Source organism: Lacerta agilis, chromosome 2 (genome assembly GCF_009819535.1).
Source record: "Lacerta agilis isolate rLacAgi1 chromosome 2, rLacAgi1.pri, whole genome shotgun sequence".
In the NCBI taxonomy this organism is placed as follows: Eukaryota; Metazoa; Chordata; class Lepidosauria; order Squamata; family Lacertidae; genus Lacerta; species Lacerta agilis.
In genome coordinates, this window is record NC_046313.1 from 87,827,382 (window position 1) to 87,971,560 (window position 144,179).

Below are 144,179 nucleotides of genomic sequence, written 5' to 3' on the forward strand. Positions count from 1 at the left end.
AGGTCAAATATTATATCTTTTTGTTATGCAGGAAGAGCCAAACCTAATTAGACATCATTAGAGCTCCTCATTCCCATAACACAATACAGGAACAAGAACCTCATTAGTGATGGGAGGAAACGAACAAAGAAAATGAAGAAAATTTAATAACAGAAAATAGGAGGGGAGCCTTCTAACAGGGGAAACATTTTAATGCTTAATGAGTAGATCCACGGATTTCATTAACCTGCACAAAGTGTGTGTGAGTGTTGGTACAGTGGCTTTATTACCTCATTAATTAAAGCATTACCAACAAGATGCATTTATTTAATGAAACTCTGCTCTTGGTTTAAACGGCAATACTAATTAACCCCGTAATTGAGACATTTCTCACTCAATGAGAAAAAAAGGAAAAGGAAGAAAGAAACTCCACAGCACTACCTTGACATATTACTGAGGTAAAGTTTAGAAAAAGGGGGTAAGGCAAAGGTCAATGGGCCACAATAATTCTAAGAATTTGGTGCCCATCAGTTTAGGCCTGTTTGTAGGCACAGCTCTGCATTACTGGGTTTTCTTCCAACTGCTCAATGTGAGAAAGGTGTGGTGCTGTGCTCAGGAAGAGCTGTGGTGTGAGTAGTTGCTCTTTGAGCATCAGCTAGTAGTAGCCAAGGTGGCTGTGTCCCCATATCCAGCCTTTCTGGACTACAGTCCACAAGGAAAACTCTACTATAATAAAATGTTGCTGGAATGGCATTTGAAAGATGAGGAACTGAAGTCGGTGATGATTCATTGGGCAAAAGACTTTGGGCATAACATTATGTTAGAGGACTGGGGGGAAATATGGAAAGAAGGAATGAAATTTACTGCATGTAGTGCACTAAAAGAAAATATGTTGAAAATGATGTACAGATGGTATATTACCCCAGTCAAGTTGGCAAAGATGTATAAGGTTGATAATAAGTGTTGGAAAGGCAAAGAAAAAGTTGGTACTTTTTGTGGTGGGAGTGTAAGAAGGTAAGAAACTTCTGGGATATGATATATAATGAAGTGAGAAAAATGTTGAAATATACATTTGTTTAAAAAAACCAGAAGCTTTCCTACTGGGTATTATAGGTACTGACATTAAAAAGCAAGATGTTAAACTTTTCCAATATGCAGCGACTGCGGCAAGAATTTTAATAGCACAAAGGTGGAAACAGGAAGAAACACCAACAAAAGAAGAATGGACAGTGAAATTAATGGAGTATGCAGAACTGGACAAAATGACGGGAAGAATCCAAGAACAGCGGGACCAGAAATTCATCAAAGACTGAACTAAATTCACGAATTATTTGAAAGACAATGATACTCAATTGAATACGTTTATATGACTTCAAGAAGCTTTGTAGATAAATGAAGAAATATTATTGTAATTATAAATTTTATAGTGATTATTATGTATATGATAGTTTAAGCAATGATAGATTAAAGAAGTATAGATTAAAAAGATAGAAATCTGAAAACCATGTGGAAGGTCTGAGGGAAGTCACGGCTACGAAAGCCAAAAGATGGAAAATATGGATGATTATGTGATAATTAATTTTTCTTTTGTAGTATTTGTGTATTAAAACAATAAAAATTATTATTAAAAAAGGAAAACTCTACTATAGCTAAGAAACAGATTGTTTCTGTACCTGAGCTGTTTTTATTGCCACTGTTTGAAGATCCAAAATAAAATGTTCACTCCAAACCACTCATACAGTTTCCACTTATTTCAGCCTGTTAAACAATTTAGAGTACTGAGCAACGGGAAAACCGGAGTCATTTGTGTAGCAATATTTGGACTATTGCAATATTGGAGAAAATTACCCATAATGTACACCTATTACAAGGAAAAGAGAAACTGCTAATGTTCAGTGTGACATGGTGGGGCTTTATTTCATATGGCAATACATGAGATATGCAAAAATACATGGACAACAGGGTTTGGATTACTTGAAGTTTTCTCCACCATCAATGGATTTTGCCCTTTTACTGGTTCTCTGTTCTTCATTTCACTGAAGTACAGGTATTGTGATTTATTCATGGACTTACACGCATCCCGTGTTGGGGAGATATTTGAGGGAGGAGTTGCTTGCTTGTTTTTGTTGTGTGTTCTTCTTTGTTATTGTATATTTGAAAACCCAATAAATATATATATATATATATAAAGCATGCAGTAGCCAAGGAGAGGAGGGAGGTGCTGTCAGGCTTGGTCTCACTGTTGCTATCACAGCTGCTTTGCCTTACCTGCACAGAGACCTGCAGTGGACTACACAGGTGTGGACTGATATATCAGCAGCTACCCCTTGTAGCTCAAACAGAACAAGATAGTGGATCTTCAAGCTAGATCCAACATCCTTCACCACCCTCATTATTTGCCTCTGGCCATCAACCACTGTTAGTGCAACTGTGAATTCAACAGTGATTAAGTGCTATTAAAAAAAAAACAAAGTACAGTAGTGAATCAGTTGCCTTACTTGCTTTAGAATACCTGGAGCACTTAACGTCTGCTTTAGATTAACAAGAAAAGAGGAGGTGAAGACAAGAAGTGAGAGGTCAGGAAACGGTGGAGAAAAGAAGCAGTAAATGCCTTGACTAAAGGTTTTGTCTGAGAGGCAAAGGTTGAGTTCAGTCGGTTTGTGAAGCCATTTGTCAAAGGATCAGGAACAGAGCCACGAGCCCAACCCATTTTCTTCACAATGCACTTTAATACATTACTTTCCCTCTTCATGAAACCATAGCTTGCTATTGTGTGCAGACTGCCGTTTGAGTAAGCCCATCAAACAAGAGCTGCAAATAAAGAACAAAGTCTGGTTTGCAGTCCTGGTTAGGAGGACTCAGTCCAACAACGAATAGTTTAGCAGTTTGGTGTATGAGTTCTGCTGAAGAGCAATAGTGATGAATGAGCCGCATGCAGCCGAGCCTTCTTTACGATTCTACTCTATGCCTAACTCTGCACACATCCACTCCACTTGAATAGTCAGCACCATAATTTTGGCATGTGGCTTGCCATTCCCAAATAATGCTGGTGGAATACATTGGAAACAAAAATAAATTTTGATGCAAGTCAACTTTTTTATAAAGTCAGAGGGAAACACCTTAGATTACCGTTGGTTATAAACAAAATATATAATTTTGGGTCCGGGTAGGACCTTAAGGTCCTCAAATAATAACTTTTTGGAGGTCCCGAGCCACAAGGATACTAGGTTGCCTTCTCAGTACTGGCCCCGACTTGGTGGAACAGTCTGTCACAAGAGACCAGGGCCCTGCGGGATTTGGCATCTTTCCGCAGGGCCTGCAAGACGGAGCTGTTCCACCTAACCTTTGGGTTGGCTTCAGTTTAACCCTGATGTTTTATTCTTTTGGTGTGGTTGGTGGGCTACTTAAAAATGAGGCTGCAGTCTAGATTAAATTTTAAATTGTATTTTAATCTGTATTTTAATGAATTGTTTTATGCTTTTCTTGTGATTTTATTGGTGTTAGCCGCCCTGAGCCCGGTTTGGCAGGGAAGGGCGGGGTATAAATAAAAATTTGTTGTTGTTGTTGTTGTTGTTGTTGTTGTTGTTGTTGTTAAGGATATGCATATTTACTGCTTGCCTCACTGGTGAATTGTGAAGCTCAGCTGTGGGTATGGGGAGATGGTTAATGGCAGAAAACAAATCAAGCTATTTTAAAATAGAATTTTGCAAAAACAGACTGAAAGCATAATCCAGACATGGTGATATTTTTCAGCATCCATGCTATTGATAGAAACTGAGTGTCAGTATCATATATCCCCTAAAGTAAAGCTAAAACGGCTACAGAAAATGTTTTTTTTTAAAAAAAAAAAAACCCTATAAAGATATTTGGTGGAGACGCAGAGCAAAAATTATAATAGCTTTAAAAATCATTGGGGATTTTTGTTAATAGGAAAAATATCACTATACAAGCATGGTGGGAAGTCTCTTAAGGATTTGTCTTAACCCTTTTTGCTTTCGCTCAATCCATCCGACAAATGGATGAGTACTTGAACTACCATAGTTTTGCTAACAGCTAGGAATCCAGAGTAATAAATGTGCATTCAGTTAGAGAAAGCACCAGTATCAGATTACAGCTCAGGTCAGCCATGAAATTGCAGCAGTGTTTATTTATTTATTTGTTTTTAAAGGACCATTGTATGCTAACAGACAAGACCTATCTGTTTTTCTTCACCACTGGTATTGAATTTCTAAATTGCTTCCATGGTTCAAGAAGCTCCGGTACCATTTCTGTTGTGTCACTAACAAAATATGCATAGGTGGAGCAAGTCTCCAGGAATCTAATAATCATGTGTCAACAGCAGAGGAAAGCTTCAGTTTTCTCTTTATGAATAAAACATTTTCAATATCGCTTTCATTTTTCAAATCCTGAAATCCAGCAGCTTAAAATCCTGGTTTGGTAAATCGGGTTCTACCATGAGTAAGAGCACGTGTTGCGATCGGGACCTGGCAAGACACATTCCCTTCCTGTGGGGGTGGGGCCGGTAGCCGGCCTTAGTAGCTAATGGTCAGTTAGGAGTTGCTGGGCAAAAGTTAATGTTGCAACTTGTGATGGACAGCTTAGCGTCCTATTTAAGCCTCCGCACGTAGGGTGTTCCTTTCTCTTGGCTTCGGCTGCTGATCAGATCACCAGGCTGTGAACACGGTTGTATTAAACTTATTTATTCCTTACTTATCCCTTGTAGAACCTTTGGCCTTGTACCTTTTATTCTTAATTACCTCGGCTAACTTTAACACCCACCACCCTCATTTTAAGAATTCCCTTGTGATAATACCCTTCCCTCTACCCTACCCCCCTTTCCCCCCTCCTCCTTCCCCTCTTGGGGTCCCTGATGCCCCTTTTGCAGGCCCATGCCGCTTCCTCACAAGGAGGCCCCCTGATTGCCTTTCCACACACACACCTCCCACCATTCGGCTGGCCTGTTGGGGTCCTCTTGTACAGTTGTTGGATAAACTACATTTACTTTTGGCATAGGGCATCTTTATTGCCAGCCGGTCTGTGTCTAGGCAGCCTAAGAGGGTGGCAAATCACTCTGTAGCCCCAGGGCTTTGGTGTGTATTTTCACAAAGGTTGGATAATAATAATAACAGATAATAATAATAACAGCAGTTGCTTTTCCTGTTTGATTTCCAACCCCTCCCCTGGCAGGGGCTTCGCCACACCAGGGGCCTGTTTGGGCTCTTCCCTCTGCTCCTTGGGAAGATTCTCCCGGTGCCCATGAGCTCGGCCCATGCGTAATCTCCTGGTTTGCCTTTCCCAATAGTGAGAGCCCCCATTAGGGGCTTTCCTTGCACAAAAGGTTCCCCCCCCCCATTTCTTCCACTTTATAATAGTGGCGTTAGTCAGGGCTGTTCCTAGATTGGCTGGAATCACTTTCATTAGTATTCCTGCAGGCTGCCTTCATTTGGGGGTGTGCAGTGCTGTAGGCCGTTTTTTAATCTAGCCATGGGCAGGAGCACTATTGGGAGGTTCTTTTAATACTGCAGCTGTTGCTATTGTGAGCGTGCTTTCCTAGCTTTTGATGTGAGCACTGCTTTGGGCTGCTTCTTTTTCATTTTGTGTGGGCCTCATCATGGCACAGATCTTTAAGAGCAGAATCATTGAGGCCTATACGGCCTGCTCATACCATTGAAGCCTAAGCCTTCTACTGTTAACAGAAAATGGCTGAGTCTCTGTGACATGTGACTCTCTCTATACAATTGTATCAGTCTTCTTGCAGGCTTAGCAGCTCTGTGTGGGTGTGACTGCCTGAATGTTTGTGCTGTTCTTGCCGATGCATCTCTGAGGCAGACATGGTGGAGCCGGTTTGCTCCTGGGGCCTCTTATACTGGGGCACTCTGTGTATGCTCTTTAGCTTTGCTGTTTCCTGAGCAAGTTTATTTTCTTCAAGTATATTTTGCCCTGTTAGGTCAGTCACCATTTTAGATGTCTATCCTTTAGCATTCCTTATGGGGATTACTCTATTGCTGGGTAGGTAGAATAAAATAAGAATAATTTATTGTCACTATACCACATGTTTACAGTGAGTTTGAATGAGCCTGCTCCCCCCAATTTCACAGTCCTTGTCACATTTCGAGCTGTCGTATTACTACCAACCCCTAACGGCAGCTGCGATGTTGCTGTATTTCATTCAGCAGCCGCACGGCCCATGGGTAATAAACTCTTCCTTAACCTGTTGCTGGAATGGCTCCAAAGTAGGCTTCTATGCAGCTTGCTTCCTATCCCAGCAAAGAGGGCTATTAAGGGGCCGTCCCAGTCACTTTTTCACCCAATCTTAGTTGTGCTATGGGCCATATAATGCTTTTCCATCAAACGTGCTGAGTCACAGATTTACTAAGGGCCAAGTTTTCCCCATGTGTGCCTGTGAAAATAAATCAATTGAATCTCTACAGCATGTAATGTTCAATTGCCCTATGTACAGTTCGATCCGTGCCAGTATATTAAATCCGATAATTCAGTCTATTGCGGATAAGCCAGTTGACCTATGTCTTGCTTGGGTTCTTCAAGATGTGGACCCTTACATAACCCTACAGGTTGCTAGATTCCTAACAGCTGTTATTGCGTATAAGAGACGAAATGGGATGTTAGCTGATTAATGAAATTACAAATATGTTTTCCAAAACGAAATTAGTCACTGATTTTAGTTTTATGCTTAAATTTTTAACTTTTTAAAAATTTCTCCGAGATATGCTTTTATGGAAATGTTAATATTGGTCCTTGTGAGTTGTGTTTTTATTTGCGGCTTGTACGGTGCCGTTGTTTTATTTGATTCTCCTTTGTTTGTTCTGTTTGTTCTGTTTTTGTATTGTAAGATGGGCGCAAATGCCGAATAAACATCTATCTATCAGCTCAGCGAGCAGCTAGGAGGAAGGGGCAGCAAAAGGCCCCCTCCCGGGCTGGGAGGTCTTCTCAGTCCTTTCCTGGGCCTTCTTCTGGGGTTGGTATCTCACCCGTTTCCTTTCCTCAGTCTCTCCCAGGTACTTTGCTGCAGGATCCTGCGCCTGAGTCCTCTGCTGAGGTCAGCCTGCCAGTGCCGTTACAAGCATCTTCAGGCGGGAAGCGCTGCCACAAAAGACGTTCCAGAAAGCCAGCCAAAAGGAGCTAGGGAGTCTCTTCTTCTCCTTCAACGGCCTCTTCCAGGTACCTCGGCCCAAGGGGCGATTCGCCATGACGGGAGCACCTTTTGGTGGGGCAGCAGTATAGGTGCTGGCATGCTTGCAAAGCTATGCGGAAGGAGCCTATCTTATTGATAAGGAGTCGCCTTGGGCCGCAGTTAGCCTGTGCAGCATTTGAGACCTTTAGCACCTTCTTTGATTGGTCTTGGAGATTGAGTCTGGTTAACCTCGTGCACCCGGGTAACCTGTTATCATGATTCTTATTATCGCGGGATCATGGGACAACATGGCTTAGTTATTGGGCACCTTTATTCCTTCATGGAGGAACCGTGTGTCCTGTTGACAGGTCATCTAATTACTTTTGCAGGCAAAGCAGTTGCACAGGCATTTCCCTGTCCCGCTTCCAAGTAAGCCGCAGACGGATTTTAGGCGGAGGTTACAACCTCCAAGCGACTGCATTAGTGTTCGCCATGGCAGGAGTCGTGAACCTGCACATTGTCTTACGGGCATTCTGATGCTACTGGAATTGCTTAGGGTTTTAATGCAGGGGTGGCAGCTGTTCAACGCCATGGCCCCGAGTCCGGTGTAGCAAGGCAATCGTGTGATTTAACCTGCTTGAGTTTTCCCCTTTGCAGTAACTGTGCCCATCTGGATTGAGGAGTCCAGCGACAGTTGGAATTGTACTTGGTATGGCGACCAGGCAGTGGGGACCTGGCAAATGGCCCTCACATTACTGTAGAGTTTTGCCCTCTTTTTTACACATTGTCAGCTGCACTGCTTAAGGTTTAAATGGTGTTTGCTGCTCATGTTCTTACGGGTTCATCTGAGGTTTCGATGTTGCCCTCTCCCATATTTCAGACGGGGACCTTCAGGTCCCGGGCTCTGGTCGCCTAGTTGGAGCCGGAATTTTCTGGAACCCTTGTGGCAATTTAGCGACAATTATTTATTATGAGGAGTAGCTTCCATTCCCTCTGCCACTTTAGGCTTTGAGCAGCTCCGGAGTGACTTCTTAACCTTTCGCTGGCAGTCTTGCCTATTTGGAGGGACTTGCCCCCATTCTCTGAGCAGGCGTTGCAGTCCTTGGCTCGCCTGCTCTGGTTCGGACGGGCCCTAATATCATCCAGACTCAGTCCACTGCAATTTCTATTACAGCTCTCTTGGAATGGGGGCCCTATATCCGGCCGTAGGCAGCGGGGAAGCCAGGCCCTGGCCCGTTGAAGGACACGGTTTAAGATTTGGGCTTTGAGAACGCTAGGATAGGGCACACTTTAGTGCATGTAAATGCCCTTCCTTGCCCAGTGTCAGTTTGCCAGGGTCATGAGCAAGGCCATAGTGGCCTATGGCTCTTCGGCTGGTAATTACCCCCCTCACACTTCCCAATTGGCCCGCCAGGATGGTGGCGCTTTGGGGTTTGCCGGCAGATGGAATGTTGGGACTGGGAAGGTGGAAGCCCGCGGCTCATAAGGGGTTTGTGAGACTTCGGTCTTGATTCCTGAATTGATACTGCCTGTTTTCTGCTTTCAGGTCCCGAGCCCAGCTGCATTTGGATTGTCGGGCACAGCATCGTGCACTGGGCCAGCGCCAAGGCATGGGAATTGGGGCTTGGTGCTACTCTTGGACTTTTCCCAAATTTGAGAGTTCCTTGGTTGGGCAAACGGGGCATGCTGTGGGATGAGCTTGTCCCTCTGGTTAAAAAACCGGGTTTTTGGGTGGGTCCCCCGGATATCTTGTGATTCAATTGGGGGAGAATGACTTGCCCCGAACTGGTTGTCGCGCTTTGCGCTTCTGGATTCGTAGAGAATTGAAAATTTTGGGGGGCCAGCCTGCCCAACACAATGCTTATCTGGTCACATTTGCTGCAGCGAGCTTCCTGGCGGGGAGCTCGATCCATGGCAGCGGTCAATAATGTGAGGAGACGAATTAATGGCGTTGCAGTGAATACAGTACGAGCCTTGGGGGGTACTGATATTCCGCACCCCGGCATCACCTTCCTTGCCACCTCCCTGTTTCGAAGGGATGGAGTTCACTTGTCCCCTGATGGGAATGACTTATGGCTGGGGGCGATAGCTCGTGGTATTAGGGTTTGGCTTGCAGGGTGAGTGGTTTTGGCGGGAGCCAGTTGGCTCTGGTGGCGGTTAGGCATTGGTTCCTGTGTGGATTGCTGGATTGGGCGCTGCCCATCCAGAATCATGTTGATGCTGGGAATTCCGTTAAAGGAATCCGGCGACTCTTATGCTTTGTCCGATGCCCCCGGTAGGGGTTAGGGCCATAAGCCGAGTCCCCGGGACCATTGAGGAAGAGGGACGCGTTGCTGCCCCCCCGTCCTTAACTCTCCTCAGTCGCATTCTCCCAATCGCTGGTTTTAGGCCAGCCTCTGTCCCGGTGTGACAGTAGTCTGAACCAATGCCTACGCAACCACTCACCGAATTTGTATTTAAATAAAGTTGTGGCCCTAAATTATTTGCCAAAAACCCAAACCAAAAATCTGTCTCCTGTGTCAAGTCAATGGGGGGTGGATTGAGGTCCTCGATACGCAAATCGGGTTCTACCATGAGTAAGAGCACGTGTTGCGATCGGGACCTGGCAAGACACATTCCCTTCCTGTGGGGGTGGGGCCGGTAGCCGGCCTTAGTAGCTAATGGTCAGTTAGGAGTTGCTGGGCAAAAGTTAATGTTGCAACTTGTGATGGACAGCTTAGCGTCCTATTTAAGCCTCCGCACGTAGGGTGTTCCTTTCTCTTGGCTTTGGCTGCTGATCACCCGTCCCGCCCCCCCTTTTTTCTTAGGCCTCTGCTTTGACTTTGCTCTGCCTGTCATGGGGTCGTCTGCGTTGTAGCAGGGGCCCAGTAGGAATTTGTCCATCTGGCCGATTGGCTGTGCCTTTTGGTTTTGCCTACTGCAGTAGCAACTTGTCACAACTTGTAAGGTTGGCGGTTAGGCATTGGTTCCTGTGTGGATTGCTGGATTGGGCGCTGCCCATCCAGAATCATGTTGATGCTGGGAATTCCGTTAAAGGAATCCGGCGACTCTTATGCTTTGTCCGATGCCCCCGGTAGGGGTTAGGGCCATAAGCCGAGTCCCCGGGACCATTGAGGAAGAGGGACGCGTTGCTGCCCCCCCGTCCTTAACTCTCCTCAGTCGCATTCTCCCAATCGCTGGTTTTAGGCCAGCCTCTGTCCCGGTGTGACAGTAGTCTGAACCAATGCCTACGCAACCACTCACCGAATTTGTATTTAAATAAAGTTGTGGCCCTAAATTATTTGCCAAAAACCCAAACCAAAAATCTGTCTCCTGTGTCAAGTCAATGGGGGGTGGATTGAGGTCCTCGATACGCAATACCATCCCTATTTGACTTTGGAGTGCTTGCTTGGCACCTGCTGAGGGGGTCACAGGATAGGTGTGTAAACTTTAGACATTTACAACGTCCCAGAGATCAGACAAAGACTACTTGCTGGGATGAAATCACATGCACATGCTCATGTCAGCCATTATTGTACAGAGGTGACATAGGTGTGAGCGAGAGGTGTGCCAGGTGTACCTGTGTCTGTTTCTGGATGCAGCAGGGAGATGACTGGCTCCAGTGATGGCAGCAAAGGAAAAAGATGGACTCCTTCCTCTGCAGACAGAAGCTGCAGGTCCACCCCACCGTTCTGCCTGCATTTGTCTCTGCATCATGGCTCTGTCTCCATCTGAGCTCCACTGGCCACTTTTTGTGGAGGGGCTGCTTTTGTGGCACACAAACAAGGAGAAGGGGGCACCATCCTGCCCTTGGCCCTCCAAGTCTGACCTGCCTCTGCTCAGCTTGACGTGGGTCTTTTTCTCTGCAGGAAAACTCTCCTTTCTGGCTTCTTCGAAGTCAAACTCTTGTTGTGGTTGTTTTCTAAGCTTTTTACATATTTACCTCTTCCTAGTACTTGTATGTCTTGTCATTCCCCACCCCACCCCCACCTCTTCTTTCTTCATTGAAATGTTTTTTTAAAAAAACCCTGAGTAATGAAATGTGCTATGCACACCTTTGGGAAGTGCTTGTGCACAACCACATTGGCATTCATGAGAGCTGCTCAGGCGTAGTTCCACAGCATGTACCAGGAGGTGAAATTAAAGAGTTACATATGCAATCCCACCATTAAAAAAACCGGTAAAGGCTAGTTTTCTTTTGAAATATATCTATGTGAGGGATTTTATTCATCCAAACCTGAATTACACAAAGTTACCCACAATTATTATTAATTATTATTGAGGGATCTATGACAAAAAAATAACTTATTCAACTGACAGATCTTGTAATTCCCTTAAAGATGAATTCTCAGAGCTGTAATAAAACTGCCACCTCATTTTTTTACAAAATGACACTAACAGTATTATCACTCACCCTCATCCAGGAGAATCTGGGAAGGACATCAATAAATGAGAACAGTGCTCAAAACTGTAATTGTAAACATGGCCTTGTTCTTTAAACAGAACTAGAACACCGTTATGCCTTAAATTAACCATGGATTATATTGTTTAGTGCATTTCTTCTGCCAAAAGGACCACAATTGATGGATTGTACATCCATCTGCTAGAAATGTTCAGTGCAATACAGTGGTAAATTGGTTTACAACCATAATCCGTTCCGGAGGTCTGTTTGTAAACCAAAACAGTTTGTAACCCAAGGCACGCTTTCGCCAATGGAGCCTCCCCCCCCAAAATTGTTTGTAATCCAAAAAAATGGATTGTAATCCAAAAAAAGGTTGCAAACCGGGACACGCACTTCTGGGTTTGACGTGTTTGTAATCCAAAACATATGCAAACCAAGACTTATGCAAACCAAGGTACCACTGTACAATGCTTATTTACTAATTTTTCAAGAGGCAACTGTGAACTGTTGGGTGGTAAAAACATAAATAGCTGGACTAGAGAGAGAGAGAGAAAGGAAAGTGCTCTCTAGGCAGGTCAGAGGCAATATATTTGCAATTTCCAACAACATTTTTTTAAAGACCAAAATGTGCATATTAGTACTTCAGTGGTTTGAATTTTCTCTTATCTGATTAAAATGCTTCAGTAAGTTTTGCGAGTTTGATCTTCAAGTAACATTGCCTATCTTTGACCAACTTTGTGTCTGCCAGTTGAAAGTAATTATTTGTTGTTGTTTTCCAGTGGTGTTATTATTGTCCTGTAGGTGGCACTAGTGTTTCTACCACAAATCTTCTGAAAGACACCTGGTCTTTTGAAAGCATTCATGCTTGTCCCATGCAGTTTTAAAGTGCTCTAAACAGCTGGTTTCCCCACTCTCATACGTTGTTCTGAAACTGCTTTTTGCAGGTGTTGTTCCAATGCTGAGATACAATCAATGAACGAACTCGAACTTCCCCATTCTATGAATAAACAAGGCAGTTTTCCTAACAGCAAAACCAATGTGCAATATGACAGCATTGGCATCAGAAGGAATAATTAAAGTTTTCAGCCGACCATTATTATAAAAAGTATTCCTCTGATGTGACAGTCTTCCTCAGCACTGTCCTGTGAGGAGTCGTCCTCTTACACTAATTGCATTTCCCCCTGAGTTTGCCTTAGTTGGTAACACATACTTTGGGGTTGATTTTTTTTTTTTTCAAGCATTGCAACACTTCCCTATTGCAGGACAGGGCTTGTGTCTCTCACAGCCTCCACACTGCATGCACTTCTTTCTTGCTCGTGTTGCATCTAGGACTCCTGCAGCTTCCATCTTCACTAATTGTATCTGTGGAAACATTTGCAGTTCTTCCTCTCCAGGGCTTGCATTCTAGGCCATGTTGCAGAAGCAGCTTGTGCAGCCTTGACTACCCTTTCTAGCATCAGATTGCAGACTTCTTCTTCTTTTTGCTGTTTCCAGTCTCTAATCCCCAAAGCTATCAGATCTCTAATTAATGACTCTGTTAAACTCCCAAAGTCACATATCTGATTCATCAGTTTAGGGTCAGTAAGGAATTCTTCCGATGATTCCCCTTTATGCTACACTCTTGAGCTAAAACTAACACCTTTCCATAAGTCTCATTGCTCCTGGTCATGCAATACTCAAATTTATTTAGAACCAAGCCTGCTGCTTCTGGCTTAATTGCACGGCATGGAAAATATCTACTGCCTCATGCCCTGCTGTATACAAAAACATGGGTATCTTTTGAAGATCCTCTTTTTTCTTCCATTCCTGTAGCTTGCATACGGATGGCGAAAGTCACGCTTAAACAACCTTTCCCTGAAATCTGCTGCATTGCCATTCCATGTGTTATGTGTGAGTGGTGTTTGGGAGGTGAGGCCCCACCCACCACTAGCATGTGGCCCCTGACAGGTTTGTCATGAGGGAATGTGGCCCTTCCTCACCCCTGAGTTAGCTGCTGCAGTACTAGCTGAAACAACACACCCAGGTTGCTTGTGCAACATACCCTTCTCTGTTGCCTGATTGGCCTAGAATTCTGTAGTAACTGGACCTCCTTATCAACAATTTATCACCTACTTGCACCTTGTAGCTGATAAAATGGACTCTAGTCCATAAAAGCTTGTGCCACAATAGATTTGTTCTTCTTGAAGCTGCCATGCCACTCTTTTGTCATTTCACTTAATATGCGTTACGTAAATGGAAACAAAAGTGCTATGATTTTAATAAATTTTCACGGCACTCCAATTTCCTTGTTCTGTTTTAGACAACCGGTTAGGTTATTCCACCTTGCCTTGCCTGCGATTGCACAAATCAACTTTTGCTGACAACTTAATTCCCGTCCTCTCCTTTGAGCCTCCTTGTGGTGTCTCTGGGGATGTCCATCATTATTCAGGAGAACGCCTTGCGTGAATGATGGTGTCGGCTGTTCCTCGCAAGCTCCTTCATTCATAGCTTTAAGCACTTACCTGGGGTAAAACTGTAACAAAAATTATTTCCCTTTGTGTTAAAATGTGCCCTCAGGCTGCCTGATTTAGGCTAACCTGGACATTAAAAAAGAGAGAGACAGTGACACCTGTTATAGACAGCAATAAAAGTGTCCCAATGATCAATCTTGTTTCAGGTTGGGATAAAACTCCGTGAACCGTAACATAATAATCCATCAGATTGACAGGAATACTACATGCATTATCTCTTGAAGTAGTATGCTTCCCAGCTAAGATTCCTAATTTGTCTTTCCTTTGCTTCTTGACAGGCACCAGATCTGTCATTCATGCAATTCATTCAGTTACTCGCCATAAGCAAAGTAAAGCTCAGTGAATCTCCATCTTCAAAGCAGGCCTATATATTTTTTTTCTGCACTCAAAGTCCTATTGTAGTCACAAAATGGTTTCTCTCAACACACACGCACACACTTACACCGGGGGGGGGGGAGGGAATGAGGTCTTTGGAATCAAGGTGATGCTACTACTCTTAAGATTTAGTGTCAGGAATATAACGTAGTCCTGGACACAGCAGAGTTAACCACAGGTTTTTCTGGAAGCTTCTGGCTGTTGAGCATTAACTGGACAGCACAACACAGGAACTCAGGAACTCACTTGGATAACTATATACAGTATTTATTGAAACAACTAGTATCCATAAGTTACTATGTACAGACTTTACAAATAAAAGAAACAAAACATAAAATCTCTCCTCTCTGTCTCTCTCTCTCTCTCAACATTCAGTACACCACTAACAACCAACTAACAACCAACCACCAGCTCTCACACAGAGCTCATTCTTTAGGAACTCATTGACCAATCACAGGTCGTTGCTAAGGGTCTGGAGAGAGAGCAGATCTTGGCTTTCTGCCAACTGGTAATTGCTACAGATGATAAGCTGACTTTCTGCACGTAGGCACTTTGAAATCTCTAACTACCACTTAGAAAATACTATAAAAATTGCTGCCTGGTATTCTACGCAGACACACCAAGACTTCACTGTCAAATAATCCTAAAACAGGTGTCAGGATTGCATATGAGAACTACAGATTTGCATGCAAATCTTCATAATGGTACATAATCACAAACACGCATAAAACTGCCTTTAAAGACAATTTGGAAACTGGGACTGGTCCAAAGGTATAGGTTCAAGGAAGGGGTTCAACACATCTTGCACCAATTCTATGTAAATTACATTGACCATTCATTTACAGACTCAGTTTTCATGTCTCGGCATTGATCTTTAAAAGCCCTTAATGGCACAGGAACAAGTTATGTGAACGGCAGGTTATGCTAAAATATGATTAGCTGAGGCCTAAGACCTGCATCAGAGGTCTTCCGCTATGGCCCGTCTTACTCAAGATCAGACTTACAGGTGCCAGGAGCAGGGTCTTCTTGGTGGTGGTACTATGACTGTGACACTCTCTCCCTAGTACTATCTCCCCCCCCCAAACCCCTTTCTGCCAGATTTTAACTGGTCTGTCAAAACCTTTTTATTCCGACAGGCTTTTTATTATTAGATATGGATTAGATTCTTATGATGTTATGCAACTGTTTAAACAGTTTAGATGCTGAGAAATTGCTTTGCTTTTTTTTCATTTTCTTGTGGGCTGCCTTGGAATCTATTTTATTTTATTTTCTAGAAAGGAAAAAAAGGCACAAAATAGATAACTAAATCACCTATCAGTATTTATTAAAACAGGTTTTTTGGGGGGGGTAGCAAATCAGCTATTTTAAATCTTGACTCTCCCTGATTAGATAAAAATATCAAATTTAATTAGTAGCTCCTGTGACATAAGGCCAACAATTTTACTGGAGCACCAGCTGTTGTGGGTCAGAGCTCACTTGAACATAAGCTTCAAAAGATAACACTGTAAGAAATTACAGGTGTGTTCTGGGGATGGGATCAGCAGCGGAGCAAGCCAATCGAGCGCCTGGGTGGTGAGTGTGCCCTGCACCCCGGGGCAGGGCCAGCCACCTGTGAGTGGGGCAAGCCAGGGCAGGACGCTCCGCGGGGCCTGCCTCCTCCCACTCAGCCACCCTACAGCTCAGGGGGAGGCGGCAGGCAGACCATCTGAGGCAGTACAGAGCCTGCAGGTGCCCAAGCCACTGCATCACTCCCAGGAGAGATGCGTGGCTCGGGCGTGCTGCAGGCCCCGCGGTGAGTGCAGCCCGGCATTTCGTCACACATACCCCAGTGGTGACACCCGGAGCGGCCCGCACCCCCCTTCCTCCACCCCTGGATTTGGGTGTAGCTCAGTGGCAAAGCATCTGCTTTGCATTCAGAAGGTTCCAGGTTCAATCCCTTACATCTCCAAACAGGACTGGGAGCGTCCCCTGCCCAGAGTTGGCCCAGAACATTTTCCCTATGGCTTATGCTGACTCTTTTAAGGTGTCACCCAATACATAGCTCTTGGTTCGGAATTCACTGGAGATGCCATGTTACCTAGCAAAGACCCATCAAGAGCTATGCACAGGTCATAGGCAACATTTGTGAGATGTCACTTCAGTCAACCCAATACTTCCATTCCATATCAAGAGACACAGTTGACCCCTTCTCATGTTTTCTGAAAACATTTCTGTTTCAGACTGCTTTTAATTGAAAAGGAAGGTCAGGGTTTTATTATGCTGTTGGACTCTGTTCAGACTTTATGCTAAAATGGATACCTAAATTGAAACATATATATTGCTCTTTTAGTGCTTTCTGTTTATTATTGCCCTTGCTGCTTATTTTGTAATTTTAGTGTTTGTAAGAGTTTATTTGGTTTTTTTAACCCCTTTTCCTACGCCACCATGAGAAAAAATTGTATTTGTAAAGGTGGCTAATAAATCTAAAGATAAAACCATGAAGCAAGCTATAATATACATACATGCCAAGGTAAAGGTAAAGGTAAAGGTACCCCTGACCATTAGGTCCAGTTGCAGACGACTGTGGGGTTGCGCGCTCATCTCGCTCTATAGGCCAAGGGAGCCGGGGTTTGTCCGCAGACAGCTTCCGGGTCATGTGGACAGCATGACTAAGCCACTTCTGGCAAACCAGAGCAGCGCACGGAAACGCTGTTTATCTACTTGCACTTGATGTGCTTTCAAACTGCTAGGTGGGCAGGAGCTGGGACCGAACAACGGGAGCTCACCCCGTCGCAGGGATTCGAACCCCCAACCTTCTGATCGGCAAGCCCTAGGCTCTGTGGTTTAGACCACAGTGCCACCCGCACCACCAAACACACCAGTTAAATTTCTACCACATTACTAAGCAGCAAAGCAGAGAAATTTGCAAGCAATTCTCCTGTTGCTTGCAAACGCCCAGTGCTTAGCAAGATTGCTCCCCCATTGCATCAGCTGCTGTGAAGAGAGAGCAATCCTGCTTAGTGCTGGGTTACAAAAGCTGCCCCCTTTCGCTTTTAGAGTGCTTGCAACAGCACTTTTGAGAAGCGCTTTAAGGCAGCCCCCATGTTGAAGCACAAGACTTTGCCCCCAGCCCACGGCTATCAACCATCCATTCGCAGGAGTTGTACACAAGCTGCTTAAAACAGTGCTTTTGAGCCGGATTTAATCAATTGATGAGCAGAGATTAAATCCTGATGTCTTGGCTGTGTGATCCTGTTCCTTCCTGGGAACTGGGCAGCCAAGGGAGGATTTAAACCAGGGGTCGGCAACCTAAGGCCCATGGGCCACAAGTGGCCCACAAGGGTCATTTAACCAGCCCACAAGCCACCCCCAAACCAAGCCACCTGCTCGGTGGGTCCCTGCACGCTGCACTAAACCAGCGTAACACGGTGCGAGGATTCACTTCCGCAGCACCGGAAATCGCATCTGCCCAGACGCAGATGCCGAAAATCACGTCTGTGCAGATGCAGATGCTGAAAATCACATCTGTGCAGAAACGATCCGGCCCACGGAGCCATCTCGGCGGGAGTGAACCGGCCCAGGCGAGGTAAACTTTGCCGACCCGATTTAAACCCTCTCCTCCCACCCATCAGCTGACATCACCAGTGATGTCAGTAGCGGGTGGGTGTGGTTTGGAGAAAACAGCCTGGCAGGCCAATTTGGAGTCCTGTAGTATGGTAACCTTAGCTAACCCTTCCCTTCGGCCTTGAACAACTATCCTAATGTGACAAAAGAGAAGAGTGGAAATTGTAACACAAATCACCCATCTCCTTCCTCCGTGACCACTTAATACCTTCAGAGCAGGGAGGCACAGCATGCTGCTGGATCCTTTCCTTTGCATTTCAGCAAATCCTTATGGTATGCAACATCAGGATGTTCCAAGTGCAGCAACATTTATTTACTGTAAAGGTGGAGCCCTTCTAAATATATCTGCTTTTTGCTTTGATATATACTTTGCTTTTATATGCCTGTTGTCTTTGTCCATGGAGTTTTCTTGGCAGGGATACTGGAGTGGCTTGCCAGTTCCTTCTCCAGGTGGATCACGTTTGGTCCAAACTCTCCACTATGACCTGTCCTTCTTGACCTGTCCATAGCTTCCCTGAGTAATTCAAGCCCCTTCGCCACGACAAGGCAGTGATCCATGAAGGGGACAGATCCTGAAGTTGAGGCTCCAGTACTTTGGCCACCTCATGAGAAGAGAAGACTCCCTGGAAAAGACCCTGATGTTGGGAAAGATGGAGGGCACAAGGAGAAGGGGACGACAGAGGATGAGATGGGTGGACAGTGTTCTCGAAGCTACTAACATGAGTTTGGCCAAACTGCGAGAGGCAGTGAAGGATAGGCGTGCCTGGCGTGCTCTGGTCCATGGGGTCACGAAGAGTCGGACACGACTGAACGACTGAACAACAACAACATACTTTGCTTATGGGCTCTTTCCTATACAATGTGGAATTGATTTACATCCATCTCGCTTCCATTTAAATGCGCTCTCAACAAGAAAAAGAAGTGCATAAGCTGGAAAGTTATTTTTAAAATGTTCAATGCAACTTGGAGCGATGGCAATATACTCACACAATTGGTCTGCTCAGGTGGAGGAAGGATTTTTCTTTAGCTTGCAGTGGTTCCCAGTTTGTACATACAACGTACCCTCCAACATTTCTCCAGTGAAAATAGGGACGCCCCATTCCATAATGATAATTTTACTATTTATACCCCACACATTTTACTGGGTTGCCCCACTCTGGGCAGCTTCCAACATAGATAAAAACATAATTAAACATTAAACATTTTTTTTAAAAAAAACTTCCCTATACAAGATTGCCTTCAGACGGCTCAGGGATTAGATAACTCCATACCCACCAACATTTCTACAGTGAGGAGAAATTAGGATGTTCTGGGATCAAATCAGAAACTGGAACAGCTTCTCTAAATCAGGGACGTCCCTAGAAAATAGGGACACTTGGAGGGTCTGATGTTATATAAACCAGGCATTTTGGGCACCAATTAGATGGGCCGCAGGATTAGGCCCCAAAGTGTGTGGCTTGAAAGGTGGGTGCATTTTGTCACTGAATTGTAATGGCTCTCCTGATTAATCCAGGCTTATGCACATCATAAGTGGATTTGAGCATCCACGTTTCTTCATTTACCATTCTGCATTGGTTGCAAATATTTCCATGTATTTTATATGAACTGAAGAGATCAGCATTAGCCACAATCCATCCCTAGGAGCCGTAGCCCTGCAAACTCAAACGAAAGGAAAAACCCCAAAACTCAGAATACCGGTAATTACATCTCTCAGGCATTTTTGCTCACCTTAACTGAATGACTAGAACCTGGGTTAACAGAATTTTGAAAACCTGTTTGAAGTTAATGGTCAATAGCACATACAAGCAGTGTTTGCTAGAGGAAGTACATGATCAGGGCCTTCAAAAGTTAAAAGAACCCATATATCATAGGTGCCTAAGGATAGAGACTCATTGGGGGAAGAATAAAAGTAAGGCTAACATTATATGGCTTTAATTTGCATGTGCAATTCTGAGCGATAACAATTCTCACACGGTTCATAAGAGGCACATTTTAGAAGCAATGAGTATGATGGGTAAACTGGACCTGAGCTCTGGTTGATTTATCACTGGCTTATTATTACAAAGCTCTCATTGTAAATGTGTGTCCTGCTAGACCATCCATCTGTTTTGCATCTACTTGTGTTTGAAAAGACTTTAAGCACTTTAGTGAATTAGCGAGACTCACCACACACACACACAAATTCTGAAGGGCCTCTACAGTAGCAGCAGGTTACTCTTGTTATAGTAAACATGAGTATAAATTCCCACCTACCGGTATATCACAACACACCAAGGTATTTTGTTAGCTGAGCTGCTCTGGTATCAGTCATGGAATATTCATAATGAGGCAAATGAAAGGTCATTTTGGCAGGGACTAACATGTCATGGATTGGAGCAAATGGCAATTAAGAGAACCTGATGATCGCATGGCTCAGTTGGAAGAGGTCCCTGCACCTAAGGAAGCCAAGTGTGGCAGCAGATTTGAAGAAAGAGAGCAATGGGACTAAAAAAAGGATGTAAGAGCAGAATAGACAGCACAGACAAGGTTAGGGTCAACATCAAGTTCTAACAAGTTATTGGTTTCTTTCTTTCTTTAAATGAATAAATCAGCAGCCTTTTTTCACATGACACCTCTAAGCAGAGGTACAGCTTCTATAGAAAAAAAAAAATCATCAGTTTGTAACACAGCAGGAAATGTCACCCATTCTGAGATGCACAGCTGCTGGAGAAACAGGATCCTTGGTCCACCACCTCCTGCAAACCAGCAGCTACTTAAGACTTTCAGGAAGGTGGGCAGGAAAGCAGCTTAATCAAGGGAACATGGAGAAAATGGATGGTCTTGCATATCCATGCACCACATGCAGAATCCTGCTGCCTGTTTGAAAGAGAGCAAAGTCCAGGAGTTCCTTATACTGGAGAGTCAGAAAGCTCACATTCGTTTCAGCCAGGAGGAACTTGAAGAACCGCTGTAGTTTTTCATCTGCTTATTGCTGGTCTTGTAACCAAGCAAGCCAGAAGGTGAAGACTGGCACCGTTGCTTTGTATCAGAGAGAAGACCGTTGTGGTTGCCTTAGCAACTGTCACTAAGAGGAAGAGGCTTCAAGCTGACAATGTTCACTTGTTCATGCACCAGCCAGGTGAACACGAGAATACAATTTGGATAGGTGAACAAATTTGGTTGGTGGCTAGATGCATACAGAACTATTGACTGGCTACCAGTGGTGCAAGGTTCAGCTATGCAACTTGCTGCCACAAGAGGAAGTGATTGCCACCAACCTAGATGGCTTTAAAAGAGGGTAAGGCAAATCCATGGAGAGTGCTATTGATACCTACTAAGCCATGCTGTCTGTGCTCTGCTTCCACAGTCTGAGTCAGTAATGCCTTGGAATACCTACCAGTTGCTGGAAGCCACCGGCAGGGACAATGCTCTGCTCCTGGCTGAGGGTTTCCCACAGGCATCTGGTTGGCCACTGTGAGGACATGATGCTGGACTAGATGGGCTATGGACCTGATCCAGCAGGACTCATCTTATGCACTTAGAAAAAGAGACAACCAATGGGCAGGGTGCCCCAACAAGAGCAAGTGCTTGGTTGGTCAGAAGTCTTGGCCAAGAAAAGGCACAGTCAGGTCAGTTAAGGCAACTGGGAGACAGCCACAGTTGGAGATCTCTGAGAGGAATGTGCTGTGGACAGGACAGGAAGATGGGAGCCAGTGGCTGAGAACAAGCAACCATATCGTGAAGGGTTGGCAAGGTTTCAAAAAAGCAGTTGTTCTCCGTAGCAGGTTTCAGTGAGAGGTCTTACAGGAGAGAAAACCTTAGCAGGTCAAGGTAAAAGAACCCTGGACAGTTAAGTCCAGTCAAATTCACCCAATAGGCTTAGCAGGCACTTTAGTACAGTTCAACTACCCTAGAAGCAGCAGAGGCTCTTGAGGCAGAGGAAGACGAGCATAAAGCATCTGTCCCTACTTGTGACTGTGCAGGGATGCAGGAGCAGGAGGTGAATTTGGTATGGGTGAAAAAAGGGGGGTTGGGGGGCTAAAAGCTTTAATCAGTTGCGGAAGACTCTTTTCATTATAAAGAACTGTTACTATGTTTGTGTAACCTTGAGTAACTAAGCAATCTTACACTAATATCAAAATAAGAGCATGACATCCCCTTATGTGAATCTATTTTGTTCCTTTTATCTGTGTCTCTTGTGAGGATATCCATCCTACACCTGCCATTTGGGGGGCAGCAGTTAAAGGCTTCATATACCACACTAGAGGGACGCGGGTGGCGCTGTGGGTTAAACCACAGAGCTTAGGGCTTGCCGATGGGAAGGTCAGCGGTTCGAATCCCCGTGACGGGGTGAGCTCCCGTTGCTCGGTCCCTGCTCCTGCCAACCTAGCAGTTCGAAAGCACGTCAAAGTGCAGGTAGATAAATAGGTACCGCTCTGGCGGGAAGGTAAATGGCGTTTCCGTGCGCTGCTCTGGTTCGCCAAAAGCGGCTTAGTCACGCTGGCCACATGACCCGGAAGCTGTACGCCAGCTGCCTCGGCCAGTAAAGCGAGATGAGCGCCGCAACCCCAGTCGTCCACGACTGGACCTAATGGTCAGGAGTCCTTTACCTTTACCTTACCACACTGCAGGAACTATGGCAGGGAATGCCACAAGTCCAGAAAGGGAGCAGCTAGAATGTTTTGTCACTTGGGGCGACAAGTGGCGGGATGAGAACCACATTATGCCACAAGGATGCATAGTCCCAGGTCCAGCCGTTGCGTGTCTCCAGGTAGGGGGTTAGGAAAGAGTCTGGCCTGAAACCCTGGAAAGCCACAGCCAGCCACGTGTTCACAATACTGAGCTAGATTGGTCTGGCTGAGCATGAAGCAGCTTGTAAAGTAGTCTAGTATATGCACTTTGAATTTGGTTCCTCTATCTTTCAACTCTCTGCACATCTCCCTGACCAAACTGAAGGAAAAGCAAAGCTTCTGGAAATGTGTTTTTTTTTCAAAAACAAGTGTTTAAAAATGCAATTACACTTTGCTGCACCCTTTAGGAAAGATTTCAATGAAGCCACAGTGCCCTCTTGTGGGTACAAATCACATCTGTAGGACACAAAAACAGAACAAAACAGAAGTTTGCCTTTGGGATGATTCGTACATCCTTCCTCTATGTGGACACTCAGTTTACTTAAGTCGGTGTCTTGCAGATGAGCGCAAGCTGTCTTCATTGCCGTCACTGTGTCTGAGCTTTATATTGCCACCGTCTATGTTATTTGATCAAAGTCTCATACTTGTATATACATCCTTACCAGGTAAAATGTATCACATTTCCAAAACTCAATCGCTCAAGCTTTGGGTCCTCAAAAGATGCCATCTTCTGCTTATTTTCCTACCTTTTAAATTACAAAGGTACTCCTTCAAATGCAATTCATGAAGGACTGGCAATGCCCTGTTGACTGGGAGATAGCAGAACTTGATATTCTTAATACATTGATTCCAAGCCTGTTTTAATTTCTCCTTTTTCCACCAATCTTATTTTTTAAAACTAGTAATGGAGAGTTTTGACACTATGTGTAGAAAACAGATGGCATATCTTACCTTTATATATTTTGCCACTGTGCATGGGTTTTGCAATACCCCCGATGATAATTATTGTCAAAACAAAGAGGCAAGGTTTATATCTAAATATATACGCCAGTATATATTTAGATATATACAGTATATATTTAGATATATTTATATATATACACCCTGGGGTGCCTTGAATGGTCAGAGGTGCTGTGGGCAACACTGGCCTCTGTCCCTCTTTCTTTCTTTCCTTCCCTCCCTGCTCTGATGCCCTCTCGTGTCTGCCTCCCAAAGGCTTGCACAGCTGTTTGTTGCAGCAGCTCTGGCTACAAGCTCCCCAGGCGAATGGTGCTTCTGGGGCTGGTCAGAGGGTTCTGGTTGCCAGGAGCTGAGGCAGCTCAGAGTGGGGTGGCTGCGGCAGCTGCCCGCAGGACTCCCAATGAGAGGGGAGGGAACACTCCACAAGTGAGGGTGTTTGAAAAAAGGTGAGACGCTGCCAGTTTGGCAGACATAGGGTGACATAACTGGGCTTGGGTGCCACAGAAAAAATGTAGTTGGTCATGGGAGCCATGGACTCAAAAAGGTTGAAAACCTCTGATATATGCAGCAGGAATGGATATTCAACAGGAGTGTGCGTAAGATTCAGATGAACCCTGAAATCAAGAAACAAAGCAAAGCCATTACAGATGGATTCAGGGCTTGTCCAAGCCAAAGAGTATATCCAAAGTGCCCCAAACTTAACACTACTGGAGAACTTCGGAAATTCAGACGTTTTTAACAAACTGCAAAAACTGAAACATATCAAGCTTGCCAAATAAGGAAGTGGGCAGATGGAAAGCTCTTTTGTGACTGCCTGGCCTAGTTTCTAATCAGAAGGAATTATTTTACCAGGGCTTTCCAATCTCAGTGCTTTGGGAAGGAGATACTGAAATGATGTATCCTGTTCTTATCTGTTCTGTGCTGTTTGCTACTTCAGTTCATCGTGCTTGCTTGGAAGATGTTGAATACTGAAATCCTTCTGCCTCTATCCCAGATTCCCACACATCCACTCCCTAATCAAATCATATTTGGACTTAGTTTCTATGACTCTTGATACCAACTGAGCAGAGCACAAGCCTAAAGCTTCCCCCTCTCCCAGTTCAACAACTCTCCTATCCTTCATCCTTTCTGAAAGTTTGCAGCTTGCTTTCCTTGAGGCACCTCTACAAAATAATCCATTTTCATAATAAAAGCATTGCCCACAAAACCACAGGAAAGGGAAGCAAATCCTTTTAGGTCTCTCTCCCCACCCCCACCATCAATTTTAAAAAGTGCCTAGTACCGAAAGCCCTGGACCCATTTGCCAGGTTTCATACACAGGAGTACTTCTATGGCATATGCTCATAAAATAAGGGTAGAGTCAAGCAAATCCTTTTTACCTACCTGAAACTGTAAATGCTTGCAGGGGAAAAACAGCTGCACCTATCCTTTTAAACTTAGCAGGATTCACATTCACACACACACACACACACACACACACGAAGGAGCTACTGTTCCTAGATTGCAGCAACAATGGATTTGGGTTTAGGTGTTCAAGTCACCTGGTGTGATCATAAAGCTCAATGAGACAAATATAAGACAGGTTTCTCCAGTTGCGTCATGACAGTGTGTCCAAAGGAGGGCCTCCAACCTTTAAAGCCTATAGAGGGTAAAAAATGGCCAGCCTTACACATTACGCAGAAAATGAAACACCCTCTTCCACAGGGTCCTCTAGTCACATAGCATTTTCTGTTAAAACTCCAAAAAAGACAAGCACCACAGAATTAAGAAATAGTATTTAATACAAATTATAATGTAAAATCTGCGTTACATTCTCCAGAACATCTGATCCTTTATAAACAGTAACGCCCTCACCCTATTAAATACATCTTGTAACAATGCCATATTAGGCTAGAAAAAAAAACCACATATTGCACATTATGGTGAGAAATTCAGTTTGGTTTTATGAATTGGCAAGTTATCCAAGCAATGCTTAAGACTTGGTCTTAACACTAATATTGCAACAGAAGAAACTGGACACTTTTGTAACAATAAATGGTATTTTATAGGAGGACAGTGTTGGTAATCTTCAAATATTGAAAGGCTGCAAATTTCAATATTTCACTTGGAAATTTGATCTAGTCCCTTCATATCCCCATAGATAGAGCAATCTATGTCAATATCAGGTATCTGAGTGTTCACAGCACATATTAGCATCTATGAGTGGCCTTGGACACCAGTGACTAAGGACAGATACAACCTTCTCAATATGAGATTTTATCCATACCAAAACCAATCAAAATGCTGGCTGAATCACATGGGAAAGAACTATATTATTTTGACTAGAAGTACAAGTGTTTTGTAAGTGCCCTTAAGCCTTTAGAACTCTAGTAGCCTGGTTTGTTTGTTTTTAAAGCAAACATCTGAAACACATTACTTGGAAAAATAAGCCAAACTGTAAGTCACCATTTGGACACCCAACATTTTAGTAGGCACAAGCTTTCCTAAGTTGAGTTACAAAAACGTGCAATTTGCATCAAGGAGGCTACACATAGTCATAAGCGGCAATGTGGACATGCCGAAAAAGTTACACACCCAGTCAACCCCATTATGCAGACACATACACACCTTGTGACAGCATGCTTTGTTGACAACATGATTGTAGCAGTGATAAACTGACTTGTTTCAGTTTGCATTTCTCATCACATCAGCTTATGGCTAGGATCTTTTTTCAACAAAAACTTTGGAAATACTCAGTTTCAAAAGCAGTTCGTGACTGGGGTGGGGCCCAGCTGGGCACAATAGCGAACTTCACTGTGCTAGTAAAGTACTTTGCATAAACTGCTCTATGGATTCCAGCCAATGTTGAAGTTTTCAGCTTTTTTGGTTCACACATTCCCTCCTAAAGCACATGTTCTAATTGTGAACTGTTAACACGTTCTCCTTTGCACGATTAGTAGATGATGCCAGCCCTGTATAACTGGTCAAAAAGCCCAATCATTTTTATCACCTGCGCTCTCCTCGCAACTCAGGAAATGTTGCTTGACCTGAAAAGTCAGTTACTAGGTCAAACATCATAGGCATAATCTTGAAGAAAAAAAAGAAGGCCATTAAGATCTGGTCTCACCTATAGAGGTATCATGGTTTTTATAGGATTTTAATCCTCCAGAGAATTCTGAACTGTTCGCTCTCTCTTACAAATAGCAACACTGAGAAAATAGGAAGAAAGGCTGTACAGTGAAACACAAAATCTTCTAGGCAAACATAAGCCTACTTTGAGATCCCTGAGATTCATTTGTTTGCCAAAGAGATTAAGCAAGCCCTAATTTATTTGATAAATATTGTATAGTATTTGAAATGTGTTTTGTGAAAGCAAACATATATTATGAACTGGATTATGAACTGGTAGTGAAACGATACGTTTTGATCCAAGGTGTATTGCGCTTTTCAAAGAGGAAAATGCTGATCAATAATCATATTTCAATCTACTGTAAGAATCCTCAAGTGGGTTTAAATTATATTCCTGAAGGCAGGCAGATACTGTCTTCTACCTTCCCAGCCTTACTGGGGTGTGGAAGAGGGGCTTTGTTCATCAGAAACAAAGGAAGGCCTCATCTTATATCCATTTTGGTTGCCCCAAAATCCATTTTGGTTCCCCCAAGGAATAAAAATGGGAATCAAAGGCCAGAACATCTTTGAGGATCAGCTTCTCTCTCTACTTCTTCTGCTATATGTAGATGTAAAATACTTGCCCCAAGAAGGGGCAATAATCACCTGTAAATACTCAATTCACAGTAAACGTGAAAGGAAAGTGTACAACCCTCAAACACTACTTGGGATGTTAATCTTTTATATTGTAAAAGTACAATAGTTATAAATGATTTTTAAAAGGGTATTTCTTTCTGGAAAAGGAACAGCTCAAGCCCTTGCCTCTGTTCTGAAAACAACTAAGAAGGCACTAGCTCCAAAAGCTTACATATTACAACTACAAGGAATGTAAATACTTAGATTCAGGAAGATCTCCCAGAGAGGCACAAAGCAGGAGATGAATATAAACAGAATAATGTTGTGAATGTTGGTAAACCAGCAATACAAAGTATCAGATGAGTGGCTCTGTGCATTTACACCTGCTAGAAGGCACCTTTTAAAAATTACTGGTTTCAGAAACTAGTAAACTCCATACATCCTTGAATGTGCAATTCTAATTAAGAACACTGTTTTCAACATCAGCCTAGATGTTAGTCCTAAACACAGTGATGCAGTATCTTGGCTGATAGTACAACAAACTGCATTTCAATTAGGACATTTCCAGCAAGACACCGAGTAAACCAGAACCTATGGGGTTTTTCCTACCTGAGCAATAATTAATATTGTTTATTGCTAGTTAAATAATCTAATAGTTAAGCTTGGTGAGAGAAATTGCACATTCCCTTTTTCCCAACCCCCCTTTTTTGTAAGAAATATATATAGGTTCTCTCCAACATTCTTATTTAGAATGCAATTAAGAGATGTGGCAAAACAGCATTTCTGATACAAGATACTTGCAATCCTTTTAAAAGGTCACCTTAGTCTATCACGTATTTATCAGAAACACAAGCTTCAAAGTTTCACATGCGATAACGTAGTTTACATTAGGCAAAATATGCCACATCCGACTGTATTTCAGTGATAACTGGAGTCTAGCATGGGATCCTCTTTTCATCTTTAAACTGAATCCTTCATTACAATGAGAGGCTATTGAAATGCCTGCACCTGCTATAAGCTATGTGGCTCAAGAGACTCATTTTCAGAACAAGATGCTGCCTTGTGCCTTAAGGATTACTCCATATGAAGAGATGTTCAGATCAAGCCCACCATCTGATCAATCTGTCTCATGTAAATACTCTTCAAAGGCAGCAAGTATCTCCTCTCATCTGGTACTCTGTTGCACTGCAAAACAGAAGGAGGCGGTTTTTAGTACTTGGAAGTTCACAGTAGCTTGCTTTTCAGGACTGAATCTTGTACCATTTGGATGGGAGGGCATGATTCACACCATGCATCGCTTGGCAACATGACAGGATCAGATACTGCTCCTAACAGAAGTAAGGGAATATATGCATACTTAAATGATGAGTGTTACTTGACACATTCATATCTTAAAATTGTGAGAAATAGTCCTCAGTACTGAAAAGTTTGCCTTCAAAGTTATCCAAAACTCTGGTGACTTTACAGGAACAAGAAGAATATCTCTGTTAAACTGCTACATTCCAGGAACATCAACTCACCCATTGTGATTCGTGGTCATGCACACAAAGCTCCCTTTTACCACTGGAAGGAACTTACGAGTGAACTTGGCTTTACTGCATTAAACAAAGCATCTTGTACCTGAACCAAAATGTGCCCCCTCCCAAGTTTAATTGTATGGTGAAGACAGTTACTGTATTCCAGGTACGTCCAACATGCAGATCGTGATCTACTGGTGGATCACTGGACGTCTGTGGTACATCACTGGCTCCCCCTAAAGAAGCTAAAAAAAAGGGGGTAGATCACTGCCAGTTTTTAACTCTGTGAGTAGATCAGTGTCTATTGACAGTATCGTGTGATCATGATGCAACCAAATGAATACAGCCTTTAGTATCTACATAGTTTCTGAAAAATTCAGAGCTAGGTCTCATGTGGTTCTAGTCACAACCATTCAAGGAGGGTGCAGAATTGTGCACTAAACAAATTCAGGCAAGAACTATAAATTATAGTGTCTAGAATAAATTTTATATTGTTGAAATCTCATTTCTTTCTGAACATTTGGACATTTAATCTACTATTGCATCTTGACCCTCATCTAGAAAGACAAGCAACACTTATATGTATGAAACAAATATGTCTTGGAGAATATTTGGAATACTTTGCTCCCCAAAACCTTCAGATTTAGGTCGCTGCATGCTGGAACCTAAGATTCTAAAATGGGTTTCTGATCCTGTCCACCCTTTCAATAGCTAATTATAAGATGATCATTCCTATTCAGCAAAACAGAAACTCTTTACAGGAAAAATACATATTGCAATTGCCATCACAATATATCTGAGCAGCATCCATGGATATACTTGCTGAAAAGCAGATATCCTCTTCTGTTTAAGCATACACTCTTCCCCGCCCCCCAGGACACTCTATATTAACTAGATACAAAATGCTTAGTTTACTGGGCAAAATTGTTTGCATTCCCTATTTCTGTACACAACTACTATACCCAAACTGGAACTGGTTTATATTTACATTAGAAGTAGAGTTGATTGCTCTAAGTTCATTTGGCTTTAGCTTTTCAGTCTTCTTCTGTTCTTCAGGAAAAGTATCTTGCCACAGTGAAACACGAAGACGCTTATCCAGCGATACTATATGCCCCTCTGTAGTAAACATATATCTATTGCCCGATTTGTGCACTGGGTTTTCTTCATCAAAAAGCTGAAACAAGAAAATTTTATGTATCCTTAATGTTTCACATTTAGCATAATATATAACAGCAATACAGTACCACCACGTTTGCAAAATTGACACAGATCAGGAAGCAGGTTACTCTGCAGCTAGGTGCCATAAAATGTATTTTGAATATGCAGATTACCAGTATAACACATTTATTACAGACTCTGTCTGCCAATGTGTTAGATACACAGATTATATTATAAAAGACTGTCTGTGTGTGTGTGTGTGTGTGTGTGTGTACACACACACCCCTATGAATCATTATAAGCAGGCCTACCACTTGTTGCTAGTTTCAGTTCTAGTGAACAAGCCTATTTTAAAACAGAAAGCCCCAAGGCTGACCATAAAGAATACATACCAAATACAAATATTTACATGTTTCACTGAGAAAAAAGCTTTCCATCCGATCTTCTTTGGACTTCTCTATAACATGGTGCAGAGTAGCATAGCCACATCTGAAATAAATTTAAAAACCTCAAATTATCACTAGCAAGCCACAAATGTTTCAAGAAATTAAGCCCAGAGAGGGATAGCTTGGTCAATAGAGCATGAGACTCTTAATCTCAGGGTCATGGAGTCAAGCCCCACATTGGGTGAAATATTCCTGTATTGCAGGGGGTTAGACTAGATGATCCTCGTGGTCCCTTCCAACTCTACAATTCTACGATTCTAACTGTATTCCAAAAGTTACTGCTATTCTTAGCTTTCTTCTAGTTACTGCTGATGGAGCAACTCTGCTCTGTCAAGCATCAGACCCAAGAGCAACAAGCAGATCTTGTTCTAATATCGCACAAACACAGTGCCTCTTGGAGCCATTAGAACAAATATCCCGCAACCTTTAGCTTGTTCCTCTCCATAATTCAGACTGGTAGATAGGAGGAGATGAAGAGGGGGTGCTGGGAAGTGTTATGGCACAGTGACAACTAAAAAGATTCATGCCTAATGCCGTGGGCAGGCTGGGAAATATTTTTCCTCCTTCGAACTCTCTTCCCCTCATCCATATGGCTCCTTATGAATCTTCTCTCAGTTGTTAGAGGCAGCAGCAACCCAGTGAGTAAATCCCACTCTGTAAGGGACTAATGCCAGGCTGCTTTCTTTTCCTCTAAGACCTGCTTGTGGCCTAGAAAATCAGCAGCATGTCAACTGAACACCTGAAAACTGCAGAGAGGCTTATAAACTCCTTTGCTCCTCCCTATAACTCATGTATTTTGAATGCATTGTAAGCTGCCACCTCAAGAAACTTGGTTAGTAGGCAATATAGAAGTACTACACACAAAATAAAGTGAGATTTGCAAATCCAACATAGGGGCTAACACTTGAAACAGGTTTTTCAAACATCCCTTGTGAACACTGAGATCCAAGCCACAGCTTCTGATGTTTACAAGCAAAGAGGTTGCTCACATGCCCGTTAAATAAGAGATTTAAAATTAATTCAATGGAAGCAAGCATATTTGTATAAACAGCCACATGCAGCTCAGTTCAGAAGAAACTTCAGAAGTAACTTAAAATAAAAGGTTTCATTCAAAATTTGTCTCTGTATTTTCCAATAGCTAAGCACAAAGTGATATTAAAAGTTTAGTTTGAAAACTAACTTTGCTTTTGTGTGCTTCTCCAGACTCTGCAGGATATCCATGCCTACATGGAGATAAAAAGGATTCTTTGTTGCCTAAATAAAAGGAAGGAAATACGTGTGAAGAAGTTATGCAATGCCATGTAAATAAAGGCTCAAACACTAGTAAAGCTAAATAGTTCAGCCACTAGAAAGTAAACAAACCAGGTGCAAAACCATAGTTTAATCCTAGTTTGTTCTCACCACCAATAAGAATTTAAACAAATTTCCAGAGTTTGGATAGTAGACCACTATGCCAATTCAAATGTTAGCACTGTGGGAGGAGGGAAGCCCCACACCCTCTATGCAAGAAAAACTAAATTACATTCCTTAGGACAATTACCGGTATATATATATATATATAACCTTTAATACCTGATAAAGAAGATATGTAGATTCTACTAACTCTGGCCTTAGGGGATAAAAGAGGACATCAGGTGCCTGTAACTGCCAGTTGTACCTCTCTGGAAGAGCTCCATATCGTTTCCATATGGCATAATAAAATGCATGGAGGCAAATAGCATCTTCTACATCACCTATTAAAACCTGAGAAGCAGCAAAATTGGAAGATTGCATAAACGTAGGACAGCTCACAGGTAATAATACCAATTTCCTTCATAGTATCGTCAGTCTCCCTAGGCCAGGAAAAGCACCAGACAATAAATCAGTTATCAGGAACGCTACTCTAAAGTTGTGTAGCACAGTTATCAGGAACGCTACTCTAAAGTTGTGTAGCAAACATTAGCTCACCAAAAGAACTCTGACTTTTGAAACATATAAAAGCACTATAGCTGCTTTTGGACCAGACACCACCAAGCAAATAATAAAAGTAGACTGCAAAAACCTATGTATTAGGCGCATGCTGCAAAGTGCAACTCCATGTAACATTCAGTCAGCAGCAGTAGCAGCTGACCTGCTACATACCTTTTGCTACAAAACGAATATAACCAGTTTTACTGGAGGTGTCAGTGGTCAAGGAACCTTAGTATCTCCTTCACAAACAAACCCTTTTGCGATTATCTTTTGTCTACCACTACAACCCAACATCCGTTTCATCTTAAGTGCTAAGCAGCTGGCTGGCAAATTAACCCCTTGGGAATAGGCACCGGCTGTCTCACTTCCCACCCGCACGATGATACTAACATTGCACTTCTGGAATCTGTATAGTCATACATATGCATTTTAGCACCAGCTGTTAAGACTAGTACCCACACTTGCAAGTCAACAGCACAGAGCAAGGCAAGATTCAGAACTGAATATGTGGGAGTCTTTCTTACCAGATGCTAGTTTTACAGAAAGGAGCAACAAAATCTGTTTTAGGTTGGGAGGCTGAGCTCCTAATAGTACACGTTTTGCAAAGCTTTCTATACTTTCTCCACCAAATTTAAAATACCTGAAGCCCAGGGAAAAAAGCTTGAAGAGAATCAATCCATGTGTTCATCAACTGACCACTGAACATATTTACATTAACATAGAGTGGTGGGTCCCCTTCACCTTCATTACAGGCTTCTCTCCTAAAAGGAATAAAAAGCAAGGTTTGATTCAAAACAATATGCTTTGTCATTATATGCACAAGTGGTGCACACTGAAGACAAGATTCCATTTCGCTCCTGCTTCAGCATCTCAGAAAGCGGGTTGCTTCAGCTTGGACCACCTTGACCACAACCCACTTTGGCCCAGATCCGAAGTCTCATCAAAATTTGGCCTTTTAATGACCCCTCTAACTACAACAGAGAAATCAACCAACAGCTATAACTTTTAAAAAACATTTTGACAGAAATAGATAAAAATATGTAGGCACAGCTGTTCCTTCTGAGAGTACGAAACCTAACATCAGACAAGTGCAGGATTTTTTTTTATGCAAGAAGATGGAGTCTTTAGAGTATGGGGGATAAATTTATTTATTTTTTTAAATCCTGCATGGGTCAATTTGTGTGCAAATAACTTTTTAAATAGCTTGTCAAATTTCAAAAGGACATATGCCAGAGTTTGAGCCTTTGGGTGAATGAATAAAATTTTGTTTTCTGCTCTATAACACTGACAGATAAAGTGAGATTTATACATTCCCCCAAACCCCCACACCCAGTGAACACAAGCAAAACCAAGTTCTCTGTAAAGTTATTCCCTGGCTGGAAGTTAGAGGCCTCGTCTCCCTCTACCAACCTTATATGGAGAGTTTATAACAATCATACAGTGTAGTTCACCATTATAACCCTACTTGCAGGAGGGGGGCTAGGCTGAGAAAGTGTACGTACAGCACACCTACAACAGTGCACGTCAGTTTAAAGGCTTGCGGAACCTTTCAAATATGCTACAGCTTTGACTCCTCTGATGTCACCCAATCTAGGAGATTATAGCAAAAACTAAGCAGGAAGTAGCTTAGTATAAAGCTATCACTGTGTATTGTTTAAGCATGATTATAATAATGTGGTGTGGATTTAATAGAATTATTTTTTAATTGGATCATTGTTTGGATTTTCCCCCCTATACAAAATAGATAGATTTGTATTGGAAAGTTTTCCAATGTGCATCAGAAAATTTTCCAGTGCTGTAGAAAGTAATCTAATTTAGCATGTTTATTTTACTTACATTGAGGAAACAAAGCTGAACACATTTGAAACTGCAAAAAATGACTTATGCTGTATTTGTAACTAGTATACATTCCTGTGAAATGGAAAATATAAGCACTGGGAAACTTTCCACGCCACATCCCTGTTACTATAGTGTTAGAGTAGATGGCACTATATGGAGGACAGATCCTGTCCAGAGTTCTTACAATCAATGATTTGACACAGGGAAACCAAGGAAGAGGAGCTAAGAGGAGAGAGGAGTAAAGAAGGGAAAACCATTTCAATTTGGTATACTTAAGTTTGCAACCCAAACTGTCTGCCTTTGAGTGTAACAGACTTTCACTTATGCAACAAAATTTTACCTTCCACTCCTCCTCCCTGGAGGTTGGGGGGCACTCTGGAACAGATCTGAGTGGGCTATGGGGAGAGGAAGGTGAAGTCCCATTGCACAAGCAGAAGTCTGCTTGTACACATTTAATTACAAGCAGGGCGTGGGGATTAAGTGGTTATGCCAAAGACTGTACAACAACAACATGGATTTGCAAAAGAATTTGAAGGTAGACAGTAAGTGTCAATTTAGTTTGTAGTAATAATCACAGTTTCTAAGTGTACAGCAGAGGAACACATAATTATTCTTAAGGAAACTGATGTTCCATGTTCCAACCAGCCCAGGCAAGTTTTACATCCTCCTGAAGATAGTAACATAACGAACATACCCTCGCCTTAAGTAGTTCTGAATACTCTGATAAGCGTCATTGAACATCTCTAGATCTTCTTTTTCTCCAAAGAGGATGTAAGATTTCAAAAGATATTCATAGAAGGAATCTAATCCTGCTCCCAAACCACTCTGCTTTCCAACCCAGTGGCCAGTTTGAATATTCACAACATTGCCTATGAAGTAAACACAAAGACAAAGATTATCCAAGATAATTTATACACCACTTGGCTGATATTGCGCAACGTTGTATAAAAATCCTGTAGAACATGAAATAATTTACAATAAAGCGTATACAATCTCAAAAGCCAGAGGACATCAATATAGAAGTCAAGCATTACACCCAAAACAAAAGTCTGGATGCAAAACATTCAATATAGGAAAGCTAGATCCCTTTGCATTGTCTTTTAAAAATAAAATTGTGGCTTGGGTTTTAGCGGACCTCCTTCAACAGTCTGCCAATATAAGCACTCTTAAAGGGGACTTTAAGCTTGGACTTCCCAAATCATTTCAAGAGGATTCTAGGGCTATGGGTTCCTTAAAGCAGTGTTTTTCAACCTTTTTTGGGCAAGGGCACACTTGTTTTATGAAAAAAATCACGAGGCACACCACCATTAGAAAATGTTAAAAAAATTAACTCAATTTTTCCCACGGCACACCAGGCAACATCTCGCGGCACACTAGTGTGCCGCGGAACAGTGGTTGAAAAACACTGCCTTAAAGTATGTGAAGCATAGAAATTACAAGGTTTTATTAAAAACAAACTTTGAGAACAGGGCTTAGAAGACCCAACAGCACAATTCACAAATAATTAGTTGTACAAGATCCCATCTTCATCATCACATATGCACATAGCTGCTTTCTACACCAGGTGGATATATTGCAGTAATCAATACCCATATTTGAGTGTTTCTATAACATTGCCGTGGTGCATTATTGCAGAGGTAATCATTCACTAAAAAAGGGTGGCTTCACATAGTATGCAGCTAATATATATTCCATTGTGTGTACAAGCAGCAAGGATCCCAGACAATCCCATCTCCCGATTCTATAATATGCCTATTTATGATGCACTGCTCACAAGCAAACATCAGATGCACTAGTGTTGAAGTAAAAATGTATTCCTAATATAATGGAGGATTCTTAGGCAATTGGGCACAAAGGTCCCAGTGCCACCATACAAATGTGCTGTGGTTAGTTCAGTGGGATAAGCCGCTCTTCTTGCCATCACAACTATGCAAGTACCATCTTGTCTCCCACAACTGCTCCCCTACCTTGCTCAGAGTGGGAGGGGAGGGGGAGATCTCTGATTTAAAAAAAACCTTGCCTTTCACCCACTGCAGCTTGCCTTTGCTTTTTTATTAATATTGCTATGTAAGTCAATCAGTGAGGCTCACATGAAAAGCAGTATATAAATATCTTAAATAAGTAACTTTTTGGGATTATACTACTGTTAACAAATTATGTTAATTATGCAAGACCCATAAACCTATTATGCACCTAATAGTCCAGTGTCATTGCTCCTTAGACTCCAGAGTGCTTTCACAGCTCGGCGGGCAACCCATTCAAAAGTGGAATCGCCCAGAAGCCTGCTAAGAATTCCAAATTCCACCAATAAGGATCCAGCTCCTGCAGTGCAGGTCTCATTGTTGCTGCCAGAAGGAACTCCTGTTCTTAAGTTTACCTACACAAAGATAAGAAGGTTTAAATGTACATTTCTTGAAAAGCAAGCAGCAATAAGGATCCAGCTCCTGCAGTGCAGGTCTCATTGTAGCTGCCAGAAGGAACTCCTGTTCTTAAGTTTACCTATACAGTGGTACTTCTGGTTGCGAACGGGATCCGTTCCGGAGGCCCGTTCACAACGTGAAAAGCCCACAACCTGAAGTGCCGTATCTGTGCAGGTGTGCGACGCGATTTGGCGCTTGTGCACATGCACAAAGCACGATTTAGCGCTACTGCGCATGCGGTGAAACCCGGAAGTAACCCTTTCCGGTACTTCCGGGTCGCCACGGGACGCAACCTGAAAAAACACAACCTGAAGCAAACATAACATGAGGTATGACTGTACAAAGATAAGAAGGATTAAATGTACATTTCTTCAAAAGCAAGCACTTATATTTCTATCTTTTGCTTCCTTCATTTCTACCCCCTTGATAATCAACGACAAATATAAAGTGACTTGTGTGTTTCATCAGTGTTCTGTCATGAGGTTGCATCATTTTCCACAGGGAATCTGTCTTAAAGGAGCATCCAGATTAACATTAGGCATGTAAATACCCAGCCATCAAAAGACCAAGTCAGACACTGCAAAATCTTCAACATGGAACAGCTCCAGGAACAGTCATGTTGCAGAACCAACAGTTGACCTAGGGCATCCATTAAAGCAGTTGATTTTGACAGCAGATTTTTAAAGTGAGGGCAAAAATATTTTCCGCTGTCAGGCTGTATGTTTTAATATGAGAAAGCAAGGCCTGTAAACACAGATGTGCTGAGACAGGCATTACTTCCTCCACAAAGCTGCTATATGTGGATGATTTTTCAATCTAGTTTTTCAAAAAGTGAGCCTTATGTTTAATATTTAAGACCCATCCAGCCCCAGCAAGTGAAAGTAGAATGAACTATTAAAGAAGGTTCCATGAAAACTGTTCTTCATGGCACACTTACCCGAGGATATGGAATTCCTGTTTTGGTGTTCTCAAAAGCAGGTAACAGTCTAACAGCCAGGTCATGAGCCATATGCAAGAGCTCATTATCATAGCCCTTAATACTCATATCCCCAAAAGGCTGCCTGGCATCTGTTATGATGATATGGGCTGAAAGCAAGCTTCCCAAAACCCTGTAAGAGATAGTTTTAAAAGAGACAATATATAATTTGCTACATTGTGTGTAATGTACAGCATATCAGTTATCAAAGTTACTTTCAAGCTGAAGAGCAAACAGAACATTAGCCTATATCAGGAGTGGGGAACATTTTTCAGCTTCAGGGCTGCAACCCTCCTCGGCAACGTTCCAATCGCCTCCATCCATAGAAGCAAGGGTCATCATCAGAATTCAAGGACACATACTAGTCAGGCAAAAAACACCTGGGGCGCAATGCAGGGCCACTGAGGGATGTGGCCTGGGGAAAGGGATGAAGGAAATTTCATGGGCAAAGAGAGGCCTGGCTGAGAGAGATATTTAAGGCTTGGGCACAAACCACATTCTATACTCTTCAACACACTCTGAAAGCCCACAGCAGCATGATCCATTTGTACAGCAAAAAGTTATGTAACTCTCTGTAGTAGATGTTTACAGTTTTACTAAGCACTTTGCCTCTGCTTTAACTTCAGGGGTAAGGACAAAAAAATATTGCTAGGCATTTAATATTAAGAGCACTAAAATTATTGTCCATTCCCTGCTGGTGTTTGTTTATAATAAAATGTGGGTCCTCTTTAACCTTCTATTTTGCTTTAGTGACATTCTTTCTTCTATCACTCAAAAGTACCAATTTATTACACTATTTTGTGAGACAACAAACAAGCATAAATTAGCTTTCTTCTGAAAATGTGATAAATTTAGTTGGTGCTCACATACAATGCTTCAGATTTTAAGTGGCAACCTACCTAATTGTTGCTTCAAAAACTTGGACGGTTGAATCTGTGTCAAACGATACTGTGTCTATCACTAGTTTCACCGCTTTCTGGAACTCTGAAGAGTTTCCCATTACCTTTAAGGGAAAACATAATTATCAGATTAAATAATCACAAGTTTTTGTACTAGCTGTTTAAAATGTTTAAAAACAAAAATTATATATCAGGCATTACTAAAAATCGTAGAAATTTCTATTGTCACATTTCTTAAATCCCAATAATATTTCAGGACCTCAAAAGGTATCGTCCTAAAAACAACAAAGTATTAGAACACAAAGCACCATAATTTAAGTGTGATGGTTCAGTAAGGTGTATGATTTATACAAAAAAATAAAAGCAAATACAACAAAACTATGCGCTATACAAAGTTTCAAAGTATAAGAAAACAACTTCTAGGGTTAAATGTATAACTGTCTAAACAACACCATTTAGAGAAGCTATAGTGATTTATCCAAGCTAAAAGCAGGCTCTAACACTAATACAAATGTACCGTATTTTCTGGCGTATAAGACGACTAGGAGTATAAGACAACCCTCGACTTTTCCAGTTAAAATATAGAGTTTGAGATATACTCGACCGCAGATTCTCCACCCGGCGTATAAGACGATCTCCGACTTTTGAGAAGATTTTCCTGGATTAAAAAGTAGTCTTATACGCCAGAATATACAGTAGTTAAAATAATCAGAATGCAATGGCACTGGGGTAATTCCACCAGGAAGAAAATGATACAAAAGTCTACTGTGGAATGAATCTTAATAACATTCAATAATTAGGGTGGTTATAAAAATATCAGATGTGTTGAATCGAGCTTGCTTGACAGAATTATTTTACTTAAAAAAAACACCCTTCCTCAGTTAAGAAAACTACTGGTGCCTTGGCAGCAAGACATTCAAAGGCAACTGCTTACAAGTAACTCCACTCTGCTCCATAGAGTCTGCTGGCACATATAATCAAATCTCTCACTGCTTGTGACTATCACCAAAGCCAGAAATTAACTGAAGCCAATAGATCCCTTTCCCCTGAATAAGGGAGTTCCGTTTCCAGCAGAAGAGAAAAGGGGAGTTATCTAACGGGAAGATGTTGGCACCTGTCTGTCTTGAGAGACAATGGAGTGCACCTCCTGGGGTGAAATCAGACTCCTGCGTTAACAGCACTGAGGTGACTCCCCAGGGCACAAGCCTGGGCAGTGTGTATGGAGGTCCTGGGCTGCCTACAAAACAAGATCTCCTTCTCGGCCTCACTGATGTGGTCCAAATGAAAGCAGAGCAATGCATCTGGCACCAGCCCGGCTGCAGGAGTTGCCAGAAGGAGGCGTACAAGACACCATCCAACCATCTTAGGGACTCCACTCCGGATTTGAATAGTATGGGTCTTTGCCCAGAAGACGTGTGTTCACCAAGGGAAGGCAGGAAAACAAGAGGTGCATGTGTGGGGTTGTAACTACTTTTAATCATTTTTTCCCCTTTTTTCCAGTAATTAGAAAACATTTTAAACTCACTGCTAGGGTATCCAATGCATCAATCAGAGTAAGCGAGTAGTTTCCCAGGACATCATTGATATTCAGATTTGAACTGAAATAAAGTCAGGTAGAAGTTAGTTCTATCAGATTTTTTAAAAGTTAGTTCAAGAATGTAGTCTATAAATCGTGTAGCCCGATACTAAGCTTGATTATCTGGATGAGAGTCCTAAAGAATTTAATGGGATGTGTTCCCAGCTAAGTACCCAAAGGATTGCAGCCTTGGCCCCATAACATAGATGCAGCATTAGCACACTCCTACAGTAAATCAATCTACTGCCATGTTATACTTTTAATTCAGTCATATGCAATTTCTTTCATAGTAAGGCAAAGATGCAACATGTGTCTACAGTCGGACCTGGGATCTCAAACACCTTGGCTCCAAAACAAATCAGCTCCCAAATGATTGAAAGCCAGAAGTGAGTGTTCCAATTTTCAAACGATTTTTGGAAGCTGAATGTCCAATGTGGCTTCTGCTGCTTCCGATTGGCTGGAGCCAATCAGAAGCCGCACTTTGCTTTTCGAACATTTTGGAAGTCGAATGCACCTCCAGAACAGATTCTGTTTGATAGTCCACCAAAGTCAGAAATAGGATATAAGTGAACTACGGTAGGCCTAGGTATTTTGACTTGATGGACTCTGCACATCTGAAATTAAAGTGACACAAATATCTAGAAGCTATACAACTGTCTGTATAACCTAGTGCATAAACATATACAACTGGGAGATGCAACTTCAGATACTTGTTGAGCTATGAGCAAATTAGGCCATCATCAGCAAATTGTTCATTCTTTTTCTAAATTAATTAAAAATATTTATTCTTATAAGGCTTGATACAAAAAGCAGGACAAGATTATTGTGCCACATCTTCTCACTGAGCACTCTGCTGTTTAAAACAAAACAAAAACTGGTGCTCTCCAGATGTTGCTGAATACAACTCCCATAACCTTTTGTCATGCTGTCTGTTGCTGAGGAAAGATGCTGTCAAAAATAGCTAGAGGGTACCAGGTTGTTGAAGGATGGATTAGGGTATATATACTCAGGATCAAAACACAATTGCTTATCTCTTCAGACACACAATCAATAACAAGGCTGTAAAAGGGTGTATTTTTCCTTCTTTCAAAGTGTATGTAGGGATTAGGATGGGATCCAAAGAAAGTACAAATACATACACTCAGAGCTTAGCATGCTGTTTTTGCTACAGCGACCACTGAAGTGATAAGCCACTGTTCAATTTACCGGTAAGTTACCTTGTCTCCTTGTGAGAACTATTTAATCAAAACAGCAAATAAGCTCTCTCATCCTTCTTTTTTATGAACTTTTCTCAATTCTTCAACCCAGCCTTATAGTCTTAACTAGGCTCCAAAATGTGGCAGAAATGCATGATTTTCTAAAAGTAACTTGAAATATCCATACAATTGCTCAAATTTCAGGCTGTTATACAAACATCTGCGTGCCAGTTAAGTCTCAAAGCCAGAAAAGGAAGTAGCTCAAAACTGGTAGACAAGAAACACAGAGGCTGCTTGCAGTGAAAATAGATTTTACAAAGCAAGAATAGCTAGGAACATGAATACAGTCACGATATAGACTATTTTGACAAAAGCCTGTAATGTAGGCAGCTATGTTTTTAAATACAACATTTAAGCTTCCTTCCAATGTTACCTTCAAATTACTGGATTTAGTCTACAACCAGCATTCAACACTTCAAGATATTTTAAAGTTTTGACTAGATACTTATATTTTGAAAATATGTTGATTTGTTCTAGGAAATAAAAAAAGAGAGAGAACAGATGTCTTGGAGAAGAGATGTCTTTCTCCAAGAACACAGTGTTCTTTGGACCCAAAACACCATTCAAAATTGAACAAAATGGCAAAGGTTGACAACATCAGCTTGTTCTTTATGAAAGCATTAAGATTTACTCTGATGTTTCTCAACCCTGACAAAAACTACCCTAAAAGCACTTTTTAAGCATAAAATTAGATTTTCCTTACTGGTGAGAAATAGCCACAAAGGCAATTATAAATATAATCTGGAAAGACAGAATGGGTGGAGTCCACACAGTATTATATAACTTTATATGAAATAAAATTTAAGCTCAAATTGCTCTGCTAGCACAGGCCTATTTGCTCAAGTGATACATAACAAAGAGCCAAAATTAAATCCCCAAATAATGTTTAGGCTAGGTCTAATTGATTTTTCCATGTGCTTCACATATGTAACTGTAATCCTGATCAAATTCTAGAATATCAAGCTCATATTGATTCCATCTTTGTGTAAGCACCTGTCTTACTTACCTTAGGATGTTGGGCAGAAGGCTATATTTATTGTGTAGCTTTTATATAAAATTTAATCCAATTATTAGACAATGCAATATATTCCAATAAAACATGAATTATTTTGTATTCAAAATGTGTTTTTTAAAATCTGCCATTCAAAAGGTTCGTTACCAAAGGCTCCTGATTAAACTTAGTGATGATAATAGGACATACAATCTTACTAGATCACTGAATGGTAAAAAAAAAGGAAGCAGCAAGTAGACTAAATGGATAGGTCTCACAACAGATGTATGTAAGAAGTGAAGCTCCCTCAAGGATCCATTTTGTGCTTTTTCATAATGACCTGGACTCTGGCACAGTCAGGTCAAATTATTCAGGGTGGTGAAAATAAAAAGGGATCACGAAGAGCTCCAAAAAGTTATTTCTCCAAACAGGGCAATGTCAAATGCAGTTCAGCTTAAGTGTAAACTGATGCATAGTGAGGCAAAAAAATTATGCCCACAAAAATTATACACACCAGTGGTGAGCTAGTGATGTCTTGACCAGAAAAAAGATACTGAGGTTGTGGTGGATAGCTCAATTAAAATGTTGAGCTGGTGCGTAACAGTTGCGAAAGAGGTGGATTCTGTATTAGAGATCAAAATAAAACTGCCAATATTGTACTGCCTTTATACAAGTTTATGGTGCAACCACATTTGGAATATTATATACAATTCTGATTCACACATCTCAAAAAAAAAATCTGTAGCTAGAAAAGGTGCAGAAAAGGGCAACCATAGTGACTAGGGGTTAGAGCAACTCCCCTACAACTTTTGGGGCTCTTCAAATTAGAAAAAAAAGATGAGGGAGGAAGACACAATAAAATGCACAAAATTATGCAGTGTGTTGAAAGAGGATAGGGAGAAGAAGGTGCCACAAGACACTTTAGAATTACACCTCCATAAACAATCCTAGAACCCATCCAGTGACACTCAGGACAGACAAAAGTACCGCTTTAGACACACAGCAACTAAACTATGGTATTCAGTAACAAAATCAGGAACTTGGGTGGCTTTAAAAGGGGATTAGACAAATTCATGGAGGATAAGGCTATAAAAGGCTACTAGTCATGATGGCTACATACTAGAATCAAAGGCAAATACCAGATGCTGGGGAATCATGAGCAGGAGAGGCTCTTGGATGCAGGATTAAAGAGGACTTTGATCTGATCAAGAAGGTGTTTCTTTATGTTCTTAGGTGTGTCTGCGTGGACTAAAAGCTTTTGTGATCTTATTTACAAAGTGTCATTTCAAGGCTCACTTACAAATAAGCTTGCAGGAAAGGTATAAAGAATATGGCATGTATCGGTAGATTTATTAGCAAACATGTTGTGTTAGTTAAGCAATGCACATTAGCGAACTGCACAAATCAGGAAACTGCTTCTTACTGCATGTATCTTACTTAACCTGTAGCCATTAGACAACAGAAAGAGCCCTATTAAAGGAAGGACAATGTATAGCAGCAGGAGACAGGCACCAAGAATCTATTAGTAGCAACCAAAGCTTTAGCAGCAAAGTTAGTCTTTGCAACCAAGGGAAACCCCACTGTCGACTAAGTCCCCCTCCCAGGAGGAATGAAGCAATGCTCATGCAATTTTTGAAGCACTCTAGGATTTTTAGGACTGCAAACAACAAGTAAGATGGCATCACTAGGTGCAATATAGTTGGGTCTGACACTTCTGTAAGAATAAGAGCCAATAAAAGAAACTAGAGGAAACCAATAGCTGTCACACTCCAACCATCACCTTTGCACTTTGGAAAGAGTACACATATGCAGTCACTACATAGCTCTCGTGACTGTTCAGTTATTGTTTCTGAATGACTTCTTGTCCTATCCGCAGCCGTAACTTTACTGCCAGTTTCACCTCTCCTAAATCTGACCCTTCCCATCTCCAAAACAAGCTCCATGTTTTCACCTAAAACGCTGCTCCCCACCCATTTCTATGCACAGGGACCATTCAACACTGTTGTTGGTTTTCCCTTTAGCATTGCAACTGGAGTTAGTGTCAATATATTCCTACCTTTGGGTTCCCAGACCAACCTATGGTTCTTACACTCACAGTAGTTACAGTCATAGCTCCACATCTATACAAGACTGCTGGGGCAAGAACAGGGCAGGATTTAGGTTTGATGAGGCCCTAAGCTACTGAAGGCAATGGGGCCCTTTATATGTCCAACTATCCTTTGTCAGGACCAATTACTTACATCATAGGAGCCTACACAACACAAAACACTGTTGCTGTATGTAGGTTTTATTTTATTTGTTTTTTATCATATATTTTGAAAATGTACACCCCCATCTTTTCCCTTCAAATTTTTGGGGGCCCCCAAGAGAGTGGGGCCCTAAGCTATAGCTTGTTTAGCTTATACGTAAATCCGGCACTGGGCAAGAAATGGGAACACATACTAATACCTATACTGTATGACTGCTAAACCTACAGAGGTGGCAGTTGCTATCAGCTTCAAATGGGCTCCCTTTAAACTTGCTCCCAGGGCCTATGGCAGCATATCCCATAACCCCTGTTCCCTCAAAATACTCTTTGAAAGGCGATTCAAAGTCTCCCCGCTTCAAGTCCTTAAGTTGCTCCACTCTTACTTTCTCGTCGAGTTCAAGTTAACCCGCTGAAACAGATGGGGAAAGGTTTTCACACCCATCCACCGAAAACCCTCAAGTCCTCTTCTCCCCTCTTAATTCCGTTCTTTTGCCAACAGCCCAGGTAAACCACGTCCAATTCCCACTCCGTGCCCGACCTCCAAATTCTCTTCTCTCTCTCTCTCTCTCTCACCCCCTCGAAGCAAGCAGGAGGGCCTACAGGCTGGACTGCAGTGCCCCTGAGCACGAGCAGAGCGCGCACCCCACCCAGACACAGACCCCACGACCGTGGGACGGGCGTCGGAGAAGGCAGAGGAGGGCGGGGTGCCGAGCGGCGGGAAGAGTCCCCCTCGCGACCGACCACCCACCCACCCACCAAGGCTACTCACGGGTCGGCTCGGTCGGGCCCCCTCCCGCTGCACTCGATGGGGTTCAGCTCGTCCTGGGGGAAAGCGTGCGCCATGTAGTTGTCGTAGCCGAAGGCGAACATGCCACGGGCGGCGTCGCGGAGCTGGGCGCGGAGCTGCGGGGGGAAGGCGCGGCTGTAGCGCTGCTCGTACTCGTCGCCGCCGCCGCCAACACCGACGACCCTCCTGGGGGGAGACGACGAGGAGGAGGAGGCGCCGCTACCGGTCCCCCAAGCCTTGCCCAAGAAGGAGGCCCAGTGCGGGGCGACCATGCCGGCGTCGAAGCAGCGCGCGTCCGAGAGCGGGAAGGCTCCGGCTCCGCCACTGCCGCCTCCTCCTCCTCCTCCTCCTCCTCCTCCTCTCCTTCCCTCCGCCGGGCTGCAGGAGAAGCCCCGCAGCCGCTGGTGGTAGAAGCCCAGGCTGGGGCCCGCCAGCCACAAGAGCGCGTGCCCGGCCAGCTTCAGCGCCACCAGCGCTAGGACCAGCGACCGCCATTGCATGTTCGGAGCCGTCAGAAGCGGCGGCGGCGGTAGCACCACGGCGGCCACCGCGCGCCCCTTTCACGCGCATACTTCAAGCGGAAGCTCCGCGCCTGTCGGAGGAGGGGACCGCGGAGGGGGGAAGCGCCCGGCCTCCCCGCCCCTCAGACTCCTCCTCCTCCTCCTTCCCACGTATCCTTGGCCGAAACAATAACACGTCTCCTTTAAGGGGCCGACGGGTGTGAAGAGGAGCAGGAAGGAGGTGTTGCCGAGATGAGGAGGAGGAGGAGGAGGAGGATTGTGACAGGGCCGTGTCGGAGTCACCGTTGCGGGCGTCATCACGCGGAGACGGCGGCGGCGGCGACGCGGAGTTTCACACCCGTCCCCGCCCACATAAGGTTTCTTTCCGAGAAGCGGTCGAAGGAAGATGGCGACAGCAACGCCAGCCTTGGACTGACGTGGCGAGCCACGATTTCCCCAGCCGAAGCAGTTAGCCAATCAGAGGGCCGGGAGTGTTGCCCTTGGGTGCACTCGACGCGGCCTTCCTGTTGACGAGCGTGAAGGGGAGCAATGCCGCCGCTAGAGGGAGTTGCTTGCGTTTTAGCCTTACTTTGTACAGCTGCTGTAAACAAGGGCTATGGAAACGTGTTGTTTTTTCCCCTCCCCCTTTTGAATGGTTTTTGGTAAAGAGCTGAATAGCTTTTATTCCTCCCACCTATTTGATTGCTGTACGCACTGGGGTTGGAATCACGCCCCTTAACTCCAGTTATGATGCTAGGATAACAAGTTGAAGGCAGCTCCGAGGGTCATATAGAGTCCAACCCCCTGCAATGTGGGAATCCCAACTAAATAATAATAATAATAATAATAATTTACGGACTGCCTTCCTATTTGGGGGTGTGGCACCTGCTTCTCTTGTCCCTTTTCGAGAGGTGTGGACCGCTGTACAGCTTCAATTGCTTTTTAAAAGATAGACAAAGATGGGGGCAAAATTAGCACGTGGAGGGTTTTTTAATCAACTTTCAAAATTGTGTTGTACTAACGCTTTCCTAAGAGTGCTACTGCAAACCTTTTTAAAATGGAAACGAAAGGATTTCTTAGCACAAAGTACAAGATAGATTTAAAAAAAAAATAGACGCTGATACTGTATGGCAAAGGGCTGCAAAGTATAGATACATGTTGATCGTTTTCACGTGACCACTAGGTCACTGCACACATCGAAACCATACCTCTTTAAAAAGACAGGAAAGTACTGCTAAGGCTACCTACACCTGTGGAACGTGAGCTACAGGGTATTTATCTTCTTCACCCTGCACCCCTGGGGGCGGGAGCAGTGATCGAAGCAGATTACCGGTACTGTTTGTCATTTAAATGCTTGTAAAGAGCGGGAACCAAGTGTGGCAATTCCAGAGTAAACCCTGCAATTTACATCCGCATGGAGGAAATAATGTGACAGTATCTAGTCAATGTAAACAGCAATGCAACCATCTGTGTAGAGCAGCAAAAAAGGAGGCTCAGTAAGGTAAGATGTGCAAAGTGGGGGGTTGATGCTGTGAGGATGCAAGAAAACTAAGTTGCTTAAACTTAAAAAAAATGGTTTTTAAGTTCAGTATTTTATTTTGCTTTCGGGAGACCTCCTTTTGTGAGATACCCACTACTCCATTTGTGTGCAGCAGTAACTCACCACAGCAATACCATTTCACTTTGTAAAAACAAAATAAAAAATAAAAAATTCCTTCCAGTAGCAGCTTAGAGACCAACTTTGTTGGTTCTTGGTATGAGCTTCCATGTGCATGCACACTTCTTCAGATACTGAAGAAGTATCTGAAGAAGTGTGCATGCACACGAAAACTCATACCAAGAACAAACTTAGTTGGTCTCTAAGGTGCTACTGGAATGATTTTTTTTATTTTGTTTTGACTATGGCAGACCAACACAGCTACCTACCTGTAACATTTTCACTTTGTAGTTAGGTGACGCATTTAGCAGAATCTGGCCATGAAAGCTTACAACACATCACATTTTAAAGTCTTTTAAGGTACCAAACAATTTTTTTTTAACCCCACAGATAAGATTTCAAACTGCTTCTACATGGACAAAAGCACCCTTCTCTGAAGATATATCAGAGACAAAAGTTGACTATGGCTGTGATCCTAACCATGTCTACTCAGAAGTAAATATCGCAACTGATCAGTAAACATACCCTTCATTGTAAAACAAACTTCTGAAGTATAAGACTTGGGTCTAAACCCTACCTATAGGATCACTTTTCAACTTTAGTGTTCACCCATAGCAAGCCAAAGCTACAGGAAATGCACAAATAATATAAGGTTTTACACAGCCCATTTGCCATTTAGCTCTACCCTATCCTTCCCTGGGTTGCTTTCTAAAGGTTAATGCTGTTACCTACACTGCAGGGGTAATGAGTCATTGAGCTGCAGGGACAGACCTTGCCAGGATTCTCTCTCTCCCACTTCGTTTGAACACGCAAGTGCTGGTTTGTATTGAAAATGAAGCTTACTGATGGATCAAACAATTTTCTTGCAACATAGGGCTTGCCTACGTTTGAGCATTATCACTATTAATTAGACCAGAGTAGTTCACACCAACACATATTTGATTTTGTGTATGAGAGCAACCTCAGACCACCATGCCAGTAGGCTTCTCTTTTGGGTCTGTCCCAGCCTTCAACCTTGTTGATTCTGTTATGTCAGATGCAGCATGCAGAACTTATTTAAAAAAAATAAAAATCCCTGCCCCCCAAATGTGCAAAACCACCAGTCAGGCAGTTGTAAATTTGCTTGTTTGGTGTTCTGCTTTTGTGCAAATCTGAGGAATCTAAATAATTTATGTATCTTTCTCAAAGCCCCTTACTCACCCTTACTTACAGCACACCTCTAAATAAATTTTTGTGCAGTTTTTTATTTTGTGCAAATCTCAGGGATCAAATGGGGCAATTATTCCATTCAGGAGCACACCAGATGTAGTTACAAGCACAGCTGAAGAAGAAACTGAAGCATTCAAGAAGTAGGAGACATGGGAAGAGGAGTAGCAGAGTGACAATTGATCCACCCACCAGAAACACCAAAACAAATTTGGAACTCCAAGGGGAGTGGTTTTAAGGAAGGATTAAGTGTGTTACTGTAAATTACTATTAGTAAAACACAGGCCCTGCCCGCATTCAGTCCTCAACATATATTTGAGAGAATGTGACCCTCAAGAGAAAAGAGGTTGCCTACCTCTATTTTTTATGTGAAATGAGGGGGAGGCAGCAGGTGGACCGTTTGGGGGCAGCACGGAGCCTGCGGGCACCCAAGCCACCGCATCACTCCCAGGAGAGACGTGTGGCTTGGGCGCGCTGCAGGTTCCCACAGTGAGTGCTGCCCATTTTGCCACCCCCCCTTTCAGTGATGACACCTGGGGCAGCCCACCCCCACCGCACCCCCCCTTCCTCTGCCGCCTTACAATGCAGGAATATGCAGCTGTCCCATATGGGGATCAAACCTGCAACCATAGCGTTATCAGCACCATGCTCAGTTATCACCATCAAGCTCAGTTAGAAAGATAATCACATGGTCCAGATTGGTACATAAGGTAAGACACAGCCACTGGGGTCCTGAGTCACATGAGCTTTTAAAGGTAAAACAACAACAACAACAACCCAGCACTTTTGAGTCCAGAAGCTAATTGGTAGTCAGTGCAGTCATGCCAGAATTTGTGTTATGTATTGACTGCCCTGCCCTGGTCAACAATCTGGTTGCTGAATTCTACACCAGCTGCAGTTTAGCTATGGATCCTTGTTTTTAATATTTTTAGACTTCAGCTATTATAGTAGTAATTGTTTTATTTTAATTTCAGAAGAGGGTTTTTTATGAAGCAGTTTATATTGTTTTTCTGAATAAGGCAGTTGGAAAGCTACAATAGGAGTCATTCTCTATGTGCTAGTTTTTCTTTTGGTAATGCATAGGCCTTCTAAAGGATATTGCAGAAGGCATCTAAATAGGCGTGAAATCTTTATGTTCACAAAAGGCTAAGCAGATTGGTGGGAGAAATGCCAGCATCTGCTGCTGCCAAAACTCATATATAAACCATCATTGTTCCACAAATGACTCAATTTTCTCTTTACTCACAATTTGAAGCCAGTTTTCACATTTATATGCAGCTTAATTGGCCTTAAAAAAAACCCAAAAAACAAACAAACATGGAGATTTAGTGAAGTTGGGGAGGGGGAAGAGACAGATAAAAATGTGTTTGTTTACGAGCACTAGACGCAATCCTTGCAAAAGCAGTTTGTGGCTTCTTGAAATGCCAGTCAGGTTTTACTGCCTCTCGGTCCACCATCCCTAATCTAATTATCTTGTGAGAGTTGCAAAAAAAAGGGGAGGGGGAGTCATAACACATCACATGCCACTTTCCCCCTTTATTGGCCCTGTATCTTTTTCTCCACCACACCCTCACTCCACAGAAGCAATCAATTTGACAACCACCAGCATAGTAGAGGCATGAGGAACCTATTATCCTCTGGATGTTGTTGGGCCCCAGCTAGCATAGCCCATGCTCAGGGGTGGGGTGGGGATTCTAGTCCAGACATTTGAAGGGGCATAGACCGGTTCCCCATCCCCGATACAGCGCTTAAAGACCTGTGCTTCTGCAAGCTGCTACAAGCCACACTGGGCCTGTTGTTCCACCTTCATTGCTATTTCAAACACACTAGTGCAGACACAGGCAAACTCCAGCCCTCCAAATGTTTGGGACTACAATTCCCATCATCCCTGACCACTGGTCCTGTTAGCTAGGGATGATGGGAATAGTAGTCCCAAACATCTCGAGGGCTGGAGTTTGCCTATGCCTGCACTAGTGGAAGCTGTACAAGGCCAATCTACAACTGCACTCAAGTTTAAGGGGTTAACCTCTTTACCTTTCCTCACTACTTCAAAACAGTTCTCACATTGAGCTAGGAACTTTATCCCTCTTTGCCCACTGTAATTTTACAACTTTCAACAAACGCTGAAGATGCACCTTTTAACCCTGGCCTTTGGCACCAGAGGGGAGTGTTTTTAGTAACTAATTTGCTTTAAGTGTTTTTAATTTTCAATTGTGGTAACTCGCCCTTGGACCTGCCACTGAAAGAGAAGTAGCAACTTTACTGCTAGTAACCATACCACCAATAATGCAATTCTTGCAGTCTCGTGGTTGCAGAATCTTAACAGGGATATTAACCTTTAACAGCTCATCATGCAGTAATGTCATCTTTTCTGCTGTGCTTGCCTCCAATTTCATCCAAGATCCCAGAAAGTTTCATCTTTTCCCATGCCCCTGAGGAACATTTAGCTCCGTAGCCCAGGCAGCAAAGGTGTTTATACCTTTCCCCCCATCCAAAAGTCTGGGAAGTTCAGGTATACCTGAATGAAACATCACCAGGCACAATTGTTCTTAGCCTAATTAGAAGCAAAGCATATACTGAAGATATTGTGGTGTGGGGATATCTGCATTTGTCCTAGGCCAGCCGTGTTCTAATGTATATTAAGCGAGGGTTGTGGACCCCGTTTGCTGCCCGTTCCAAACAGCATGGCCAATGGGTCCAGGAATTATGGGAGTTCTTCCAAGAAGCGCTGGAGGTTCCGGAACAGTTTTAAGGCATAGCTAGGTTAAGCACATTTTGTAAAAAGAAACAGGGGGTATAGGAAGGACACCTGCACGAGGAGACTGGATATTTCATACACTGGGTTTTGAGGCTTCACTCGCTGTGAAGAGTGCAGTCGACCACAGCCTCAAGGACTTGGAACATATACAAGTTTCAATAAGCACAGGGACAGTGAGAGTCTCTAACGTCCGAGTAAGAATGCAGGCTTACTCAAGCCCTATTTTGGTCACATTAACACTTTTAAGGTCCAATTACATACATGCCAGCATAACCCTGAAAACATAAGTTTATTGGTTAAAGCTAAACAGCAGTAAAACAAAATGCCATCCACCTAAATAAAAAAATTCACATATTTACAAAGTTTGGTAAATGTATAAGTTCTTCACATGCCGAGATTAATGCACAGATTAAAAAGTCGATAGTGGTTTTTGATGTCAAAATGCTGAAAGCAGTGAAGTATGCACAAAAAAAGAACCCACACTGAATTCAGCAACAGGCCAGTTTCTTTAACAGTAATTTGATTCTCAGAAGAAGAAGAAAAGTTGACACATTCCAGTTCAGCTTCCTTATTTTTAGGCACAACCCGAGTTGCTCTAGTTAAGTGTAGCAGTCTGTAGTCACTACAATAGCAAGTGATTGACTCTACAGCACCAACAATACAGGATTTATAGAAGCATATATGAAGTTAAAAATGCAAAAAAAGCTCAATTTGCTAATGGAAGCAATACTTGTGTCTATGCAACAGTGCAGCAGTTTGTAAGGCCATGGCAGTATAAAGCAAAACTGGCTGTTGTGGGGCACATTTGTATGTTAAGTCAACTTGGTCCAATTGCTGTTGCTAAGCTGCTGTAACTTTTTAATGAGTATTCATACATTCTGCCTGTAATCCACTCATATTCAGCTATTGCGGCTAATGTATGATCCCATGTTATTTTCCCCCCAGACCACCTGATAGCACTGTGGAGTCTTTTACAAACTCCATGTGATACTGTAAAGGCATGGCCTGTGGCCTTTTGGCATAGAGCCTTTTAAAGTAAGTAACACAGGAATGCCAGTATAAGATGAGAAGAGTTTTGCCATACATGCAGATTAGCAAAGGCATACAATACCATGGCTGATCGCAGTACTTGGGGGGTCCAGTATGAAATATCTGTCCTTTGAGAAACCATTTTGTCCTTGAAAGGCATATTATGAATGTGCCCTTAAATGTACCAAACCTGTGTTAACATGGACTCTGAAAAGTGCAACATCCAAGTACATGCAGGTGCTGCTTAAAAAAACAAACGAAACAATGGGGGCAACACAAGCAGGTGTACCATATATTTGTACGCATACAGTGGGCTACATCGACATTGTATGAAGAAAACCAGCCTTAACAAGTCTGTCCCTTTAAATATTGACATTGCCAAGAAGGTAAAGCTACAAAAGTAGTGTTACATTTTGATTCATACACCTCTATGCTGTGTAGAAGCTAACCAAGAAACAGGATCAGTTCATTGATTCTCTTGTGCTTCAAAACACCATTCAACATTTCTTAGCCTGTGGACTTTTACACATGATTACACACCGAGAAAGCAGGCAAATCTAGAGTTGTCACAATAGCCTAGGCATTTCCTAGCACCAAGTGCAAGTGTGCTCAATTATTCCATTAAGAGGACAAGCCAGATAACAATAGATTATTTTGTGCTGGGAGTCTGACACCATTAGGGTGCCATGCAGCCATACAGACTTTGCAAACCATTTCGAGGAACAAGGTGTGATTGTTAAGTCTCATCCGAGGTTCCCAGGTTTGTTTGAGTTGCTTGTGTGTTCAAACACTTGAAAGCTTTATTTCAAAAGTACTCTATTCCCCTTAAGAATTTCAGCATATAAAGTTATTAGCAATGACCTGCACAGATACAAAAGTTGACAATTGGACATTTCATTCATTAGAATGTAGGAAGTTTTGAGAAACTCAAGGTAATTTAGTGATTTAATATCTAGTGCCTGGCACTTTCCATTGCAAACCATTTTACAATACATAATCACATGCATCTGCGAGAAAAAAGTTAGTATCCCATTTAAACAGTGTTCGAAAAGCTTTATAAGCACAATAAAGTGGTGCTAGAATCCTTGTGCTGCCCTGTGTCAGCATCTTCAACGAGCCACTAAATATAAGAATTAAATAAGTTTGTTGACAATCAAATATAAAAACCTGGCTCAGGAAGACCAGAGAAGAAACACACTGATTTAATGATAGCCTTTGAGAGGGGAGAAGCACCCACTGCCACTGCTTAGATGAACTAAGAAAAAACATTTGCACGACTCATGACAACTCTAGCCAATTTTTATGACAGAAGTAGGAATATAAGTCTTCAGCAGTGCACATGGAGGCATGAACTGTGAAAAAAGGCAATTCCTTGGATACAGGAGGACTATCCTGAATAACATTTCATCATGGAAGGAGCAGACAAATCAGACTATGGCCAACTGGGGGTGTTATCGGTGATATTTCAGCTTCTTCTAGACTTTGAATGCTGAATAAGCCACTGAAGTGTGATATCTAGAAGAAAAAGAAACAGTTGTCATTTATCATAGATATTCTACTTCCTGCGGTTGAACATCCAATTTAAAAAGATTACACTTATCTACACAGATATATATTCAAAAAGTTAAGACTAGGGTCTACGTGTAAGTAATAATTTCCTTTTCCAGATTCGGGTGTGGGGAGGCCATAGGAAAATAGCAGGCAGGTGTTCCATTAATGATCCATTTGCAGATATACCTCATAGGTTTGCCAAGCTCCAGGACCCAGGCATCTTGGCAAAAGTTTTTTGGATAGGTTTCGGGGCAAACTATTACTACCTGTCCTTTCAAAAAATGCTAATAGTCAGGCAGGCAGGCAGCAGTTAGCACCAAAGTCACATTAAGAAAGGGAAACCTAATTAGAACAGAGGTGGATACTTAAAGAAAAAAATGAGCATGTACACTATGTTCTGCACAGCAATAAGTGTAGCTATATAAACGCTGTGTACATATACACACACCTCTCAAGTCACACAATCATGAAGAACATTGTAGGCACAGTCTATGCTATATATTCAGTCAGTTATAGACCTATAAACAACAAACTAAATGAAATTCTACTAGGGCCAGTGCTTGGAATGAACTAGTTTGGTTTAAAGAAGTCCATTGAATTAGTTCAAAAATCTCTGAACTACACCTGAAAGTTGTTCCCATAATCACCAGGCTGAATGTGAATTAATTTTTTTGGAAGTGCAGCTTTGAACTGATTCTAGTTCATCTTCAAGTTCCTTTTCTTACACGTGCTTCTTGACTCTTTAGATTCTTTGGGCCTTTAAGCTTGAAGATCATAATTGTTGGGGAAAGCTAGTCACATTGCTGTCAGTGTGTGCATATTTTGATGTTTTCTTCTTAAACTACTTTTATACTTCAGCACACCAGCTTGTAACATTCTGAATGCTGGAAAAAATGCCAAGGATAATTTGGATGACCTTGAACTGAAACAGACAGTTTTGTAAAGTGATGAACATGAACTAGAATTAGTTCCTTTAAAAAAATGAACTTTCCTAGTCCTGATTAGGGCCATATATTTTGCAGGGGGGACAGAAAGGAACTAGCCTAGTAACACATGGTAGACATAAACAAAAGCAAGAGTTAATTTTAAAAACTAGAATCTAAAAGATGGCATGCGGAATAAGCAGAGTATTAGGTCACACGAAATGCCAATTGTCAACTCCAAATCCTTTAGTGACGGCAAGCTGACTCTTAGGAGCAGCAACACTTAGTTAAGAATACTGAACAGCTGGAAGTTAGGTTGCTTCAGTGTCCCTCCCAAAAGAAGAGGGGGTGGAGAGACCCGGTAAAGCCATTCCCTGAATGGATGCCAGAGCCATCAGTCACAAAGGCACACCGCTCTCCCCCGCCACCCTTTTACGGAGAGATAGCCTGTGGGTGGTTCAAAAATGTATCAAACAGGACTTAAAAATGGAAACCAAGAACCACCCTCTGAAATGGACCTGAAGCTTCAAGAGAAGCAGACTTTGGTTTGGAGTCGGTCCAAAGCAAGCTGGCTTTACCAGACTATATTGCTTAACAGATTTCAGCCTTATTCACATTTTAAGTGAACTGTTTGTGATCAGTCTGTTTTTCCTTGTCTTTATATGTAGTTTTCCAATTACCCAGGTACTGCCATAGACCAATTCCACTGCTGTGAGCGGAAGAAGAGACAGAAGCATTTGCAGCACAGTGTCAGTTCAAGGAAATTCAAGGAAAGACACCTTATAGAGATTAAACTCTTAGTTCCCATATTTTAGCTGAGAAGTGTGACCTGCCAGTTTCACTTTTATGAAACCATATGTTTGGTCTATCTAGTCTCACAGTCAATTACACAGTTCTGAATTTATAAAAATGCTAGTATATGTGTTGGCATGAACTGCTAAATGTCTGAAAGGATGCATGCAGTTTTGCAAGAACAGCCTTTATGAATCCAATTTGTGCACCCAGTGGAAGTTAGCACCTATGCATTTTAATTACCTATATTGTCCTTTTCCTTGCAGGAAATGGAGTAGCAGCAGATTTCTCTGTCTTGAATAGCAGCCAGGTTCCTGGAAGAGAAGCAGCACAGGAACACATTGGTGATAGTCCCCAATTGTAATTAATAGGAATATTTCTAAGGTAACCCACTGGAAAGCCATCTTACCACTATTTCTAAGAATCCTATTACAATATGAAACTAGTCTCTTAGACAACACCCCTCTTACCATACCAAGTTTAATTTTGAACACAGCAAGTCAGCACAGAGCATCTTATCATATAATTGCTTAGTCACTTACATTTTTTCAATAAGTTGCTTCTCATCCAAAGCATTGGGAAGGTCTCTTTTGTTTCCAAGTACTAGAACCTGAAAAGAGAAGGTACTGTATTTATTTGCACCCAGTCTTCTTTTGAAGGCAGCTCTCATTCTGTTTAAAACAAGATATTTACTTGCCCAATTTCATATAAACCAGAGCATAGAGGGAATAAATCGGTATTGTGAAAGAACTAAAGTTTCAGGTTCTAGGCAGTTAACCTAAAGAAGGGCTGGGGGACCTCTGCTCTGTGGGCCTCATCAAGCTCAGGTTTTGTTTATCCATTTGTAGATGTAGTTTGAACTCAAACCAAACCTATGAAGACACTTCAAAGGGACCCCACACTGTGGCGCCACTAGTCTTCCTGTCAGATGCAGCACAGAAACTGCATGCAGAGGCAATAAAGGAGCAAGATGTGAGCACACCAAGCAAGAAGCAGAACCAGAGGTGTCAGTTTCCATAGCACCCTAGTCAGATTTGGTAAGTTTAGGTATATAGTGAGCTTCTTCAGCTAGCAGCTTTCGCTAACTAAAACTTTTTGAACACAGATTATCAAAACCAACCCTCTTTTCCCTTCTATGGAAACAGACAACTCACTGCCTGCTTAAATTCACCCAATGTAACAGGTTATTTTTTAAGACTTTTCACATTAACAGCTTCCACTCTGGGAAACATCTGAATAGTCTTCATGTTTTGAGTACACTGCTGTAGTGTATTAGTTCTACTACAGAAGCTTCCAGACAAGGATTATTACAAGCTCCCAGAAAGGGCTGGGAGAGACTCCTGCCTAAACTCTGGAGAGCCACTGCCACGCAGTATAGATAACCATGAGCTAGATGGACCAATGGTCTGATTCAGTAGACGGTCAAAAGCATGCTTAAGAACATGGAATGGATGGAGCTGCAGAAGCTGAACACAAGTGGAGCTTGACTGATTTGTGCACAAGGTAGAATTCCTTTCAAAACAAGTTAAAACCTTAAAAGTTTGTATGGGAAGAAGAGCCAGATGTTTACAACTTACAGGGATTCCTTGTAGCTGTGGTTTGTCTAATAGATTGTGCAGCTCATTTCTAGAGGCTTCTATTTTTTCACGATCCGCAGCATCCACCATATACCTGTTAAAGGAGTTCAGTAAGTGACCACCGGGTTTATACAATATAAAACATTTGTGCAAGACAACCCTATCTAAGCCAAAGTAACTCTAGCAAAATTGCCAGAGGTTATAAAATAGCTCACCAGTAACGGGTCAATGCTGTGGACATATGCAACCTGGTAAAGCCATAGATATTAACCTTAGCAGTAGCTGCTGCAGTAGGCAACTAGGCAGATTAGAGACTCTGTGCTGCAGTGTGAACTAGTTTGTGTTAAGAGTATGATCTAATGTTTGCAGTTTTGCTGGTATCATGCTAGGAATCCCTGTGAGGGGTTAAAGAACAATCAAGTGGATTCACAGGAAGTAAATATGCAAGTCTTATTTGCTAGAGAGATTGATAACTCTTTTGGGATCAGAGCATTCACTCGACTAGACGTTCTCCTCTGCACTGTATGTTAAGAACATGCTTTTGCTTTTTTTATATAAGTTGTGGTTTCAATGTTTTACTTTTATTCATTGGATGTTGCCTTGGAAGTCTAGTTAAAAGGTTTTTGCTCAATTGCTTACAATAAATATAAACTAATTGTCAAGCTTTCATTGACAAGCCATGGTATTGAGAAACTTCATTTTAAACAGCATCCACCATTTTTAGGGTATAGGATCCCAGGTTTTTGCAGAAGTACTGTGTACCTATGCAACACATACAGTCAGTTGTTGTTTTAAATGACATACTTTTGTAGTGCTCTGAAAAGCACTTTCGACTAATAGTACTGTAATAAATGCTACCAAGCAGTTAATGCATTTCTTTAGACAGTGAAATTTAACAGAGTTCAAAGAGAAGAAAACCCAAGCTTGCACAGTTTGCAAGCACATAGCTAAAGAGTTAAAGAGTAGAACTTAGCAGTAGAGTAACACACCTGAAGAACTAGGTACAACACAACAAATGCAGCCACAACCAAGTAACCACAAGATGTATATACTTACACAATAGCATTTACTCCTCTGCAGTAGCGTTCCCACATACTTCGGAATCGTGGCTGTCCTCCTATATCCCAGATCTTTTTTAAGAGACAAAAACGGAGAATTATGTCTGGAGGCTGAATACAAAAGTGCAACGACTAAACTTGATGTTATACAAGTCATAAAGGAAGCTATGTGGACCAAAAAACTGAAAGGATTTTGTCAGCCAGGAGGAGTAACAAAGGTTTTCCACTATATTGTTTTTTACTGCAACATGAAATTTGTTGTGGGAGATGCTTACATCTGTAGAACGAATGACCCAAGTAACAAATAGAGGACTAATCACTAATCACAGTTACAGTGACAAAACCTGATACAGGCAGCAACCTATTTGAGTGTGTTCAATTGATGCACAGCCACCGACGCAGGTTTGTTTTGGACCTGGGGGAGGGCTTATGCGGGCTCCATCAACGCATGGGAGAGCCAGGAACGCAACCCCCACATAAATAGGGGGTTACCTGCATATGCAATCAACACTCCTCCTATGCAGCATGAACAGCAGCAGCCGGTTTCAATGCTCTTTCTCTTTGTAGGCAGTTTGAAAGAGGTACATCAGAGCTCCAAATCTTGCCACTCTGCTTTCCACCAAAATGTCCACTGATGTGCTGAAAAGCTGCCCCACCTGCCTGTGAACCCTTAAGCATGCATCCTGCAGGCCCCACCTTAAGGAACAACTGGACTGATGGGGGTTGTGCATGTTCCCATTAACACTTTCCCAATAACTGCATGTCAGGGCAGCCAGGTCCTATTAAACACAGAAGTAAGACTGCACACTTAATCACCCAAGTTGCAGGAACCCATTGCCTGATTTCCTCTAACTACCCTAAAATGCATATAATCCTTTAAAAAAAGCTATCCTTCAATACTAGATATGGGGAACCTATGGCGCTCTGCATGTTGTTGACCACCACTGGCCATTGTGGCTGAGGCTGATGGGAGCTGAGAGCCCCTGCTTTATAATGTAATAATGATAGCAGCATCTATCTTGGGGGGGGGGTGTCAACCAAGCTTTGTGCCCTATGGCACAGTTGTCTTGGTAGCCTTTTAAAAGTTACCAATTGCTTACAGCCGACTATAGGAAGCTAGGATTCATATAAAACAGCGTAAATACCTTTCAAACTCGAAACAGCATCAAGTGTTGCACATAGTGCCCGTGCCCCTCTATTACAAATTTTGAACCCAGCAGACAATATTAATAGGATGATGGGTACGAGAAGCAGTCAGCTAAGGAGGGAATGAATGGGCGGTAGAATGGAAAGGTTTTATGCCCCCCCCAAGCTTGAACTGGTCTCCTTTCATCTGCTCCCTGGGAAGTGGTTAGCAGGACAATGTATTTGCCTTCATAAACTAGAAAAACATACCTTTATTGTGACGTTACCCTTGGTAACTTTCCGCATGTTGAAGCCCACTGTAGGAATCATATCCTCACTGAACTGACCTGACTGAGGAGAGGAAAGAGCACAGTCATTAGTAGGGGTCCGGAAGAGGATCTCTCAGGCAGCTTAATTAGCTCTGCTAAAGATGTGCCTACATGTTTTCCCACTGATGCAAGAATCATGGTTGAAGTGCCAGAGAAAATCAAATATGTAGGAGAGTTCTAACCAAGATTTCATGCTTCTTTCTAACATCCTTTTCAGAAGGAACAAGTTTGCAGTTGAGACAGTCAGTGAACAAAGATCACATGAGAGGCCATGAGCATCATCAACAGAGGGGAGGAGGGAGGGAAGGAAGGAAGAAGTCAGCATATGCTGAATCACATACAATGACCCCAAAGGGCCTGCAGATTTATGAAGGTAGCATGGGAAGAGTTCTCAAGCTTCCTAGCACTACCTGCAAGTTAAGCATGCCACTCCCAAAAACAATTTCCCTGCAATCATGTTAAGAAACTATTAGTCAACTTGGACAGAATGTCTCATCTTTTTCAAGTGTGTTATCTACCAGAAAAACAGTACTCCCAACTCCTTGGTGTGACAGGATAGTATCTGGAAGAACCTGAACAACGTATGCACATCATGGGAAGCTATACTAGCATCAAATTGCATAATTTCCAAGTATTAAACTTGAAAGACTACTCTGGGATGTGTCTGAGCCTGAAGAATCTGGGGAATATTTTTTCAAGGTAAGGTTTACTGTGCTGCAGATGGATTACTGTGGACCACAGCTGAGCAACAATGCTGGAGTAGTTTCAGATACCATGGGCTGTGTTTTACTCACCTCCAACACAGACATAAAACTCACCTGCAAAAGATTACTTAGGCAAAGCCCTGTATATACTATTCTCCCTTCAAGTTGCCTGCTCTTTTGAGACTAAAGAATACAAAACAAGGCTATCTCCAAGCTCTTTGGCCATTAGTCTGGTATAATATACAGGAAAGCCCTGATCCAGTCAGTGCATTTCAAGTCCAGTCTTGATGTTGCACTTAACACATTATTTTGTAACATTGTGACTGGTATGATTAGCTGCCACTCATCACTTCAGTTGTAGATAGTATGTTCTATGTAGACACGACGTATTTAAAAGCCATTCTACAGTGATGCAATGGGCCTTATCCCACATGAGACATTGGTAGCACTGCTAAAGCCATTTACAGGGCCGTCTTAACCATTGAGCCTACTGGCGCAATGTGCCAGGGCGCAATGGTCTGGAGGGCGCCTCTGCCCTCCAGCCCCGCCAGCAGCGCCCTCCGGCTGCCCGGCGGAGCGCGGGAGCGCGAACTGGCCGCTGCGCCACGCCATGCCCTCTGGCTGCCCGGCGGAGCACGGGAGCTGGCCGGTCGCACCGCGCCCTCCGGCTGCCCGGCGGAGCGCAGGAGCGCGAGTTCGCTGGTCGCACCAGGGCGCCTGATACGCTTAAGACAGCCCTGGCCATTTGTAAGTTTTTGCCCTTACCACTCAATGGACGCTTGAAGTCCTGCACTGTGCTGTGTTAGGGCTTTCCCGCCAATTTTATATTACTTACTGAAACACAGCTTGCTGTTATTACAAACACATCAAAGTAGTAAAGATTACACTATGATCACAGTGCATTGAACATGTCCTTGCACCTTAAAAAAGCAAGCAATTCAAATACCCAATACCGAGTAGATCCACACAAAGAGTTTGCAGTGATTCAATCAATTTGCTGAGTTATTAACTACAAGCAAGTACTTTTTAATTGTTTTTAATTGATAAATGTTTTAACAACCCTCTGCTCTTGTGTGACTAGCTATTGCTAAATACCTTGTTTTAATTGAATCCAAGTGACAACACTTGGAGAGAGACACACATAGATTGTTTTCTTCAAGTGTATCTTAGTGTACCATCACTAGGAAAGGAGAACATCAGATCTACGAGACACAAAGACACATTGCAGGTTTCTTCACTTTCAAAGCTATTATTATTAAGCACAACCACAGAAAAACAAATGTTAGGTAGGTGCCTGTTCTGCAGTCAAACCACTCAGCTAGACACCTGCCACTCACGAGTTGGATTCTACACAAAAAGGACCATGCCAGCATTCAACGCACCACAAGTGAAACTACATTGTACTAAGCTATAACATACTTTGGGGGGGGGGGCAAATATCCAAGGGGAAAAGCAGAAGATAGACACTATCAACTAGAAGATAGACACTACCAACTTCAAGCGATCCATGTCACAAATGAAGATGAGCACCACATGAAGACTACTGATGGAAATTATACTCTTCCCTATCATGCAAATGGAAGTATCTTCTGCTCACAATAGTGACATTTTGATCAACTGGCAGTATATTGTTGTATAAGCTTTAGCCAGTAGCTTTCACAAGAAAAGCCAGAAATGTTACAGATCGTCTTCACTGTCAAGCTCTAAACTAGGGGTAGGTATTGCCCTCCATATGTTGTAGACTACACTACAATTCTCATCCCTTACCATAGCTCATGTTGTATGGAACTGTAGTCCACAACATCTGGAGGGCACAACATTGCCTACTCCTGCTCTAAAATGGGGGGGGGGGGGAGAATTATTTATTTCCTGACTACAACCCACTTGGCAGCGCACTTGCAAAATGTGTTCAGCTCAGGTGAACCTTTAAACAGGTGATCTGTTAACCAGAACCAAAAGCACTACAGGAGTGGAAAAAGCTTAAAGTTGGCAGGAAAAGCAGTGAAGTCCAATGTGATCCTACTTCAACTTATATACAGAGTCACCAAATAAAGCAATCCTACAGGTAAGAACTAATGCTAAGGCTTGGAAACAATTATAAGAACAGGACAGGCAAGAATTAAGATGCCCGAATTTTGTACTTATCAGTCTCTATTCTGCCATGGAAGGGGAAAAACACTGGGCATTTCTTTCCATTCCGTATTCTACTTTGCTAGCTTCTCCTTTGTGTTCTTAGTTCACAGAGTTACCACTTCCTCAGTTTAACCAAATGAAATAAAAATCAAAGTGGTCATGAGTCTGTAATCCTACTCGTGACTAGGGAATCACCTGACCATTTAGAAGCAGGCAGCTAGAGACCTATAATCTCCGAGTTACTGGAAAATATACTCATGAACGTATTTTAAAACTGATGCTTCAAAGGAAGATTACAGCCAGGAAGAAACGTAAAACAACACTCATTAGATTTAGTGCTCCTTACACAGCTTTGTTATTTAGTCTGATCCTTTTTTTAATGTATTTTTATTTTGCTTTTAACATAACAAACAAAAAGAAACACTCTCAAAGTAATACATTAATAAATCAAATATACATACATATACTCCGCCGAGTATTGTGACTTCCCTCCCTGGTTTTACACCTTCTCTTCATTCTTTCACTTTGCTAAATCCATGTTTAATTTTGCCTAATTGAAATATTTTCTATTTTGTGCTCCATTATTACATTGCAAGTATTGTATCAAAACCTGTCGGTGTTACCATGTTTTTACAATAATTTTTAAAATAATCAATAAACTTACTCCAATCTGCTTCAACCCTTTGGTCGCTTTGGTTTCTTATTCTCCCAGTCAATTTTGCTAACTCTAGGTATTCCAGCAATTTTTATCTCCATTCTTCAATTGTTGGTAAATCTGTTGTTTTCCATTTTTGTGCTAATAAAATTCTGGCTGCTGTGGTGGCATACAAGAACAACCTGTGATCATTTGTATTGCAAAATGAAACAAGTTAATTACATTGACTAGCTGAGGACAGAATGCTGGTAGATCAATCTATTTTGTCATATTGGACTTGATTTGGTAAAATGTGAATATTTTTATCTACAAAAATAGGGTTTACTTTGGGATATGTCCAATGCCACACACATCAAGTTCCAATTGCCCAATGGGACTCTCCTTCTCCCCTCTTCTTCCAACCCTCTGGAGCAGATTCTGAGGGGTTGCAAGAGAAAGGAGAGAGGAAAGCTCCACTGAGCAAGCAGAAGTCTGCTGCAGTAGCAGAGCAAGTGTTGGATACACCCTTTTAAGCTCATGACAAAGCACATTACTATTCCAAAGAAGTTAAACAAAACATACCAGTTTTGGAATTATCAGAAGGAATACAGTTATTTCCATGTGTGGTGGACTTGCTCAACTCCAAATAATTTTGCAATGAAAGATTTAGAACTGAGATCGTTAACAGCATAAAATAACTTTTAGATCTATTGTATTTGTTAAAATGTGCAAAAGGTGTGCAAATAATCAAAAGTAATCTTGCATGTTACTAAATGCTGCCAGAATATGCATGTAAAGCACTGGAAACTGCTGACAGAGCAAAGTAGGAAAACAAGTTAGACGAGTGTACCACGATGTCAAAGTTAGCAAGTTGCATAAGAGTAGCAGAGAAGAGAATCATCCTTATGCATCTAAAATGCCTCCCTAAAATACTGTACTGTGATTATCTGTCAAAAAGCAGCAACAGGTGGAACATTACAAAGCATGAACACCTCCATGAAAAAGGTGAGGCTCTATGCCCTCACTTCCAGCATCTCTCTCAAGTGCCGAGGACGTACATATGGGAGGTGCCCTCAAGTTCAGAAGGCTGCCCCATACCGGTAGTTACCAAAGCACAGAAGACAGGAACCAAACCCTTGTTCCAAATGAACTCCATCAGAGCTGGTGAATGGTATAATAGATTGGCTTTTCTGCTTGGTTTTTAAATGGTGGTGACAGTGTTTAAGAGAACTTCCAGGCTATGCACCTTGTACTTTAGGAGGGAGAGGGCAACCCCAGGGCAGGCAAATATCTAAGAAACCCAAGGCTAGCAATTTAAACTCTACTGTCCTAAGCTTGAACTTGTTTGTGCATGGATGTGGGCTGAATGAAAGCTAGCATCTTTTCAAGAACTGAGCCCACTGTTTCTGGATTTGATGAAAATGGAAGATGGGCAACATCAGCATAATAATGACATCACATGCTTAGCCATCTTTTCCCATAGTTGCATACAGGTGTTGCAAGCATATGATAAAACTTTGCAGCACCTCCGTAAGGTCTTCCAAGAGTTGTCACTACACCACAGAACCATAGTAGCCCTATATAGATAATTCACTAAAACCATGCAAATGCATACCTAACTATCAGTCCATGTAAAGAATATGGTACTTGTCAGATCATAGTTTGCTGTGCTCAAACTGAAAGCAGTTAGTACACAAATTTTGCTCAACCCTCAAGTTAGTTCAGGGCATGTGTAGTCCGGGGAACCACCATCTAGAGCAATAATCCCTAGACAGATGTCAAACCTAAAGTCTGATCCAGTAGAACAAAGCAGTAAGTACAAGTTTCTGAAAGTTGTCCTATTGCTAGGCTACTGTAGTATGTGTGTGTGTGTGTGTGTGTGTGTGTGTGTGTAAATATCTATGTATGTATATTATATATATGTATTTATACACTGCTTAAACCTAAGCATTTCTAAGTATAAAAACAAACCATAGAGAGTAACACAATAAAAAATCATTGTAAAACTGGGAAAAACCAAACACATGATCTAAACTTGGGAGGTAAAAAAAAATCTTTTCAGAGCTCTAGAAACATACATCCATAGCTTTCTACTACATTTGGAACATTCCTGTTTTCCACACCGACAATTGCTAGTATCAGAACAAAGATTAATGCTGTTGCAATATTCAATTATGCAATAACAAGAATGTAATGAAGTATCCAAAAGAGGAAATGTTGCTTTAATGAGTGACTTCCAATACTCTCAGAGCACCATATATAGCAGATTGCAACAACACCACACACCCTAATCCCAAACAGTCCAGCAGTAATAAGACTCCTGGCAGATGCATGTGGCCAAATAATCAGAGTTTGAAATTAGCAGGGCGCCAGGCACATTTTGCCCCTAAAGATTCTCCATTTGCGAGTACCTCAAAAAGTCTGGGTGCCATTTTTTTACACCTGGCTGACACTCAAATATTACTGAAATGTACGTGCTTCGAAGCCTCAAAGTATATGTTAAAGATAGACAATATGTTAAGGAGTTTAACAATAAAGAGTAGAGTGTTTTGAAAACTGAAGTATGGTACCAATATTTTTTATTGTAAACACCAAATTAAACATGTATTAACAATTTCTGATAAAAATGTGATACTAATATGGCTCTTAAATGAACTGCGTATTAGTTCATGCTTATAAAAATAATAAAAGTGTTGCTGCTCCCCACCCCCCAAGGCGACTAGACATTCTGTTTCGGTGGCCACAACCCAGGTTCCAGAAGCCACTTGGCTCCTAGCTTTTCTATCCCAGTTTCTAACACTGCAATAATACTACTCCCCTCCAGCTCTGTAGTCCCAAGGCTACAAGCAGTTAGAGAGAAGTGTCCACTCTGGAAGGAAGTGGAAAAGCAAGTTCTAGTGCAAAAAAGTTGTGAAGTATAAACAGTGACATCTGGTTGTTGTTTTTTAAAGATTGTAATTTCTTATATAAGGGACGCGGGTGGCGCTGTGGGTTAAACCACAGATCCTAGGGCTTGCCGATCAGAAGGTCGGCGGTTCGAATACCCGCGACGGGGTGAGCTCCCATTGCTCGGTCCCAGCTCCTGCCCACCTAGCAGTTCGAAAGCACGTCAAAGTGCAAGTAGATAAATAGGTACCGCTCCAGCGGGAAGGTAAACGGCGTTTTCATGCGCTGCTCTGGTTCACCAGAAGCGGCTTTGTCATGCTGGCCACATGACCCGGAAGCTGTACGCCGGCTCCCTCAGCCAGTAAAGCGAGATGAGCGCCGCAACCCCAGAGTCGGGCACGACTGGACCTAATGGTCAGGGGTCCCTTTACCTTTACCTTAATTTCTTATATAAAGGTCTCTACAACACTGTCCCGAGTAGGACTTGAGGGTAAGGATCAATAAGCCATTTTACTCAACTTGATTCACCGGTACAATGCAGGAGTGTTCAATGATGCACACACACTGGTGTCAACATGGCTTTGCAATGTCCTCCCCTCCCCATTTTATTCTCACAACCACCCTGTGAAGTAAGATAAGACAGCGGCTGGCCCAAGTTTAGCCAGCAAGCTTCTTGGCAGAATGGGCATTTAATGCTGGGCCTCTCCAGGTCTAGTAGGGCACCGATCATCACTACAACCTCGAATCCTGACACAGTGATCTGTTTGGAGACCTATAGAGATGTTGTGGTCCTATTTCATGTCCCTGTCTTTTCAGATGTGGGAGCGATATGCAAACATGCACTTGGTTCTTTAGAACCTGGATGCCTTCAGTTATAAAAAGGCAAGCAGGATTATTGCATTCACAGTCATAACATTATTTCAATTTTAATGCGGCCTTTTCTGCTCACTGATAGCCTGTCAGGGTGACCATGGCCCTCCGACAGGAGATTTTAAACTAAAGCAAGCTCAAAAAGCATGGCTGCTGATGAACACATGTTGCTTTCAGAGCAACGAGTGATGTTGAGGAGCCAGGTCAGCTGATTGACGGAGGCATAAACACACCAGTGTTTGATTTCAGCATTCATGAAAAGCTACACCACATAAACATCTTGCACTAGAGTCATCAATCCTCATCAGAAGTGGCCAATTAGACAAGGGTCTCCTACAATAAGCTGCACAACCTTTCACTATGGTCTTGTCACTCTTGGAAGCCTGAACTTTCACTTGTTTTTTCCCCAGCAGCACAGAATTGTCGAGTTGGAAGGAATCCCAGGGGTAATCCAGTCAACACCTGCTAAGCTGGAATCTCAACTAAAGCATCCATCCAAACTCTGCTTAATAATCTGCAAGGAAGGAGATTCTATCACCTCTTGTGGGAGTCTGTTCCACCGTCAAACAGCTCTTACCGTCAGAAAGTTCTTCCTGTTTAGTCAGAATCTCATTACTTGTAACTTGAATCCATTGGCTTGGGTCCTACATGCTGCAGCAGGAGAAAACAAGCTTGCTCCATCTTCTATGTAAAAGCCCTTGAGATATTGGAAGATGGCTATCCTATCTCCAGACTCTTCTAATTCAGGCTAAACTCCCTCATAAGACTTGTTTTCCAGACCGCGCCATGTGGGAATCCCTTGCAAACGTAGTGCCCAGTGACAGGCAGTCAGGTCATGCATCCATAGCGGTGACCAGAGGAGGAATGACCGGTGAGAGGAGTGCAGAAAGAAGAAACGTCATGGTGCATCTGCAGCAGCACAGCTGGACACCTTCATCTACTCCAGCTGCAATAAAACATGTCTCTCCTGCATCAGTCTCTACAGCCACAGTGGGCGCTGCAACCTTCTAGCAACTTGACCTCACCCCCCAATGGTGCATTCCTCCATTGTCCCCCAAGACAGACAGATGCCAACTAGTGTTACCTCTGAACCCTAAACCTCAACCACAATTAGTGGAAACAATCCAGCTGCATAGACTATGCCCTGATGTTGGCTTGTTTCCGCTAACTATAGTTAGCATACCGGTAAATATAGCTTGTCCAGGTTTGGATGACGCAGCAAGCTGTGGTTAGTTTGAAAATGTAAGCAAAAGCTTTCATATCCCTTCTCATGGTTGTGGGAAGGAGAAATGTGAAGGCCGCAGAAGGCAGAATCAGAATTCAAAATGACCATAACAGATTGGAGAACTGGGCCCAAGCTAAGAAAATGAATTTCAATAGGGAGAAATGTAAGGTTCTGCACTTAGGCAGGAAAAACCAGGTGCACAAATACAGGAAGGGGGACACCTGGCTTACTAGCAGTACATGTGAAAAGGATCTAGATGTCTTGGTGGACCACAAGCTTAACATGAGTCAACAGTGTGATGCAGCAGCAAAAAAAACTAATGCTATTCTAGAAGTATAGTGTCCAGATCAAGGGAAGTAATAGTATTACTCTATTTTGCCTTGGTCAGACCACATGAAGCACTGTGTCCAATTCTGGGTACCACAATTTAAGAAGGGTGTTGACAAGCTGAAACATAGGCAGAGCAGGGCAACCAAGATCATCAAGGATCTGGAAACTAAGCCTTATGAGGAACGCTTGAAGGAACTGGATATGTTCAGCCTGGAAACGAGGAGATATGATAGCCATCTTCAAATATCTTAAGGGGTGTCACATGGAAGAGTAAGCATGCTTGTTTTCTCCTGCTCTGGAGGGTAGGACTCAAACCAATGGCTTCAAGTTACAAGAAAGGAGATTCCGAATAAACATTCGGAAAAACTTTATGACAGTAAGAGCTGTTCGGCAGTGGAACAGACTCCCACAAAAACTGGTGGACGCGCCTTCCTTGGAAGTTTTTAAGCAGAGGCTGGGTGGCCATCTGTCATGGATGCTTTAGCTGAGATTCCTGCATTGCAGGGGGTTGGACTAGATGACCCTTGGGTCCCTTCCAACTATTAAGATTTTATGATTCTATGAGGCTTCTGAGGCTTATCCCCGTAACACAAAGTCATGGTTTAGTGTTACATCATAACAAAACCAATGTCTTCTTAGATACGCTAGTCAATTTGTACACGTCTCACCATGAAATCGTAGTGACCCAAGTATTAATTGTTTGGATAAGCAGCAGATACAAAAACTGAGTATCTCAAGCTCCAGCTTGGGGGGAAAGACCCTCACCAGGGTTGCATGTGGCAAGCAACTCAGGGAAGCCAAGAGAAGCGGCAACTTCCCCCTCTTTGAAGCAAAGATGTCACTATAATCAACAAGGGTGCATACAAGCAGACAGGACGGTTTTTATTTTATTGCCCAAGAGATTTCTGGAGGCATTTGTGTGTTACTCAGACAGCTGAAGCCTGCAGCAACAAGTGTGCGGTGTCATTGCTACTTGTGACACAGCAGGAGGTATCTTACTTGTACAAGAGCCACGTCATTACTTCCCTCATCACTTCTATTTCCATCCACAACTGCAGCATGTTCCATCCTGCATAAGATGTCCAGGGGCATTTTAAGCAGAGAAAGACCTCTCCTCTCCAAAGGCTTGTCACAGCATTTTCGATGCCAGGCTTCTCAATGCTAATCCTACTGATAACAGAGAAACATCAAGTTGGGTAATTCCCCAAATGCCAAAAACTAGCACAGGGTTCCACAGTAGCCAGTCAACTACTGCCAAGAATATTCAGAAAAGGTTAGGAGAGCAGATACAGCTCTGCTTTCTCTTATCGATTTTAAAATCAGTATGCTGATATTCATAGACTGGTATTAGTTTGTGTTTCTAAAAATGCACCCCAAGTTTGCTAAATCCCAAGTTTTTGCTTAGCAACTGAAGATTACTTCAGCAGTCTTAAATATCTGGAGTTCAGATAGAGGAGGTTGCACTCACAAAGAAGCCAGACTCATACCCTCATTAGATCACTGTTCCTGAGTCATGCTATTATTACATCTGTCCAGAAAACAAGTAATGATCCAATGACTGGATAAGAGCCTACACCAAACAATGACCAGCCTTTCTCCTAGAATTGAAAGATTTGAGAATCCAGCTCTCAAAACATTTAGTCCCAGTATGGAAGCATTTAGGCTAGCTTAGCTCCCTTGAAGTTGCTCAGGCAGGCACTTGGAATGATAATGTCCAGCTGAAAGTACTTTTTTTTGTTAAAGGAGGTTGTAATATATTCCCAGCCCACACACACTATCTTACTTTTACAGTGAAATCCTAAACATGCATACTCGGACACAAGCCCCTCTGAATTCAATGAAACATACCCACATGTAAGCTTGTAAAAGACTGCAGCCTTAAGTCATTAAGAGAATCAGCTTCCTTCCCTACTCAAGCTTCACATGCCACACTAATATCCCTGACCTTATTATTGATGGAATGTTAATAATGCAGGTGGTTAATATGTTGTTCAAGTTCTGGTAACGTTGTTGTTGTTGTTTAGTCGTGTCCGACTCTTTGTGACCCCATGGACCACGAAGAGTCGGACACGACTAAATGACTAAACAACAACAACGTTACCAGAACTGGTAACATTAGGCAAGTCTTTTCTATTAGCCATTTTTATATTTAAAAATAATATAATATATTAATAACAGTGTTCTCAAAGCTACCAACATGAGTCTGACCATACTGCCGGAGGCAGCGGAAGAATGAGTGCCTGGCGTGCTCTGGTCCATGAGGTCACGAAGAGTCGAACATGACTAAATGACTAAACAACAACAACAACATGTTTAACTGAAATCCTAACTACCAGATAACCCATATATAACTGAGCTGTCAGGCTGGCAAGTTATTAGCCTTCAATATTTTATACTTACCTTGGAAGGATAGGGAACTTCACTCTTGGCCAGGCTTCCTCAAACTCGGCCCTCCAGATGTTTTGAGACTACAATTCCCATCATCCCTGACCACTGGTCCAGCTAGCTAGGGATCATGGGAGTCTGAAGGGCCAAGTCTGAGGAAGCATGCTCTTGGCAATAGATCCCCAATACCAAGGCGAAGCACAGTGGATTGTACCCACCCAGGTTTTACTCAGGATAGAGCCACTGAAATGAGCAGACCTAGGTTAGTCATTTTATTAATGGGTCTATGGTATGACTTATGTTTAACCCTGTATTTTCATAGGTGCTTATCAGTTGCAATCATCACAGAATAAAGATTCCTATTATCACTAGCATAGTCCAAGTGACAGAAACACAAACCATTGAAGTTTAATACTGAAGCCAACAAAGCTCTTTTATTTCACACAAGAACAAGTTTGCAAGAATACATATTTAATAGATTTCACCCAGTTAAGTCTAGAGATGTGTTAGATCCCAACCAAGCAGTAAGTTACACAATTTCAATTCAAAGAACCAATCTTTCCCCCACCCCTTCCACTGAATGGTACTTTTCTTTAACAGGCTGAATGATTAAATTAAATTACTGGTATTTACTTTTTAAATGCAAAAGAACATTACTTCTACATAAGAAACTGACACTCTTTTAAATTGGGCTGGAAAGATATCCAATTCTTTTATCACCTAGGCACCTTGACTTCCAACAGTGGTTTCTATGATTTGGCAAGAGAGAACGATTCCCAGTACAGTATTCAACACATACCTGTCTTATTTTATCCCTGTTTAAGCTGTAATATGGCAACACTCTTTTGGTGGGTGGAAAACAAGCAACTCTCTAGTTTTAAATATTTTATCAACTTCAGTTCCGTTTATAGGAAGAGGAACAGTAAAATTTTCCATAGAATCTGCTATACATTCAACCAGGTCCCCTTCCTGAGATTTGCATTGCCAGTAAGAACAAAAAAGTTCTGCTTAAAGATATATCATCCAATAACAACATGTTTTTAACAAATTCCACCACATGTGCCAAGTTAAAGCTAGCTTCCAATTTACCTGAAAGGTTTGGATAAAATATTTGTTTACATTGTAGATCTAAATACAGTACTACCTTTAAAGAAGTCATTGTATCTGAAGGATGGCCAACCTGCAGTTCTCCAGATGTTGCCGTTGTCATGCAGCAACATCTAGAGGGCCACTGGTCGCCCACAGAGCATTATCACAGAGCAAGCAGCTACCAAGCAATCACTCTTCCAACATAGCCCTGTTGCTTCGCCATTATAATTCCATAATTCGTTCATTCAAAGTCAGCAACATAGCAGATGTGCCCTGTAGTCCTGAAAACAAGGCAGTCAAGGACTCAAAAAACAGGTATTAATGGAATGATGCATCAACCTCTTGGCCATATTTTGTGCATTTAGTGTTTGTTTTTGAATTAAGAAGTCTTCAGGGCAAGCACACCCTTTGGTAGCACTCAAGAACAAGCACACACATATTGTCTTTTGGGTGGTGGTTCAGCACTTGCTTAAACTATCCCTATTCACAAAGCTTTGCTTGGTTTTCATTTATTTGATAATTGCCCCCCAAGACAACAGTATGGGTTGATTTCAACCTTATGTGGTCTGCTTCCCTCTAGCACCGCCTAAGAATCCCCATGATCCATCAAGAAGTATAAAAATATACAAAGCAAGCATGCATGCATAGGAACTCGCATCAAGGCTAAGTGTTATATCTAAGCTAAGCTATATCAATAATCTCAGTAGCTGATCTACCATAAATCGGGTACGGGTCTGTCAATAGACCAAGACTTAAATACCCAGTTCCTAGGCACTGCTGCACACACATATCCCCAGTGAATAAGGAGAACATGGGTATGACCATCTTCTGATTATATTGTTTTTCTCAGCTAAGGTGAGAAGATATCCCAATGCAGGTGCTGAACCTGGAAGCTTTGGAATACAGTGGTACCTCGGTTTAAGAACATTCCTGTTTACGAACTATTTCGTTTACGAGCTCCGCAAAACTGGAAGTAGTATCCCGGTTTGCGAACATTACCTCGGTTTAAGAACAGAATCCGAATGTTGGAAGGGCACTGGCAGCGAGAGGCCTCATTAGGGAAAGCATGCCTCGGTTTAAGAATGGTTTCGGTTTAAGAAAGGGCTTCCCGAATGGATTAAGCTCATAAACCAAGGTGCCACTGTATTTAGAAGTCATCTCAAATCAGCCCATCGTTATTATGGTGCATATGTCTACCGCACAATGATGTTCTTTGAACTTAATGAACACAAAGCTTAAGTCCAAAACGTTGTTGTTGTTGTTGTTGTTGTTGTTGTTGTTGTTGTTGTTGTTGTTTATATACTGCCCTTTATCAAAAGATCTCAGGGCAGTTCACAAGAAGATATTTAAATCATTCTAGTTGTGTAGAAGTATTTACAGATGCAATATTTTCAAGACTCAAGACATTTGCATGAAAAAAAATGACAACTTCATCTATTGACCTAACCCCTACTAATTTGGGAATAAGCCCTACTAACTTCAACCGAACTTATTTCCAAGCAAACATGGTAAGGATCACACTCTTAATTTTCCAAACTATTCCTTGCTCACTCTTTGTCATAAGCACTAATGTTAGAAAAGAAAATGTGAGTAGTTTCAGATCTCATTTAGAAGATCCCCTCAGAAGTTTCATTACTGTGTTTGAGGCAAGGTCTAAGCAACAAACAGGACAAAAATATCTACAAGCAAAGCATATTACACTCCAATGGTCTGCCAAGCCAGTACAGCCCAGAAAGCATTTCCCAGGCCTGCAAGGAAGCTGTTTTGTTGTCTTTTAGAACCATATTACGGACTAAATTTATCCAACAAACTGCCACCGTTAAAACCTACAGAACTGACAGAAGCAGCATGCTGCAGCAGTAGGCCTACCAAAGGCAAAAAACGATCTTAAATGTAGTAAGTGGAGGCCAGTGTGCCCCTCAAAATAAGAGCACTGTTTTATATTTACTCTAGCAAGATAATGCTGCATGCCCCTGATAATGACACACACAATCAAGAAAATGTAGCATCTTGTTTGTTGGAAGTGATGCAATCAAGTCATTTAGAAAGACATCATCAAATCTTTTTATGAGGCAACTTCAGCATAGATAAGCAAGTTAATGGCTAAACCGAAAGGCACATTCTGCAGCTCAGTCCATTGTGGAAGGTTTCTTGCCCCATCCCAAACAGCAACCTGACCCCACCCTCCTATTGTTAATGCACCAAGGGGGGGGGACTACTTTGACCTACCAGGAGAATGAGCTGAATGCAATTCACCCATCTCTGCTCTCCCAAAGGGCAGACACTCAAGACAGAGCAAGCCCCTTTATTCAGAGCAAAGTATTCCAAATGGATTGGTCCTGATTTTAAAATAACTATAGATATCTATAGATGGCATAATGATATATATACACACACCAAAAACCCTGGAAGAGAAAATGATGCTTTACAACTAGAATGCAAATATAAAACGTCAGTTAAAAAGATCAATATCTATAATATGTGCTAATTAAGATACCTTGAACACATTTTAACCATCTATTGTATTCCTAAGCAGTAAGTAAAGTATTTGAGGGCCTGCACTTTCACACATATGTAAGGTAAAACTTACTTTATGCAACGGTACTCATGGATTTAACGGCAACATATGTCTGTTTGCCTGAGTGTAAATCCTAATGAAGTTAGTAGGAGTTACTTCTGTATCAATTCTGTTCAAGCTATGCAGTCTAAGTGAACTTTTCTGCTTACAAGAATGGTGGCAATAAATAATAAAGACAGACCTTCTATGGATATCCCTTGCCCTGATTAATGAAACATAACCCTAATCAGTCATTACAGGGCCCCTAGACTCATTTAGGGGAAAAGAGGTATGCCAACCTGATACTGAAATGATGTTAATACAGTACTGGCAGCAAGCAGGCCTCGCTGGGGAGAGCCCTCCATAGACGCAGCCAAAAAGACAGTGCCACCACCTTCCAAACTTCTTTCAGAGGAAGTACCTAGAGAAGGGTCTCAGATGATACATGTTCAAGTATACCACAAACTGCTCAACTGTTGCCCTTCAGAGAAGTCATCTTAGCAAGGTTTTTTTACCCTTAAAGGTGCTCTAGAAATACCTTCAAGCAAAATAGATAAAATTTATATTTTAAATGTCTTGAAGAGCTCAGACATACATAGGGTTTCTGGATAGCCTCCAAATATTGGCTAGGCCCATCCTTACTTAAACTCATGTAGCACCTTAAGACCACTCTTGAGTGCACACTGGTCTTGTATTATTAATCTTGAGCAACATGTTCAACTGTTAATTTCCTCCAGAGAGAGAAAGGCTCAGGAAGTCATCTCCAAACTAAAGCAAAGTCAGGTAAAACCAGGCAGGCCCTTGGTCCCCCCCACATCACTTGGCACCTACAAACACTTGGGGAGAGAAAAGTGTTCTCCTTTGGGAAAGTCACACCCACAGAGAGTCAGGGTTATAGCAGCTTCAGGGAGAAGAGTTGCATCTTCTTCTTTCGCCCATCCCAAACAAGGCTTGCTATGCAAAGAGCTTCAGACCTGCCTAAGACATGACTGGGCTGGGCAAGGCAGGGTACCACCCACCATTCCCTAGTCCAGCCCTCCTCCAGGACTCCTTTCATCCACGTTGAGTGTCTGGAGGCAACCAAGTGGGCGAAAGCATCACCTGGCTCAGCCCCACCCCAACCTCCACAGCTCGCCGAGGTCCGGGGGAACAGCAGAATTAAGTCCCTAACCTAAACTCTTCTCCTGTCCCCTGGCTGTACCGCTTAACATGTGAGCGAGATGCACGTCTGAATGCCACCCCCACCCAGGAAAGAAAGTGGAAAGCCCCTTTGCCCTATCCGAAGGCCTTTTCCCTCGCATGCTCCCCCAAAGTGCTGGGATTTTTAACCCCCGCACGGGGCAGAACTCAATGGGCTGCAGGAGGCGGAGAGAAAGCCTGGGGCGGGGCGAGGAGTCGCCTTTAAAATGACAATTTGGTGTTCCTGTTCTCCCACCCACCCCATTAAAAAACCACTCTACAACTAGTGGACAAATTAGTGTGCATGCATGCATTTGAGTGGGGCCAAGGAGGGGAGGAGCGACAGCAGCCGCCCATCTCTCTAGCTCAAGCGGGTATCAAAGGAGAGGCGGGAGGGGGGCAAAGTAGGGACTCCCCAGGGTGTGAAATCACACATCTCACCGCGATGACGTTGACGAAGGTGGTCTTCCCCGAATACTGCAGCCCCACCAGCGTCAGCTCCATCTCCTCCTTCCAGAACAGCGACCGGAACCAGTCCAGCAGCCGAGACAACAGCGCCAGCATGATTTGGGGGGGGGGGGGGTTGCAGGTGGTGGCAGCAGCAGAGGCAGCGGAGGCAACCAGGACGCTTCTTGTCTCCCTTCCCTCCCTCGCCCGCCTCGCCTCCGACGCTCCTTTTCGCGACGGCGCCTCGAGGCCGAATCCGGCTGCTGCTGCTGCTGCTGCTACTACTCCTGGTTCTCCTGCTTGCTGCTTGCTGCTGCTGCTGCTGCCTCCCGCTCCCCGAGCGACGTGGGTCATATGACGGGACTCGCCTCGCCGCGTCAGGGCAAGAGCGGGCTCGTTCCGGCAGCCGCGCGCCCAGGCGGCTCCACAGCGGCCCCTGCCGGCGGAGCCGAGCGGGAGGACCGGGGAAAGGAGCTTTTTTTCGGGAAGGAGCGGTATGTGTGCGGCTCACGCGCAGGAAAGCGAAGGGGGAGGGAGGAGAAGGGATGGAGGGAGGGGCTCACGGGCTACCCCCCCTAGTTTTAAAGGTTTTTAAGGACCCTGCTGTCTTTGCCCATGCAGTTTTCTTGGCAGGGATACTGGAGTGGCTTGCCAGTTCCTACTCCAGGTGGATCACGTTTGGTCCAAACTCTCCACTATGACCTGTCCATCTTGACCTGTCCCTGAGTAATTCAAGCCCCTTCGCCACGACAAGGCAGTGATCCTTGAAGAATTGATGCTTTTGAATTATGGTGCTGGAGGAGACTCTTGAGAGTCCCATGGACTGCAAGAAGATCAAACCTATCCATTCTCAAAGAAATCAGCCCTGAGTGCTCACTAGAAGGACAGATCCTGAAGTTGAGGCTCCAGTACTTTGGCCACCTGATGAGAAGAGAAGAATCCCTAGAAAAGACCCTGATGTTGGGAAAGATGGAGGGCACAAGGAGAAGGGGACGACAGAGGATGAGATGGTTGGACAGTGTTCTCAAAGCTACTAGAATGAGTTTGGCCAAACTGCGAGAGGCAGTGAAGGATAGGCGTGCCTGGCGTGCTCTGGTCCATGGGGTCACGAAGAGTCGGACACGACTGAACGACTGAACAACAACAACAAAGGACCCTGCTACGTCGCTATCCTCGACACGCGGCTGATAGCCTTGCTGCCCTTTAGTGTGCCGTGGTTTGCTTTTAATCATCTATCCGTTTATTTATACAGTACCCCGCCTTTTCCTTACCCTGACGGGACTCAAGGCGGCTTACAGTGGGGTGCTGAAAACGAGAGCCGCTGAAAACGTAGGAGGGGGGGAAGTATTTAAAAACCAATGAAGCGTGAATAAAATTAAAACTCTCTCTCTGTGTGTGTGTGTAAAATAGATTTTATATACACTTCGTATCATACACTTTATCATTTATAACAAATAACATACACACAAACATATATATATATACATATGCATACTATATATATATATATATATACACACAAAATTTGTTATAAATGATACAAAGTGTATGATATGAATTGTATATAAAATCTATTAAAGGCATACAAATAGTTACGACGAGAACAGCATGGCACCAGCCCTTTCATTAAAAGCAGTCAGTTCCCAAAAGCCTGTTAGGAAAATGTATTCACCTGCCAGAAGGAGGGAGCCAGTTTAGCATCTCTTATAAATACCAGGGATGCGGGTGGCGCTGTGGTCTAAACTACTGAGCCTCTTGGGCTTGCTGATCCGAAGGTCCTGAGTGAGCTCCCATTGCTCTGTCCCAGCTCCTGTCAACCTAGCAGTTTGAAAGCACAACAGTGCCAGTAGATAAATAGGTACTGCTGTGGCAGGAAGGTAAACGGCGTTTCCGTGCACTCTGGTTTTCGTCACGGTGTTCCGTTGCACCAGAAGCGGTTCAGTCATGCTGGCCACATGACCTGGAAAGGTGTCTGTGGACAAACGCCGGCTCCCTCAGCCTGAAGCGAGATGAGCACCACATCCCATAATCGCCTTTGACCGGACTTAATCATCCAGGGGTCCTTTACCTTTTTAAATATTTTTATAAATACTCTTATAAGCTAAATAAAACACCCAAGATCTGAAGAAGTACACAAGTAGGTTTTGATGGGTGGTGCACAATTCATTCTGACATTTGTGTTGTAATGCACATTTGTAATGTGTTTGATACAATAAATTTTCTGTCTGGTCCAGTGAAACTTTTGTTTGGGGCCTTAACTGGCAGCTGTGAAGAAGGGTTGGTTTCAGAAATCTCAGCATGCAAAAATAATAGTTTGCATATTATTTCAATTAGTGGTTGCAGGTTTAGAATTATCAGCTAGACGGTGTGATTGGCTGGGGATGGACTAGAAGGACCAGGAAAATAAGAAGACCTGGAGAAGGAAAAGAAGACCTGAGAGGAAGCACAGTGGCTAGGTGGCTGAAGCACTTGCCTGAGGCTGAAGACACAAGAGGAGAGCCTGCCTGCAGCGTGAAACAGCTTAAAATGTTAGTCTTTGGTGGCTGGTAAGGGTTATCAGAAGGGACGCGGGTGGCATTGTGGTCTAAACCACAGAGCCTAGGGCTTGCCGATCAGAAGGTCAGCAGTTCGAATCCCCGTGATGGGGTGAGCTCCCGTTGTTGGGTCCCAGCTCCTGCCTACCTAGCAGTTTGAAAGCACATCAAAGTGCAAGTAGATAAATAGGTACCGCACCGGCGGGAAGGTAAACGGTGTTCCCGTGTGCTGCTCTGGTTCACCAGAAGCAGCTTAGTCATATCGGCCACATGACCCGGAAGCTGTCTGCGGACAAACACCGGCTCCCTCGGTCTATAGAGCGAGGTGAGCACCACAACCCCACAGTCGTCCGCGACTGGATCTAATGGTCAGGGGTACCATTACCTTTTAAGGGTTATCAGAAAGAATATTTCCAGGGCAGTACAGTAGGACAACTATGAATTCAACAAATCAGTAAAGAGTTGGAGGGAGTGGGGGAATAGATTCTAGCTGCTGATGTTGGTGAAACTTAACAAGGGTCAAGAAAATAAAAGGGTAAAATAAGCTGTTGGTATTTAAAGTGAAAGTAGCAAGTTAACAAAGCATGCACACGTTTAAAGTTGCAGTACTATTTTAAACCTAGGAAGTTGCCTTAAACTAGCTTCATTAATTACAAACTCTGAGTTTAAAACACACTTCTTTAGAAGATGCTCAAAAAGCTCACCAGGAATGCCTTCTGAGCAGTCAAACATAGGATTTCATTCTAACATGCCATGACAGATCTCTGTCCTTTGTAAAGTAATTTTTATTGAGATTCTTAAAACAAATAAAACATTTCTGTTTTTTACAATTCCAGTTCCAGTGCCAAAGGTCTGCAATTGTTCTGCAGCGTTTTGTTGCGCAAACCTCTTGTGTGCAACCCAAGAAGTGAATGAAAGCATCCAAGTAGAAGAGCCTTTGTTGTACCATGTGGCAGAGATGAAGGACAATGATAACTGGGGGACGGTTTTTGATGGGAACAAGAAGAAAAGAAAATGCTTTTCTTACATACAAAGACAATCAGAGTGGTGGCTCATGAACATCAGCCAGGCCAAACCTGTACAGTGGAACTTTGGTTCTCAAGTGGCTTAGTTGACGAACAAATCAGGTCCCAAACGCCGAAAACCTGGAAGTAAGTGTTCCGGTTTTCGAACGTTTTGCAGAAGACAAATGTCCAACGTGGCTTCCGCTTGAGTGCAGGAAGCTCCTGCAGCCAATCGGAAGCTGCACCTTGGTTTTTGAAAGGTTTCGGGAGTTTAACGGACTTCTGTAATGGATTAAGTTTGAGAACCGGGGTTCCACTGTACTGTCTATTGCTCTCCCTCAAAACGGCAACAGAGACTCATTGAGCCCAGTTCTACCGGTAGGGAACAGTGCATTAACAATAGGAACAAACATATGTTTATCTGATTCTGTCTTACTAGTACTTTCTGTAGCATACTGTGACAGTCAAAGGTACAAGGCGTTTGTAGATAGTTATAATGTGTTTGGGCAACATAGCCTTAGACATGGCAAGGATGGGTGTGTCTGCTCATACATATAAAATAAGGGCAGGTGCTTTGTATCCGGTGAACATATTCCAGCATTGCCAAGAGTTATTGTTAAAATAAGCTATGAAACAGCAATATGTAGCTTGGGGCCAATTTTACTGAAAAAGTCTCCAAGTGTGAAAGAAAACATCAAATGCTTAGAAGCAGATTGTCCGGAGAAGAAAAAGGCAGGAAAGTAAAGGACCCCTGGACGGTTAAGTCCAGTCAAAGGCGACTATGGGGTTGCAGCACTCATCTCGTGTTTCAGGCCAAGGGAGCGGGTTTTTGTCCACAGTCATGTGGCCAGCATGACTAAACCGCTTCTGTGCTTACTGTGCATCTGCCAGGACTGGAACTGGAAGAGCTAGAGATGCCACACAGTATAACACACACTTGCTGCCACCGCAAAAAAAAGTCTCTGAGAAGACTGCCAGGTTATTGCAAAACTAATAGAACAAGAAATACTACTCTGTGTGGAACCCATCTCTGTGTAGAGGTTATCCAACAAAGTGAGAAGAATTGGCCACAGTGTATTGTGCAAATTGGGAAAATACCAATCCAGGTAAAACCGAATGACATGACTTATGTTCTGAGAGGTGCTGTGGGGTTTCTGGGGAAGCCAGTCAATCAGCGTGAATGCCATGGGGCAATTATTGTTGGAGAAATGATGACACCTGGGAGGAATATAAGGAAAAAGACGTACCGTAATATTGCAGCAAGAAAAAGCAAATCATTTGTTACCTTCTTATTTATGGTGTATAGAAACATATAAGTTTGGCAATAAGCTTTCTATATCCTTTTGAGGCTGTTGCATGGGGGGGGCGGAATGCAAGGGAGGCAAGAAATATTTTCTATGGCGGCTCCTGGTAAACATGCTGTTTTCCTGGGGACTCAATTCAACAGTACATTACAGTTACTAAATGGTGTCTCCATACCACAGCTTTTAAAATGTGGAATCTGTGTATATAAAGCTCACACATTCCCCTATCAAGTCTGCTTTAATTCACTCCTCACAAATTGTTTCTGGAATTTGTGCTGCTGAAAATAATTTTTTTCAATAAATGACAAGTGACTGTGTATATGGATATTTGCATCTGATGCTTGTATATATGTTTACATGGCTAGTTGCATAAATGTTCCTCTTACTAATTTCTGAAAGAATGTTTCAAGTTAACACTTAAAGCTCATTAACACTACAATCTATATTTGCATTTTCAAGTTGAATCCAACATCTTATTCCCCATGAAAACACATTTCAAGGCATAATTCAAAATAAGGTGATAGGAGTTTGCACGGATGCCCAAATAACAATAGCTCTGGAGGCAACTGGGCAATATTGAAGGGACCAGAAAGGCCACACCCTGAGCAAGTCACAGTTTTGTTGGGTGTTAGGGTGATGCCTAGGACCCCCAGTTTGAGTATCAATTACTCAGTTTGGGTGGCCCTGCAAAACATGGGTTTTGCGTTACAAAACGATTACAAAACTTCAGCACCAATCTGGAGAGGAAGGACCCCAAATTTCAGGGTTCGCAGTTAATGAGGCTCCTTCAACTGAGTCAGACCACTGGTCCACCTAAGGTAAGTATCGTCAACTGGCAGGAAGTCTCAGGGGTCATCCACAGCCCTGCTTAGACATGGCAGGGTTAAATCTGAGGCAGTTTGCAAACAGCAAGCCCTGTATCATTTAACCACAGTTCTCTGTGAAATGCACGCTCCCAGGCTCAACTCCTGTTTCCCAATTTGTGTGGTTAATAACATAAAAGCACACTGCAGTGTTACCGCAAGCCACTCTCACCTTCCTGTATCCAACATGTAATATGCATAGAAACTATATGTGCATTAAAACTATAGTTCCATGTGAAGGGCATTTTTTTTAATGCCCTCCTTTCCCCCCTATCTGTTTAAGTTTTTCTAGACCACCTAACCAGGAGGGAAGCAACATCAAATATAACCAGAACATTCTGTCTGCAGACAAAAGAACTGTTTGTCATGAATGTTTTTATGTCCACAGAAGGGTCCCTAGAAGAGTCGTGTTTTGTTTATTTATCAGATTTCGCACTTGCCCTTCACCAAAAAGGTGCCAAGGCAGCTTAAAACAAAACAACAATACAATTTAAAATGAGGAAAAGCCAATACAGTCGTACCTTGGAAGTCGAATGGAATCCGTTCCGGAAGTCTGTCCGACTTCCAAAACGTTCAGAAACCCAAGCGCAGCTTCTGATTGGCTTCAGGAAGCTCCTGCAATCGGAAGCCACGGAAGCTCGTTCGGCTTCCAAAAATAGTTCGCAAACTGGAACAGTCATTTCCGGGTTTGCGGCGTTCAGGACCAAAACGTTCGAGAACTAAGCTGTTCAAAAACCAAGGTATGACTCTATATAATAATATCACCCAATAGAACAGTTTGGAATGTTGCCTCTTGTAATCTAACACTCTGTAGGTCACGGCATCTCACTTATTAAACCCTTTTAGGCTTTGTACTGGGAAAAGTGAAAACCAAAAACTGAAAGTCTTCATAAGAACTACCTATGGAGATGGATTAAATTAGTGTGACACACCACTAATTTCTTTAAATTCCTTTTGGATTAAAACTTCCATGCAAAATAGTGGATTCTTCACCATTAGAAATGAGAAGAGATAGAAATACAGCACTCTGCAGTTATAGAAAAATCACAGCCAATGGTTTCTACCATTGCTTTTTCTATAGGACTGCTCCCTGGACCAATCATGGTAGGGCTTCGCTTTATCAATGAAAGTTCTTTAGGTACTGCATTAGAAAGAGCAGCAAAACTTATAGGACATTTAAGGCCGGAGGTTCTCATAAGGATTGGGATCTCCTCTTGGTGACGCAAAACGGGCTTTGAATTGCCTTGGGAAGAAGATAAAGCAGGCATAGGCAAACTCAGGCCTCCAGATGTTTAGGGACTATAACTCTCATCATCGCTAGCTAACAGGACCAATGGTCAGGAATGGTGGGAATGGTAGTTCCAAAACATCTGGAGGGCCGGGTTTGCCTATGCCTGAGACAGAGGATGGTTCCTGAAGCTGCTGAGTTAAAGGTACTGGAGCAAGATTGTTTGAGCATATAACACCAATCCTGGTCCGACTGCGCTGGCTACCAGTTAGTTTCCGTGCCCAGTTCAAAGTGCTGGTTTTGAACTATAAAGCCTGAAATGGCTCAGGACCACAATACCTCAAGGACCGCCTCTCTCCATATGAACCTGCCTGAGATCATCTTCAGAGGCCCCTCTTTGTGTGCTTCCTTGAGAGGTTCGGAGGGTGGCAACACGAGAACGGGTCTTCTCTGCAGTGGCTCCCTGTCTGTGGAATGTTCTCCCCAGGGAAGTTTGCCTGGCGCCTTCATTATAAACCTTCAGGCACCAGGCAAAAACATTCATTTTTAACCAGGCCTTTGGTTGATCTTATTGACATCCTAAGCCCTTTTAAAATGTGGCTCCTTTTCGTGGGGGTGTTGTTATGTTATTGTTTTTGTTTTTATTATATATTTTCTGGTTTTTATGTTGATCTTTTCTGTGAACTGCCCAGAAACTGCTGGATATAGGGCAGTATATAAATTCAATAATAATAATACTATATACTGCCTTTAACTTGAAATGTTCTAGTTAGCTTGAGTTTAGCAAATGAGACCTGCAATAAAATAATAATAATAACAAGAACAACAACAACAACAACAAGAACAACAACAACAACAACAACAACAACAACAACAACAATTTATTATTTGTACCCCGCCCATCTGGCTGGGTCTCCCCGGCCACTGTGTTGCAGTGTATCCATAGCTGTCAACTTTTCCCTTTTTTAAAGGGAAATTCCCTTATTCCAAATAGGATTCCTCGCAAGAAAAGGGAAAAGTTGACAGCTATGAGTGTATCTCTCATCCAGTATTGCTCCTGTCGAGAGCTAGGAATCCTTGGCCCATTGAGCTCCTATTGTCCACAATCATCAGCAGAAGCTCTCCAGGTGAAATTCTTTCCTATAGCACTATAGGGAGATATTGATGTTGAGCCTGGGACCTTTTGCTTGCAAAACATACACTCTCATCACTGAGCTACGGCTCTTCTCGCAGCCATGCCCTCATCCAGCATGCCAACAGTTTTCTGTTTTTCATTTAACACTTGACGTTCTCTGGCAGCTGAGCAGCCACAATCCTAATCAGGCTGAATTTAATGGGTTTGCCCCCTAGGGTTTGGGTTTCAAAATGTTACCGGGACCAAGTCCAGAACTCTGTTCCTCCCAAGCCAATAAAGAGACAGTGGGTGGAGACACAAAAGGAGTTTATTCACAGCTGCTGCAGCAGCAGTGAGTCTTGGTAGGATTGTCTTTGCTGTTAGCTTCACCTAAGTGACCTCCCAGGGGCGCAAGTCTGGGCAGTGTGTATGGAGGCCCTGGGCTGCCCAGATGACAAGACGCCCCTCTTGGCCTTGCTGATGTGGTCCAAAGGAAAGCAGAGCAATACATTCAGCATGAGCTTTGCTGTAGGAGTTGCCAGAGGAAGGAGCACAAGAAGCCATGCAACTGTCTTAGGGACTTCACTCTGGGTTTGTGTAGGGTTTACTCCTTAGCCTTTTCTTCTCCCAAAGATCAGGAGTCCCACTATGATCAGATAAAAAGGGCCTTAAATTCTAATTCCAAAGATGTTTACTGAAAAGCAACTTCCATGGAAAAGATGGGGTTTAGTTCAGCCCTGAGTCTTCACTAGAAGGACAGATCCTGAAGTTGAGGCTCCAGTACTTTGGCCACCTCATGAGAAGAGAAGACTCCCTGGAAAGGACCCTGATGTTGGGAAAGATGGAGGGCACAAGGAGAAGGGGACGGCAGAGGATGAGATGGTTGGACAGTGTTCTCGAAGCTACTAACATGAGTTTGGCCAAACTGCGGGAGGCAGTGAAGGATAGGCGTGCCTGGCGTGCTCTGGTCCATGGGGTCACGAAGAGTCGGACACGACTGAACAACAACAAAGTTCAGATCGTGGGTTGGATTGCTCTTCCACCAATAGAAGGACTCAGAATGGACAGAGATCCTGTGGAGGTTCTGATGGAAGAAAACAAGGAGGCAATTTTTGCCAAGAACTCGCAGTGCCATGCCATACCCCATATCAGAGGGTCTCCCCCATTCAATGGAACTCTGGATCCAAGCCTATGTACATTTAGGTCTGGAACCCTTGACCCAAATGCAAAGAACTGCATAATTAGTGTGTGGGGGGGGGGAACCAAAGAGTGCTTTGGATGTCCACTCCCCCCCCCCCAGCAGCATCTCTCCATGCAAAATGCGAAGCCATTTCCCAAAGCTGGGGCAGGATATTTGAGATGCATTTTGTGATATGACACCGTAGGCCTTCCATTCAAAAAGTCAGAAACCTCATTGGGTACATCCAAGCCCTTGAGTATACTTAAAATCATTCTTTATTGTTTGCTTCTTATCCATAGGTGTTCACAGACGTGCCTCAAAACTGGAGTTTCCGTGTGGAATGATTTCTGCTTGTTCCACACACAACAGAATGCTGATTGCTGTGCTGGCTCCCTAATTGTTGCAAAGCCCATTACATCACCACCATGTGTAGCTCCTTCAGCTCCCAACATTAGGAACCTACTTCCACAGAGCTTCTTTTTGGGAGCGGCTGTACATACATACATCTGCCCAAGCAGCAAGTGCCCTTCTGCAGTGGAACTCCCCACGTGCCATTTTTGTACATCTTTTGTACACAGCCTTCTGCTCTACTCCTCATGACCACTAGATGGCATCTCGCTTCCAGGTTTGAACAAAAGCTCACCTTTCTCTGTATGAAATGTAAACAGTACATGGACAGTTTAGCGTTTACTTTTCCCTACTTGTATATTTAATATATTGTATTGGTAATGCCTGCGTGGTTAGCCATTTGGAATGCTTTGGGTATGTGTTTTATGAACTCGTTTGTTCCCAATTAAAGAAATTAAATGAACAAAACTGTTAGTCTTTGTTGGGAAACCAGCAAACAGGATTTGAGCACAAGAGCACTCTTTCCTCTCTGGTTTCCCAGAAACTGGTATTCAGAAGCAACACTGCTTCCAAATGTGTGGCAGAATATAGCCATCATGGCTAGTAGCCACTGATAACCCTCTCTTCCATGAATTTGTCTAAGCTTCTTTTAAACCACCCACGTTGTTGGCCATTGCTGCCTCCTGTTGCAGTGAGTTCCACAGTTTAACCATGGGCTTCGCGGAGAAATACTTTCTTTCATCTGTTCTGAATCTTCCAACATACAGCTTCATTGAATAGACACCAGTTGTAGAGTTATGCCCCTTCATGGATCACTGCCTTGTCGTAGCAAAGGGGCTTGAATTACTCAGGGAAGCTATGGACAGGTCATAGTGGAGAGTTTGGACCAAATGTGATCCACCTGGAGGAGGAACTGGCAAGCCTGGTCCCATCACCTCCTGGCAAATAGAAGGGGGGGAAATGGAGGCAGTGAGAGATTTCACTTTCTTGGGTTCCATGATCACTGCAGATGGTGACAGCAGTCACGAAATTAGAAGACGCCTGCTTCTTGGGAGGAAAGCAATGACAAACCTAGACAGCATCTTAAAAAGCAAAGACATCACCTTGCTGACAAAGGTCCGTATAGTTAAAGCTATGGTTTTCCCAGTAGTAATGTACGGAAGTGAGAGCTGGACCATCAAGAAGGCTGATCGCCGAAGAATTGATGCTTTTGAATTATGGTGCTGGAGGAGACTCTTGAGAGTCCCATGGACTGCAAGAAGGTCAAACCTATCCATTCTCAAAGAAATCAGCCCTGAGTGCTCACTAGAAGGACAGATCCTGAAGTTGAGGCTGCAGTACTTTGGCCACCTCATGAGAAGAGAAGACTCCCTAGAAAAGACCCTGATGTTGGCACAAGGAGAAGGGGACGACAGAGGATGAGATGGTTGGACAGTGTTCTCGAAGCTACTAACATGAGTTTGGCCAAACTGCGAGAGGCGTGCCTGGCGTGCTCTGGTCCATGGGGTCACAAAGAGTCGGACACGACTGAACGACTGAACAACAACAGTAGAGTTATGAGAGAGGGAAACAAAACTTTTCTCAGCACCCTTGTCTATGCAGTGCATAATTTTGTAAACTTCTATCATGACACCTCTTACCTATTACTTCACAATCTCAACTTTTAACGACCCTGAACAATTTAGCATCATCAGCAGACTTGGCCACCTTGTTGATCAAGCCCAGCATCCATACAATGCCTTTTAGTGGTTAAAAGAATTATAGTGTTATTATGTCACCATTAAAGAAACTGCATCAAGTTATCATTGCATAGTTTAAATATAAAACTATAGATGCCTGAATTTTAGCGACATGCAAACATTACAGCTCTTATATTTATATGAATTCATATTTTTAAAAGTTACCCTTCCTTCTCTTTTGCTTCCAGCAGAGGGCGCTGTGATTCCACGAAAGCCTCTTCCACGCTCAGTGTTTTGAGAAGCAAATCAGGCCACCTCCGGCAGGAAACGTGGTTTCCTCGTGATCTGGGGCCTCCTAGGCTGCCTATTCAGTGTGCTGGTGTTGCCTTGACACGTAGCCAGCATGTGCTTGAGCCGCTCTGATCCCTTAGCGCACATAATAAATTCAAAAGGCACTGGGCACTGGCTCTGCAGTGAATCAGATGGCCATATACGATGAATGGATATAACAGGGGCATTTTGTCTCAGCTTCAACATCCTTAATCAGAATGTTACTTTTAACGGTGATGCCTTTGCAACAGGTGACTCTAGAAAAAGGGGAACACAACCACACACACACACACACACAACACAATTTGCCGCATTACTGGAGTAATTTCTCAAGGGAGTTTTCCCAAGCAACACTCAAGACTCCTTTAACCTTCTGCGTGGAGTGTCTAGTGCTGCAATCCTAACCTCACTCAGCTGGGAATAAGTAATTCAATGTAATTCAATAGGACTTTCTTCTGAGTCGACATGGTTAGGCTTGCTTTGTTGTTCACCCTGCCCTCTCCATCTTGGAACTGAGTCCACAAGCTAACCTCATGGCTACTCTTATTTTGTGTAACATCTTGCCTGATGAAGCATTCTGGGTAACTCAAAAGCTTGCCGTTACTGTATTTTGTGACATTTTGCTTAGTTGTAACTGCTAAACAACAACAACAAACTGCTATAAACCGACACAGGGAATGACAATAGCACCCTCAGCATGAACTTATAATCAAGATCTCATCTATTTTTGTTTTAATTGTGTTGTGCCGAATCCTGATTCAGTTCATTTTATTGGTTTTTATTGGGTTTTTTTACCAGCATCTGTAATATGTGTCTTTTTGATGCAATGGCCTGTAGGCTACGCAAATAAAGTTGGTTGTTGTAACCGACACAGCTACTTTTGCTTTTCATGTTACTTGCTTGTCCGTGTGACTTAATCACTATAATACTGTTTTGAATGCAGAGAAATAATGTTGATCAAGTACCATGCGCGGTGGCTGTTGCTACTGTATTTCAACCACAGTTTAGTTTTTGGATCATCTGTGAACAGAGTGCTTTCTACCTGAAGCTCCATCCTGTTATTACTAGGCAGCCGTATGCTTTCCAAATTAAGCCAATGTAGGAGCAATCTGCTTACAGAACTAGCTGGGAGTGTGGCAACCTTTTCAGTGAGAGAAGCCTCACTTAAGAACAGTGGCAATGTAAATCGGTTGATGAGACTGAATTGGGAGGATTTAATCAAATTTCAAGTAATTCATGTGTATACCCCAAGAATTCTGATTTACCTCTAACTGCACACTTTTACATTGTATGCCACAATCTATACATTTTTAGAGCCTTATTGACGTCTGGCTTCCCCATTTTCATAATTGCAAAACAGCACTTGTACCAAGAAACTGATAGGTATGCTGCAAAATGACCTTAATTTAGGCCAAACTACACCCACTGTTAAGGGACGCGGGTGGCGCTGTGGGTTAAACCACAGAGCCTAGGGCTTGCTGATCAGAAGGTCAGCGATTTGAATCCCCACGATGGGGTGAGCTCCCGTTGCTCGGTCCCAGCTCCTGCCCACCTAGCAGTTCGAAAGCACGTCAAAAGTGCAAGTAGATAAATAGGTATCGCTCCGGCGGGAAGGTAAACGGCATTTCCATGCGCTGCTCTGCTTCACCAGAAGCGGCTTTGTCATGCTGGCCACATGACCCGGAAGCTGTATGCCGGCTCCCTCGGCCAGTAACGTGAGATGAGCGCCGCAACCCCAGAGTCGGACACGACTGGACCTAATGGTCAGGGGTCCCTTTACCTTTACCTTACACCAACTGTTAGAGTTCATTTTCTTCTTTGGATACTAGATCAAACAGCCTTTGACCAGTAACTTTGATTATCTTCGCAGCCCCTTCAAACTCTACAATTCTATGAAGCAGCAGCAGGGAAACTTTGGCCAGCTGGGTGTTACAGAACTACAACTCCCACCAGGCCTAACAAGTATGGTCAAAGGCCATGGATGAAGGGAGTTGTAGTTTAGCAACACCTGAAGGGATGAAGGTTCCCCAAACCCGCTTTAGATCAAGTGGCTTTCATACCAGCTGGAGAGCCCCCAAGGGAAGTTTCAGAGGAGGAAGGCTCAGAGCCCAGGAATTGGTGGTGGGACAGTGAGCAGTGGTCAGAGGGAGAATGGGGGGATGCTGAAGAAGAAGCAGGCTTTCGTGAACAAGGAGAGCCTGTGACAGGGAGCAGCTCAGACTCAGAGGCTGAAGCTGGGGGGGGGGGGCCCTGCAGGAGAATCCCAAGCCAGGAGTCTGCCTCTCTTACTGCTACAAGCTTTTCTCCCCGCTTGTCTCCAAGGACACACAAGGTGATGTGTAAGGTGGAACAGAGATTACAGGTGCCCTGGAGTAGTTTGAGGCTGCTTGGGAAACATCTGGCAGAGAAAGAGACCTAGAGGAAGTAGAGGGTGGGAACCGTCAGTCCTGGCTAACTGCTGATCAGGGGCAAGTCCTGTCGGCACACTGTAAGCCGCTTTCTTGAATAAAGAATTAACTACAACTGCCGAACCCCCCCCCCCACGTCTTGTGTGCTGACCTGCAGCTGACCCATTCTGAGGAGCATAAGGGTGGAATTCCTTAAGGTCAGCCTCCCTTTGAATGTTGGAACAGACCCTCAAATGACCCTGCCATGAGTGACAGTAAGGCAGCCTTCGTGGGCATTTATGCATGGTTTAATAATAATAATAATAATAATAATAATAATAATAATAATTTCGTTATTTATACCCCGCCCATCTGGCTGGGTATAATACAATAGTCCTTCAAACATTAAAAGCTTCCCTAAACAGGGCTGCCTTCAGATGTCTTCTAAAAGTCTGGTAGTTGTTTTTCTCTTTGACATCTGGTGGGAGGGCGTTCCACAGGGTGGGTGCCACTACCGAGAAGCAAATGGCCAGGTATTGAATTGGGATGCACTTTTTGGATTTTGGATTGAATTGGGATGCACTTTTGGGATTTTCCACATGGGGCACCAAATTATTTTGGGCCAGTCTTGAACAATACTAAAGAAGAAGAAGAAGAAGAAGAAGAAGAAGAAGAAGAAGAAGAAGAAGAAGAAGAAGACTCCAAGTTGCTGCCATAGCAATCTCCCCTCTTGTGGTACTCAGACTAAATAAAAAATAAATTTAAAAAAATCCTTCCAGTAGCACCTTAGAGACCAACTAAGTTTGTTCTTGGTATGAGCTTTCGTGTGCATGCACACTTCTTCAGATGCACACGAAAGCTCATACCAAGAACAGACTTAGTTGGTCTCTAAGGTGCTACTAAAAGGATTTATTTTTTATTTTGTTTTGACTATGGCAGACTGAATGCACTTCCATCGTGTCCCCTTGTCTTTTCTCTAAACCAGGGTTTCCCAGACTTGGGTCTCTAGCTGTTTTTGGACTACAATTCCCATCATTCCTGACCACTGGTCCTGCTAGTTAGGGATGATGGGAGTTGAAGCCCCAAAACAGCTGGAGACCCAATTTTGTGGGAAACTCTTCTCTAAACTAAAAGAGCCCAAATGTTGTAATCTCTCCTCTTAGGGGGGTGGGGTTGCTCTATCCCTTTGATCGTTTGGGTTGCCCTTTTCTGAACCTGTTTCCGAACTCTACAGCATCCTTTTTGAGGAGAGGCAAGGTGAGGTGAAGGGAGGCAACCGTAACTGTACATAGCACTCAAAACACAGTCGCATCATAGATTCCTATAATGGCATTATGATACCAGCTGTTTTATTTTCAGGTCATTTCTTCATGATCCCTAGCATGGAATTTGCTTTCTTTTTCACAGGTGCCACACACTGGGTTGACAGCTTCACTAGAACGTTTGCTATTTACTTGGCATGACTGGTTGTCATTTTAAAATCGCCAAACATCACCACGGGAGAAGACTGCAGAGTCAGCCGGCCCTACCTAGTGCACATGTAGTTTTCATTTCCTTTGGCTGACTCTGCCTTCTGTACACAATAAGCAGCTTGCCAAATCTTCTCCACGACCAGGCCCACCTAGGGAGTGAGATTGTTTGTTCTGTCTGGTGTGCTTCTCTCCACCAGCCTGGGTTGTCAGCTGAAATGTTCAAAGTCTTTCTTACCCAAAGGAAATGTGGTTTACACAACTCCTGAGTATGATGTCATTACTGCATCAACTGGATTTAATTGACTCAAGGCATCAAAGCCTGGAGTTCTGATATATTTTCCAAGGTGGGAGGTTTTGGTTTTGAGAAGATCTCCGTGCGCTCTGTGTGTGTGTGTGTGTGTGGTTTTGTCTCATGCCTCAATGGCTTAGGAAGAAGTTTCATGCCACACATGGCCTAGAACAATCACAGGCAAACTCGTCCCTCCAGATGTTTTGGGACTACAATTCCCATCATCCCTGACCACTGGTGTGGGAATATGTTTTTAAGGTGCTACTGCACCTGTTTGTTTGTGTTTACTTTGGGATATCCTTCCGCGTTAGGAAGGAAGGGCAAAAGATCCAGCAGGGAGTTTGCTGCATGGATCCCTCCGCGTTTGGGGAAAGCGCGCCAATTTAGCCAATGTAACGGTCAATGGGTGGTTTCCCGCCCTGAGACTAGCATAGAGACAAGGTTGTGATTGGTTCATGTAAATGTTGTGACGATGTTTGATTCCTTAATAAATAGCCTCCGCTCTCTGTAGCGTGTGTGGAGAACGCGCGAGACAAGCCAGAGAGAACATCGGTGCGTGACAAGCCAGAGAGAAACCAAAACCAGCCGCACAGAGCAGTTGAGAGCTTCTTCACCATTGACTGCAGTCTCTTAGTTTTTATTTCTTTTACTTAAAAAGCTTTTATTTGGCCTTCTAAGTTTTGGCTGCTACCTAGTTTGCCTATCCCTGGCCTAGAAACTATGTGACCTGTACTGTATCACTGGAGTCTTTGAAACATTTTGAATGAAAAGCTCTTGGAACCTGAAATTTTTCTAAGCATCACCCGAGGCAAGCAAAGAAAAACAAAACAGGTTATATGAATAATAATGATTATAGTATTTATTAGTCACTTTTCTTACAAGCAACTTAGATCACAGCCAATTAACCCCCCCCTAAAAATGCAGCAATACAAACAAAAAGGCAGGAGTACAAGTTGTTCTGCTGCCTTATACACCACGAGCTCACAATTTAAAGGCCCTTGCCCATATTGCTTGGTCGCTCACTTTCTTTTTCTTTTTTAGGCCCTTGCTGAGATCAGCAAAGCGGAAACCAGGCTTCAGTTATCTCACCACCGCTCATGTGTCTTCCAGGCATCCAGAGTGCCAGTAAGACTGCTGGGGGTGGCAGCGTTTAACAAACAGTTCTTGCAAATAGATTAAATTGCCGAATAGACTTGGGCTGCGAGCTTTTGCTCCTGTGCAAGGAGACCTTGGGTCAGCTTACAGGCAGTTGACTGGAGATGGCGAAGCAGTGGCCCTTCAGATGTTGTTAGACTCCAACTCCCACCATCCCTGGATTTTGGCCATGCTGGTGGAGCTGATGGGAGTCGGAGCCCAGAAATATCTGGAAGGCCACATTTCCCCCTAACCATAGTATGACTAACCTGGCAGGCACTCAATCACCCTTCTGAATTTTGAACCATCACCACCCCCTGGCTAACGAGCTGAAAGCCTTTAATTGGCAATATCAGGGTAGGAGGATGGGAACATAGTACATGCATGTAATTTATTTATTATTATGCATCTAATTTATTGGTTGTTGACGTGTTCTACCATTGATTCAGGCCCCTTCCATAAAGCACATGCGCCCATCCTGACCAATTTTATCCGCTGTAGAATTCAATAAGGAAACAACAGAAGGGCTTTAAAACTCCATTTATGTTATTGGTTGGTTTTGTGTTATCTAGTGAATTTACTGGGTCCTATGAAACCTATTTCCTCTGTGGCTCAAGTTCAAGCCATAGGTTTCAAGCTGGTTCTTATTCTGTAGAGTGATCAGGTTTCTCAGTAAGAATGCTTTCGCTGCTCTCCTGCATTCATTGAACTGGCCTCCTGAGGCCCATGGATATTTTCTCCTTTACTAAGCTGCCTTAGAATGGAGTCAAGTTATATTTACACCAACCATGAGTGACACTGGGAGATCTGTGATGAGATCCTCCATGTGGTTTGGCATTCCCCACTTCCCCGGTTCAAAGCAGCTGCGAGAGAACCTGCATCAGATCAGGGGAGTGACCTAGTAGAGGTGAATTTTAACTGTTTTGCCCTGTGCCATTTTCTTAATCTAAATCAGTCCAAAGGTGCTATTTGCTCAGACAGAGAGGTTTGATCCAGACTTCATTTTGTGCTGCGTTACTAGGCCTGGGCTTTAAAGCTCCATGTCCAAGCGATTTCTCTCCCCACCCCCCACCCCCACCCCTGAAAAAAACCACATTTGGAATTGCAGTTTGCTCCGATTCAGTTGTAAAATGTGGGTTCACCTGGAGAAAGCACCAGGACAGAAGAAAAAATAATGCTCGGACAAAGAGCTTTAAAGCATGGATCTGTGCCTGGGAAGTGAGGTACAAAAGGAAATCTTGATGCACCCAGAGTAACACAATTCAGGTGCCTTTATGATGTCCTTGCGGGCCAAATATTAGCTCTGGAGAGGGGCAACTTGAAGCAGGGGGGGGCGGCACGAAGTGAAAGCATTTTTTAAAAACAAAGATTTCCCAGGCGAGATCATATCATGCATGTTCCAGTGTCATTTGTAAAAACACTCTAATGGTTGGAGTAAACACAGTTTGACACCATTCCAAGCACCCAAGAGCAACTCCCGTAGGTCCTCAGAAGTTCATTTCTGTGGAAGTTGCAAAAATGTTAGTACGTGATTCACTCTTACAGAGAAAGCCTGTGGCTGCTTCTGTAAACAGCACCAACTCCTCCCCAACAGGAGATCCAAACACAAAACTCCCAGTTTCTCATCTCTTTTGTCCCCAGGGGCCAAAACTGATGTTAGGCTGATACAGTCTATGTGCCAGAGTGCACATTGTGCTAATTTCCTGTAAAGCAGTTGGATAGATGGTGAAGGGGTAGGTGGGTGTTAAATTGTTTTCCTGGCAAATCTCTCCCCTCAAACTCCCAATTGTTTCTCCCCACCCATTTTTCACCCAGCAAGGATTACTTGCAGTCTCAGAGACCCACCCACTGGTAGAAGAACGGGCAGGGAGAAGTGATAAAAGGCATGTTTTGTGTGTGTGTGTGTGTGTGTGTGTGTGTGTGTGTGTGTTTTGAAACAGCCTCCCGCAACAAAGTGCCATCTGGATGTTGCTGGACAACAAGTCCCATCATCCCTGACGATTGGCCATGCTCACTGGGGCTGATGGGAGTTGCAGCCACCATGTTGGGGATGGCTGTTTTTAAAACATCCCTCATGCCACTTCAGAGGAAAACTCTAAAACTTCTGACACATAACTCTCCTCCCATCACTTCCAGTTTGCCCGCAAGAATACCTCTCAGGCTGGAATGCGTCATTTCTCAAAGCTGTCAATATGGTTTAAAAAGTGGAATGGAGTCAATTTTAACCCAAGTGAACTTTCTGGACAGTACAGTTTTTAGAATCATAAGAGACGGAGTCACTTCAGGCAGTGACGGTTCATATCAGTTGTAAAAGGGGCCTTCCTCTGCATACACTAAAGATCTTTATCTCTGTTACAGAGAAGAATAAAGGGAAGTAAATGTGGAGCAAGATACTCCCTCCTGAAATGTGGTTTATATCGCTTCCCACAGCCCACTTTTATGAGCAGGTGAACAGCGCAGGAATGAGGTACTTGCACGGGTCGACCAGCGTGGCTTAGCACTTCAGGGTCAGACTAGGACACCACACAGACCCGGTTTCAAACCTCCATTCAGCCATGAAACTAGCCTGGTACCTCACAGGGCTTGTTGCTCGGGTAGGAAAAACCATTCATATCCTCCCTGAGCTCCCCGGAGTAGCAGGAGTGGGATAAAAATGGACAGAGGAGAACTTTGATTGATCTGCTTCTACCTATTAATATGAGGGGAAATGGCTGCTGTGGGCTTGCACAAGTTGAAAAACTGAAGCTGTGTGTTTTGTTGCCGCTCCTTGCAACCATCTTCCTTGTTAAACACACAGACGACAATAATGCTGATCCAAATAAAACGCTTTCAGGGTTTTGTGTGGAATTAGCCCACCCCCCAAAATGGCCAGTTCAGTCATAGGTTTGTCCAAAGGCCAAAAAAAACCTCCAGAAACTGTACAGATCCTCTTTCAGCATTTATTTCCTATACAGGTGTGTACACTTTCCTTTATTCGTCACTCTTTCCTGGGCATTGCACCTTCCTTTGTTAGTTTTCCGTTGACTTGGGAGTTGGGACAGCTCCTTATCCTTGCGCAGATCAAAAATCCTCCACCACCTCCTTTCACATTCCGCTGCGGAAAACTAGTCTCCTCTTGTGACTCACACAGAGAAGAATGCCCACACCTTAGCGGGAAGGTTCTGCTTGTTGTACTGCACCAGCCAGCAGGCACTTTTAGGTGTCAGGGAGTTTTGCTGCTTATTTAGCTCACATGCTCCATAATGAGATCACACCCTTCCATGCCCTACATTATTAATGCCATGCAACAGCCCCAGCAGCAGCAGCAACAACAACTTATTCACAACCACCAATGCAAATTAGGAACCCACCCCCCAAATTACCACAAGGTATTTACCTTTTCACAGCTATTGTACTGCCTGGAGCTATTGGGTAACAAATCCCCGTTCATTAACCTTGAGCATGAATCCACTAAAATCTGTTTAAATGGTTTTTTTTAAAAAAGAGAGAGAGAGAGAGAGAGAGAGAGAGGCTGTGCCTCATTGGTAGAGCATCAATCTTGCATGCAGAAGCTCCCAGATTCAATCCCCAGCATCTCCAGGTAGGGCTGGGAGAGAGCCCTGCTTGAAACCCTGGAGAGCTGCTGCCAGTCAGTGTATGCAATATTGAGCTAGATGGACCAATTCACTAACTTAATATGAGGCAGCTTCCTATGAATCTCAGCATTACAGAATATTTGAGTATTCCATCTGGTCCCTAGGAAGGTTATTCCTATTGATTCCTTCAATCCTAGAAAGCCTTTCTTTAGTGGGCTTCTGCCTGGTTGTTCAGAAGATCCAGGGTTGTTGTGGTGGTTTTTGGTGTTGTTGTTGTTGTTGTTGTTGTTGTTGTTGTTTTGTTTTGTTTTGTTTTAAGAAAATCAACTCCAATATGCATGCAACTTTAATAATAGTACCACAGCACTTTGGAATTCACAGAGACTATGATCTCAATGACCCTTACAACAAGTGTATAATTTAGGACAGCTTTATTATTATTAGGATGAGGAACTGTACTGGAGGTCTTGCTGAACTTGATAAGAAAGAATAATGATGTAAAAGGCATTAGAGTAGGGTCAAAGCAATACAAATTAAAAAGCTTTTGCCGACGATTTGGTTTTGACTTTACAAGAACCAGAGACCAGTGCTGTTAAAGCACTGGATCTCATTCAAGAATTTGGGCAGTTTGCTGGTTTTAAGTTAAATAAGAGCAAAACTAAAGTTGTAGGTAAAAACCTTAAAAATGAAGAGTTAACCAGATTGGAAGCAGCCACTGGGTTGAGTTTTGTGAAAAAGGTGAAATACTTGGGTGTAAACCTGACTTCTAAAAATTTGAATTTATATAAAGACAATTATGAAAAGTTGTGGAATTAAATTAAGAAGGATTTAGATATATGGTCAAACCTGAAATTATCTCTGTTGGTCCGGATTTCAACAGTTAAGATGAATGTGCTACCAAGAATGTTATTTTTATTCCAAGTGATCCCTAAAATAGACAAGGTGAAATGTTTCAGTGAATGGAAGAAGGTATTATCTAGGTTTATCTGGCAGGGGAAGAAGCCAAAAATTAAATATAAATTGTTAACGGATACAAAAGAAAGAGGTGGATTCTCCCTGCCATATTGAAAAATTTATTATGAAGCTGCATCATTTTGCTGGTTGAAAGACTGGTTTACTTTGGAAGTTTCAGATCTCTTGGACTTAGAAGGTTTTGATAATGTGTTTGATTGGCATGCTTATGTTTGGTATGACAAGACAAAGGCCCACAGAGGTTTCAAAAATCATATAATTAGAAAATCGTTGTTCAATGTTTGGATCAGATATAAAGATTTGCTAGAAACAAAACACCCTTGTGGATTTCACCGTTGGAGGCTAAGGCCCATAAAAGGTTGACTACGGAGGCCAAATGGCTAAAATATAGAGATTTCCTGATTGAGCTAGAAGATAAATACATGTTAAAGCCATATGTACAGCTTAAATATAAGTTAAATGATTGGCTACAATATCATCAGATTAATGAAGTATTTAAAATGGACATGGAAAATTTTGGTTTCTCATTTGAAAAGTCACGTTTGGAAACAGAGTTGCTTGATACAAAATACACTTTTTTATCTAAAATGTAAAATTTGTTGCTGGAGTGGCACACGAAAGATGAGCAAGTGAAGTCAGTGATGATTGACTGGGCAAAAGATGTAGGGCATAATATTATGTTGAATGACTGGGAGAGATTGTGGAAAAAAGGTATGAAATTTACTGCTTGCAATGTATTGAAAGAGAATATGTGAGAAATGATGTATAGATGGTATTTAACACCTGTGAAATTGGCAAAAATGCATCGTGTATCTGATAATAAGTGTTGGAAATGTAAGGAAAAAGAAGGTACCTTTTAACACATGTGGTGGACTTGCCCCAAGATAAAAGACTGAAAAAGGTGTTTAAAAATACCTTTATTTAAAAAGACAGAGCCCTTTTTGCTTGGAATTTTAGGAGATGAGATCACAAAGAAAGACTATACATTCTTTTTGTACGCCACAACAGCAGCTAGGCTATATTAATAGCCAAATTCTGGAAAATGCAAGAGATGCCTACGATAAATGACTGGCAGATAAAGATGCTGGAATATATGGAACTTGCCGAGATGACTGGAAGGATCCACGACCAGAAAGAGGAGAGGGTGGAAGAAGACTGGAAGAAATTTAGAGAGTATTTGAAGAAGTATTGTAATATATAATGTATCCTTATGGAAGTACAGATAGGTTTTCAGTAATATATATGATTTAACTTTTGGTCAGAATTAATTGATTGTCTTTTTATTAAAATTTAAGATTTCAGAAGAGGAACCTGCTATAAGAGATAACTGGACAATGTAGCTCACAGAGAGGGACTGAGGGAAGTCCCCAAACAATGGAAAATAGCAATGTGATGGATTGTGAAATTTTTATTTCTTGTTTGTATGTTGTGTTTTGTTTGTTGTTGTTTTATAAAAAATGCAATAAATATTATTTTATTACAGTGGTGCCTCGCAAGACGAAAATTATTCGTTCTGCAAGTGTCTTCGTATAGCGAATTTTTCGTCTTGCGAAGCACGAAGGCAGAATAGCGGTTTTCGCGAAAAAAATTCCGTCTTGCGAGGCAAGCCCATTGACTTTTTCGTCTTGTGGGGCAGCCTTCCACTAGTGAATGCCTTTCGTCTAGCGAGTTTTTCGTCTAGCGAGGCATTCGTCTAGCGGGGCACCACTGTATTAGGATGAGGAGCAACAACGTGTTTGTGTTTTTTGTAATTACCTTTACATACAACAAGGAAATACAAGGCTGTCTGACCACAAAGGATTGAAAACAAGTGAAAACTCCAATAATTACATACAACAAAAACCCAACACCATTTTTTTTGTATCATGGCAAAATGTTTTCCTCAGGGTACATGCAAGAGAGAGGACACCTTCCTCGGTGTGCGAAAACATGTGCACGTCTGTGAGAGAAAATGTACACGTGGGTGTCAGGGAGAAAAGAAGGCAGTGTGTGTGTGCATGCACGCAAGTGAGAGACACAGAGAGAACATGTGTTTTTGAGCATAGGAATCAGGATGAGGGGAATGAACAAAAAGTGAAGAAAAAAAATCCCCTTCCTCTCCCTTCCCCACTGGGGTTTCCTTGTGGGCCCCATACATACAACAAACGAAAACCTACGTGGTTAACTGGCTTTTCTTCCTCTGCCCCAAATACCACATGAACTCAGTCAACCACTGTCTTTGGCAGCCCATAGCACTGCTGGAACACATTCCTTCCCCACGCTGTGGTTTAGTCACAACAGTAGCGTCTTCACTCCCAGCACTAACCCTAGTTTCTTAACCCCACTGAATTCAAAGGAAACAAAGACCATGCAAAGGAAACTGAAGCCTATGGACTCTTGATGAGTTACCGTCAGCAGCATGCCTATCCAGTGAACGTGGCTTGTGGGCCTGGCAAAGTGGGGTATCCAGCAAGGTCGGTGTGCACTGTTCAACCATCACCTGCAGTAGATAACAGGGAGAAACCCCTGTGGACCATTTTTCTTGTGTAGCTGTCGGTGCCCATGCACTAGCACTGGATCAGTCCCCGAGGCTCCGAAATCTTCTCCAGAACAACCTAAATCATCCCAAAACATTTGCAACACTCTGTTTATTAAATTATTATTTGGACTAAACGATCCTTTGGGTCCCTTCCATCTCCACGATTCTATGATTCTCATTTACAACATTCTTATACACACTGATCTTTCGTTCCACCCCTTTTAAAAAAACAGCTAGTGAGTTATGTACACTGTTTATGAAGCCGCCAGTGCCTTTGCAGATCCACATCATTCAGTTAAAGCACATCCAACATGCATGTATGAAAATAATCGTGAGAACTGTAGTTTCCCCCTTAAAGAGCTGCAATTCCCAGCACCCTGACAAACTACATTTCCCAGGATTTTATTGGAGGGGGTTGTGTGCTTTAAATGTGTTGTTGTTTTCTTTCCGCCAGCCAGAGTGCTGCTTTTCAGATACCTTTGTTCCTTGCCTCTCACTCAACCTTATTTCCTGATGTCTCTCATCAGCTCCAGATTTTTCTCCCAGAGTGTATTTCCTTGATTCCTACAGAGGGTGTGGGTCAGGCTGGAGCCCCATAAGGCAGGGTGGATTTGGAGCATAGCATGGGTGGGAGGCACTCTCTGTTCAATCCCCCTCAGAAACACTTCTCCCCAGCTTTATTTCCCGCCCCCCCCCGCCCCTTCTGGTTGGGGTTGAGGACTCAGAGCCCAATTAAAAGGGGGTGGGTGTGTGGCTTATACAAGCTTACATGTATAAACCACCATTACTGGACCATGGCACAAATATTTAAAACAGGAAAACATGTTAAAAAGCTCAGTGGTAGAGCATCCCTTGGTCCCAGGTTCAATCCCTGGCCATCATCTCCATGTAGGGATGGGAAAGACAATCCACAGCTTTCTATGGCATCCTCCAGCTAAGGATAGGCCCAAGAGATAGTCCTGTCCTTGCAGTTGTCTGAAACTTGCTATCTAAATCTTATACTTAGGGGATATGAGGTGGGGTGGAGAAGGGTTGACACCCCATCATGCCTATCCATGCTGTGCTTCAAATCCTCTTACCAACACCACTTTATAAGAATTTGGCAGCTGCCCGCTTCTAAGCATAGCTGTCAACCTTTCCCTTTTTTTGCAGGAAATTCCCTTATTATAGCATTAGGAAACAGCAGGGAGGGTTGACAGCTATGCTTCTAAGACATGGGTCTGCCGCCATTGGGCAGAGTGACAATGTTGGATTTCTGGGTGATACCTATGACCCACCCCCCCACCCCGTTTGAGTGTCATTTTCTCAGTTTGGCTTTTGTGCTACAAAACCCTACAAAACAACTGCAAAACTTTGGCACCAGTTTGGAGTGAATCAGACAATTTGCGGGTGTTAACTACAAACCCCAGAACCGATAAATTTCTCCGTGGGGTGGGGGCCTACAAAATGCTGGGTTCTCGCTAACAAAACTTTGGCACCGATTTGGAGGGGATCCATAATTTCGGGGTTCGTAATTAAGGAAGGTCTCTTGTAAGCCCCTAAATGGGATTTCCCCCTCATAACTCTGGTTCCCTGAGGTGGAATGGGCTGAAATAGGAGAAGAGCTCTACTGCTAGGACTCCCGAAGTCAATGTATATAATAAAAGACTAATTAGCACTCCACTTCACTGGTTGGGAAGCTTCCATTTGACTGACTTGACCCGCTGAGCTTAATTAGCGACAGACGGGGGGGGGGGGGGATAAGGAGGATCAAAACCAGCAGCAACTCTTGCAGTTTCTTCCCAGGGTTGGAGTCCCCAGCCTGACCTTATCTTCACCCCTGACTAGCAGCAGCCCAGAAGAGAAAGGAAACCCGACTGGCTGCTAAATAAGAAGGCAGGGTTTAATTTGCATGAGACTAAGTGCCTTTGTTTGAACGTGTACTAACTAGAAATCAAAAGGACTTGGCATCGTGAAAGAATCTTCTGATAAGCAGGGCAGGCTCGACTTGCTAGCAAATAGTTCATATGTCATGTGCATGAACCCAACCCCACTTCCTATATCTACACTGGATCCTAAGAAATCAAGCAATTCTAAAAGGTTGGTGGAAGTGGCTGACCGAATACAAGTTCTCTGTACTCAGAGGCATTTGTTTTCTTGGAAAAGAGAGTTGAGTTCAAACCACTTCCACTGTACAGTACTTGGAATGCATGTCTGTTTGGGCCAGGGGCAGCTGCAAGTAAATAAATTAAAACACTTAACTAAAAGTAGAAATAATCAGAATATTTCAAATCAAAATGCTCACTGGGGTCACTTGGATGATGTTGTGGCACATTCTAGCGCCTTCTAGTTCTAGTTGGGAGGCTCGCTCCAACCTTCCAACATCTGGAAGCCCTAGTAATTCCTTACTTGGACTCTTTACTGTCTTCATTGGAGCAACATTTCTCATAACAGCATTCACCAGCTTTTTCACTTTTGGCTCTACACCCCCTTTTCATGTTGGACATGACCATTCAAGATGAAAGCCAAGAAGTTCTCGAGATTTTATAAGCTGCAAGATTTCAACTTTGAATCTGAACTATGGCTACGCCATGTGGAAGGAGAAGAAACTCAGCAAAGAGCAGCTAAAAGAACAAAGCAGACCTAGTAAAAGAGGCGAAAATCTTTTACCCTACCACAAAAGAGGCTCTGCTTATCTCTCCTGCTCAGCCATGCACCACTTGTATCGTAGAGCGGTCATTCAGTACCTTACGGAAAGTAGAGACTTGGCTAAGGTCGACGGTGACAGGGGAGTGTCTCAATGGGCTGTGCATACCGAGGACTCAGCTATACAGCTGCAAATAAAATGTTTTAAGTGTGTTTTAAGTGCATTATACAATGTGACACTAGATGGCAATGGTGAGCCTTATGGAAAATTCAATGTATTTTTTAAAGTTTTTTTTTAAAAGCATTTTCAGAATTGTTTTTATATGTGTGTGGATTCCACCTGAGTGTGCACAGAAAAACTGCACTGGAAAAAGAGGAATTTGATAATGAAAAGAAACTAGGTTTAGTTTAGATGTAAAAAAAAAAGGTACGTTCTTTGTAATTTTGCAAAAGTATGCTTGTTAACCACATGAAAGGTACTTCCTGATGTTATTTTTTTTATTTAACTTCCTAGTTTTCAAACGACTGAAGATTTTGACAGAAGATTTTTCTGAGTGCTTGGGGTCAAAAGAAAGTAATTTAAAACTGTTGTTGAGATAGTTCATTCCGAATCTGCTCCAGTGATGGCCAGACATGGCCTTCCAGCTGCTTTGGGACTACAACTCCCACCATCCCTAGCTAACAGGACCAGTTGTCAGGGATGATGGGAATTGTAGTCCCAAAACAGCTGGAGGGCCAAGTTTGGCCATCACTGTGCTAGACAGAGCCAGACAGAGGATGATGACAAGTGGATGTCCTGCCCCTGCAACATAAATCTTGGCTATGCCCATGGTTGGATCCAACCATAAGCCACATGGGAAAAGTAGGGCCACTGAAATCAATGGGATTTAACTAACAAACAGGGTGTCCCATTAATTTCAGTGAGTCTAATAAGTATGATGAGTAAGTCTGGATCTAACCTTATATTAATAAGGAACTTCCAGCTTTTAGTGTGCACAACACCCATTTAAAAGAGCGCAAGATGTGGCACCGCTAGGCTTCAGTCCCTACAAAGCACAAAGGTGGGGGGGGAGGCACCATTGGGCTGGTACTGTATTTATATGCTGCACGGTTATCAGTGGGAACTGGATGTCCCAGGAGATTTTAAATAGAACCTGCTGAATCCTTCACCTCCAGGTCACCAGTTCAAATATATTCCAGGATCATACAGTGATTGACAGGGTTGCCTCTTCAGTAGCTTATGATGTCCTTAACCAAACTCTTGTCTTCTTCCTATGGGCATCTGGGGTCTCAAAAACTACCTGTCATTTAGCAGGGCCTAAACTGTGGCCTAGATAAATGATTTGTTTATTAAAATGGGTGTGCCCTGCATTGTCCTTTTGCATCAAAGTCTTCCTAGGCAAGTAGTTCTGATATCAACAGCATTGTATGGTGGGGAAACCCCTGCTGCTACTCTTCAGGGACAAAAGGGGACAAGTGTCCACGGAGCAGGCTAGTGTTTTTGAAAGTTTCTGGCTTTCTTTAGGGAACCTGTTTGAGGTCAACCTGTCTCCAAGAAACCGCTGCAAATCTGCCATGGAAGCCCTTGTTTATTGCGTAAATTTCTGCACGTGTAATCTGGTTTGGTGTAGCAGTTAGTGTGTTGCAATAGGAGCTGGGAGGCCAGGACTCAAATCTCCAGTCAACCATAAAGCCCATCTTGGGCCAGTCACTGTCTCTCAGCCTTACAGAATTGCTGTGAGGATGAAATAGTGAGCAGGAAAACCATATGCACCACCTCGAAGGGGTGAAACTATAATAAGGAAGAAAGAAATCTGCAACACAAATGAGGCATCCTGTGATGGTGAATGAAAGGAGCCTCTTAGAACACACCCAGGGCTCACCTGTGGGCAGGTTGCAAGTTGCCAGTGTTGCTTCCAGATTTCAGGAGGCCCTTGTCAGGATGACCTCAGTGACTGATGTTACTTGCGTTTTGAAACAGCCCTGAGTTTATTTAGAACTATACAGACTGAGCATAGGTGGAGGCACACCTAAACATTTCAACAGCCAGCCAGTCTACAGCTCCCACATCAGGTCTCTAGAGACAGGCAGCCCCCCCAAAAAAACATTTACAGATCACAGAACTCAGTTCTCATTGTCTCTCCTGGTCTCTGACTCAGAACTGCAATCTGTGCTTAAAACTCCAGCTCACTTCACTCAGACACAGTGCTCTAACCAAGCCTTATGAAAAACATTGGAGGGAGTTGGGTATGTTCAGCCTGAATAAGAGGAGACTGAGAGGAGATATGATAGCTATCTTATAACATCTGAATGACTGTCTTATGGAAGATGGGGAAAACTTATTTTCTGCTGCTCCAGAGGGTGGGACCCAAACGAATGGATTCAAATTACAAGGAGTTCCCAACAAAACAATAGGAAGAACATTCTGATGGTAAGATACGTTCGACAGTGGGATGGTCTCCCTCAGAAGGTGGTGGACTCTCCTTCATTGGAAGTTTTTTAACAGAGTTTGTCAGAAATTATTTAGCTGTGATTCCTGCATGGAAGGGTTGGACTGGATGACCCTTGTGGTCCCTTTGAACTCTACCGTTGTATGTTTCTATTTCTAAGCCATTTAGAAAACTTAAGGGAAATGGACTAAGGATTAGTTTCCACAGAAACATATCACTGGGCTATTAACATTCTCTTTCAGGTACAAGGAGGAGCTCTGTTGGATCAGACCAAAAGCCTACCAGATTCCAATGGAAAGTCCACAAGCAGGACATGAGCACAACAGCCCTCTCCCCGCTTGTGATTCCAAGCAACTAGCATTCAGAGGCATGTTGCCTCTCATCCAGAAGGAAGTTATATAGCCCTTGTGATTCGTAGCCACTGATCCATAACAATGAATTCACTTTTTTCAGAGTTGCTGTGCAATGACTTGACATGTTTATTGAGATCTCCACCAGAACCCCACAATCTTTCCTGGCCATTCTCCACCAGCTCCACTTTGTGGTTCTGCTTGGAGCAGGGATGGGGGATTTGCAGCACTCCAGATGCTGCTAGATGACAACCCCCAGCATGCCCAAACATTTGACACAACAGTCTGCAGCTGGAGGTTTAGGGGATTCTGGCTGGCTATGAACCTGCATCATTTGAGGAAACAACATCCTTGCCATTCCTGGCATTGGTCCTCATCAGATAGGACAATGATTCAGCAAGCACAGAGACTTAAAACAACTCCTTGTCATCTAATCTTTGAGGTATGTTGCTAAGGGGCAGCCCTATGAAGTATGTGTTGCCACTCCCATGGCTGTGTTCTCTTTAAAGAAAAAAGGGAAGGGACAGCTGTCTAAGAGCTGTCAATTTGGTATTTTCCCAGGCAGAAAAAAAAATCCAAGGATGCAGGGACAAAATCATAAGAGCAAAACATATAGAACCTTCTTGAGCGATGAGAAGTAGATTTGCAGTACCTGCTTTCAGCCAAGATCTCTCCATGAAGAGGGTCTCTGTCTCCTTCCCTCCCTCTGCCCCGCTCCTCAGTCTCTCTCTCTCTCTCTCTCTCTCTCTCTCACACACACACACACACACACACACACACACACACAAACGCACATACACCCTTTATTTGCATGTATTTTTTAAAAAACAAATTATACGCCACCTTTCACTGTAAAACAACTTAATGGTGGTTTACACTAATAAAACACCATTATGCCACAGATATAATTTGAAGCTACAAGATAAAACAACTAAACCAGCACAGGGGGGGGGGGGGAGAATATAAATATAAAACCAGCAAACAAAAGGTTTCTTTAAAAGATCTCATGTTCCAGTCTTCCCCAACTTGGTGCTCTCCATATGTTTTGGACTCTTCATGTCGCCATGGCAAAGGTCAGGAATGAATTGCAGTTGTGGTCCAAAATGTCTCGAGGGCACCACTTCGGGGAAGGGTCTCATACATCTAGCAAAGCCTGAGAGAACAGCACGGACCTTGTCTGGCACCCAGGTGGGTATGTCTGAAGAGTTCTATCATCTGGGTTTTGCCATAGAAAAGGCCCCCTTCAGCAGCCACCTGCCTAGCTCCAGCAAAGATGCAGAGAAGTGCTTCTCATCAGACAGCAGGATTCACTTAATTTTAGCAGTATACCCATGCTGGCCCCAATCTAGCACCAGGGCACAAAATTCAGCCTTCATGTAATGCACGGGCCAGGTAGTTTTTCAAGCATTTTTTTTAAAATAAAAATAAAAATAAGGGGGAGGTGTGCATTCCTCCTTTGGAGACCGAGCCACAAATGAGGGCATGGCAGAGGTGGAATTAGATTCACATTCCGTTCACTACCCACCAGACTGCAAATATTCAGTTCTGATGCAAGGTGTTTTGTTCTCAGGGAAATCAGGTGTCACGATATCAGCACTGGACACAGAATGGAAGCTGAAAGCATCATTTGATGGCTGTTGCTTAGCGATGGCCGAGGCTGGGAAGGGGAGACCTGCTGTCCCTGGAGGGGACTTTGCCAGGTGCTGATGCAGAGAGGCAGAGACTAAGCATTGTGCATGCAGGTCACACGGGAAATGGCCAAAGGTTGCCTGAGAGAGATGCAACTTTTGGCCGTTCTCCAGGCACAGAACCCAGATGCCAAGGAAATGCAATGGCTCAATCAATAAAATAATGGAAAGGAAAGGCAGATAGGCTAGCCCATGAGAGACGTATGCATATGCGAAGTGTGTGGACAAATGAAGATACCTGTGTGTCTGTAGTTTTGTATGTGCACAGTGAATGAGTGTATGAGTGTGTGTGTGTGTGTGTGTGTGTGTGTGATCCAGCTGGGTGGGTGGGGTATTATTATTATTATCATCATCATCATCATCATCAGTAATAAGGGGCATGGCCACTTAGTAAATTTGTCCTTATACTTGGCAAGGGTCTCTGTTGTTACTAGACAACAAGAGTGCTAATTGTATGGGGAAATCAATACAGTGGTACCTTTGGTTAATTTGTTCCGGAGGTCCGTTCTTAACCTGAAACTGTTCTTAACCTGAAGCACCACTTTAGCTAATGGGACTTCCCTCTGCCACAGCGCCGCCAGAGCACAATTTCTGTTCTTATCCTGAAGCAAAGTTCTTAACCTGAAGCGTTATTTCTGGGTTAGCCGAGTATGTAACCTGAAGCGTATGTAACCTGAGGTACCACTGTATTTTGTGATCTCCACAATCAAAACCAGTAGGACATAGCTGACTTCGCCCAGTAAGCATGACGCTGTCAAGGGGGCGAGAGAGAAGAGTAGCAATGACGGTACAGTGCTGTGCTCCAATTTTGCATTATACCATACACAGCCATGGCAGCCATGTTGAGTCATGCCTGACACCCCAAGGCAGCCATTTTGTGACTGGCACCTACGGTACTTTCCTCAAAAAATCCAAATCTGCCGACCAGTCCCAAAAAGATTTTTTTTAAATTGATATTTTTATTAAAGATTTTACAGATACTACAAACTAAAGCACAAAATCTCCAATTACAAATACAAGCCAAACGCAAATACAAGACTTAAATAAGGTTTTATACAATAATTATTTTGATTATATGCGTCATATTTTCCCAATTCTGAACAAGGTATATTATACATGTACACATACAATAAGCACGACTAAGAAGAAAATAAATAAATAAACCAGTCCCAAAAAAGATTGGTGACCCCTGGTCTAGCATAACACATACTTTGGGATGGCAGCATTTGGGAGAAACTAAACTGTGCATTGACAGTAAAGAAGCCCCACCCCAATACTTTGGTCACTGCATTTTAATGAAAAAACACCTGGAGATGTTGTCACAATAAGAAGTAGAGAAGTGGTTTGTTTTTTTTAAAATTGAAACAGAAGCATCTGCTCTATACTAAGATGGCAGCCACCGACGCCTAAAGGTGGGCTCACCCTTGGAGGAGAAAACTCTAAGCCTGTGGTCCCAACTGGGGCATACGTCCCACAGTGGGGCAATTTGATTTTTAAGGGGGGGCAATTCGAGAATGAGTTATTAACAGTTAATGGCCTTTTAGGCTTCATGTAAACAGGAATTCATTTTTTGAATACTGTGGTAAGAATTATATGGGGGGGAGCAGGATTTTAGAGATGCTTAGGTGGGGCATGCCCCCCCAAAAAGGTTGGGAACCACTGTTAAGCTTTTTGAGGGAGATAGAACCAGTCACAGTCTGAAAGGGGCCATCGACCCAATTGGCATGTTTTAACTTTGTCGACGGTGGTGGTGGAGGGATGCCTGCAGAGGACTTGAAACTGAGGGCGCTCCTAGCCAGGATCCTTCGAGGGCAGAAGAGGTGCCGAAGCAATTGCCCTGAACTGCTGCACTTGCCATTCTGCCCACAGAACCACGCCTCGCCTCGCCGGCAAATCCTTTTCTCACGCGCTGGGTGTAGCCGCCCATCCTTCGGTCCCGTTTGCCTCGCCCACACCAGGATTTGAATAACACCTTCGGCTCGCCGGTGCGTACGTGTGCGAGGCAGTGGGGGGGTGGGGGGGGAGGCGGCGGGCAGGAGGAGCGGTCTCCAAATAATTCTGCTCGCCCGGCCTGTCTCTGCGCCCGGTGGAAGGTCTCCGGAGCGCAGGAGGGCCTTCTGCATCCTCCCCAAAAGCATGTCTGGACTGGGGCGCGTCGGCTGAATCAGGAAAGTGCCGCGAGGGAAAGTGAAATGGACCCGCCCTGGGTGTGAGATTAGGATCAGGGCGCGATTAAGCAGGCATTCATGGCGAGGGTCAGCGTTAAGTCTTTTTAATCTTCGCCGAGTCCCAAAGGCCTTTCTCTTCCCTCCCTCGCCTCCCACCTCTGGTCACATGCACCCGCACGCAGACACGCTCGAGCGGGTGACTAAACAGCTCGGAGCACGGGAAAAGCAGACGCTTCAGAAACTCCCCGCTGCTGCTTTGGCTCTGTGGGCAAAACACCTCACACAATGCCCGAGCTGTGCTTTCGCCCAGAGCGGCTCGTCAGCAGCTGCAGACTGTGCCCTAAACTTTCTGGTTTCCAGATCACAGGGTGAGCTCGCTCTGCTGCAGCTGTAAAATGGACATTATTTTTTTCCTCCCTACCTACATTATGGTTGGTTGGGGGAAGGAGGAGTTGTGTGTGTTTGATGGTGGGTAGCCACATTATACGATTAAAGCACCATGATGCCACTTTAAACAATCATGGCTTCCCTCAAGGGATCCTGGAAATTGTAGCTCGTTAATGGTGCGGAGAGTTGTAGGAGATCCCTGTTCACCTTACAGAGCTACAGTTCCCAAAGTTCCCCAGGGAAGAGGGATCCAGCACATAACAGTTATGGCTCCCCCAAGGCTCCATGCCCAGTTCAACCAAACCAGTTGCACTCCCCAAAACTAAGGTTACCATATTTCAAAAAGAAATTATTGATACCCATACCAAAATTGTTGGGCTTTTTTCTGGGAACAAACCCAAATAACTGAGTTTTTTGGGGGGAACCTCGCCCCAAAATAGTGATTTTAAAGCTTTTTCAGCTGTTTCCACTGCTTTTTCCATCGTGTTGCCATACATCCATGATATTTGGCCAATTCAGCAAAAACAAAAAACAAAAAAAAAAAACCCACACACCATTTTTACACCTGAAAACCAGGACATGTCAGGAATTTTTCTGTCTATGGCAGGCTTACCCAAAAACCACTTCTGAGGGATTCAGTGTTAAACCACTCTGAAAATTGTAAATCTTTGAGAGGTAATGAAGGTGTGGGAAGAGCATTCCACAAATAGGGAGCCACCACAGAAAAGGCCCATTCCTGTGTTGCCATTCGCCAGACTTCTCATGAGGGAGGCACCCAAGGAACGGTGAAAGATGGCGAGTGCAAACTGCAGTTCACAGGGAGGTCTCTTTGTAGATGCCTGCCATTGTAGTTCATAGCCCGTTATCCAAATTTCTGATCAGGCAATTGCTTTGATGCTCCATCCTAGAGTTGAAAAGGACTTCGCAACACCCTTCAGAGATTTCACAAAGGCTTGATCATGATGAGATGTTCATGCAACCGCTCCTTCGGGACCTCCCATGAAAGAAATTCTATTTTCCCAGTGTTTACACCTCTTGACGTTCACTGGATTTTCGTCCAAGTATATGTAATTATGATAAGAAACACCAGAAGAGTTTCTTGATACCCAGCCTAAGCAATTCAGTTACATAGATAAATCTTCCTACAGTTTAACCTTTGGGCATGCAGATGTTTCAGCTTCAATGTGAAAACATTACCTTTCCCAACAGCCAAACAAACAAATTATGATTTCTGGGCAATCTTCCCACAAACCAGTACAAGCAAAGCTCACATAACCTTGAGTGACTATTGTGGGCATCTAGGGGACAGTGTCTGTGACACCACAAAGACACAATATGTATTACAGGCATATTTCATCATATACCAGTAACAGATCTTAGCATTTAAAAACTTTTTTTTTTGTTTTCTTTTTTTAAAGCAGTTTTTAGACCTGCAAAAGTTGAGCACCACGGTAACCTTAAAAACACACACACACAAAACACTACATAGAATGGGTATTTATTTTTAAATTTTTAATTTGCTTCCTTTCTTTGAAGGTCATGTGTGTCAAAAGCAGTGAGCAGGCTCCCTCCCTCTATCTCTCAAAGCAAAGCGCTCTCTACCCAGTAGATCTGCAAATTTAACATGCAACTGCACTGGTCCCATTCATGCAGCATGACATTGTTAGCAATAATCATCCTCCCTTCACAATCTTGAGGGGCATCTGTAGCCCATCTGACTTGTTGTTTAGAAAAACCAAAAACATTTCTGAGCTTGGTTACCAGTCTATATCAAAGCATAAACAAAACCCTAAGTTACCATATTTTTCCGTGTACAGGTATAACACGCCCCCATGTATAAGATGCCCCCTATTTTGGGGGGCTCAAAATTAAGAAACGGGGGAGGATTGCCCAGAGTTGTTGTTCTTGAGCTTCTTTTCGGGGAAGATTGCTGAAAATCGCTCACCCGCCTGAACAACACTTGAAAAAGCAACCAAGGCAGAAGCCACCAATTGTCTGACCGCTCACTGCCAGCAGCAGCCAATTGCCTGCCCAAATGCCGCTGTAGCAGCCAATCGACAACAGCCCTTGCTGAAGCCCACAATCACCCACACAATCGCAGCTGACAATCTCCTGCTTGCAGCAGCAAATAATCCCCCATCCCCCCTCTGCACTATCCGTGTAGAAGATGAGCCCAGTTTTTTAAGATTAGGAAAGGGTAAAGGGACCCCAGACCATTGGGTCCAGTCGCGGACAACTCTGGGATTGTGGCACTCATCTCTCTCTATAGGCCGAGGGAGCCGGCGTACAGCTTCTGGGTCATGTGGCCAGCATGACTAAGCTGCTTCTGGCAAACCAGAGCAGCGCACAGAAATGGCGTTTACCTTCCTGCTGGAGCGGTACCTATTTATCTACTTGCACTTGGATGTGCTTTCGAACTGCTAGGTTGGCAGGAGCAGGGACCGAACAACGGGAGCTCACCCGTCGTGGGGATTTGAACCGCTGACCTTCTGATCAGCAAGCCCTAGGCTCTGTGGTTTAGCCACTCGTCTTATACACAGAAAAGTATGTTATTCTAAAATACTGACTTAATGGGACTTTCTTCTAATTAGAAATGTGCAGGATGGTAGTGTAATTTAAGTGGGCACATTGCCAGGGTAATGCCCCCCCCCCATTGGAAGGTTTGTGTGATGTAGCCGATTTCAAGAGTTAGTATGCACAACAGGCTTGTAGGATTTACTGCTAATGTATAAGACGATATACCACAATCTTAAAGTTGTACTTATGCATTTATGTGCTATTGGTTTCAGCTGTTGGGTGATCACCGCTAACAGCCCAGTGTCTTCAATTCCAATACCCTGCTATTGTGGAAGGGGGGGCGCGTTGCTGTGTATCCTTATGCCCAACAAATAATGCCACTCAGGGTGAGAGTGTGGGGGTGAAAAGCATGAAGTTGCGAGAGTCAATTGGCACTGAGTGAGGCCCCTTTGGGGTAAGGGACAAAAGGGGTGTGAGTGGGCTGCTTCTGGGTGGGAACTGTTGCTAAGACCATTTGCTTGTCTTTTTTTTTTAACCCAGGAATTTGGTTAAATTGGAAATTCTAATTGTTGTCCTCACTGCTGTTTAGTTTTGTTTGACCGTTGGGAAATAGTTAATTTATGCTATTTATTGGATTTTTAAAAAAATGAATTCTGCACTTTTTGCATATTGTTTCCTTTTTCTGTATATTTTTATTGTTAGTTCATTTCATTGTTCCCAGCTCTGGGGTTGACATATTAAATGAAGAGCAGGCTATAACTACTTGATCACTGTTGTCATCAAAAGGCTTAACGGGGGGGGGGGAATGGCTTGTGAAGTGGGACAATCAGTGCACGAATCTTTCTGATATGGAACAAGAATAAAGCTGAGAACTCCTGACCTACTTTTGGTTTCACTTCTCTGATCTTGGGAATCTTAGTAGGGAAGGATGTGGTTGAGCAGCAAATGAGTGTCTTAAAAATAATAGAACAAGAAAACTCTGAGATTGAACCCCAGCAGCATCTCTACAGTTGTGGGCAAAATCATGTCCAGGCTTGTTTCTTCTACTAACGAAACAAAGAGAGCATAGGTCTTCTTGGCAATACTGTATTCCCCACTCTGAGCTGTCTACACAATAGACTCCTTGTTGCAATCCTTCAAGTGTCATGTGCGTCTTGCTCCAACACCCCCCTTGGAGGCTGGCTGGGCAATCTATATGTCAATTCATATGCCTAAATACCTTGTACCAGCCACATTTAGATACTTATGCCGTGTCAGACCACTTGCATGCTTCTGAGCACAACAGACTCTATACCAACAGTAATTTTTTTAACTCACTAAGGCTTCATCTTCTGCAATTCTTTGCATTTTAATCTGTTGCAGTTGGATGACATTATTAAAATAAATAAATTCCTTGCCCACCTAGGTTTATTGCATTTTTTTTAAAAAAAGAAACTGAACTATTTAAAGGTTGCAGATCAGTTATGCCAGATATAGAATCATAGAATCATAGAGTTGGAAGAGACCACAAGGGCCATCCAGTCCAACCCCCTGCCAAGCAGGAAACACCACCAAAGCATTCCTGACAGACCAGCATTTACTGGCTTGTCTATAGATACTACTCTACTGGAAATATTCCTATGGTTTTGACCCTATTCATGTTTACATAAAAGTAAACTGTTTGGGACTCTATACCACCCGCTTTAAGCAGGGCAGTCTTTGGTCAACAAAGTGCTTAAATGCCATGGTACAGTCTTCACCTGCCCCAGCTGCAACAAAACATGCCTCTCCCATATCAGTCTCTACAGCCACCGGTGATGATGTAAACTCTCCAACGGCTTGCCTTCACCCCTGAAGGTGCCCTCTTCCATTGTCTCCCAAGGCAGACAGATGTCAACAACTGCATAGAAATCAGCTGGACTCCCCCCCCCATGTAAACGGGTTGTATTCAGTGTTGGCTCTGAGCTAGCAGAAACTGCCTCATGGAACCTCCCCATGCACTGCAGCCTCGAAAAAAGAAAGAAAAAGTTGCTCCTGAAGGCTAGGGGAGCCTCCAGAGCATTATGGGATACAAAGCAGAGGGTTGCAGCTTGCAAGAGCATCGCTGGAAAACTGGGTGTCCCACCTTGTATGAGCAGAAGCACTTTCTGCTAGTGCAAAACCACCACTGGATGTTGTACAAGCTCATGAAATTGTAAGCCTGTTGCTGCTTGAAGTATTACTGGGTCCATTATAGATGCTTCCAGATGAAGGACTTGCACTGACAACTTCTTCTGTGTTTTGCTAATAACTAGCACCATCTGTGACAGGGATCAACGAAGGTGGCAGAGTCCAAAAGTGAAGGTGGGTGGAAATAAACATCTTGCAAGCATCTCTTGTCTTTAAAATCCCTTGGGCTCAGGTGACTCGGTTCAGCTCCCTTGTAAGCTGTGTGCTCCTGTTTCACAAGGTAGGTGGTTTAATTTGCAGAGCATGCAAAGGATGCCCCCCCCCTTCCCACGTTCCTCTCAGCAGGGAAGTCCTGGCTTGTGATTCTCACATGCAAAGCAGTTGCTGGTATTCAGTGCGCATTGCTCTCGGGCAGCAAAAGGCCTTCTGCAACGTGCTGCCAAATATTTTCCACCCCAAGGCAGCTGAGCTTTTCGCCTCCCTGTGATTAATTCTGCATTATTCTCCCAGCCAAGGAGGAATGGGAGACTCCCTTCTCCTAGTCTCACTGTTGAGCAACGGCAGCTCCTCCCACCAGCTCTGTGTATGTACTGTCTTTACACTAAGATTCAGCCACATGGGCCTAAAACTATAAGGAAAAATAAAGCTTTTGCTTTAAAAAAAAATAAAGATCTAAACGTAGGCATGTTTACTCAGATGCAAGTCCCACTGTGTTCATTGGGGCTAGTCCCTATTAAGTGTGCTTAGGGCCCCCTGCAGAAAAGTGGTTTATTCCAGCTTCATACAAGAATCACAAGGGCTGCTGTTGTTGTTTTCGTAGAATCATAGAGTTGGAAGGGACCCTGGGGATCATCTAGTCAAAACCCCTGCAGTGCAGGAATATTCTGCTGTACCTTACAGGGATCGAACCTGCAACATTGGTATTTTCAACACCATACTCTTAACCATTCTGCAACACGTTCTTGCCACAGTAACAGTGCATTGGCGGCAACTTCTCCAGGTCCATTAATTGTTCTACGATGCCTCCCTGATGCTGCCGCATTATTATTGTCCGGAAGGGGCTACTGTACAATGAAAGCAGAAGGAAAATAAACCAGGGCGTTTGTGGTATAAAAATTGATGAGATGTCAGCAAGACGTTGCAGTGAATGAAGCATAGAATCATAGAGGTGTAGAGTTGGAAGGCACCCTGAGGGTCTTCTAATCCAACCCACTGCAATGCAGGACTCTCAACTGAAGCTTCCATGACAGATGGATGCTCTGCATCTAACCAGGGGGCCAGATCCAGCCCAATTGCCTTATGGATCCGGCCCGCCGATGGCCCGGGAATTGCCACGTGGATCGGCATGGATCTGATTTTGATCTTCGGGCTGCGCCATTTCCCCCATTCTCCCTCACACACACTGCGGCGGTGCCTCCTCCCTCCCACCTCCTGGCTTCTCCCCTCCCTGCGGAGGAAGGGGGCTGGGCTTTGATTGGTGCCAGCCCAGCAGCAGTGTGATTGCTCTAGCGGCCGCCATTTAAAGCAGCCCCTCTCCAGAGCCCTTTTGTGCACCACTCATCGTCCCTCCGCCGCCACCGCCCCATAAGGTCTGAGAGACAGTGGATCCGGCCCCCTGCTGAACAATTTTGCCGACCCCTGATCTAACCTCTGCTTGAAAGCCTGCAAGGAAGGACAGTCCACCACCTTCTGAGGGAATTTGCAGTGTGACCACCCCAAAACTTTTGCAGGCTCAAAAAGTATTGAATGTGTGGAGCATGTACCAGTCTACCCCTGATAGCATCATTTGCACTAGCCTCCACAAATGCACAATAACAAAAAGATGTCCAGAGAGGCCCTAGGATTGCAGCCTTGGTTAAAATTTCATTGGCATGCCTCCCTTTGGTTAACTCCTACAAGAGAGCATTCATTAATGAGTAATTTGCAGTGAGTCACACACAAGAGGAGACAGGCCATAGTTCAGTGGCAGAGCACATGATTTGCCTGAAAAAAAGATCCCACCAGATTCAGCCCCTGTCTGAACTTCCGAAGAGCTGTTGACAGTTGTTTTAGAGAGGTGCATGTTGAGCAAGATGGGCCAGTGGTCTGACTCAGCATAAGAAAAGTTTCCTTTGAGAAAATATTTAAAATCAAATACCCCAAAAACATCAACAGCAGTAAAGAAACAGCATCAATGTGTCAAGGCTTGTGCTAGTATATCACAAACGCCACATAGTCTACGTACATATACACTGTTGAGTTCACTCTCAGGGGACTCAGTAGGGCTTACTTTTGAGTAAATGCGGACAGAACAGGGATTTAGGAATAAAAACATACTTGGGAGGGTATTTTCTGGACAATATTTCTAACATGGTACTGAGCTTTGAAATTCTGAAAATGAGAAGGTTTCAGGAATGAGCTGATTGCTAACAGCAATTTTATGCATTTATTAGATCCTAAATTTGAAAGCAGAAGTCTCTGCCAAAGTCATATTGAAATAAGGGACTGTAGTTGCACATAGATGTACACTGTTGTTTATAGGCGCATCTGAGAATATGCTCCATGGTAGGAGAGAATGTAAACCTATGCATATTTGCATATAAATAAGCCCCACAGTAAGTCGCACAGAATATAGCAAGGTTTACTTCTGAGTAAGCATGTCTAGGATTGGCTTGCATGGCTGCAATCCTGTGCATGGAAGCAAGATGCATTGTACATGGTGGGATTTACTTTCAAGTAAGCATGCAGAAGATTGGCTACCTGTTGAAGTCTATGTTCAATGGCATTTAGCTTGTGATCTTGTGTACATCTACTTGGAAGCACCGGAGAACGAAGCTGCTTTGCCACCCGGAGCGGCAAACCCGGGGGCACCCCCCCAGGGGCGGGGTGACGCTCCGTAGCACACATGCTCCGCAACTCCGCAACTTGCTCGCTGGGTTTTCAAGGGGGGGGCAGGGAGGAGCGTCAGCAGCTGACGCCCCTCCCTGGCCTGCCCCCACCTCCGCCCCAGCCAGAAAAAGGAAAGTGCGCGCCAAGCAGGTTTGCGAGCAAGCTGATGGCGCGGCGCGACTTGGGCATCATGGGAAGGGGGCGCACCGAGTGTCACCCCCCCTCCAGGGTGGCACATGGGTCAGACCGCCCCCCAACGCACCCACCTTGCTCTGCCCCTGCTGAGAAGTAAATCCCACTGAACTTAACTATTTTTATTAAGGTTTATTAAATTTGAATACTGCCCTTCATTTGAAAATCACAGGGTGGTTCATAACATATAAAAACCACAAAATACACAATAAAATAAGAACAACAACAAACCAATAATCCCCCCCTCCCACAACACATTTAAAAGGGCATTGGATGTCAATCAGCCAGAGGCCTGGTTATAGAGAAACATTTTTGCCTGGTGCTTAAAGATATGCAATGATGGCCCCAGGAGAGCCTCCCTGGCTTATTGGGAAACCAGGTATGGGGAGCCTTTGGCTGTCCATTTTTTTCTGAAGTACCATTCCCATCGTCCCCAGTCACTGGCCATGCTTGTTGGGGCTGATGGGAGAACAACAATCATGGAAAATGCAATATGTAGTTGAGAGTGGAGGAGAGATACTTTATGACGATGTTAGAGCAACTACTTATCAAGAAGAAAGCTACAATCTGGAGGAGAGGAAGCTACATCAAAGAATACTAAGTTTAAAAATGAACACGGAGGAAATAATAGAAGAAGAAGAAGCTGGAAAGGGTGAATTTAGGGGGGGACTTGTGGGGGATGGGAAAGGTAATGGGAAGGGTTGCGATGGACAGGAGGGGGGGTGGGGTAAAAGATGAATACTTAAAGGGGATATTATAAAGGCTGACCACAGAACTCCGAAACCAGAGGGGAAACGGTGTATGAGACTGGAGGAAACATTTAGGTACTTGATAAGATGTGTTTTTTTAATATTTGAAATTGGAATCAGAAGAATTATAGGCTACAGTATAACAAAGTTAAGTTAAGAGAGGATAAAAGAAGTTGAGATGTGGAATTTGATGTTTTGTTTGATAAGAATAAGATTTAAGATATGTTGATTATAATTGTAAGATTAAGATTAGGTGTAAGAAAGTAGATTTTACAAGGTTACAAAGTTACTAAAGAAGATTAGAAATGAACGCAGAAGAGAGGACGTGAGGAAGTCCCAAATTTAGAATTATAAAGAGGATAAGGATGGATAAATAAGTGTTTTGTTTGCGTGTATTTTATTTTGTAGTTTTTGTAGTGTTTGTATTTGTATTTTGTGTATGCTTATTATCAAAATCCAATAAATTTTTATTTAAAAAAAGGGAGTTGTGGTTCAGCAACATTTGGAGGCAGTACTAGAGGAAGGGGGGAAGGAGGGGACGGGGCGGCACTGCAGGGCTGGCTTGCAGGGTGCCCCAGCTGCCTCCCTCTCAACCACTCTCCAGCAGAGGAGGAGGCAGCGGACAGACTGCCCTGGCTCTTCCCACCCAGTGGTTGGCTAGCTACGCCGCTGTCTGGAGGGCCAAAGAACATGGTGCTGATAATGCCAAGGTTGCAGGTTCGACCCCCATAATGGGCAGCTGCATATTCCTGCATTGCAGGGGGTTGGACTAGAGGATCCTCTGCTACCCTTCCATCTCTACAATTCAGTGATATGATGAATGCAAGCACAAACTTGCTGTAAATTCACCTACAAGTGTAGGGCAGGCCTCATTGCTCTTTTGCAGGGTTTTGTTGACTTATTTGTTTTCTTATCGGCCTCGCAACCTAATCTTGAAACTTCTTATATAGAGGTTCTTGGGTGGCAGAGTTCAGTGGAGGAACATCTGTTCTGCATGAGGAGGGGTTCCCAGGTGCATTTCCGAGCATCTCCAGGTAGGTGTGGGAAAGTCTGCCATCTGAAATCCTGGAAAGTTGCTGGCAGACCTTGTAGAAACAATACCGAGCTAGACGGATTTATGGTCTGACTCAGTACAAGGCATCTCCCCGTGTTCCTATGAACCTGCCTGGAAGTGTCTTGCATGATCAGCTTAGTCTGTTACTCTAGCCCTGATTTCACTGTTTGCTTGACACAGAACAAATATACCGGGTACCTTTTACCTTTGTCAATGGTTATGACAAGTAGGAAGAGAGTAGGGAACACACGTCCCTCTCTCCCTCTCCCTCTCTCCATCCTCCCTCTGCCCCACCTACTCGCCACAGATCACCCTACACAATCCAGACCATAGGATGCCACGTGCAAAAACCATGCTGGGGAATTGCACCATAACTTAACTTTGCTTTGCATCTTTGCCACTCCGGGAGAACATCCTCATTAGCTGCTGCAGAGCTTGCTCAGCTCCCGTGTCTGCCTTGCATCTCTTATGCCAGAGCAGAGAAAAGGCTGTGCTGCACCAATCCTGTCTCACACGTGGCAGGAGCACAGCACACAACTGCTGCCCTCCCAACGATGCCTGTTGTAAAACTGCTGGCGCATTGTGCAGGGAAGGAGAAGCACACAGGGCAGCGTAGGGGAGCAGTCAGCCTAAGGCAATTTTCTGCTTAGATTAGATTCACTTGGCTCTGGTGCCACATACAGTTCTCTCCCCCCCTCCTTTTTGGACGTTTGCCTTGTGCTAGAGATATGTATCTACAACTTAGAAATCAATGGCACCGTCTCATCCCGATCCTGGGCCCTTCCACATCTCTTGCCATTCTTCCCTGTACTTCCCTGGCCCTGATGCACCTCATTATGATGCAGCCATACAAATGCAGTAATGTCTGCAGGATGCAGCTGGGTGTCCCCAGCAGGGCCAGCTACAAAACAAAACAATATCTGCCCTGTAGATGGCTTGGCCACGGTATCCTAAGGCAGTGTTTTTCAACCTTTTTTGGGCAAGGGCACACTTGTTTTATGAAAAAAATCACGAGGCACACCACCATTAGAAAATGTTAAAAAAATTAACTCTGTGCCTATATTGACTATATATAAAGTAATTCTCTTGAATAGGAATCAAATAAACACAATTTTTCCCACGGCACACCAGGCAACATCTCGCGGCACACTAGTGTGCCACGGAACAGTGGTTGAAAAACACTGTCCTAAGGGATAGCTCATGAGACTCTTAATCTCAGTGTTGTGGGCTCAGGCCCCACACTGGGCAAAAAGATTCCTGCATTGCAGGGGGTCGGAGAAGATAATCCTCGTGGTCCCTTCAAACTCTGTGAGTCTGTTAAAAGAGAACAGAGCCCTTGATCGGGCTGGAGAGGTTCCCAAGATCACGCTATTGGGAGTTCCCCTTTTCTTTCTTTCCCCTGCCAAGCATTTCACAAGGAAAGAAAGTCAGGGAGCAGTTCCTGTCTGCCAGACTATCCCCTGGGGAGTTGTGATGATGCAAGAAAGGAATGGTTTCAGGTCTCCTCTTCCCTTTTCTTTTTAAGGGGGCGGGAGGGGGGGAATGATTGATTGCTAGAAAAAGAGGGAAGAACTCAGCTGGACTCAGTGCTCTCTCTGGTTTGAGGGGTCTTTCCATGCAGTAGCTTTCTAGCCTTTTCAGTGAATGAATTTGGCTGGTGTCTTTTTAAGACTACCCCAAATCCTTTCCTAAGGGAGAAAGGACAAGAAGATGGGTTTTCATGTCACATCAACCCTGACACAATGCTCTCTCTCTCTCTCTCTCTCTCTCTCTCTCTCTCTCTCTCACACACACACACACACACACACACACCTACCCTTCCTGCTCTCACCTCCTCACATGCTGTAAGAGATATTCCTCCACCCTTCAGAGTGCAACCCAGTTTCCCCTTATGTAACACGCGGAGAAAATTCGCAAGCTTCTGTAAAGGTGCAATTACCATTAGGCGTGCCTTTCGACAATCAGCACAAACATTTGAAGTGGGCATTATTGTGGCTCCTTCAGGCAGGTGGAGATGTGGGGTACATAGGTTGTAAACATCCCATGCTGGCGAGCTGTTACATCACCAATAAGGATGATCTGGAATTACATAACGGGTGTTGTTTTCTCCGGTCCACGTTCAGATTCTGTGACCTTTCCCTGACTGAAATTACTGGAGAAGATCGTGATTGGTGCCATGCGCCGAGACTTCGCCCCACTTTACATTCCAGCTGGGTGCTGTGCAGGGTGTTTGGAGTGGGTGGGGTGGGTGGGTGGGAGGGATTGCAGTTCCTATGACCACATGTTGCAGAGCCTGGAGTTGCCATGGATACTGTGCTTCTCAGGATTTTGCCACTTGTTGGCAGTCACACTTGCTCAATAAAGCAAAACCAACAGATGTCATGACACCACCAGAGGGCTATAAATCGTGGGCTGTTTCTCACCAGCTCATTGTGTGTGGTAGCTGTTTTATTCCCCCTCTCACTCCAGATGCCTGCTTTCCTGCATTTTACCCCTAGTGAAATAGTCATAGAAGAAAGAGTTCGTATCTGTAGCATGAAGCAGCATTGTAACCCTTTCAGATATGTGCTCTGGGCAACAGTGCACCAAAATGTGACTGCAAAGCACACCCACACCATACATGTAAAAGTCTCTTGTTCCACTTAAAACAGTCATGGCTTCTCCCCCAAAGAATTCTGGGAAATTTCGCTTGTGAACGGCCTCCTAACAATTCTCTGCTTCCTTTACAAACTACAGTTTCCAGGATTCTTTGGGAGCAAAGCCATGACCCTTAAAGTGGAATTAAAGTGCTTAAAATGTATGTTGTGGGTGTGACACACATGCAAGTTCTCTGCTTGACCATTTCAGTAGGATCAAAATCTAAGAAAACCAGATATGGCAAAAGAAGAAGTAGAAAGAAATGGCTCAGGAGAAACAAATGTATTAATGAGAACTTACCCACTGAATTGTAGCTTTACCTTTTCAGAATCTGCACTCTTGCATTTGCATGTGCACACAGAAAACTCTCCACTCCAGTGCTGTGTCTACTTCCTTGCTACTTCTGGCTTCCTTGCTACTTCTGGAGCAGGTTCCCTGGTCAGGTCAACCACCCCTGATGTTATATATTGCACATGGCTAGAAAGCTTGAGACTGTGGTAGAGGAGTGTTTTGTTTGTTTGCTAATATTATGGTAATAATGTCTGAACTGTAATCGGCATAGCTGTCTGTGCCCCATCGTTGCTTTATATGGTCTAATCCATGGGTAGGCAAACTAACTGCCAGTAGCTCCACAGAAGTTTTAGGTTAGCTTCTCTCCCAGCCCTACCTGGAGATGCCAGAGATTGAACCCAGGACCTCCTGCATGCAAGGTAGATGATCTGACACCGAACTACTGCCTCTCCCTTGAATAAACACGCATAGGATTGCACTGTAAAACCATCAAGGCCTATTGGTGAAATGCTGTGACTCAGGATTCTCCTTTCTTTATGCTTCTGCTTCTCAAAGAAGAAGAGGAGGAGGAGGAGGAAGAGGAAGAGGAGGAAGAGGAGGAAGAAGAAGAAGAGGAGGAGGAGGAGTTTGGATTTGATATCCCGCTTTATCACTACCCTAAGGAGTCTCAAAGCGCCTAACAATCTCCTTTCCCTTCTTCCCCCACAACAAACACTCTATGAGGTGAGTGATGCTGAGAGATTTCAGCTGCATGTGGAGGAGCAGGGAAGCGAACCCGGTTCACCAGATTTCGAGTCCACCGCTCTTAACCACTACACCACACTGGCTCCAAATGCATGTGAATTAACTTCTCAAACCTCATTTCCATTAAACAGCACTCTGGGTAAGCTGCAGGCAGCCAAGGCTGGACACGTAAGAACATTTAACATTAGATCTTTTCCTTTTTTCAAGAACAAAAACAAAAAAACAGAATCTTGAGCAGTACAGCTTTGGAAACCATAGTGTGGCAAACTTTTAACATCCAGTTAATTTTAAAAATTAAGTATAAAACCTAATTTACCTATTGTAACACATTGAATCTCCAGCACCACATGGGGTCACGAAGAGTTGGACACGACTAAACAACAACAACAACACATTGAAGCGTTGTTCACAATTGCTGCAGAAGCATCATGACATTGAATTCTCTCACACACCTCTGTAGGCAGAGCAAGCTATGGAAACGTGCTCAGCCTCAAGGATGTCTTTCAAGAGTGCTCTCAACCTCCAGGAACGAGAACAGTGTGATACTGTATATCATCTTCCTGGGGTCCTCAGGAGCTCCTTTTAGGTTTCACTACTCAGAATCAGATTGCTATTTAAACAGCCCATGATGAGATAGTTAAGTCATCTGAGGTGATGTGGCACTGAAGTCAATAGCCATCTCTTTCCAACTTTATTACAGTTAACTCTGACTCCTACAGTAGAGCTCACCTTTTACTGGTGTGACTAGTCTCCAGTAAAATGTTGCTCGGTGATTTTGTATTATTATTATTTTGTGTTTTTTTAAACTTCTGCTTGTTTCCAATTGCTTTTAGGCCTTATAATTCCACTTTGTCAAGTTGCTTTGAGACTTTTTATTACATAGAGTGAATGATAAATGCAAATAACAACAGCAACCCTGCTTTCCACCCACTTTGAGCAAATGCACATGAACATCCCAAAACCCACAGTTGGGGAAGATCTCCTTGACAAAGATGTCAAGGAGATAAGTAAATATAGAACCTTTAGAAGACATCTGAAGGCAGCCCTTTATAGGGAAGTTTTTAATGTTTAATGTTTTTAATATCTGATTGGGAGCCACCCAGAGTGGCTGGGGTATAAATAAATTAGTAGTAGTAGTAGTAGCAATTGTAGTAGTAGTAGTAGTAGTAGTAGTAGTAGTATGTTTTTGTATACATTGGGAGCCACCCAGAGTGGCTGGGGTATAAATAAATTATTATTGTAGTAGTACCCTGTTTCTCCCTGGAAAAGACCCTGATGTTGGGAAAGATGGAGGGCACAAGGAGAAGGGGACGACAGAGGATTAGATGGTTGGACAGTGTTCTTGAAGCTACTAACATGAGTTTGGCCAAACTGCGAGAGGCAGTGAAAGATAGGCGTGCCTGGCGTGCTCTGGTCCATGGAGTCACGAAGAGTCGGACACGACTGAACGACTGAACAACAACACCCTGTTTCTCCTAAAATAAGACATAGCCATAAAATAAGCCATAGCAGGATTTCTATGCATTTGTGAAATATAAGCCGTTCCCCAAAAATAAGCCATACCCCGAAAATAAGCCATAGTGACGTGGTACCTCCCATTAAAACAGCCTGGGGAGGCGTGGCTATGCAGCGTACCGATGCGACACGGTTAAAATAAGACATCCCCTGAAAATAAGCCATACTGTGTTTTTTTGAGCAAAAAAAAATATAAGACGGTGTCTTATTTTAGGAGAAACACGGTAGTAATAGTAGTAGTAGTAGTAGTAGTAGTATGTTTTTGTATACGTTGGGAGCCGCCCAGAGGGGCTAGGGTAACCCAGTCAGATGGGTGGGGTACTACTATTATTACCACCACCTCTACTACTACTACTACTACTACATTATTGGAGCCAACTATTTGCTTTAAACACACACACACACACACACACACACACACACACACACACACAGTTATCCTTGAAACTCAAACCTGTGCAGTTTCCACCTATGCCAATGAAATGCTATGCACACGAAAGGTTACATAATTGGTACAAAATGGGTGAGTTGTCATTGCAAAAATTATCAGTAACAACTGCCACCATAAAAAGCTGCTGGAGCATTTAGCACAGGCAATACTAGCTACAAAATGGAAAGCACAATGGGAAAGTAGGTGTGTTGTGTCAGAGACACATTCTAACACTTTAATAAAACAACAACCTCTGGCAGGTGCATTTTAGCAGCTGCATGGGAAGAACTGTAATATGCAAAGCTGTTCCTGCCAGGCAGACCCAGTGATGAGGACAGTGTCATCTGTTGAAATCCTGCCTGTCCTACAACTGATGGTAGAAGCATAGATCATTATAATAATATAATACAGTGGTACCTCGGGTTAAGAACTTAATTCGTTCTGGAGGTCCGTTCTTAACCTGAAACTGTTCTTAACCTGAGGTACCACTTTAGCTAATGGGGCCTCCCGCTGCTGCCGCACAATTTCTGTTCTCATCTCAGCAAAGTTCTTAACCCGAGGTACCATTTCTGGGTTAGCGGAGTCTGTAACCTGAAATGTCTGTAACCAGAGGTACAACTGTAATAATAATAACAGTGGCATGACAAGCTACAGGAGCCAATTCTTCTCCCAGATTAGCATTAGTTAGCAGTGAGAAAGAGCTAGATCTGACTTGGAACTTATCCAGAAATCGTGACATTTCATGCAAACTGCAGCCAAAGGGCTGGCTGGGTTGTTCTGATGAGGCTGTGATATTCAGCCTCTTCCCACCAACTCTTTCTCCTGCCTGACTCATACATTCTTCTGCAATCAGCACACTGCTTCTATTGGCTCAGCCATGCACGGGAATGTTCCATGGACAGTTTCACTTTGGCTCCCTCACCCTAGAATTCCTTGACTCCTTCCTGCCCTCTCAAATCCTTCATCCACCCACTCCTCAGGCCCCTGGTTTCCAGTCTCCTGAGCCCATTGCCCTGTAAAGGATTCTGTTCTCATTCAGCTTTCTACACTTCAGGGGTGGAGGAAGGGGGTGCATTGCGGGCGGTCTACCCTGTGTGTCACCACTGAGGGGGGCAACAAAATCTCGGGCGGCACTCACTGCGTGGCCTGCGGTGTACCTGAGCCATGCATCATTCCTGGGAGTGACACGGTGGCTTGGGCACCTGCAGGCTCCGCACTGCCCTTAACACTCTGCCCACTGCCTCCCCCTCAGCTGTAGGGTGGCTGAGTGGGAGGAGGCAGGCAGACTCCTCGAAGGCGCCACAGAGTGTCCCGTCCTGCCTTGCCCCGCCCTGTGGGCGTTTGGCCCGCCCCAGGGCGCAGTTCATGCCCGCAGCCCCAGGCGCCCGATCGGCTTTCTCTGCCATTGCTACACTTTAGGCTTAACATTCATTTCTACCTAGCATTCCATTTCTGTCTACATTCCACCCCCTTTTCCTCTGGCTCCTCCCTTCAAGGCCTTTCCTTTCCCAACTCTCTGTCATCATCCCTCTTTGTGCCAGGTGTTATCTATCCTTCCTTTCTTCAAATTCCTCCTTTACCCACTGCCTCATCTACCCCTCCCAGTCTCTAACCTCCCTGCCCTTTACCATTTCTGCTGCCTTCCATAAACATGCACACTTGGACACATCAAGCCAAAATTGAAGGCGGTGTTTCTAGTCCTCATGGTTGTAAAATAAAACTTTAAAAATGTTCCCTTTCTGGAGCTGAACCCAGTTGCTTTGTAGCACATGAGCTCCCAATATGCTGACTGTAAAGCCATGTGTTTTCTGTATGACTGGCAATAACTTGGGTAGATGAAATAGAGATTGACCAATTCCTGGAGAAAAATGGATTGCAAAAAGTCCCAGAAGATAAATCAAGAATACTCAACCACCCTATTTCGACACAAGAGATTGAAGAAGCAATTAATAATATGCAGATAGGAAAGGCCCCAGGACCAGATGGTCTGACTGCAAAATACTACAAATGCTTGAAAGATTGGCTATTACAGCCTTTAAAAGAAGTTTGCAATAAAATATTAGAAGGAGATAGGGCACCAGAGACATGGAAAGAGGCCTATATCACACTGATCCCGAAACCAGATACAGATAAGACTAATATGAAAAATTATCGTCCAATTTCTTTGTTAAACGTGGACTATAAGATTTTTGCGAATGTCATGGCTACAAGATTAAAAAGAGTGCTTAAGGAATATATACATAAAGATCAAGCAGGTTTTTTACCAGGTAGACAACTAAATAACAATACTAGAATCGTCGTGGACATCTTAGAGAAACTGGAAAAAAACATAAATATAGACGCAGCACTGATGTTTATAGATGCAGAAAAAGCCTTTGACAATATTTCTTGGACATTTATGAAGAAAAATCTGGAAAGAATGGCAGTTGGACAACGATTTTTGAATGGCATTAATGCCATTTACACAGAACAAAAAGCAAAAATTATAATCAACAGTGTGATATCGGAGGAGATTAGAGTGGAAAAAGGAACAAGACAAGGGTGCCCTATCTCCCCTTTATTATTTATTACGGTCCTGGAGGTTCTTCTAAATATGTTACGAAAAGAGAACCAGATTAAAGGAATAAGGGTGGGAGAGAAGGAATACAAGGTACGTGCCTTTGCAGATGACTTAATGTTATCCCTACAAGACCCTGAAAGTAGTGTCCCCAAAGCATTGGAATTAATTGAGAAGTATGGGCAGGTAGCCGGCTTCAAACTTAACAAACAGAAGACCAAAGTGTTGACTAAAAATATGAAAACAGAACAAATACAAGAGCTACAAGAATCTACTGGCCTCAATTTTGCTAAGAAAGTAAAATATCTAGGGATCAATCTCACTGCAAAAAACCTGAACCTGTATAAGGACAATTATGAGAAGCTGTGGACCGAGATAAAAAAGGACTTAGAGATATGGACAAGACTGAAACTCTCACTGATGGGCAGAATAGCTGCGGTGAAGATGAATGTCTTACCAAGGATGCTGTTTTTATTTCAAGCCATTCCAATTTTAGATAAGCTGGACTGTTTTAAAACTTGGCAAAAGGACCTATCAAAATTTATATGGCAGGGAAAAAAGCCTAGAATTAAATTTAAGATTTTAACGGACTCTAAAGAGAGAGGAGGCTTTGCTCTGCCGGACTTAAGGATCTATTTCGAAGCGGCGGCCTTTTGCTGGTTGAAAGATTGGTTTAAACTGGAAAACACTGACGTTTTAGATTTGGAAGGCTTTGATAACATGTTTGGCTGGCACGCCTATCTTTGGTATGACAAGGCTAAGGTCCACAAGACTTTTAAAAATCATATTGTTAGAAAAGCCTTGTACCAGGTTTGGGTGAGATATAAAGACTTGTTAGAGAGAAAGACTCCTAGATGGATTTCACCGGTGGAGGCCAAGGCTTATAAGAGACCTAATATGTCTGCAAGATGGTTAAGATATGCAGATATATTGCAGCAGGAAGGTGAATCGTTTAAATTGAAAGGTTATGATCAGGTAAAAAGTGAGGTCACCGACTGGCTGCAATATCATCAAATTTATGAGATTTTTAAAGCAGACAAGAAGATTGGTTTTCAAGTTGAAAAATCAAAACTGGAAACAGAGCTAATAGAATCGAACTCAAAAAATCTTTCCAAAATGTATAACTTGTTGCTAGAGTGGCATACGAAGGATGAAATGGTTAAATCAACAATGATAGATTGGGCAAAGGATGTGGGACATAATATCATGTTAGAGGACTGGGAAAGACTGTGGAAGGAAGGTATCAAATTTACAGCTTGTAATAACTTAAGAGAAAACATTATGAAAATGTTATATAGATGGTATTTAACACCAGTCAAGATTGCTAAGATGAACCCGTCAATGACCAACTTGTGTTGGAAGTGCAAATCAGTGGAAGGTACCTTTTATCATATGTGGTGGACATGCCCAAGGGTCAAAGCCTTCTGGGATAAGATTTACAATGAACTCAAAAAGGTAATGAAAATTACCTTTAGTAAGAAACCAGAGGCTTTCCTTTTGAGCATGACCAACGAACAGATACCCAGTCGAGACAGAGTATTTTTTATGTATGCCACAACAGCAGCTAGAATTTTACTGGCAAGAAATTGGAAGGGTGAAGAGATTCCAACGGTGGAAGAATGGCAGATGAAGTTAATGGACTTTATGGAGCTTGCTGAACTGACCGCGAGAATCCGAGACCAGAGGGAGGAGAAGGTGTCGAAGGATTGGAAGAAATTTAAGGATTACTTAGTTAATGGTGTAAAATTGAATATCTGAGCAGAATTAGCTATTGAACAGGCTTTAGCTAGATAAATTCAAGTTAAAGATTTGGTAAGAATTTTATAGTACAAGATATAAATAAGAATGTCTGAAGATTTTGAGAATAGATTAAGAACTATGTTTTTAGTAAAGGAATCTAAGGACAAATAAGATGGTTAATAGTTATGAAAGTAGATATATAGCTACCTAAAGTATATTGGAATAACAATGCAGTGGAGGGGGTGGGGGAAGTCCCTCCTATGCTTAGAAGATAAAATAAGAACGAGATAAAGATTAGTGTTTAGACAGGTTTGTATGTGTTTTTCTTATGTTTATTGTGTTATTGTTTGATTTGTTTATTGTTTATTGTATTCTGTATTTTTAGTGTATTGGTGTATGTTTTGTTTTCTTTATATATGCATATGGAAAAATAATAAAATCTTTAAAAAAAAACAAAAAAAAAAACTTGGGTGTCACCATGTCAGGATTAGACTGCGCCAAATCATTTCCTATAAGATGTCTCCCCTGGCCCGTGTTTCGGTCTATTGTTTCAAGTGACTAAAGCTACTCCCGACATTATTTTGGCATGGGATTTTAGAGAAATGCGAGTGAATGTGAAAACAAAATCGAAAATTCTTTCTAGTAGCACCTTAGAGACCAACTGAGTTTGTTCCTGGTATGAGCTTTCGTGTGCATGCACACTTCTTCAGAGTGAATGTGAGTTGTTGTTTTTTTTAATTCCACATTAGCAAAGTGTTGGAAAATATGGAGCCAAAATATCACATCAAGGTGAAATTCCAGAATGAAAGCTAGCACTTTAAATCGAAGGCATACAGCAGTAGTCCTAGGCTATAAGAGAAGGGGGGAAATGGACCCAGCCCCCCAACAACAGGGAAGCATTGCGTGATTGCTGCAATCAGTGAAGGGGATAAAGGATATCTCTCAAACGCAGAGACTTAAAAGCTGCTTCTGAAAGCCCCAGCAGTTCAGCGGAAATCTCTGAAAGAGTCGTTCCGGTAAGTTTCCATCCAAACAGCTTACAAAGAGCACAGTTTTCCATGATAGAGTGGAAGATTGCTTCAGCTTCCAAGCAAAACCCAGAGGGAATCGCCACCTTCCCTCTCCTCTGCACTTGCTGCAAGAAGTTCCTGAGTCATCCCAGCCAGATGCAGCATTAAAGAAGCCCCGCAGGCAAAACAGTGTGAGTGGGCCTGCTGATGTGTACAGCGTAGGCAGCATGCGAATCCTGCCACAGCAAGCAGCTCTCTTAAGAGGAAAATCAATCTACGCAAAAGGGTTCGCTTTTCCAGCAAACTCTTGCTCAATAAAGCTCCGCGTGCCAGGGAGTAGGTGCCAATAGGGATATGCTCTCATGCCCTGGAGTACCTTCTTATTCTGGCTCAGAGTGCATCCATAGGGGCAATTCTGGATTACTATTTTTACACGCCACCCCAATCTCCAAGCGGTGAGAGATTCCAGGGGGTTACAGCAGCAGTGTCTTTAGGTTGCATGGTTTGATCTGCGCGCGCGCACACACACACACAACGTGAGCATAGGATGGAGGTGCTTAACTAGTCGGCCAAAGCCACTACCTAGACAAAAGAACTGGTTCTGCAAGCTTGCTCTCACATGCATTCTACCTCCACAGATACATGTTCCAAATAATTGGAAGAGACTCAGAACACCATCCAGACTGACCCCCTAAACTCATAGAATCATAGAATTGGAAGGGATCTCAACTGAAGCATCCATGGCAGGTGGCCATCCCAACCTCTGCATAAAAACCTCCAGTGAAGGAGAGGCCATCATATCTGGTGGGAGTTTATTCCACTGTTAGACAGCTCTCACTGATGTTTAATCTGCTTACCGGTAATCTCTAGACCAGTGTTTCTCAACCGGGGGCCATATGGCCCTCTGGGGGCCCTCCAGAATGTTCCAAGAGGTGAAAATTGTGTAGGGGGGGGAGGCACAGTACAAGACTAGAGGGACACAGAGGGAAGTGAGAAGTGAAGAAAACAGAGAAGAAAAAAAGACATTGATGTTTCTTTGCAAGAAGCACTCATAGAACTACAGAGCGACATAGCAGCCAAAGTAACTTCCTGTCAAGAAAAACACCTTTTTTTGGATAAAGAATAGTACAATATGTAGAAAGTTTCCACAGCTTTGGGATAAAGCAACATTGTTTTTCATGGCATTTCCTAACTTTGTATTTGGTAGAATAAGGTTTTCAGTCATGTGAATTACTTTCTCAGCCTCACGCGGAATCGCCTTAACATAATGGACAGAAGTGATCTTTGGTTATCCCTCACAGCAGCAGAGCCACATATTTAAAAAGCTTGTTTCTGGTCATCAAGCGCAAGGGTCACATTGATCGAGAAATACTTAAAACTAGTCCATTGAATAAAAGGTAATCATAAATTGAAATAAATCTCTCTTCATACTTATTGACATTCAATAATTAAGGCTGAAATCCTAATCCCATTTACCTAGTCTAGGGATTGTAGCAGTCTTTCAAATTCATGACGCAGCGTAGAAAGCGATGACACTTTTAAAACAAAAGAGAGCAATGTCTTAATATTTTCCTTCTGGTTTATCTAATAAGACCCAATGTTATTCTTTCAAAAATAATAATAATTCTATAATCTGATGCTTACTTTGAGATTTTCAGGATTCAGGCACCACTGAAGTTTCTTTCAGCAGCTACCTTATTTATTGTCTTGATGTTGCGTTAGTGAATACAACACTCTTATAACCATCAAAAAGGCTCTTAGTATGGTATTGCCTTATTAAGGATTAGATGTCAAGAATAGAAATAAGACATAAATCTCCTATAAGTGTCTCAAAAACATATTAGCATTGTGTGTAGGATGGTCCCTCTGGCCAAAGGGAAAAGAATGGCAGCTGAAATACAACATAAGGTCACCTGCATTTTCTACGATAAGGTAAGGAACATGTGAGCTTTCGTCATTTACAGATCAGTCAGTATTTTGAAGCAAATAGAAAATGCAATAAAAAAGGAAGATCAAGGAAGTTGTATTCTAAGAAGAATGTTCTTCAAAAGGCAGACGAGGTTGTATTTGGCAAGGTGTGTTCATTGTTGACCCTTGAGAGATGTGTGATACCTTGAATAGCAGGCACTTACTTGCTTGCTGTAGTCTGCTCCCACTCCCCACCCGAGTAAAACACTGTTTGTTAAACAATAAAAAAATACAAGGTAAATGTTAGTCATGGGAGATAAATCCAGAACTGTCTCCTATAAAACCTAAGACCTGATTCTTAATTCCTTTGGCAGCTGATAACCTCATGAATAGAAAAGATTGTGTGGAGCATCACATGGCGTTGGCCTGCTAGCTTAGGAAGCTCATCAGCAGGAGGGAGAAAGGAAAGGCAATGGACTGTGCCCTTGCTTCCCATCCCTTTCACTTATTATTGGTTGCTCCCCACATCCTATACTCAACTTTTCACATTTGAATGTTCTGTATATATCTGGCAGCAGCTACTTGACTAGGGACCCATAGCTGTGTGCCCAGTTGCCCCCTGTGGCAAACCAGTGTTTCCCAACCGGGGGCCATATGGCCCCCTAGGGGGCAGGATATTCCAAGGGGGCCACAGATGAAAATTGCATAAATGGGGGAGGGCCACAGCATGAGGCTAGGGGGCCACAGAGGGAAGTGAGAAGTGAAGGGGGAGAAATCATTAAAAAAACCAACAAACCTGATTGGCTGGCTATCCACTTGATCAATCACAAGCAGGTAAGGGGGCGTCCCACCAGGTCCTAGTGCTCCTTTTCGCCATGTGCGTTTTCTTGGGGAAGTCCTGGGTTGTTTCCAGCAGGAGAGGGAGATTGCTGAGGCTCCCATTTTGACCAGTAGAGCCAGTTATCTAGAACCCCCAGGTCAGGTGGCAATGGGTAGGGTTGGGCGATCTCAATGCTGCTTGTTGCTGCCGCCAGTGCTGAGCCCAGTGGAAGCCTGAGCCTGACTCTGCAAGACGCAGGGTGCAACCCACCCCAGTGCCTAACTGAGCAGGGTCATCTGGTGCTACTTACTTGCATATGGTAAATAACTAAGTGTTTACTCAGAAGACAGCTGCACTGAGTGCAGTGGGCCTTACTCCCAGGTAAGGGTGTGTGGGACTATAATGTTTTATCTAAGCAGCCAGGGCTCCTGCTGATGACAAGATCTTTTTGCACCTGTTCGGTGAGGAGCACTTGCTTTAAAAAAATTCTCCCATACATGCTGAACTCCCTGTGCGCCTTTTGCGCTGTATCTGTAGGTTTCCCCCTCTGTGTCAAATAACTGGGGTCAAATAAGTGTTGTTTACTTTTTATAATACATATAACCTCCACCGGGAGGTTCAGGACTCTCCTTCCTTGGAGGTTTCTAAGCAGAGCTTGGATGGCCATCTGTCATGGATGCTTTAGCTGAGTTTCCTACATTGCAGGGGGTTGCAATAGAAAGATGGCCCTTGGGGTCCCTTCCAGTTCCATGATTCTATGTTCTTCTGCTTCAACAATATTTCACTATGTTCCTATCATTCTACGCAACTGTATTTTGTATAAATTATAAAAATTATAAATAAAGCGTTCTATTTACAAACAAAACATTTAAATAGCTACCTTTCTACCGGTAGGATGGTATGGGCGTAAGCAGGATTTTTGTTAGGGGGCAGGCTTTTGTTACAGGGGGGGGAGAACCTCATATTTGTATTTATTTGGGGGGGGCAGCTGCCCCCCTCCCCCCCTTCACTATGCCTATGGGGGGCACAGGAAGGAAACAAAGTCGGAAGGGGGGCATGGGCAGAAAAAGGTTGGGGAAAACTGTGGTAAACTACCACAGCTACAGGTTAGCTTCAGGCTCACATATATACTGTTTGGCCTGTTCCACCCAAGGGCTATACAGGCTTCATGTCCAGGCTTGGACTTTGCATGGCAATGGTGGTCTATCCTGGCTTTTGACCTGTTCTGGAGCTTGGCTCTGATCCCTGGCATAACTCCTGGTTCCCACTCAATGGCTGCCTAGATCTAATCTTTGACAGCCTCCAGGCCATTTGTATGTTAGTAATACTAGTACACTAGAACATGGTGTTCTTGTCCGTTTGTCAATGAGTTCTTACTTATTTATAGGTCACCCTCCCATAGTGACATCCCAGGACAATTGTCATGCTCCAGGGTTTGTCCTTGGGGGTTATGGTCCTAGTAACAAAAGATCCTAGTAGCAAAAAGGGGACGGACAGAGGATGAGATGGTTGGACAGTGTTCTTAAAGGACTGGCGTGAGTTTGGCCAAACTGCGGGAGGCAGTGAAAGATAGGCGTGCCTGGTGTGTGCTCTGGTCCATGGAGTCACGAAGAGTCGGACACAACTGAATGACTGAACAACAACAACAACAAAGATCCAAGTCTTCAGTGACATGCTCACCAATTAAGATAGGGATGCAGATGCAGCACAGTCAAAATGAGCAAGGCCCAGAATGAGTCCAAACATGATCAGAAGACAAAGGTTGTGTGTACACCATACGTTTAAAGCATGCCCCCCCCCCCAAAAAAGAAGCCTAGGCACTGCATTTTGTTAAGGTTGCTAAGAACTGAAGCTATGTTTAGAGTAAACTACAGTTCCCATGATTCTTTGAAGAGGAAATGTGATTTAAATGTGTGGCGTGCCAGTCTGGCAACAGGCCAAGGTCAATATCACAAGGGAGTTCAGTCAAGGTAAACCACAGCAAGGCAGGGAGACTAGGCTCAGGAACTAGGAGTGAAAATTCAACATAGCATTGGGGGATGACTCCATCAGCCGCAAACATGTCCCCCCAATTTGGGGGGGGGACACCATGAACAAATACCCCACCCACCTGCTCAATGGATCTTAAGGATCAAGTTGGCTAGTTTGGAACGCCTTCTTGCCTATCTTAGCACCACAAGCCGCTTAGGACTTTGTCACTGACATATTGAATCAAGCAAACCAATAGGCAACCAATACATGTGTGTTACATGATCCTATCTTGCCCCAGCTTATAAGTTGACAGCTACATCTGTACTAGCTGCAGCTTCCATATCATTTTCAAGAGCTGCTGCACATAGAACACATTGCAATAATCCAAACATGATGTCCCGGTAAAAAAAAAACAACCAACCCTGTTATGATAGATCCTCAAAAGTTTTGCACAGTTTATGGGAAATAGGTCACCTAGCCTTGCTCACAAATTTAAGGAAATGCAGTAGTTAGTATTTTTAGGAAACCTTGTTGAGTTGCCTATTCACACACCAACCACTTTAAACTTCTGATCAAGAAAGCCATTATTAGGGAGCTGTGCACAGGACGTAACATGGTCAGAGCTTTGCGGCAGGTATCGGTGTCACACCCCACAGGGCCATCCAGAACCATGGATATGTTCCACATAAATGTGGTGTTCATGTGAAAAGTAAACATGATCCCAATGATATATACAATTGCCCATTGCATGTTGTCACTGCTATGAGTACCCCCATCCCCACACAGAAGCAGTTTCTTGGTTACAGACGCAACGGGACAGCATGGTTTGGGTTCATTTTTTCTACTTGCACTGCCTAAAAAAAATAAAGCGTGAAATCTCATATTATCTTCTTCTGTGAGTATGCTCATTTCAAATCTGAAGTTCATGAGTGAGCTACCAGTAAATTAATGCTTCCTTTCTAATTATTACCTAAACTTCCAATCTAGTTTGCAGAACATAACCTTGCTGTATACCATATAGCAGGTGTGAAGAACCGTTGCCCTCCTGATATTACTAAACTACAACTCCCAACCAGATCAGCACACATGGTCAGTGGCCAAGAATGATGGGAAGTTGTAGTTCAGCAACATAGTAGAGCAGTGTTTCCCAACTTGGGTCTCCAGCTGTTTTGGACTACAACTCCCATCATCCCTAACTATCAAGACCAGTAGTCAGGGATGATAGGAATTGTAGTCCAAAAACACTGATCTGCAGGATCAAAGGTTCCCCACACCTGCTGTATATAACTTATAACATGCTTAGGGTTGGGGTTTTTTTTTTGGTCAATCTTGACATAGAAACCCTTGCTTGAAACATTTCTATTACACAGATAGAATGTATACATATAAGAGCTATAGGTAATGGGCTCCTACTTTTGGGTTGCTTTCACCTTAAACATTTGCTTCTCACCTCTCTCTCTCTCTCTCTCTCTCTCTCTCTCTCTCTCTCTCTCTCTCTCTCTCACACACACACACACACACACACACACTTCTCTGAACTGTTAAAGTCTTTATTGCTATTCTGATGAGGGTGATATGAAACCTTTGACTAAAGTCATGTGACATAGCTACCGGTAAGTGTTACCAAAGTCAGTATCTCATGTCACACTGCAGGGTCAATATCCACTAAAACTGTGGCTTGGTTAAATAGCCCAAGACCAGCAAACATATTTTACCCAAGTTGGCGAAAGTCCTCAACCGGAAACAGGGTGTGTGCGTGTGCCTGGTGTGCCTGGTGTGTGTGTGTTTGGTCACTACTAATGAGGCTAGTTAGGAAACCACTGGCAAATCTGAAATAAACAGTCCCATGGTGTGGCGTTAGTTTTCTCCCCACCTGTGCACCTCTCTCCCTACAAAAGGCCTCTTAACATCTCCTCAGATGTGTGAGGAGAAAACTGACTTGACATGAGACTTCTGCTGCTTTCTCTCAGTGCTGAGGCAGCCAAGTCACAATTATCTGGTCATTCTAGGTCTGCTGGGCTGGAACACACCAAGACAACGTGTTTCTCCTTTCAAAGCCTCTTTTGTACTAGGACACAGTTCAAGGGATCTTGCAAAGCCCACTGCAAATACTCAATAATTGCTATTGCATGGGGCAATGCTTTCCACATAGTTTCTGTGCCACGGTGTGTGGGAGTGGGATTTAGATATTGTACGCCATTGAGAAATAGCAATACCCATTTCTGAGCACTTTCAGGATGTGTGCATGACATTGCTAGAACTTGACTGCATCCATCAAGACTTAAACCCTCTAAAATATGTCACTGTAGACTATTTTGACTTTACAGACTATGCAACGTGTAGAATCCATGTAAAAGTTCGTGAGGTTGCAAGCTAAATCCCATTGAACAGAGACTTTGACCTGTAGCCAATCCTCTGCACATTTACTGAAAGTAATCCCATGGTGTAAACTCATCATATTCTGTGGAACTTACTCCCAGACACTGCCAGGATTTCAAAGGTGGAATTGACGTCCGGGGAATTTCGAAAGGCGGGGTTTGTCCTGGATCTTAGACAAGTCAATCAAAAAATTGTGTTCAGTGCATATATCATAAATGCCTATAAATATTATAAAAATAATTGTTGTGTTGTTCAGCGTTCAGTCGGTGCCGACTCTTCGTGACCCATGGACAGAGCACGCCAGGCACGCCTATCTTTCACCGCCTCCCGCAGTTTGGCCAAACTCATGCCAGTCGCTTCGAGAACACTGTCCAACCATCTCATCTTCGGTCGTCCCCTTCTCTTTGTGCCCTCCATCTTTCCCAACATCGGGGTCTTTTCCAGGGAGTCTTCTCTTCTCATGAGGTGGCCAAAGTATTGGAGCCTCAGCTTCAGGATCTGTCCTTCCAGTGAGCACTCAGGGCTGATTTCTTTAAGGATGGATAAGTTTGATCTTTTTGCAGTCCATGGGACTCTCAAGAGTCTCCTCCAGCACCATAATTCAATAATAATAATGATAATAATAATACCCAGGTTTAATGCCTACAGGTTTAATGGCACCAGACTTCAGACTTCCACATCCTTTTAAATGTGTTTGTGTGGGCAAAGGGGTTATAGGTTTGTTTTTGTTTTTGTTTTTATTATGTATTCTTTTGTTATGTATTATCTTTTGTTTTTGTTTTTATTATGTATTTTTTTGTTTTTATTTTGTATTTTTATGCTGTGAACCACCCTGAAATCTTTGGGTGAAGGGCAGTATACTAATTTAATAACAAATAACATAAAAAAAACAAATAGATTGGCTCCCTCTTTTTTATTCTGCTGTCTGGTGAAACGTTCCCCTTCAGACAAGCCTCTGAAAACTACCTATGCTGATTGCTGGTCTGCAGTCGGGGCAAAATCTTTTAATTACTTCTTCAGAATTGGGTGTTCTTGTGTATTTTAATTATTGTGTTTAACCAGTTTGTTTTTGTTTTTGTTGTTGTTTAGTATTTTAGAGTGTTGCTTTTAAATGTGGTAGGTCACCTTGAATTCCAACTTTGGAGAAAGGCGGGATAAAAACGCATACAGGAATAACAACCACAACAGGAATATTAATAATAATCTAGCTATACAGGTGGCAACCATTTTGCACCCGTTCAACTGATGTGCAATTGCCAACATGTGGGTTTTGGACCCGGAAGAGGGCAGAATGGGTTGCAGAATGAGGGGCATCATGAGGGTGGGGTGAGCATTTGTATAATGACAAAATGGGCTTATACTGTATATGTCCTGTATACCTGAAGGAGCGTCTCTACCCCCCATCGTTCAGCCCGGACACTGAGATCCAGAGCCAAGGGCCTTCTGGCAGTTCCCTCTTTGCGAGAGGTGAGGTTACAGGGAAACAGACAGAGGGCCTTTTCGGTAGTGGCGCCCACCCTGTGGAACACCCTTCCATCAGATGTCAAGGAAATAAGCAGCTATCCTAAAAAATACATCTGAAGGCAGCCCTGTTTAGGGACATTTTTAATATCTAACGCTGTATGTTTTAACATTCGTTTGGGAGCTGCCCAGAGTGGCTGGGGAAGCTCAGCCAGATGGGCGGGGTACAAATAAATATTATTATTATTATTGTTGTTATTGTTATTATTATTATTATTATTATAGTATTATTATTATTTCTTCTGCTAAGCAGGCAAATGCCCAGAACACAACCCCTGTGCAAACAGGGAGTTGCCTGTATTCACCAGTTCTAGCAGAACTCTCAAGCAGTTATGAGTTATCCCTTCACCCCCTGAACATTAAGACTGAGGGTGCCTGGAAAAAGGGTTTGGTGCTGATAGGTGTACGACTGCGCGTCTCTTGGAATCGGACGCCAGGCTTATGAGACAGGCAAGAGGAAAGCAGTGGCGCCTGGGGAGAGGCAAGGGGAGATGAAATGGGATTTGTATTTGGGGTGGGGTGAGGGTGAGGAGGTGTGTGTCTGGGGCTTCCCCTGACATTTTGCTGCTGAGGCGAACCTCAAATGCTCCCTGCCACAAGTCAAGGTACAGAGTAGTCAAGGCAAGTTATTTTGCCACCTGAGGCACGAAATCTCTCAAGAACCTCTCACCCTCACTGGCAGTGAAGATTCAAAACCATACGTGGAATAATGGACAATTTCATGCCCTTCAGGTACAAAATCATCGGTTTGAGGAGGTCACCCCATTCTACCTAATAGTAGGGCTGGTTCTGTTGTATATATGTGTGCATAATGGCTCCCACTTACCAGGAGGGATGAAATGGCATCAAAATGAGAAGCAATCCAGCACTTCTGCTATGCATCCGCACAGCCCCAACTTCACGTCTGCTTCACCGGCCACGCCTTACTCCCTCCTCCTGGGAAGTAGTATCAATGCTCCTGGTGTTGCATCTGCCTGCCTGCCTGTTGTGTGTGTGTGTGTGTGTGGTGTTGAGAGAGAGAGAGAGAGAGAGAGAGAGAGAGAGAGAAGCAACATCAGAACTAAGGTATATTAGTACGATGTACTGTGGTAGTTAAAATGATGGTTTGGATATGGGAGAACCCCCTTTGTGGCTGTGGGCAAGTCATGTTCTCTCAACTGACAAAGGTCACAAGGTTGCTCAGGAAGAAGCAGGGTATTAATGGAACAAACAACTGAGGAATTGAGCAAGGATGGAACAAAAAGCTTGTTGGGTAACCCTCTGAAGTTCTATTGAGGATAAAACTTGTCAGGAAAGAAGAAGTTGTTGATTTTATATGCTCGTGAGCCTTGGCTCTGTTATATGTGGGTTCGGCTTGAGAAGTTTTTGCTTTACTGGGCCTGTGCTTTGTGGGCTTTTGTTCATAGCTGTAGCAAATTTGCATGTTATGGGGTTGTAGCACATGGGGTATTGTACTTTGTAAGTTTTTCGAACTGTGGGGAATCAGCCCGGTTTTTCAGCAACTCCATACAGGCCCTAGCTGACCACTGGCATGTGGTAGCAGGGTCAGGATAAGAGGATAACTGGATCCCATTAACATTTACAGCATAGGTGGCTGCAGCTGACACTGTCATCTGTGCTTGCGTTGCCACTTTTACTTTCTGCAACGCCTCATTTTCTGAAAAGCAAGCGCCCACCGCGAACTGGCTACCTTTCTTGGAGTTTGGTCGGGGAGCCCTATTTATGGGCTGAAACACAGCTGAAAGAGTTATTGCCATGTTATTCAGCCTGCTGTGCCAAGCTCGCATGGGGATCGGGTTTCTGCTGAAAGGGTGCCAGGCACGTCTGTTTCCAGGAACCAGCAGCCGTATTTAGCCTCAGGCTGCACATGAAAGACTGCAGTCGGAAACGTGACATTGTGTCAACATTTGAGGCAGGTCAGAGCTGGGTGAGACCATGAAAACAAGCCAGGGAGGGGAACTCAACACACACCCTGTCTGAACAGCCCAAGTGCAGAGGCAGTGTGCAAAGAAACTCCCAGTCACAAGCTGATAACTCCAGCTGCACAGAGGCCCTTTGATGTTCTCTCTCTCTCTCTCTCTCTCCCTTCCCTTCTAATTTGATATTTGTTTTTCAGCCAGGACAGAGTCTGCTCACATGCCTAAGAGCATTTTGGGTGAACGCACTGCTTCAAAGCAGTGGAAGGAGGGCATGCTGGAATGGAAAAGCAATCTCGCCTGCAATTTGCATTTGCACAGTAGGTTATATAACAAGAGCTGCTTATGTAGGACTTTCCATGGGGGGAAGTAGGAGCGCCTTGCAAATAACACTCACGCCTAACATCATCGCTCTGGTGACAGGGAAAGACTGCTGCTCCCTTGGTGCAGGTCAAGAAACGAAACAGGGAGGTTTTGTCAGACCCCCTCCTGAATTGGGAACAAATGCTTTTCCGCTTTTCACTGCCAGCAGTGATTATACAATCACCATTACACGCATCAGGGCATTTGTAAGTTTATGGATTAGTTAGCTTCTAGCACAGTTAACCACCATTTTGTTCATCGGGGTGGTTTTTATTTATTTATTTGAACAACAGATTTTCCAACTGCACAAATTCCTCATTAGGCAACCTACACTAACACACACACCACACACACACACACACAATGAACACAAAGTTATTTGACCCCGCATCCGTGGCAACTTCTCCATAAAAGTTAATGGTTCTTGGTTACTATCCACACAGTGATGATTCATTTAGCCTCCATTCAGTAACTAACAGGTGTAAGGATGTGACAAAGCATTACCTGAAGGAGAAGGAGAGGAGATTCTGGCCCCCCAAAGGAAGGTGTTTTAATATGGCTTCAGTGGCCAAGCACATCCTGCCCTTATATAATTTGTAGACATGCTGCCCCTGACACTGCCTGATATTTAAGCACTTAATAAACACATATGCTCAATGTGCCTGATCTTCCCTCATACTGTTTTTCCGATTGCACTCCCAGCTCCACATTCTGTGTCCAGCTGTACACTAAAAAAAAAATTAATTGACTACTGAGCTAGATCCACCTCCCTACTCAAATTTGGTTCAAGGGATTGTTGCTCCAAGCCTGTTGATATTTTAGTGTGTCCTCCTGCGCTGCCCCCCCCCATCAGTGATGAATTATCATGGATTGTTCTTTCAGTCACTACTGCATAATAGAATTCCATCGTTTAGGAAGCTCTTTGGAACAATGGAAACCCTTCCACCGATTTGCCTCCTTGGTTGTTGGCACAAACGGGTGATTAAGTTGCCGTAAAGCAGAGCTAGCTTGCAGCTTGCTTCAGCTTGCTGGGGGATTTGTTGTGCAGGCCAGCTCAGGTTTTACTGAATGAGGAAGCAAGCGGTAACAGCAGCAGCACAGCAACAGCACTGTGCTGCATGGAAATGCAGTGGTGTAGACCTAAGTGTGACCTGCTTTGGTGTAAGAATGCCCCAAAGCCTGGTTGCCCATGCCACCTGTCCTGCATGTATAATTAATTAATAAAAGGCAAAGGTAACCCTGACCGTTAGGTCCAGTCGCGGATGACTCTGGGGTTGCGTACTCATCTCACTCTATAGGCTGAGGGAGCCGGTGTCTGTCCGCAGACAGCTTCCGGGTCATGTGGCCAGCATGACTAAGCCGCTCCTGGCGAACCAGAATGTCCTGCATGTATAATTAATTAATAGTGCAGTCCTATACAGCAGGACTTCTGATGCCCAGTATGTTGCTGGACTGCTGTTCCTTGTTGTTGTTCAGTCGTTCAGTCGTGTGTCCGACTCTTCGTGACCCCATGGACCAGAGCACGCCAGGCACGCCTATCCTTCACTACCTCTCGCAGTTTGGCCAAACTCATGTTAGTAGCTTCGAGAACACTGTCCAACCATCTCATCCTCTGCCGTCCCCTTCTCCTTGTGCCCTCCATCTTGCCTAACATCAGGGTCTTTTCTAGGGAGTCTTCTCTTCTCATGAGGTGGCCAAAGTACTGGAGCCTCAACTTCAGGATCTGTCCTTCTAGTGAGCACTCAGGGCTGATTTCCTTGAGAATGGATAGGTTTGATCTTCTTGCAGTCCATGGGACTCTCAAGAGTCTCCTCCAGCACCATAATTCAAAAGCATCAATTCTTCGGCGATCAGCCTTCTTGATGGTGCAGCTCTCACTTCCGTACATTACTACTGCTGTTCCTAGGATGCCCCAAAATGTGTTCAGTTTTTGGGTTTTTTTTTTTACTTTTTATAGGAGACCGCCCAAATTGAATTGTTGAGCCCACGGTTATTTGATTGAGCTGCCTAAGATCCAGGACAAAGCGCCACCTTTCAGAAATTCCCCCCAGACATCCATTCCACCATTGAAAATCCCAGTAATATCTGGACGTGTGGCAGCCCTACTTTACCATTGGCCATTTGGGCTGGGACCAGTGAGTGTACAACAGCACCTGACGGGCTACAAGTTCGCCACCACCACTCTACCACCTTGATTGATGAGACTTCCTCCCAGGTAAATGTGAATTGGGTTACATTGCATGTTAGTTAGAGTTCAGTCATAAGCACGATTACTCAGAAGTCCCAAAGACTGCAATGAGATTTATGTTCAGGTGCATATGCATAGGGTTCTGCTCCTGATGAACGAGTGATGGTAGTAGCAAAAACATCATCAACTATGGTCCCAATTGCACAAGCAGTCTCACAAGTTTATTGTAACAGCATTAAGCGAAAACAGCTCTGGACAGAGCTAGCTCCACAGAGAAACACGACTAATACTGCAGTTCTATGAATACTTGGTTTTGTTCTTTTCAGGAAGGCTTACTTCCTGATAAGTTGTGATAAGTGTAATTTCGTGAAAGATTTTGGATGGGTTTGAAGCTAAGCATTTTTCGAAATTGAAGTTTGGGGGTGTTTTTAGAACGGCAAAGTTTGATATTTATAGAACTCTGAAAGCACGATGTTAGTCTCAACCCCCAGATAGCTATGTTAGGCACACCCAATGTTGCATGCATAGCCAGCGTGACTTTTGATGCTTCTTGCACATGCACGCACTCCAACCACCGCATGTGCCATGTCACAAACTACTTCCCCCTGAATTCTAGGCAAGCTGGTGCACGGCGTGAGGGTGGGGGGTCTGCTGTTCAAGAAACATGCCAAAAAAACACCAGCAGGGATGACATCTTGTCTTCTGGATGGTGGCCAACACCAGCTAATGGGAGTGCTGACAAACTGGGCATCTTTTGGAGTGTGATTTCAAGAACGATTTAA

The 144,179-nt window shown here is 43.4% G+C and overlaps 2 protein-coding genes across 3 annotated transcripts; both read right to left on the reverse strand.

Annotated features, from left to right (window-relative positions):
• Window positions 1–27,983: 27,983 nt before the first annotated feature.
• Window positions 27,984–46,059, reverse strand: EDEM1 (ER degradation enhancing alpha-mannosidase like protein 1). 2 transcript variants are annotated; one of them, XM_033141174.1, is made up of 13 exons: window positions 45,704–46,059; window positions 45,319–45,673; window positions 40,004–40,076; window positions 38,479–38,582; window positions 37,541–37,712; window positions 36,377–36,560; window positions 34,878–35,052; window positions 32,985–33,105; window positions 31,967–32,137; window positions 31,575–31,648; window positions 30,341–30,437; window positions 29,779–29,964; window positions 27,984–28,458 (listed from the first exon to the last, which is right to left on the reverse strand). In XM_033141174.1, the coding sequence occupies exons 1-13, from the start codon at window positions 45,834–45,836 to the stop codon at window positions 28,369–28,371; spliced, it is 1,935 nt and encodes a 644-aa protein (XP_032997065.1). In that variant the 5' UTR covers window positions 45,837–46,059; the 3' UTR covers window positions 27,984–28,368. The 2 variants fall into 2 exon arrangements, with proteins under 2 accessions (XP_032997065.1, XP_032997064.1); XM_033141173.1 differs by having other exon boundaries at window positions 45,319–46,059.
• Window positions 46,060–51,727: 5,668 nt separating this feature from the next.
• On the reverse strand, window positions 51,728–76,434 carry ARL8B (ADP ribosylation factor like GTPase 8B). The gene is made up of 7 exons (XM_033141175.1): window positions 76,275–76,434; window positions 59,783–59,863; window positions 58,386–58,459; window positions 57,330–57,423; window positions 56,295–56,362; window positions 55,996–56,066; window positions 51,728–54,001 (listed from the first exon to the last, which is right to left on the reverse strand). Exons 1-7 carry the CDS (start codon window positions 76,395–76,397, stop codon window positions 53,952–53,954), a joined length of 561 nt encoding a protein of 186 aa, XP_032997066.1. The 5' UTR covers window positions 76,398–76,434; the 3' UTR covers window positions 51,728–53,951.
• Between the last annotated feature and the right edge of the window lie 67,745 nt (window positions 76,435–144,179).

Bases quoted from the DNA above. Each gene is read 5' to 3' on its own strand.
- EDEM1 (XM_033141173.1), bottom strand. From the start codon at position 45,836: ATGCAATGGCGGTCGCTGGTCCTAGCGCTGGTGGCGCTGAAGCTGGCC. The intron at 38,583-40,003 runs GTGAGTTTAAAA...TTTCCCTTAAAG, and splicing joins ATGCATTGGATACCCTAGCA to GTAATGGGAAACTCTTCAGA. The intron at 28,459-29,778 runs GTAAATATAAAC...TCTGTTTTGCAG, and splicing joins CAATCAACTCTACTTCTAAT to TGCAACAGAGTACCAGATGA.
- ARL8B (XM_033141175.1), bottom strand. From the start codon at position 76,397: ATGCTGGCGCTGTTGTCTCGGCTGCTGGACTGGTTCCGGTCGCTGTTC. The intron at 56,067-56,294 runs GTAAGTGACTAA...CTTCTCTTCCAG, and splicing joins AAGCAACTTATTGAAAAAAT to GAACCTGGCTGCTATTCAAG. The intron at 54,002-55,995 runs GTAATTAAAATG...TTTTTCTTCTAG, and splicing joins CAAGGAAAAGGACAATATAG to ATATCACACTTCAGTGGCTT.